At 38.9% G+C, this 144,179-nt stretch overlaps 1 protein-coding gene across 5 annotated transcripts; it reads right to left on the minus strand.

Annotated features, from left to right (window-relative positions):
- Window positions 1–14,762: 14,762 nt before the first annotated feature.
- LOC111144430 (sorbin and SH3 domain containing 2) lies at window positions 14,763–105,073 on the minus strand. Of its 5 annotated transcripts, XM_022498732.1 has the most exons (21): window positions 104,977–105,045; window positions 99,395–99,421; window positions 99,028–99,152; window positions 84,680–84,818; window positions 81,220–81,392; window positions 76,334–76,400; window positions 75,211–75,255; window positions 72,009–72,198; window positions 69,945–70,059; window positions 62,637–62,795; window positions 60,006–60,062; window positions 55,348–55,397; window positions 53,254–53,438; window positions 46,333–46,421; window positions 45,146–45,192; window positions 40,927–41,041; window positions 40,714–40,842; window positions 38,421–38,624; window positions 22,473–22,522; window positions 18,526–18,632; window positions 14,763–16,949 (listed from the first exon to the last, which is right to left on the minus strand). In XM_022498732.1, exons 1-21 carry the CDS (start codon window positions 105,035–105,037, stop codon window positions 16,888–16,890), a joined length of 2,196 nt encoding a protein of 731 aa, XP_022354440.1. In that variant the 5' UTR covers window positions 105,038–105,045; the 3' UTR covers window positions 14,763–16,887. The 5 variants fall into 5 exon arrangements, with proteins under 5 accessions (XP_022354440.1, XP_022354436.1, XP_022354438.1 ...); XM_022498728.1 differs by lacking the exons at window positions 60,006–60,062; window positions 62,637–62,795 and adding an exon at window positions 49,353–50,933 and having other exon boundaries at window positions 104,977–105,073; XM_022498730.1 differs by lacking the exons at window positions 60,006–60,062; window positions 62,637–62,795; window positions 75,211–75,255 and adding an exon at window positions 49,353–50,933 and having other exon boundaries at window positions 104,977–105,073.
- Window positions 105,074–144,179: the final 39,106 nt, after the last annotated feature.

The following is a 144,179-nucleotide window of genomic DNA, read 5'->3' on the forward strand; positions in this document are numbered from 1 at the left end:
CGGACAGTGAGGGAGAGCTGGGATTTATCACGTATGAGAGATGACACGTGTACAGTGGGTTATCACGTAGCTTTAAATGCGCGACTGGCAGCAAGATTCACTTGTTATGAGAGCATAGAGCAAGCAGTTGGGGTTGGGTAAATGTCGGTGTACTGAGGAAAGGTTTACAGAGGAGATATTTTGGCTGAATTTTGAAGGATTTATTCACCCATTCAAAAAGTATTGTTGAATATTTACTATATGTTAGATTCTATGAGAGGTACAGGGTGGACAATGGGGAAAAAAGGCCCAGGTTCACCCTTAGAGTGGACGCAGAGGTGCTGAGAGGACTGTGAGCTGGCAGAAGTCCGGAGCTTGGCAAGAGGAGGCTGTCATGGGTAGTGGTCTGGATTGACAAAAGGCGGTGTAGGACTCAGGTGTCAGCAGCAAGAGAAGCCGTCATCTGCCAAGAGTCCTGTTGGGACCAGTTGTCTTGAGGGGGCACTGATCCAGAGCCCAGCATAAGGCCAGCTCAGAAGGGCAGTCCACCCTCTCACCATGGCTTAGAGGACTCATAAATTTTCCTCTGGGCCCAGATCAACTTGGGAAGGAGCAAGAAAGGGGAGAAAAAAATCTGTTAGCAAGTGTACCAGAAGCTTCCTCAGTCTTTACCAAAATTAAAATTGCCTTAAACTAGAAACACCTGAGATACTACCGATTGTGAAATTTGAGCTAAAGTAAATTTTTACTGCCCCCCATTGGGGTTGGAATTCATAGGGGCGGTTTGGTTGATCATATAGTACATGATTCAGCTGATATAAAATATCTAAAATGGGCATATGCAGAGAGACAGAAAGTGGATTAGAGTTTGCCGGGGACCGAGGGGAATGGAGAGTGGGAAGCGACGGCTAAGCGGTGTGATGTTTCTTTCTGGAGTGACAATAATGTCCAGGAATTAGATAGTGGTGATGGTTGTACGACTTTGTGAATATACTAAAAAAGCACTCGATTGTACACTTTAAAGGTATATGGTATGTGAATTTTATCTCAACAAAAAATAAATGGAAAAGATGGTTAATAAAAGAAAATAAGGAAGCTGTGAGTTTTCTTCACATATCTGAGCAGTGGTATGAGTAACGTCCCTTCCATATGGGAACTGCCAACCAAACATTGGTCTTCCAAACGTCCTTTATATTGTTTTGCCAAAATAATAAACTTCATAAAAAACTTAATTGGGGATCAGAATGCAACTCAACTACCACTTGAAGCAAAAACTACTTCTTAGATAACAATGCAAAAATAAAGCGATCTACAACATATATGAACTCAATTGAGATGACGTGTTAAGTTCAGATACTTTTGGTTAAGTGTTTTTGTTTTTTTATTTTGTTCGCCCTTTGAAGATAAGATAGATGTATGTTCTATATCAGAATACTGGTTGAAAACATATGCTTTGGACTTCTTACTGCCATTAAATATACCTATTACTCAGTACAAATTTTTGAGTTTTTAAAATTTCCCCTCTTTACTTTTGGTCTACTTATATTGCTAAACAGAAAACACATACGCGGAAAATAAATTGTTGTCATTCTGTTTTAAGAGCAAGACTGAAAGTGGGCTGTTTCTTGTCATGTTTTTATCATTCCTCTGGTTGGTTTGCTTGAAGCCCCATAGTGCTCATGGATTCCAACCCTCTCCTTCAACCCCTACATCCAATCAGTGGTCAAGTTTTGCTTACTGTATTTTTGTAATCCTTCGCTCAAGTATGTCCCAACCTGGATCAAGATGGCTGCTGGCTTCTCGGCTTCCGTCTTGCTTCCCCTAAAGCCCCCACGGTCATCTCCCTAAAGCTTCAAGCCACCCAGGTTCCTTCCCCCACACACTCTCACCGTGGCTCCCTTGAGCCCTCATTTCCTTCCACACCTGGTTTATCTTCCTCACTAAGCTATTTCATTTCCAACATTTCTTTCTCTTCAAATTCTATTTAGTCTGTGTGAAGGAGAAACTTCACATCTTTAAGTGCCTTTTAAAAGAAGAATCATTCTTTTCTTGAAGCTCCCTAATCATTTTTCCTGTAGTGTTGAGTTATCCCTGTTAGTTACCTGAAATCCTTTCTGAAACAAGATGGTAGAGAAATGAACTATGGACTTGGTGTCTTGATTATTTATCTTGCTCTTCTGAAAGTTTAATGCCCAAGGCAGGAAAGATTGTGTGTACCATAACTAGGTCTCTTTGAGGCAACTTGAGTGTATAGGGAAACAGTAAATATTACAAATAAAAATATACAGGACATTTTCATTTTTATCGCCCAAACCTTCTCTGTATTTTACATTGGTTTTTCTGAATTCCCTTCTTTATATTTTAGCTTCCAAGTGTCTGTTTAAGCCTTTTTCTCCCTCTCCTAGTGTTTCCCTGTTTTATCTAGGTATATCTCTTTTTTTCAAATAACTTTATAATGGAGATAAAGTTATAAAATATTTTCTTATTTGCTTTATTGAGTCAGCAACCTTTACTTCCTCTGCCCTGAGTATTTATTTAAGTGTAAATTTTCATAGATGTGCTGGGATAAAGATGAAGGTAATATTCAATATTAATATTATGTGATTCAAAATGAGAATGATGTAAGCTGTTACCTTGCAGCTATTTCTTAAGAAACGCTTCCTACTTCCCTTTCTCAAAATAATAACTGAGCATTGAGGGCACCATTCAGAATGTTTTTCACAACGCACAGAAGAGACCCCTGTACACATAGCTGGATTAGGGGAAGGAGGACATGGGGTATCGTGGACGTAAAAGAAAAGCAGGGCCATATTCTGTATGGGAACTGATGGAAAGATGGAGAAGGAGAGAAAGAATGAAAAGAGTGGGGTGTCTCTTGATTTCCTCTCTGGAGGCCTCTGCTTTAAGGCTAATTAACTTCAAGAGCAATGTAGACCGATGTAGCTTACTTAGCCACATCCAAATAAGCTGGACAATGCAGCAGGGTCAGGCAGAAAGGGATGGGATTTAGCTTTTCCAGACTGCCTTCATTCTTTACCTCATGGGGATGTAGAATTGAGAAATGAAGAATCCATGATGGTGCACACGATGGCAAGGTGAGGTGTCCCCACAGCAGAGCCTGGGTGTGTGTGCTCGCCGGGCCAGAGGCTGCAGGAAGGGCATGGCAGATGGTCAGGAGTCTGGAGCCTACAGGGGTTAACGTGAGGCTGAGTCAGCCAGGAAGTGATCATTCCTGACCAAACCAAGGGAGATCACATCACCCGTTACAGCATCCTCAGATTTCAGCCCCGAAGGCCAGGAGACACCCAGGGGATAAAGGACACAGCCCTGGAGACCAGAAGAGGTAGAGACATTGTGCAAATCTCCCAGATCTTTCCCACCACCATGAGAATGTTAAGTTCTTTTTCTTCCCATTCACTTGGGAACTATCTTGGGAAGGAAGCATGGGTGAGGAGGCTGTTCTGAAAGATCAAGTATTTTTATCCTGATGAGTGATTCTTTCCTAATATGAGGCTTAAATCCTTGGAATGGATTACATTGAAACAGGATTACACATTTGGTTAATTATATATACACTGTATAATTATATATATTAGATTAATTATATATGTACATAACACATAAATATATTATAAGTAAATATTACATAAATTATCTATAATATGTATTTCTGTTAACTGGATGATGGGGATCTGGAAGCTAAGAAATTACTTATTTTAGGCTTATTTAACTTGTTTGTAATTTTAACTTGTGTGTAATTGAAAAATAAAGGTAACCATAATCACTAAGATATGGTCATAGTCAATATTTTTATGAATATTTTTCTAGTCTCATTTCAGCATCTATGTATTTGTGTGTTAGGTTGAACCCTATGAAGTGATGGTTATTTGACTGTTTTTGACTTATAAAATTGGCAATTTCATAGGGCCAACTTAATTTATTCTAGGTATACACACACACACACACACATGCACCCTTCTATTTTCTAGGTACATGGGTGCATATGTAAAAATATATATTGTTTTTACAAAAACAGGATCATATTGTTTTCTAACTTTTTTTCACTTAACAATGTATTGCAAATATGTTTATGAATCGTTAAATATTGTTCCATGAACTCTTTTAAAATGATTGCATGGTATTTCATAGTAAGAAGTGCCACAATTTACTTAACAATTCTTATTTTTAGATATTTAAGCTTTTAAAAATTGATTGATGTCAAGAAATAGCATGGCAATGCACACTTGCAGCTAAATATTTGAACACATTCATAATTATTTCTGGTAAATACATATATATATGGAATATATAGAAATAACATATAAGTATATATTGCAATACAAAGAATAAATATATAGAAAAGACACTGCTTGGGCACCTGGGTGGCTCAGTCGTTAAGCATCTACCTTCGGCTCAGGTCATGATCCCAGGGTACTGGGATCGAGCCCCGCATCAGGCTCTCTGCTCAGCGGGGAGTCTGCTCCTGCCCCCCACTCTCTTCCTACTTGTGATCTCTGTCTGTCAAATAAATAAAATCTTAAAAAAAAAAAAAAAGAAATGACATTGCTGGTAATAGATTTATAGTATTTTGAAGTTTTTGTTATGAATTGTCAAATTGTCGTCCAAAAGGTTATCGAATATTCATTTCCACCAACACTATATGGAGATAAACTTTTGCATAGTTGCCAATTTGCTAGTTGAAAAATGGTCATTTATTTTATTTATTTATTTTACCTATTTTATTTTTTATTTCTAAGGTTGTTTAGTTATTCATATGCTTAGTACTTTCATTTTTTTTGTCTTTATCTGTTAAAAAAAAGAGTCTCTTCGTGTCCTTTGTTTTGTGCTGTACTCTTCACGGGACCTATGTGGGTAGAGACTGAGCTCACAGTCTGACCTCTCGTCCCCAGTTCCCACTCCCACTCCAGGGCAGGATTGCTAACCTCAGGACTAGTGTTAATGAATTTCCACTCCTTTGAGATCCATATCCAGTTGCCACAGAGTCTTCTGGTCTTTTTTCTAAAATATTTTCCATAAAGATTTCATAGGTAGTGTAGAAATGAAAGAATCTTGATGATTTGGTTGATTTTCTCCATGTCACCAATGAGGATATAGATATTTTTGCTATTCCAGTAACTTCTTCATGTCACAGATCATATGAGGACAGAATTCAGAGCTCTATAATGCCAGGCTCCAGCCTTCTGGTCTGATTGTGTATCTTATCACCCCTCAGTCCTACCAGGGTTTCTGCTGCCTCTACCATAGACTAGATCTCCGTGTTGGAACCATCAAAAGAACCAATGGCTGGTAGCACTTTATCTAATTTTTCTGCTCTGTTCCCTCTCTATTTCTAGTTTTATCTCCATTTTGATGTCACTTCCTTCTTTAGAACTGATTAGCTTAGGATGAAAAATGACACCTGTTTTATACGACATGACATTTTCTTTGAAAATCTTACTGGCTTCAAATGTACTTTTAGGGGCACCAGTGTGGCTCAGTTGGTTAAGTGTCTGACTCTTAATTTTGGTTCACGTCATGATCTCGGCTCGGGGTCATGAGATGGAGCCCTGAGTTGGGCTCTGCCCTCAGCGGGGAGTCTTCTTGGGGTTCTCTCTCCATCTATACCTCCCGCTGCTCTCTCTTTCTCTCTCTCAGATAAATATTCTGATTGTCCTCTTGAAACACCCCACTTCTACAACTCTGGAGTGTAGCCAAGAGGAGTATTGAACAGTAAATCCAAACGTTTGATGCCAATTAGCCTCAGACAAAAGGGTAGCTTCAACAGGAGAAAAGGTCATGGAACTCACCTTTATTTAGTGCCAGCTACATGCTAGATTCTGTTTTTATATTTTATCTCATTTACTTCTCAGATAAATGCTATGTGATTTTTAAAAATTGTACCCATTTTACAAGCTAAATGAAGTTATCACCAGTGTAGGGCCACTTCCTTAGAAACCCAAGTGAGTCTGTATTTGAAAAATATGCTTTTCTGTTTTGTAGGATTGGTGACAGCAAACCAAGGCATTCACTCTTTTATGCTTATTCTTTTTGTAAACTGGATTCCAGAATGATCCATATATAATACCCATACACGGTCAAGAAGGAAGCTTAGACACGTTTGGATTGGAAGTTTACAGTGTGGCCCTTGTTGCTTTAAATCTTTTCGTATAGGGAAAAATGTCTCCCGAGGTAAGAAGATTACTCATGACCCCATTTAGGAAATAGGTCATCTCATGTGTGCATCATTAGTGTTGAGAAGTATGTTGTGGTTTTCAATACAGCTGTCTAGCAATTTATCTTTGATACTGAAAGAAATACCATACCCATTAATCCATGGGCAGATGTCTGCTGAGTTTGTTTTCATATCATCTGACAGCTGACCAAAGGCATAACTGTGTGTGTTGAGGGATACTGGATGGGTGGGAGGTCTAGATAACACTAGCTTAGAGTTCATGAGCATTTTAAGATTTCTCCAGTAGGAGACAGAAGAAGAAAAAGAGAGGATTTTAGAGGCCTTGTTGTAAATACTTTGAATGAATAGTATCAGTGTTTTTTCCTAAGGAGTAGATCAAAGATAAACTTGCTAGTTCCAACTCATATCTGTCTGCCAGTAGCTATGTTTCTTTGCTGATGGCTTAGCAGGGGAAAATGCCAATAATTCTAGGAAGAAGGCTATGCTATCAGCCACCCTGTAAGTGAACAAATCTTAGATTTCTGGTCTGATCCAAGGTGACACACACAGGTTGTAAATATCTTGATGTCTGTGTGTGCACTTTCTTCTGTTTTGAATCAGACATATTTTATTGACATTGAGTCACCAAGAGGAGTCCAGTGGCATTATCTGAAAGAGTCATTACTTGCTGTGTCAACAGCTTTGAGTGTCAACCCCTTCCGGGGCCCTTAGTTGAGATGTTGATGGCATTCAGTCAGGAATCTTCATGCTGGAATGCCTTGCGTGCCAACTTTGTGTGGAATTTTGGTCTTGAAATCCTATTCCCTGTATCAAAGCTCATCTGCAGAAAAAAACAGTGGCATTGGCTCAAATATAGTCTAATATCTTTGAACAATGACAATAAAAATATGCTATTGGTTGGTATTACATTACGGACCCAATAACATCAATATTTATACCACTGTAATTTTGAGGCCAATTTTACTTGATACGATTAAGTCATTAGAAAAGGCATACTGATTCCTTGCCATTTTGCCCAAGGGAATTTTTCTGGGATAAGTATTATCTACAAATTCTTGAGCTTCTAACTCATCATGGCCTTAATACTTGTACCCTAAGGAAGAACACTGACATTTCATGATTATGCAGTTAACAACTTCTGATATTAATAGCTGTCAGTTCCTATCTTTTTGTATTTTAACCCTGTCCATAAAGATATATACATATATATTTTAAAATATATGCATTTACGCATTTTATAAATGTTTGCATATTCATATGTATATTTTATATACTCAATGGCAAATAGGAGTTGATGAGCTATTTCAATGTCATCCTCCATTCCTTGTGGAAGGGAGACTAGCAGACTGCTGACACTTCCTTTAAAGGCTCTTCTGAGTACGTATTTGAGATGACTTCTTGAAGCATCATATCAAGAACATCTGATGACACAATATAAGTCAAATAGCCTGGTCTTGTGGAATTAACTGCAAGCCAGAAACCTCAAAAGAGTCTGAGGGCTTAGGGTATCATCTGAAACGATCCAGGCACCCATTTATTGTTTTTTTTTTGTTGTTGTTGCTGTTCTTTTTTGCCTCATCAGCTCACCCTTTCCGAGTTGTCCAGTTATCATTAGAAATGCGGTGTGCCCCACTTAGGGGGTGGCCAACATGGCAGCACCTTCGTAAAACCTAGGGACCCAGGGTTCTGAAAGGCTAACAAGAGAATAAACCAGAAGTCCCTGGAGCTTGCGGAGACATAAAAGGCTTTGGGTAGCTTCTCAACAGACCCTGTGCAGACAGTTTTAGCCACCAAGATGACTTCAGCAAGTTTGTTGAAATGAGATGGTGCTTCAGCTCCTGGTCTTACATTCTCAAGATAGAGCAAAATGCTGTTCAGTGACCTGTGACTCCATAAAGTATGTTCCTACTGAACCTTCCAAACTCCTTGGAGGTACTCGGGCTCTGCGTGATGTGCAGCCATGAGAAAAAGATAATGGAGCAAGTTCACATCAGAGACAGGAACCCCTTTCCTGTGAGGGATACTGCCCCTGACTCAGGCAGAGCCCTCTGCTGGAGGGTGAGTGGATGGTGGGTTTTCTTGACAATGTAAGTTTATCTGTAATGAGCAAGGAGTAAGAAGGTATTGCTAAAGTTTTACCTCCTGGGGACCTAGTATTTTCATCCTGCATTATACCACTGGCTATTTTTTGTTAAGGTGGCTCTGGGTGTGTCTGTGTGTGTGCACACGTGTGCTTGCCAGAGGAAGGGGGTCTCTTCTTTCTGTGAAGGCCTAAGCCAGAACTACTCAATAGTTATCCTTTGTTATATCTTGTTTTTATATGCACATTCCAAATTGAGGACGGGGTTAGGAGGAGGGGGAATTGCAGTCATCACCTCTGGAGTGAGATGTGTGTCCTGTGTTTATCGCCCACTGAGAACTGAGGAGCACAGAAGGAGAGGCCATCTCCAAGTATGGTGCTGCCATACTTGGCTACCACAGACCGGGTGGCTTAAACAGCACTTCTGGGGGCTACAGGTCCAAGATCAAGGTATCAGTAGGTTTCAAGTCTTCAGGAAGCCTCTCTCCTTGGCTTGTAGGTAGCTGTTCTCTCTCTGTGTCTTTACATGGTCTTTCTGTGCTCGTTTCTGTCTGAATCTCCCCTTAAGGTAAGAGCACCAGTCATACTGGATTAGGGATCGCTCACATGATCTCATTTTACCTTAATTACCTCTTTAAAGGTCCTACCTCCAAATACAGTCACGTCCTGATGTCCTGGTGGTGAGGGCTTCAGCGTATGGATTGGGGAACATAATGCAGCCATACCAAAGACTGAGCTCCTGGGTTTCTTTTTAAACAGTCCCTATCACTGTAGATGCTGACCAGAGATGAGAATATTCCCACTCTTTTATTTACTAGCAACATAGATGGGACTCTCACTGCAGATGGTGTGAATGAGCAGAGGAACACAACTGGAGGCCCCAAGTTAAGCCTCCAGAGATGGCGTGGTCCAGGTTCCCACTCAGAGCCCAGGCTAGCCTTGTCATGAGCTCCCTGTGGTCTGCACGTCTTCTGGAAGGAGGTGGAGTCTCTCTTCCCCAACCAGGAGACCTACGAACAGCTTATTAATAACTGAACTCCTCTCACCTCTTGACAAAACTACACTGTCTGTGGGATCCCCTGTAGGAGAGGACGTCCTCTGCTCCCAATGGGCTCGAGCGGCAGACCAAATACTCTCACCGATGAATGTTTCTGTCAGCATTTCTTTGATTTGCACCTCATCAAATCTCACCTATTGTCTTACTCCATACATACTTCCTTTTTTTTTTTTTTTTTTTTTTTTTTTTTTTTTAATTTTATTTATTTGTCAGAGAGAGAGGGAGAGAGAGCGAGCACAGGCAGACAGAATGGCAGGCAGAGGCAGAGGGAGAAGCAGGCTCCCCGCCAAGCAAGGAGCCCGATGTGGGACTCGATTCCAGGACGCTGGGATCATGACCTGAGCCAAAGGCAGCTGCTTAACCAACTGAGCCACCCAGGTGTCCCCATACTTCCTTTTTTTAAAAAAATTTTTAAAGATTTTATTTATCAATTTGTCAGAGAGAGAGCATGAGGGAGAGCACAAGCAGGGGGAGGGGCAGAGGGAGAACCTGACTCCCCGCTGAGCAAGGAGCCCGATGTGGGACTCGATCTCAGGACCGTGGAATCAGGACCTGAGCCAGAGGCAGCCACTTAACCGACTGAGCCACCCAGGCGCCCCCATACATACTTTCATATGTGTTTTTTTCTTACTTCCAAAATTTGGGATGAGGGACTGCTTTCTCCCAAAGGATCTGGTATTGCCAGATGTAGGGAAAATACAGAGACAATTCAAATACCTGTGCACTTTGCTAACCCCCAGGATGGTTTGGATGCTGTATCCCAGTGATCTGAAGTTCATGTATATCTGAATGTAATATCTCTCTTCCTTTAGTCACTCCTTAGCTATAAAAATGCATAAAGCATGTGATGGCTTATGGTAGGGAGATAATAAATATTATTTTCTTTTCCCTCTTGCTCTTTTCTTTCCTTCTTGTAGTAATTCCTCAGATTGTGACTGATTTTCTAGCTCAGTGGTAGTTCTGTAATTCTTGCCTCTTGGTTTCGAATTAATTACATGTTCATAAATCCTGGGGATTGACTTTGACTTTTCCTTGCTCTTTTTATAAACTTTGGTCATGTCCAATTGACTTGAAAACCTGATTTCTATTTTTTTTTTTCAGAGGCCTGCTCAATATTAAGTGCAGGTTATAAAATAGTATTTACATTCAAATATGATCCCACTTGCGGCTACATACTAGATACTACACGTATACCAATACGCATGTGCAGAAAACGCTCTGGAGGGATATATTTCAAACTTAATCTTTTTTAAAAAATGATTTTAAAGATTTTTATTTATTTATTTGTGTGTGTGAGAGAGAGAGAGAGAGAGAGAAAGCACAAGAAAGGGGAGGGGCAGAGGGAGAAGCAGGCTCCCTCCTGAGCAGGGAGCCCGATGTGGTGCTCGATCCCAAGACCCTGGGCTCATGACCTGAGCCAAAGGCAGATGCTTAACTGACTGAGCCACCCAAAGTATAATCTTTACCCTAAATGGGCCTGTTAGTAATTCTTTGTTTCTTCTTTTTGCTCATTTGTATTTTCTAGTTTTTTCTATAGTTTGTCTGTTGCCTAAAGGAAATAGTGCTTTAAGAAGTCATTCTCAAGCTTCTTGTAGAATCAGTGCAAGATTTGACACTTGTCTACCGGTGGTGGTCATGGCAGCAGGAGTTTTGTTTGAAATGGCACTTATTTTTAGAAGACACGGGGACTCCAACTGAGTCACCCATCGTATTTTAGGGAAAAGGATGAAACAAGACACCCCAAAAGAACAGGTGAAGATTTGCTAGGCAGATTTCTGTCTTGTACTGAAAGTTTTTTGGGTCAAGATATATGTATGTGGATGAGCTCAGATGGAATTTTCCTGAGCTGAGTGGCTGAATTTAGCAGTGAGCTAAGGCTTAGCAAGTCATCCAGTAGAGAATGGCTAGTGTACCCTGGGACTTGGGCTATTGAAAAGACATCCAGTAAGCACACTGTGTTCCTAGAGCATGCCGGGCTTGTCTGTCCCCAAGCGGCTCAACAATACCAAGCCCTTCCCAGAACTCCACCCGCCGTGCAGCTGGCTTCCAAGCAGTCGCCTCTAGGGCCATAATGAATCACAAGGCATGGACAGGCTTATGCTCAATTAAAGCACGTTGGTAATCAAAGTTACATCCTCTGGTCACTGAGTGCTTTTAGAAACCAAAGTTAACTTTCCTCCGGGAAACACTATCATGCTGGACCAAACACATACCTCTCCCTTGTTGTCCTGTGCACCACGAGGGCCTGTTATGGGTCGCTGGCTGCTCGTGATAGAAGAGTTTGTGAGAATGGTGGGGACGAAGGAGGTCAGCGGATGTAGCTGTTTAACTATGGGTGCATGGTTTGATCAACAGGATATTTAGCCCCATGCTTAGATGATCTAGAAGAAAGAGCACAGGCTCGGGAGATAGATAAAACAGATTCTGAATTTAATGTCCATCCCATATTTTGTATCAACTTTTTGGAGCCTCAACTTCCTCACCTATAAAATGGGCCCAAAGCAGATGTCCTTTTAGATTTGTCTGAGGAGAAGTGGAACACATGTAAGTTACCGCTTGGTAATACAGCCCATGTCCAACATTCCTTTCCCTCTGGTCAGTTTTCACGTTTGTTGCTGGCAATTGGCATAGACCAGGGGTTCACAGGCTTTTTCTGTACAGAGATAGTAAATATTTAGGTTTTGTGGGGCACAAGGCAAAATGGAAGATATTATGCACATACTCACATAACAAAAAAGAGCAAATTTCTACCAATTAATTGATAAAATTCAAAATATAACAGTATCAGGGTAAAGTTTTTATAATATAGATCTACCAGTGAAAAAAAAGAAAGGAATTCTTTTTCTGGGGAGACAACATCTCACTTAATTGGGGTTCAAAATTAGTGTTCCCTACCACCAAATAGGTGGTAATAACCACGGTTATTCCTAATTTGCAAGCCATAAAAAAAGAGGTAGCAAGCTGAATTTGGTCCACAGGACTTAGGTTGCCAATCCCTGGTGTAGACCATTCATTCATAACACCAGTCTCTGCTTGTACTCTGACCTAGTCATTCATGATGAGGAAATAATTTGAAACCATAACGGATACATAAACAACAGTTAGAAGGCTACAGTCCAGAAAGGAGGATGAAATGATTAAATCTTTAAATAAACAGGCTTTTGGAAACTGTCAGAGTACTTAGTCTTTTTGATTGAGTGATTCTTTAAAGAATATCTCCTTTTGTGGCTAAAATCTGGAAAACAGTAGGAAGAAATGCTCAGACCACACAAAGTGACCACCTACACAGAGAGATCAGGCAGAGAAAGTTCATGGAAACAGTTACTCAAACAGGTTCTTTTTGCTTTCTGTCAAATAAGAAATGGACATATATATGCTAGCTTTTAGCGAGAGTGTAGTTACCGGATGGATTAAAATTTGGCCTATCATACGGGAGGGTCCCTTGCTGCTACTCTTCCACTGACCTGGGCCAGTTAATGCTCAGATGTGAGCCACAGCAGATAAAGGCAGAGAAGCAGACAGTGTTTTCCATGGCCTGGCCATGTGGGGTTCACAACAACAGATCCTACTTCACCTACTGGGGGGGCTTCCAGAGCCTAAATGAGATGCTGGAAGTAATTTGTGGTGTATGTTGATGAGTGTGTATTGGCATAAAATCGAGTAAGATATGTTACTGAGGATCAAATGACTCTAAAGCAAACAATAGTTCAATATTCCATCCAGAATGCTGACATCCACAATAAGAAAGCCTGGCAGGAGGGTCACACAGTGGCGGCTGCTGCTCCGGACCTCACATCAGTACTTGGATGGCTGTGATAGAAGTCTCGGAGAACCACTAATGTGGAGAGGGGTTTCTGACCTCAGGGCTTCGGTGAAGCTGCCGTGGCATCTCAGCAGATTTTACAGAGAAGCACAAAGTATTAATTCTCAAGGAAAAGAGGAAATCTAGATTTTGATGCATGTGCCTTTAAAATCCCAGATTTATATTTTTAGAATGCTGATCATTTGGCAAGAGATGCACTGGTGGAGAGCAACAGGGAGTGACCTGAGTACACACAGACAAGCATCCTGATCTTACTGGATTCTGATTTACCTAGTTAAATGACCCACAAATGCTCTGATGGAAACACGTGCAAAAGAATATTCTGGAGCATATTCTTCACACAAAGGGAACACATGTTAGTGAAAAGCTAATATACAGTGGAAATTTTCCATTGAAACAGAAGAGAGCAAGGTGGGCATTAAGGAGAAGCAACGTGACAAAAACACTTCTGAGAATTGAATTGCCAACAGAGTAATGTACGGGTTTCTGAATATGCGAGACAAAGATGTGGGAGGAGGCAAACACATAGAGCCACAAGTGTCCAAGGTCTGTTACAAAGGATCCAAGTATGATAAAGAAGATGTGAGGGGTGTGTGTGTGTGTGTGTGTGTGTACACAATATATAGATATATATAGACATATATATATTTACAGAATGATATAATGGAATTATATATAATGGAATGGAATATATTTATATAAGTATGTAATGGAATATAAAAAAATGTATAATGGAATATTACTCAGCCGTCAAAAAGAATGAAATCTAGCCACTTGCAACGATGTGGATGGAACTAGAGTGTAATGAGCTAAGTGAAAAAAGTCAGCCAGAGAAAGACAAATAACATATGTTTCACTCATATGTGGAGTTTAAGAAAGAAAACAGGAACACAGGGGAAGGGAAGGAAAAATAAAATATGACAAAAACAGAGAGGGAGGCAAACCATAAGAGACTCTTAACTCTAGCAAATAAACTGAAGGTTGATGGAGGGGAGGGGAGGTTGGGGGATGGGGTACCTAGGTGATGGGTATTAAGGAGGGCACGTGATGGAATGAGCACTGGGTGTTACATGCAAATGATGAATAACTAAATTCTACCCCTGAAACTAATTGTGTACCATATGTTAACTAAATTAAATTTAAATAAAAAAATTTTTTTAAAGAAAAAAGGATCCAAGTAGGAAAGCTAGTTATTTGCTATTTGTGTGAGAGTAAAGCACATAATTTAAAATTCCCCGAAAGCTTGTGGGTCTTATGAGAGACTGCCATGCCAGTGGTGATAAAGCTTTTTAGGGCAAGAATTTTTAAAAATTTAAGGTGATTGAATTGAGACAGTGCTTATAACTTCTTGCAAGTAACTTCTTCTTGGAAAAAATAGCTGTTTTTGAGGCATAAATATTATGTGTTGTTTTAGCTGAGTAGTAATTTTCAGCCCCAGAGTATTCAGCAAACAAGTCTTAGTGGCAGGTTTAAAGAACATTTCTTCTCTGAGATGATGCATATACCTCTTTTCTCCATTTGTGTATCAAGAGAACATAGAACAAATGCATTTTCTCTTGGTTTGTCAAAGAAATTGAGGTAAACTACACAATTTTCTTAAGGATAAATGTCAAAAAGAAAAACTGAAGTATACTTCCAAGCAAAATTTATTAGGTGTCTATTCAAGAAAAACACAATGACCTTCGCTTGTAAGAATTCAAAGTCAATTACCTGAAAGCCAGGTATGAACATTTTTTTTTCTTTTAAAATCAGATACAGAGAGTAGAAACAGTAATTTTTCTTAAATATGACAGGCAACAGATATTGAAATCTTTTCTCATAAATGGCATCAAGGATAATTACTCATTTATCAGCAAAGGTGCATGCAGTTGACTTAATTTCAAACCCAAAGCCTTTAAGATATAAAGCTGGTTGCAAACTTGACAGTTATCAAGGTAGGCTACTCGAAGATGTTTCTTTACCTTTTAACGAATGAAACTCCTCTGTAATCAGTACATTTCAGTTTGGTTGCTAAGATCTTTTACGTTCATAATTTTGCATAAATTCTATCTTACACAATTGCACAATCAAGGCGTGCTTGTGATCTGTGGGATATGTAAAGGATAATCTGTTGGAAAGTGTTTTAGCTTAGTGTAAAGTGAAAGATAAAGACCAAATTAGTAAATTTCTGTTTTTCTCGACAACTAAATAGTCTGTACAAAAAAAGGAGCAAACGTATGTACAAAATTCTGGAGTCTACATACATTGTGAAAAGATCAATCACTGTCCACAGAAGAAATGCCATAAAATGTTTAATCTATAATGCTCAAGATCCAGATATGAATAGTTCTTATGCAAAGTTATAAGAAATACAAAGCTAGTTCTCAAGGTATGTGTAGTTCAGGCACTGTTAGCCACATTAAATCTTTCAGGTCCCAAAGCCATTTTGTAAATTTCTACTTCAGGGCAGAAAACATAACCTGAAGGATTTAACATTGCTTCCGAAAGTGCCTCATGGATTCCGAGGAACTATTTCACACACACCAGGAAAATCAGGCTCAACATATTCCTGTCCTCAAATGTTGCCAGGATTCTGAGTTCCGTAGAAGAAAAATAACTATCGTAGTAAAAATAATTGTATTGATCGTAATCCTTGCTAAAACCAGCCATAATACTTGTGATGCTTCTGAAGTACTCTATTTCTATAAAATAACGTGTGGGATTCCTTTACATTTCCATAAAATGTACAACACACCATACGGATTGTCTGTTCTCGTACAATCTCAAATGTGTATGTGCGCACACAGTGAAAACTTACCTATGAATATTGCTTACAGATACTTTCAAGTGTCTACGTTAGAATAATTCTTTGCACCTCTCACTAACACTGCTTTTATTAAAATTTTACCAGATAAATAAAACACTAAGAGCTCATTGTTCATGATGCTGATTATTACATTTTAATATAAAATAGCAATGCAACTTTACAACACAATAGGTTTTTGTTTTTTGTTGTTTTTTTTTTTTTTTGTAGTCTAGCTAAACCTCTTATAGTCTCATGATTATTACCAAAGGCTCTTATTCACTTACGGTTTGCACTTCTAAAAAGTACAGAAAAAAAAAACTGCAGGAAAAGACTCCTATTTGAAAACTCACATTCAGTCAATAAAATCACACTCATCCGAATTGACTTTCCTACGCTTGCTTTATGTTTTGTAATCACTGTGCGTATTACAATTGTAAGTGCAGGCAAACAATAGCCGAAGGACAGTTTCTCATGTCGTGTAAACCAGGACACTAGGCAAACTCGTGAAAGGAAAGTACACTGCCAAGCTAAGAATGTGAAAACACAAACCACAGCATTTAGGAATAAACAATCTCTGGTTGCCTGAGGGGAGAATGCCTTTCAAAGTGGACTAGAGAGATTCTTCAGATATTTCTTTCTTTTTTTTTTTTTTTCCTCAAATACTTCTCCCTTTCTAACTCTAACGATCTTCTCTCTTATCTCGCATAGCGACTTTTCCAACTTTAGAGCAGAAATCAGGACTACGCACGTTCACGCAGAAGCAAGCCCCCAGCCTCCCCAGGGCTGGAGAGCGGCAGTCCCTTTGCTGGTGGTTTGGCGGCAGGTAGAGGTGGGGAGGGCTGGGGGACTTCTAGAGGAGACCAGAAGGCAGGACAGTAGCGGGGGGAGGGGGGCGCTGAGGGGGCTCTTTCAGGCAAGGGTCTGCAGATGTGGTGCTGAAATGGGACTTGAAATGTAGGGAGACAGAGAATCACAGCCTCTTGACATAGTTTCCGGGAAAAGTACCAAAGAATTTGGTTCTTCTTGAGGTTCCTGAAAATAGAAGCAATAAATGGAATGAATAACGATGAAATATCGATTTATATATGTGGGCTAGAACACTCTTTGCTTACAAGCCGTCATGAAGCAAGCAAACCTTGCGTTTGGAAAAGAAAGCGCTCACCTGAACACGGTAGGAAGACAAAGGGAGCAGTTTCATCTGAATTGCCTGATGCCTTCATTGTTTCTCCACCTGGAAGGCTGCCCTCCCACCCACACCCAGGTTAAACAGAAACGCTCAGCCTCTCAGCCGGAAGGGAAAGACCACGCTGCAAGGAGGTGGATTTTAATGTCATGATATTAAGTGGGACGATGCTCCATCGCCAAGGAAGCCAGACAAGAGGGAGGAGTGGAACACTCTCGGGAGGACGTCGAGGCTGGCAGCATGACAGGATGGCCCAGCAGCAAGGCTCTGTTCGGTGAGCCGGGAGTCTGACACCCTCTTCAACAGGGTGTAATATTAATGGCATTACGGGGGGACACTGTCACCCTCCAGTTTTATTATGTCATGGGAGATCACGTGGGACGGGAGAGTTCTATGAACAGAAGCAGAGGCTTGTGGCTGCGGATGTGACCTCCGTACTTTCATCGTTTTCCCCACGGATGGCCTGTCTATAGAAAGCTCTCTTTCCTTCATTTTATCTTCTCTTGTCCTCCTGTGCCTTTATTTCTTTGTTCCCTCTTTCCTGTGCGCCCCATTATATGATCTTGTCTACAAATGTTTTCTCAGCAGAGCTCTACTCTTATTTTTTTTTAAGCCTTATTTTTTTTAGAGAGAGAGAGAGTGTGTGTGCATTAGTGGGGGGAGGGGCCAAGAGAGAGGGAGAGAGAGACTCCACGAGCAGACTCCCGCTGAGCAGGGAGCCTAATGTGGGTCTTGATCTCATGACCCTGAGATCATGATCTGAGCCGAAATCAAGTCAGGCACTCAACCAACTGAGCCACCCAGGTACCCCCTATTCTTCTTTTAGGAAGGTAAGAACATCTCTCAACTTCTACCAAAAATTAAAATGAAGATGAATCACTGAACTTTCAGGGTTATTTAACATCAGACTTAGTAAGTAGATGAATTGTGGACTTCATCTTGTTTTCTCCAATTAGATCCCCACTGCTGACACCTAACATTGCCCACCGAAGAGGGTGTTAGTATTTCTCTCTAGGAAACACTGTTGTTATGGTTCTTAGATCTCAGCCTTTCCTGGTTGGTGCTATCCAAAGCAACTTTCTTCTCTCAGTTGAATTGAAAGTAAAACTATCAGAAAATCACATATACCAGAAAACCATATTATAAATGCAATGCAGGGCAATTGGCTAAGCGTCCGATTCTTGATCTCAGTTCAGGTCTTGATCTCGGGGTTGTGAGTTCAAGCCTCGCATTGGGCTCCATACTAGGTGTGGAACCTACTTTAAAAAATGTGATGCAGTGTTGCCTCGGGATTACACGGTGCATATGTAATGCGTGAAGGATCAGAGGCATCATGAAAACAAAGGAAGGTTGATTATCACAAATGAGCAAACACGAGCAAATTATAAAATGGCCAAAGGCATCTGAAAGGCAGTGTCCACATACCCACAAACCATCCATCATCACACTTCTCCATCACATCAATGACGTCACTTTCTCTGAGCTCCAGCTCATCTTCATTCCTAGGAGTATAGTTATACAGAGCCTGAAACCTTAAACAGGACAAATGGATGTGTTTAAAGACAAATCTTTACACCTTTGTGAAACTACAGAAGATTGTACATAGTCACTTTACTTTTAACATTTCTATCCTTATTAATACATGAAACTTGATAGTGTAAGTCTTTGGTAAGCATGTAATGTAAATAGAAATATTTGGGCTTTCTTGGGGTTTAGACCACTCTGATAAACATTTTAAAACTACAAGGAGGAATAATTGTGGAAGGTCGTAATACCCACAAGTTGGATTAAAACATTTTGACACTTATAAATCAGACCTACATTCCAGTTGCCTATGATAGATACCATGAGGGCATTAAATAATAGCACAGAATATAATAGAAGTGATGTGTACATTATTCAGGGATGTAACAAGAAGGGATTATTGTTTTAGTTGGCCATAATCAAAAGCAAACAATTGCAACTTCCAAGTTGAATTTTCAATGGTTCTAAATGGAGACGTACAAACTATTTCAGACATGTCTTCTAAATCGCTATGTGGGGATTACTGTAAAAGAGAAAGTTATTTTTTTTTCACCAATAGGAATTCCTTAAAGCAGTTTAGTTTCATAGTTTGAATCAGTGTTTGTGAGGATTTACAATTTGAAAATCTGATGTAATTCACCTGTGAAGTCAAGCAGATGAATTCTGCGCTCAGTGATGACTGAGTCAATATCAAACAGTAGATTATGTATATAAGTTTCTTTTTTAAATGGGTCCTGGAGAAATTGTGTTTGATGTGGAAACTCTCCCTGGAAATAATTTTACATGAAAAGGAATTACTGATAGGATGCTACCACTTTTGTTTCTCTGCGTGAATTCGTCGAGAGCCTTTATTTTGGTGACACTGATCAGTAAAATGGAATTTGTGGTAACAAAATAGTATGTATTTTAATGCATATTAATGGAGACTGGCATTTTGGAAAGTAAAAACACAAATTCTAGCAGCTGTGCAGCTCAGGAAGCATTTGATATGCAGGTACATGAAAACTTCATATTACCACTAAAATATTACCAGTATCATGAGGGGGATTTAAAAAAAAAAAAATCAGTGAATTTGTTTTTGCTGTTTCTTCTAACAGTTATGTAATTCTGCCAATATATGGTAATAAGAACCACATTTCAGGGTATTCTGAATTTTTTTTTTAAGTCAACTTTAGAAAGTAGATAATGTTGAATACTGCTGGGACGAGAATGATTTATTTCTAATTACTTCATTCAGTCAGAAAATCACATTTTGGTGGAACAAAATTTTCCTATCATTTGAACTCAAGCATGTCATAAATCTGGGACATGTCTCCACGTGCTTCCCTCTCTGTCCATGAACTTTTTCAGATTGGGGGACCCAGATAAAGTTGGCTTCTGGCAGGGGTTGGGCGTGGGGGTAGTTGCCTGGGAGAGAACATCGTCTCCTAGAATACATTATCTACCCTGGCTGGCACCAAACCCGGAAATCACTACATTAGAGATTTCTTTCCTTTAATATTTGTCTTCCTAGAAAATCTTTTCTGCCATTTATATGCTTTTGAATCTGGGCATCTGATGTCTTCTGTTGGGAAAGGATTCTGACTATGGTGAAGGACAGAGAAAAGTAGCCAGATTCCCAGAGCCGTGGTTAAAGGAAAAAATAAAATAAGAAGACAGGGAGGGGTTAAATACCAATACTGCTTAATTTGGATGTTTGCAATAGGGCCAGCCAGGGTTGGAGTAGACAAATTTTTTTGTTGTTTGCCTTAAGGATTTGATTTTGAGGCTGCTTAGGTGAAGGGGGGGGTAGCTTTTGTATATTCATATGGGGAAGTTGATTTCAACTTGGTCCCTTTTCCAATGAGGGAGACAGTGATTCCTGGGCTGTTAATTCAATGGATGTACATTAAAGCTCTCACTTCTGGAAACACCGATTCTCTGACTGGGCTTTCCAGGCCTTCCCTCCCTCAGGCGCTTGTCCAACCTCATATGGAGAAAAGCCTCTTTAAGGCCATTGAACCCCAGATGCTGGAAGAATCTCAAGGTTCCAAGAGCTTAAAAAAAAAAAAAAATCCCCAAACTGGCACAAACTCCTACTTCACTTTGGTATGACAAAAGCCAGTGTGCTTGTCAAAATTTACTTACCATTCGGGTTTAATTAGGCCACAAAAAAAAGAAAAAAAATGGAGTTTCATGGAAACATAAACAAATCTTCCGGAAACCCCCCTGCCTCTGTTGGCTTTCAGAATCAGTGTTGCACGACAGGAAATGGAGCTAAATTACAATTAAAATGTTTTGAATGATGTGTTGGTGAGATGAATGATGGTGGTGGCAACAAGATCCTTCAAAAAGAAATTTGTCTTTTAAATAAGAAATGCTCAGCCAAGCTCAAAGCTCTCTCTATAAACTTGCAACTTTTCCGAGAACATATTTTATCCTAATTCTGAATTGCGGCAACCTTATAACACGATGTTCCTATTTGTACTCCAATCCAGTTTTTACATGAAAGGGATTTAGTGACACCCTATAATCCACTCATCAGATGGAAATTTAGTACAGAATGTTTTCTAATGTCCATAGCAGGGCCTTGAAAACACGCCTTTTCCCACCTGTGAGCTCTGTGGTTTGGTAGATACCCAAATGGCCACACATGGAAGTATTAACTTTATAGGACATGAAACGGTAAAACACAATATACCTATCAATTCATATGCTCCTTAAAGCTGCTTAATACAATGTGTTGGTAATGCAACAGACCTGGACAGGCTTGGAATGTACTTTTTTGTGATGTGTTCCTATCATCTGCTTGAATAAGGAAACAAGCCCAAACTTGAGAATTACAAGTCTTATTGGATTTTTTTCTTCCCCAGGTAAATGAAACTTTAAGGGATTCTTACTTCCAGCCTGTTCTTTGCCTAAGCTTTTCCCTAAGGAGGAGCGCTTTCTGGATGCACTTGGTAAGAGGTGAGAGATGGTTTCTGAGAGCATTGCTGTTAGCTCAGGGCCAGGTCTCCAAGCAGTGAGGAGGGAGTCCGTGGTGAGAAGGCACCAGGCCCCACAGCAGGCCTTGCTGACTGGTTAGGCCCTGGCTGAGCAGAACATGGGCAGTGGGCCAGAGGGAGGTTCTGCTGGGGCTTGGGTCTGCCTGACAAGGTTTAGTTCCCTCCTTGCTCCTTCCCAGGGGTCTAACTCCTGACTTACAGACTAGGCAGTAGGCAGTAGGAACTAGATAGCCTCTGAACATCTGTGATGGGCAAAACGGAATGGAAAGAGACACACACAGAAAGAGAATCTTAAAGACAATGTGTGACACCTTCAATTTAAATTGACTTATAGGTCAGAAAGGAGAGGGAGTTTGAAAGTGTGGAAAGGCATTAAGCTGAATGACATTGAAGGTCTTAACACACTGCCATTTCCAAAGACCTGTGTAAGAATGGAACTCTGGAATTGCATTACTAAGTTATCACTTCTGGTCTACTTTGGCATTCTTCTAGTCTTCGAATATGTGTACAGACAATGTTAGGACATTTCTGTGTCTTTCAAGCTGTGGTAACTAGAATTCACATGCTGACTAGAACAGAGAGGGAGGCAGATTGATAAGTCTTGGGCATCACTGGAACATTGGAAGGCTTTTCTGGGTGTGTAAATCAGTCTTCTACCCAAAATCACAGGTTTCTTTTCAAAATGAACTTCTGCTCTCTGTTATGAAAGATGGAGAGCGTTGTAATTTCTCTTCATCAAAGAGCCTCGTGTTAGGTTGTTCTCTCTCATTTGCAAAGCTGAACAGACCTCTGTTTTAGTACATTGATTCTCTATTTTGTGGGTCAAGGTCAGTCTCGAACTTAGAAGATAAGAAGAATACTTACGGTTCCCCCCCACCTTGAATGTTTTCATGAGTAAACACAGGACGCTGTGGCTGAAATGAAATGATTTTCAATGTAATCAGTGTTTAAACTGGTACTAAGTAAAAAATAATTTGGATAATGGCATGGTACTTTTCTTGACATTTAATATTTCCTATTGTAGAAAACCAAGAGGAAGGAAAAAAAACAAATAAAGGGGTTCTGCAGGATTAATAATTCAAATATTTTGAAGGATGCTTTGCATTAAATCAAAATAACCAAGGTTCAAATGTTTTGAATATATCTACAATCTAGTCTGCTCAAGCATTAAGGAAAAGTCAGGGTTTAGTCCCATTGATTTTTCAAAGGCCAGGAATATGGCAAGAACATAGACACCAAACCACCAGAATGGGAAGTCTGGACACCTTCATACAACCTTATTCCTCAGCGTTTTCTCAAACAAGCAGAAAATAGGCCACATTTAGTCTAACAGCAAAGTATCCACATTCATTCTACTTTTCCTTCACAGACGACATTTTCACGTACAGTACGGATGAAAATATAGATAGGCAGACATCCCATGCTACATTGGAATTAACACTCTCTGTTCTCAATGTGGAGAGAGCACATGCATTTTTAAAAAGAGAAAACAGAGAACTTTAAATAGAATGTAACAAACAATATCCAGGTAACATGTAACATTTTACCTTAGAAGAGAAATACTGGTAGAAATTTCCAGTGCACTGAACTCTCAAAAGAGTTTCCTTTCTTTTTAAACTAAGCATCAAGACCAGTATCTGTAATAGATACTTATAATATTGGAAATGACAAACCTTAGCATCCCATATATCCACATAAATATTGCAACAAATGAAAGTTAATATGTTTGTTGAATATGTAAACTCGACATTGTTTATACCGACTACCTAAATGTTACTATTTCAGGAAAAGAAAAGCATTACAATTATTTCATAACACATTTCAAAATCATCCTCTTCTTGATGACTATTGAATTAGTTAGTAAGTCCATGTCCGTAGACACCAGGGCCAATTCCTGGGTCCCAGAATTCTGAATGGATTACTGACAGGCTGGGAATTTTCCTCTGCAAATTGTCCATAGAAATCCCCCTGGTTCAAGAATGCATGAGGAAATCTGAGGTTTCTTTCAGTCTGAGTCTATAATCTGCTCTCCTTCCTAAATTCTTTATTCACTCCCTTCCCATCCAAACTCTCTAGCATAAGACTAAATATTTATGTTACTAAAACTTGTAGCCGTCAATCTATTGGAAGTTTACTCACACTATTCTTAGAAACTTCACTCAACAGTCTGTGCATGGAATATATAAACTTCAGACTAAAGAGTGGATAAGAATTATTGAACACATGCATGACTTAAGAGTACAATACTTTAAGTCAATATAAGTTACTGACAATGTATCTATTATTGAAATAAGATACACGATTTTAAGACTTATGAAGACTGAACTATTTTCTAGCCTTGTTGTCCATTTAATTCAATGGAAATATATTGAATAATTCTATGTTATATATAAATAAGAAATGAATAAAAATAAATATATGTAAAATAAATACAAGTCAACCATAAGCTTATACCCTATTAAATTTTTTAAATTCTTGTCCAATCACGCATAAATAGCTCATGCAGGAATAAGATATATGTATATTGACTGCTATTAATATTTTATAATACTTTTCCAGTCTTCTTTTGCATTTTAAATCACTGCAGAATAATGTTCCTTCACATAAGTGTGGATATATTTTTTAGATTTCTTAACCATTCCTCTTTTTTGCTTTAGAAGTGGAGGTTGGTCTAGCCTTTTTTCACTATCTTGAGCAAAAGTGCTATAAATATTTTTATACAAAGAGTTATTTCCTTGCTTTGGATCATTTAAAGCACATTTCCAGGAGTAAAATTTCTTGCCAAAGATTATATGTTCAAGCCACATGATAGTGAAAATGCTCCTGTTAGTCACTCAAAAGATTATAAAAATGTAATTTAAAAAAATGGAAAATGCTGTATTTCAAAGCACATACCAGGACAGATGCTCTTGTCCTCACAGAACATCATAGCACCCTTTACAGTTCATAGCACAGTTATAAATAAGAAAATATTATATGATCACCTGTTCTTATCTTCAGAGAAAAATGTTTTGTAAAATATATTCCATTGTGCTCTTTCTACATGTTTAAATCATTCTAGTATGTTTAAGTTGAGTCAAAGTTTGACTTTTCCATCATGGCGTCCAAGGCTTGGTACAACCAGTTGGTCTAATTTCATTGATCTCTTATGTTAAAATGTGACTACGACTTTAAAAATCAGATTGTTCTTTGATACCAAACAATCTACTTTGAAAGTCCATATAGAACCTGTTCCTTGTCATCATTATAATTCTACTACTTTTAAGTCCTTTAATTTGACTCACATCATAACTTTGACAACTATGCACATCGGGCTGTTGCTAGAATTATGTGGCTCCATTAATGCCACAGGTGTCTACGTTTCAAGGAGTCGTGTTTCTGGGTGTGCCAGCCAGCAATGTTCTTGTTTTTATCAACCCCTCCCAATATATCTTTTCTTTTCCTCTACAGCCTTTAAGAGAGCCACACTCCTCACCCTCTTCTCTGATTTCCCGGGTCTCTATACTGTTCACATGCTCAGGCCAAGATTTATCATAGACTTTATTAAGATGATGGTGACTTCTAGAATTTTTCTAAGGTTATCTTAACAGGAATCATCTCCATGTGAATCTGGAGAGTGATTCACTCTCTGGAGAGGAACCAGTTTTGAGGAAAGATGACTAGTTACAGTATTTGAATTCATTTATTTTAAGTGTATTTGGTTAATAGATGAAAAAGTAGCACTCATAGCTGTTCATGAGGGCATCTTTGTGTCTTTCTGGTGTGGGCGTTGACAGTGTAACTTTGGATATGCACCTCAGCTTCATTATCTCTAAAATCAGAGTTAGCCAAGACGGAGATTAAAATCTTGTCCCTCTCAGGAAATCCATGGAGGAAACCACATTTCCACAGATACATTTCTTCTGTTACATATAGGTGCCATCATCAACCTTACCACTCTCTTGTCAGAGAGCCGAGATAGCTCACACGGATTGATTAATTCTCAAGTGTTCCAGTCATGTAAAAACAATCCTACTAACCATTCAGCTTCATTTTTCAGATCAGGAAACCCAAACTCAAAGATCATTTCTTAATATCACAAATAAGTAAAAAAGAAGAAACAATTGCAATTTTGACTGGCACTTTCTTGAATTACTCTGATGGAATAGATGGCCTAAGTTGGTTAAAATCAGCACCCTCATTTTGTCCTTTAGGCGAGTGTTTATGTTCTCTAAGGATACTCAAGGAAATTATCTTAGGAGACTATCTTTTGCCTTCCCCCCACTCCGCTGTTAGAACTCCAAGGGCACAAACCTTGAAAAGAGATCGGTCCTGAATCTGCACTCTATTGCCCCAAGTGGTGAGGAGTGGCAGCAACATGCTAATATACCTCGGGACCGCTCTACAAAGTCCCTCCAGCCTGCATTCATTTTGAAAGGGTATTTTAAAGACCACGGAGTGTTGTGGAATAGATATCCATCTGTTTTTCTGACTATGTACTTCCCTTCCCACATTTTAAATTTTTGAGAAAGGATCGCTTTTTGGCCACCAGTATTTTGGGTCCGTGCTTCTATTTTAACTCTGCTCATTACTCATAATTTCTTAACAGTTTTGTGATCAATATAACATATACATTTGTGACATTCAGACAGACTTACATGTGTCTTAAGAATACAATAAAAATGAGAAAACCCAGGGAAGCACCATGTTGTTTTCATGGAATCCTAAATATTTAACTTTTTTCCCTTGACAATGTAACAATCCCCCCCCCCTTTTAGTGTAGCTATTTTTTAAGGTTATCAAAAGTGGATACAAATGAGACAAGTTTAAATACATGCTAATATTCGAAGCCAGAACCAGCCCACTGCTCCTAAGGGAACCAGTCTGGAATATCCTAGAATCTCTGATTACAGTAAACCATATACTTCCCTAGCTCAGATGGGGAGACGCAGTCAGTCCAGAACCCATCTGTCTATCCGTGCTTCTGCAGAGGCATTTCTGGGAATTAGCTATATTTAGTATTTGGTAATTCTTAATAAGAATTGACTGTTACTTTAAGTACTAATGTGGAAGAGTATTTGAAAGACTTATAAGCACTTCTAGAGTTCTTCAAATTTTTTTCCAGAAAATGTTAGTGGTAGTACTTGCCCACCAGAATTCGATAGAATTCTCCTAATAACAATCCCATGTTTATGTTAATAGCCTTATTTTTCCTTCTCAAATTATGACACACAACTTTGCATGAATCTAAGGAATATAGAATATTTACATTCCCCATGAACACAGAGAACTTATAAGTACATAATGTAAAAATCCAGCAAAGAAAAAAACCTTGAGGTGACCTAAACCATAGCATCTCACTGACCCATGGGAAATTTATGGCCGGGCCATATGAATTGTGGAAAAAAATCCTCCTTTTTGTTTTGGCTCTGGAAGGCCCTTCTATGAGTGAGACTAAGAATTTCTTCAAATCAACATTCCTCTTTCTCTATGGCAACCCAAATCTTTGCCTCAGAAACAAAGCGACGGCTCATGATGCCAGCTAAAAGCACAAACATGGCAGAAACACAGAGAGAGAGAGAGAGCTACATTTTTTGAAAGTGGAAAAGGAAATCCTCTTTACAACCAATCGCACCCTTCGCAATTTGGAAACCATAGTCCCGTAGCAGACCGGGTAAGGTGAAACCCGCGTTTATCAAATAAAAATGGTGAAAAGACAGACTTTTGCAGAGACAGAAATCCCCAAATGCCTTGGCTGCCTTCTTCAGAACTGATCGTCCCATTTGGAACGCATTTATATGAACAGAGCTAAGGAGGTACAGGGAAAAGTAATTTCACCTTTAAGTTCAATCAGAGCTGTCAAAAGACGGGAGTACCGAAATACCCTCCAATCTCTGGTTTAGGCTTTAAAAGGATGGTGGAGCAAATGTAGCACACACTGCCAGAGCAACAAGATACTTTTTGCAACAAGGATCATGGATTCAAGAAAAAAAAAAAAATCGAAATAAACTGAAAGCCACAGAAGCAAACATTACTGGAAGTGTGTGAGTCCCATATACGATCAGCAACTGCTTTATTCTTTGCACTAAAAATGGTGACTGGAAGGAAAGCAGCAACTGACAGAGAACATGGAAGCCTGAGATGGCTGGAGAAGACGACATACACTAACTACACCCTTACTTGTCTGATGAGAGTGTCATCCTGTGTTTTTGGTGTTTAGAAAGCTGACACATACAGACGTAAAAGGGAAACACGTTGCCCAAAGACAAGATAGGATTTTCGAATTGATCTGATTTCACAGCCCATCATCATGGTCCCTTCATCTCAGGGGTATCTCTAGCTCTACTTTAGGGGCAAAGCACAGCAACGACAACGAAGGAAGAGCCAGCCTACTGAGGACGGGTGGCCAGCGTGCCCGGCCCCAGGGGGGGGTGTTCTGACCCTACCCTGTGGGAACTGCTGAGCCCTCTGACAGGCGAGCCGCAGGATCTCCTAGACATCACTGGGCTACGTGGAGGCTTACCCAAGACAAATATCTCGCTTTTTAAGTCAGCCTGGAAAATCCATAAGAAGTTAATTAGTTCTTGTCCTCATTCTACGGCCTTCAGGAGGAGCTTTCCTGTTTTGCTTTTTCATGCTCACGCAGCATGCCAAACTCTTAAATGGTTGCAGAGCGGGGAGGGTTTACCAGTTAGCCTGCAGACAGCTCTCCCGGCTGCCCACAGTTTTCACACCACAGGTGGCAAGTGCTGCTTTCAGAAGGAACTCAACAGGCAGAGCAGAGAGAGACTTACGGAGAAAAGCTGGTATCAAGAAGATGTTTGAGTGCAATGTTGATGGCTAAGAACACATACAAGAATGTTTAACAATGGGGTTCAAGACAGCCTCAGATCTGACCTATTTCCTTTGTGCTTATTCGACCAGATGCAAGGTAAGATAGAGGGAAATATCTCTTAATACCCACCGAGTTTCATAAAAAGTCTCAATCATTGGTCAGGGGCACATTTTCTAACAAAACACATCAGGAGAAAACATGGCTTTTCTGGAAAAAATGGTAAAATATCATGAAATACTGAATATTGTCCTGACTCCATCTTGTGACTATCTTGGCATTCTTTCAAAGGAAGATTTTTAATATGACAGTGAACCAACTAACCTTTCTTGTGTGAGTATGCTTTATTTTCTTTCCAGGAGTAGACAAGATCTACTACTTGTCCAAACTGTTAGGCAAATATTTGATATGCTTACGGGAATTTCAGTAGGACTAAAAGACTTTTTTTAAAGAAAAGTGTGTGGTTTTGTTAACTCTCACTGAGGAATGTTTTTTATAATAGTAATAATTGACCTCACATCTGCAGTCTCTAGATAAGAAATGCATTAAGTATTTTTCCTTAGGGGTTATGGCAGAGAATGCTTGATGTTCTCCAGTATTCATTCTCTTCTTTGTCCATCCTCTGTAACAGAATCCTAACAGGGACTTGGACATTCTGAATAAAGTCTATTTCTCAACCTTTCTTGTATCAAGATGTGCTCATGTGATAAGTTCTGACAGATGGGATATATGCAGTAGGAAGGGACTGCTGGAGCTGGTGCAGCCACTTTGGGCCATGCGGTGGAAACTTCTCATTGAGAAAGATGATGTGCTAAAATAAAATGGCATTTCCTGATGACTGTGGAGTCACCTACCAGCCCTAGATGCCCTACCTTCATGCATAAAAGAAATATACTTGTACGTTGTTTAAGCTATAATTATTTTCTGGTGTGGAAGCTGCCCCAATCTCAGCTAATACAGGGATTCTATGAACATTAAGGCTCATAGAGAAAAAAACATTTAGCTGTTGGCTTGATGTAGATAAACAACCAGAAAGATCATAGGACATATTAGGAAGAATTAGTGCTTAATTCCATGTTGGAACTGTGCTCGAGGGGATTAATTTCTGGTGGGATGGTTTTAGAGTGAGCAGTCTTCCTTAGGGGCCCTTCTTGGAAGACACCCAAAGAAGAGTATCTCTGTCTTTTCATAAAGAGCTTACACTGCAATTTGAGTCCACACGCCATAAGTCTCTTAGCTGGAAGGGGAAGTTCAGCTTAAAAAGGAGTAGAGAATTATGATAATTTTTAGTATGAAAAAACCACTATTTACAAAAAGGATGCTCAAAAGACTAGAGAAAATATTGAATTCTGATTTATATATCGCTCATCATTTATATGTACATTTCAGTCTTCTGTCATCTATAAAGTGTTGGTGAATTTTACTTTTATGAAGGATTTTAGATTGTATGTGAAAGACTTACATTGTCTCAGAAAATAATAGACTAAAACTGCATTAAGTTAGCATGCACTAAGTAAAACAATGGTGAGTAGGGGTTGATAAAAGTATTTTAATGATTTCATGCATACTCTACCATACCTACTAAAACATTATTAAAATTTGATTTTGTCTTTGCTTTTAGTGCAGGGTTACTTTGTAAGGAGCGTAACTTGTAACGTTCTTGACATGGAAGAAACAGGCAGCCTTCTTAGAAGACTCAGGCCAGCCCAGTTTATCAGTGTCAGACGTGGGGTTAAACTATAATGATGGCCTGAACGTTGCTGCTGATTCAGTTTGCTTCTATATTTACAAGCACAGATAACTTCAGTCAACTTATATTCTTCCCATGAATGGAAAAAATAGATTTATAAGGTTTTCAAAAAGCTCAGTGACGGATTTATAATGCTCATTTGCTCTCGAGTAATATAAAATAGAGGAAAAAATGCTCCATTTTTCTGGAGTTAGTTATTTGATGTAGTTATGAAAGTGTCCTAGGAAAACATGATTGTTGTGAATACCTCCATTCTGATAGCATTCTGCAAACTGAAACCTAATGTGTGTATGAGATTGAGCGTGGTTCTTGCAGGAGAATAAACCTGTGTAAATACTGATTTTGTCCTTGAGACTACAATGGCGAGATCGTCATCTCTCTAAGTTAGAGTTGTTCATGGGGTGCCTGGGTCGCTCAGTTGGTTAAACGTCTGTGTTCAGCTCAGGTCATGATCCCAAGGTCCTGGGATCGAGCCTCCAGTCAGGCTCCCTGCTCAGGGGAGGAGCCTGCTTCTCCCTCTCCCTCTGCCTGCTGCTTTGCCTTCCTGTTCTCTCTCTCTGTCTCTCAAATAAATAAGCAAAATCTTCAAAAAAGAATAATAAGTTAGAGAGGTCCAATTTTAAACTTACTGTGTCATGTATTAACAAAGCTTAAGGGCTAAAGAACAAGTAGGGGAAAGGCAAGGAAGAAATACTTTGGCCTTAAAATGAAAACCACAGAAAGAGTGGGGGAAAGGCAAATTCTTAGTCTTAGATATTATCTGAAGTATTATTATTATTATTAAAATTTCTTAATTATTTCACACCAGCCAAAATGAAACCATGAAGGGTAGAGAGCAGCTAGTCTTTAAACTATTTCACTTTTTCAAAAAATTCCTTTCATAGGTAAGATGAATTCACATTACTGGACTATTGGGGTGGATGGAGGCGGTGATGGGAGTTTGGAAAACTGTGCAAGATGGCATTTCTCCGGAGTTGGGTGTTGGTGCTTCCTAGCAGAGAAACTCGACTCTACCACAACCTTTGTGTTTTCACTTAACTGCAGAGGCTCCCATTTCAATTTCCAAAGACTGGAGGTGAGGATGGGTTATTATCTGCCGTTTATCACCTTTTGTCTAAAGGAAGAGATTTCAAGATCATTCTGATTGTAGAACCAGAACTCTCCTGTGATGAGTTCATTCATGCTGTGGTTAGATCCCTTTCCAGGGCCAGCCACTAATTTTGTTGGACATCTTTTTTCACAGTATCCTTACAGGGAGTTAAAAACCCAGCAGGGCTGCCAGCCTGCACTACTCAGAGTTGGGTGATTTGTGAACTGTTAACAGGAAAGTGTCATTCCCGCAATCCTCATTAACCTACTTCCATTTTGTGGAAGAAAAATGTCTTGGCACTCAAGACAGTGCCAAAGATCTTCCTACCCTCGGGCTCTGCTGAACCCACTGATGGGCAGGACACGTGGGAGGCAATGAGCCCGCTGAGAAGGGACAGAGGATGACAAGCACAGAGTCGATGTCTTTGAATGGGATGCTTCTCCCCTACCCACCCAAAAAAATCTAGTGATTACTTTTTATTCTTATATATACATTTTTGTTTGTTTTACTCCTCAACCTGGGTATAGCCGCTGTGTAAGTGTGTCTTTTAAAGGTTTGGACAGAGGCCATGCCAATGATGTTAAAAGTTAGCAACCGATATTTCCATGGCGTTTTAGAACTTGTAAGATGGCACAAATCTAAATACAGCTAATGAACAAAATTCATTTAAAGACATGCAAAAAACCACACTCAGGATGCAGTTACCTTTAGTTTTGGTGAATTTATCTCCTGTTGGTAAGGGTATTTGGGGAGGAGGGGAGGGGAGTAGGGCTGGGGAGTCTGAGAAAATGTGGAGTTCAGGTCAGAGACAGAGGTGGAGGGAGAATGAACAGGAAGGGAGGGAAGGAGACAGCTGGGAAAAGGTGTAGACTTTCCATCTCCCGGAGAAAGTGAAGGCAGCTTAAAGATTGAGGAAAGACAAGATGTGATTACGGCTTGTATCCAGAACAAGGTTACCTGGTCTCTGGAGATTATCCCCCAACCTTGAATAATGTTAACGTTACCAAATGCCCTGGCAACTGACATTTATGACAAGTTCTTGCTTGAAAAGCACTAACTTTTTCTATAGAATTTGATTCAGAATTCCCAGTGGGTGGCATCATTTTTCTGAGGTGGGTAGCTGGAGACAGGAACCCCCAGATTCTACAACTTTCTATTTACAGGATGGCTCCTTCTAAACATGAAGGAGAAACAATGAAAAGCGATGACTCTTTGTAACTTGCTGGTAAAGTAGATCGTGATTTCTAGAGAGTTTGCTGCAAAGCTAGGGGAGTGGGAGCGATGACGTGTGCCTGTGGGACGTGTGCCTGTGGGTGCCTGATGGGAACCACTGTGAAACCTCCCCCTGCCTGCCCGCAACAGGCTCCTGGGAACAAAGCCACCTATCTAATTGCCTCATACTATTGATTACGTTGGAGGGAAAATGAGTTATTTAAATAACTGACCTAGAAACATGTTTGACTTCCTGTAGTGAATGATCTCTTGTATTCAGTAGTGTGTTTATTTTATACAAGTGCAGGTGGGACTGGGTTCTCTGTTCAGGTGAACTTTTCTCTTCTGGGTGAGGAACTTAGCCAAGCCTCAGGGTTCCATGGGTGTCGAGGGTCCTCGTGGGTGCTGATCTTTATTTAAGCTCAAGAACACCCTGTAGTATAGGTCACTTGCACCTCTATATGTGTTCCTGGTAAGGTCTTCATAGAAAACTATGGGATTTTTGGAAAATTATTTTCATTTTCTAAGATGTTTAAATAAAGGATCCATGGGGGGAAGTGACTTGCACAGTAACATGATATAAAATATTCTTTTTGTTTCATAATTTCAGTCTTTGCCAGTAATCAAATTTTCTTTTTAATTTACCGGTGATATATTTGCGAGATCAAGTTTTGCTTTTGTTTTTGTTGTAAGAGAAAAATTTACAGGCTAAAGATTTAAGGTGTTTTCCTTCTCTACTAATTAAAATCATTGCCCAAGAGTCTTTGTTTGTAAGATGGAAATGCATCAGTAGTCTTATGTAGCCACCAACTTGAAGAAATTATTTCTTCAGGGAGTTAAAAGGGCACAGGAGTACTTTTTTGTTTCCTCCTTCTCTCTTTCTCTCCTTTTTTTGCAAATTGCCTTTGGAATTGGACTCATCTCCGTGTATCAATGTCCTCATCTCTAAAGTGGGGTTACTAATATAACCACCTCTTTGAGTTATGAAAAGTAAAGATGAAGAGTTCTTAGAACAGTGTTTGAGAGTAAGAGCTCAACTCTGTAGCTATCACGGTTAGTAACAAAAATCAGGAAGACTATACATTATAGACTGTTTAAATATGAATTTGTAGTCACAAATAAATACTGGAATTATATCATATATTTATGTCATCTTACTAAAATCTGGTGTGTTTCCATCCATTCCTCCACCCCCCAGCTTAGGCAGTGCTTGTGTTTCTTAAGAGGATGCCTTGTAGGGCAGTGCTAAAATTGATGTTTATTAATGTGATTAACTGTACTATCTAAATATAGTAAGACTGGTTAGTTCTTCAGTAATTAGGCAAGATTAAAATACCTCATTACTGGTCTTCGCTGCATTGCTGTCTTCCTTAGGGGTCCTAGGATCTGTGGGGGTGGCTACAGGATATTTTAAGCAGGCGGGTTTCCTCTCCTCTTCCTCCTCTTCAATGTGCAGGCTTGGTGTGGCCTCTGGGCCATCATGGGCACACCACAGGGCCCCTGGTTCCTGAGATTCTGGCCCTCTTTGGATGCCTGACATAAACCCCTCACAGATATCCTCATCTTCCTCTCCAATGACAGGGAGACATTGGGGCAAGGGACCCAAATTCGTGTGTGCAGAGGCCACAAACTTATCACCTAGAACTTTAGGTACTTTCTCAGGGCCTCCAAAGCCCTTTCCCATTTTTGTCAGATAGGCAAACTTGTTCTGAGTTGTCTTTCTGGAATCCTGCAGTGGTTTGGCCTCATAAGGCTGGAGTGCAGCCAAGGTCACCTCTGAGCCGGGGAAAGGTAGCAGAGAGGAAGCTGGCTTGGCAGGTCCAGAAGCTGGAGGCAGCGGGAGGAGTACTGAGGGCTCCTCCTTGATTTCAAGGATCTCCTCTAGGATACTTGGTTTGCCTTGGTCAGCTGATAAGGTGAAAGCACCAAGCTTCTCTAATTCATCCAAGAAGCTGTCCAGAAAAGGAGGTGGCGTTGGGGTCAAAGGATTTGCCGGTGGACACGTGGCTGTCAGGGACAGCCACCCAGGGGCTGTTTTATCTGAGCCAGGTGAAGCTTTGTGCATGGGAGCAGGGGCTGGTTCCCTGGAAGCCAACTTAGAAATGAGCAGGGATTATGGCGTTAAAAAGAAACCAAGAAAGTAATAATAATAATAATACATCAAAACACAGAGACAGAGAAATGCAGGAAAGGTATGGTCATACATATAAAAATATTTTATGTGACAGTTTCGACTCAAAGATGTTTTGCTGACTTTAAATGAAATCATTAGCATGTTAACTAGAAGGTTATCTGAACTCGGAAACTCTCCTAGTATTTGGTAAGAGATCTTAGGTGTCAGGATAAGATAAGCTATTGTAGAGATCACAAGGTCAGACCGTGAAACCGCAAGTGATTTTATTTAATAGATTAGCTCTTTTAAACTAGGGTTCAGATACTGACTTAGTGTTTCTCTGAAATAATGTCACTGTAAAATGAAAGGTTTCAATAATGTTACTGTTAAATGAAGTTTTCAATAATGTTACTGTTAAATGAAGGTTTCAATAATGTTACTGTTAAATGAAGTTTTCAATAATGAAACCTTTTCTTATCCCTTGAATTTGTTTAGTGTTCTTTCTTCCCGAAATGGTGCCAAAACTTTGGAACTTCCATAATTTTCTCACTTATGTTTGCAAGGTAATTATACATATGGTATAAGATATTTTTACATCATTACGCATGAACACATTCCAAATGAATAAATTCTGAAAAATAGTTTTCAAGAACAGAAACTCATCATCAGAACACAACTTGACTTATGGTAACTTCTACTTTAAAGTTTAAAAAATCCAAAGTAAAAGTTTACATAGAAAAGGGACATATGATTTTAATGGGAGTTAACTTCTGCTAGGACTCCCATTCCTTTATGTAAACCTGTGGAATATAATTTATGAAACTTAATCTCCTGAGGCAAAAATATACTACTGTGTATCTTAATATTATCACTAGATTTCGGACATATTGAACAAAACAGAATCTTAGTGGAAATTCCTGAAAAATAGTTCTAGAAGCTCCGCCTAGGAATATTCTAAGACATTTATCTATTGTTGCTGAACTAGAAAGAATGCTAGACATGGATGGCATTTTACTTTCATTCTCTCTAGGTAGACGGTTTGGGTTTGGAAAGAAAAAAATCTTCAAGGAAGATTTTGGAGATGCATTAGTTTCTAGTTGGTTGTTTAGGATGAGACTTGACTCATGTACTCAGCACTCTTGGTCCTAGGGCCACGTAATTTTGACTTCTGTGTGTTATAAGAGGAATGGGGCATTAATAGAATTTATCTAGCTATTTTTTTTAAAGGAAATATGATTTCCTGTCAGCAGGGGGTGGGATAAATGAGGCAAAGAGTCACAAAGCTCATGTGAGTGTTCTACCGGAAGATTTGGGACTAAAGGCTGCTGAGTACCTGATAGAAAGTGATACTACACTGTGGTCTGTTAGTAGATAGACAGCCACTCCTAGCAAGTCCTGTCTGTGTTCAATTTTTAATAAGACAGAAATTACCTAAGTCTCCTTTGATAGCTTAGAGGAGTTCTCTTACTAGCCAGTGTTCTATTTTATGCTCTTTGTTATATAATGCCATAAAAGAATTTGAAAATCTGTGAAATATGTAAAAATTCAGGATTATGACTTTTCACTTTCCCTTTTTTCTCATGCTCAGGAATATTATGTGGATGAGGAAGAAAGACGTTTAAATCCCACTCTTGTCAGGACTGCCACTATCACAGTCACTGCCTGCTCCTTTTATCGGACTGTGGTGGGCAATACGTATGCTAACAGGTTCAAAGTGCTTAGCTTGACAATGGATTTGATTCTGCCAACAGTGAAACCAAGTATCTGAGTTGCCTATATAACATAAATATACCTATAATACGAAAATCAAGAAATTATCTTTTCTCCTTAGAGTTGGACTCCACTACACTCAACACAGAAATAGTGTCAACATTTGAATCTCCCCTCACATAAAGATAGTATGTTGAGAAATGTGATTTGAGTGTGTCAAAGAGTGATTGAAGAGTCAATGAGTTCCTTCTCTATTTGCAAATATCAGTTAGAAACTAGGATATATAATACTATAGTTCCTTTTCTGAAAATGATTCAGTTCAACACTCCTGAGAAGTTTCCTTCATTAAGCCAGTGATATCATAGCATAGATTACCAGATGGGATGAAACCATTAAGTATTTTTTTTTTCAAATTATAGACATGAGCTTTTCAACATGTTTTCTTCCCAGCAGTTGAGAATAAACACTAATTAGTTATTAGTGAAATCTCTCTATTTATAAAATGTAAAATCTGGTGTTCTAAGAAAAAAAACCTAGGAAACTGAAAATACATTTAAATCATTCACAATCAAGATTAAAATGCTGCGATCTATAATATTACATTGCCAGTATTAGTTAGGACATTATGGAAGAATTTCTTACATGTTAAATAAGGCTTTGTAGATGCATGCTTATTCTTTCTTATAAAATTTTCTTTGAAGGTATGGCCTCTTTGAAATTTAGCTGGTAGTTCTTTTGAGATGACTGAAGGGTAATTAAGACAGATATATGGATGAAGATTCTGATCTTTTCTTTTTATCAGTAGGAACTGTGAAGCAAGGACGTTGGATCTCTAGAACTAACCTCTGGTAGTGAAATACACATACTGAAGGAGCTTCTGAAAAACTTTATAATTAGACAAAATCAGAGAGTACCAAACTGTTCTATTACCCAATGATATTATCCAGTGATAAAGGATTGAGAGCAATTACCCAGCAGCTGAAACCTAGTCTTCAAAGAGGAGTAGAATAAATAAAATGCCCTTTTAAAAGAGAATGCTTCTCTTGAGAGGGTAAACTCTTCGATCATTTACATATGTAAAATCCTTCTAGGCTCCTTGTCAAGGAGTACTTTGGGTCACCTGGGATGCTTTTTTGTACTGGGACGTGATGACTTCACACTTGAATAATGTTTGATACCCTGATGTTATTTTGTTAGCTCTAAATGGTTTATTTTCTATGTCCCAGTCAAATTGGTTAATAAATTGTGCAAAATAAAATGTTCAAAATGCTGGGAAGTGGAACAGTTCCTTGGTAATTTTAAGTTTTACACTTGAAAGTTAATGAGAAGGAGAAAGAAATCCCTAAATACCATCCATGAGAAGAATACAACATATTATAATTCCATAGAAAATGAAGGAAAAATTCACACTGTGAGTAAGAAAAGTAGGAAAATAGCCTTTTCTAATTAACCAGTTCAGGAAGCAAAGTCCCTTTTTGAGAAAGATATTGAGAAAGATAATGATCTTCAGCTAATAGCTCAAGAGAGACAGTAGTTCTGACACAAAATCACCCTAAACTTAATAACCAATGACATGTTCATTCCAACTAATAAGCAAACCGACTTACAAACCTTAATTAAATTTTTTTCCTCTCTCTTTTTCTGTATTAAAAAAAAACCAAGACTTTTATAGAATTTTGTCAACTTAATTACCATGCCTTGAGACCATTTTGAGATCTATCTATCTACATATACTTATATATATGACTTATTCCTATTCAAATCTATGTAAAAGATGCACCTATAAAAATAAAATCAAGCTTCAGAAAAATTTTCAAAAAGCAGATACATGTGCATGTACACATGTATATATCGTATGAGATAATTGTGATACTAACGTTTTCTCCTTCAGTATTTTAATTCGAAAAATAAAATTATAAAAATCCAGCATTAAACCTTTGTGCTAGCGCCCCTCAGTAGAAGAAACTATATTGACTTGACATGGCACGCACTCTTAGAAATATAACATATACATTTTGTGCTTTGCAATAGATTTGATGTTCTAGTCTAATGCCAAACGTCACATATTGACAATCTTACTTCGGGCTCCCAAGTATTATACCAATATGCTAGAATGTCTTCTTACCTTATTGGAACTTAAGCTGTGGATTCTATCACTAGAGTAGCTGTGGGGGATTGGAGGGTCGGGGTAATCGTCAGCACCTGCGGTTGGATTCTTCTTGATAACTTCTACATAGGAAACAGGGAAGATGCCTTGTCTGCTGGTTCCTGGAATTTTACCTTCATACCAGTTTTGATCAACTCTTTTAAGAAGAATAACTCTATCTCCCTGTAATGAATATTAGGAAAATGGGTTATAAATAGAGACGTGATAACAACAACAAAAAAGTGTAATTATCATGGTTGTCTGATAAACAGTAGTTTTCCATTTGGGAAAAGTCTGATACCCCTAGTTGTTGTTGTTGTTTGTTTGTTTTTGTAAGGAGAACACAAATAAACTGAGTTCACTCCTAATCACAGATCATCTACATACAGGCAATTTCATCATTTGTTCATGACATGAGAATCTTCCCTAGGGATGCCTAGTTAATGGGAATGGGCTTACACATGTTCTTACACTGGTACCATGTGGAAGGACCCGAATCCGTTTCCTTAAGACTAGTTTAACTAGTTTAAAACTAGTTTAACTAGTTTAAGAATCCGTTTCCTAGCAGACTAGTTTAACAGGGAAAATCTCACTGACAGTAACGTTATCCTATCACTGACGGATTCAAGGGAATGTCCTTCTTCTGCAGGAAGTGCAGCTCAGCGCGCTCTGCTAGTGTGTCTGAAATGGACTGCGGAACTCAACCTCTGGAAGGGATGATGTTGAAGGGCACACTGTCTTTCTTCCTCGATCTACACCTGGTAAATAGCAGCAAAGAGTATGGCTAGCAGGACGGGGCAAAGATAGTCCCCTCCACAGCCAGGACTGACCTCCACCTGCTTTGCGTTAAGATGGTGTAGCAACGTTGTCCATTCTCGCTGGTTGGGGACAACGCCAAGGTGGTCATTAGACATTTTCACAGAAACCCTGGCTTTAGTAATAATAGAACTTTCTACGGTTACCATTGCTACTACTGGCAGCGATCGTGCCAATGACACAAAACTCAGCTGAAATTTCGACTTGAAACCACGTGTGGCTCTGAAATAAATAAGCAAATTGTGGTTAAATGGCAGTAACTCCGCAGCCGCGTCCAGCAGGTGGTACGGAAGTCTGGGCTGCTGATGGGGCCTAGAGGAGGACAGAGTCAAAGCTTCAGCGCAGTAGGGTGACCTCCTTCAGGGGACGCTCAAGGCGCAAGTCTTCCTAGAGCCTATCCCACACTGGCACTGGGCAGGACACACTGAAGAAAAGCAAATCTTTCCACTCTTAAAATCTGTACTGATTTTTCTCGGTCACACCCCACTGAGGCTAGGCTCCTGCTGGAGCTATAAATCGCATGGATAGAAGATTCTCTTTTACTTGGAAATAGAAGCTGGTTGGGATCGTGAGAAGCTGTGTTGCAGGCTGGATAGGGGGACAAGAATTGATTGGACCAGAGCGCAGAGGGGAGAGCAGGAGGAGGCTCTGCCAGGATAAGAACAGTGGGGCTTCTCTTCCTTGCTCCTGGCTAAGGACTGCCCTGATGGACAATGAGGTTCTAGAACCACCATGCGGGTGACTCTCCATCCAGCCTTTCCTCTGCGCAGACCTGTGCTTGCTGCCAGCACACGAACATGACGGCTAAGCTTCACAGAATGAAAATCGTTCATTTGCTCTTTCTTCACTGTGTAAAGTTGCTTCAAGTCAAGGGGCTCTTCCTGACATTCTTCAGAAGAGCTCCTAGAACTGGGTAAGTTGCTAGTGGAATTTGGGTCGGTCCTGAGGCCCAGAGGGTGCTGATCAAGGCAGGAGCACTGCGCAAATGACTTCTCCGAAAGGCTCCGGCGCGAGAAGTACCTGCATTATGTGAGGACCGTTCCTTCATGCCAAGATAAAATTAAATGTGGGAACAGTATTTTTGAAAAAAAATTTGAATAATAAAGCAGCAGGGCAACAATATTTCGAGGTGCATGAAAGTGTTCTTTTCCTTTTGATGTTTCCACAGAGAGAGGTCTGGGAGATTCAGCCCCAGGCGCCCCTCAGAGAGGAGTCGGAGCCTGCCCTGCTAAGCCCGGGAGGGAAGGTCGCTGCGAGAAGCTTTGTGTCCTGCAGGGGACCTCATCTGGAAGGACACAGGAGCCTGGGTAACGGCACCTGGGGGCGGTCTTATAGAGTCCTTTGTAGCACGTGGGGGAAGCACAAAAATGTCTAAGAAAAAGGTAACCTATTTTAGTTTTAGTTTTGAAAATAAGAGCCTTTCAAAAGGCGCTGTTGGAGAAAACAGCCGGGGTACCTTTCTCAGCGATAGCTCCACATTTGTGTCAGCGCTGAAATTATATTTGGCCAAAGCTTCTCCGATTTCTCCAGGCTGCGCTGGCGGAGGGGGTCTTGCAGGCTGTGCTTTTTCGGGAGGTATGAGTTTCTGCGACGGAAAACAGGGACTTAGTCTTGATCTGTGGTGAATCTGGAAGCAACGACCACGGAAGAGGGAAAGGAAAGGACCTACCTCGACGTAGGAGATTGGGAAAATGCCCACTCTGCCGTGGTGCTCTCCCTCATACCAATTTTGATCTATTTTCCTGAGGATGTAGACAGTATCTCCTTTCTTAAATGACAGCTCCCTGGAAGAGACAGGTTTCAGTGGGTTTTCCCCCGAAGTAGAGCAATGACTGGTGAGATCAACACTCTCTCTCGATTGGCATTTGGCTGAGAAATATACTGTCCCTATTAAATAATCTGCCGAGCCTAGGTACGTAAGGATTTTCCTTGCAAACTCTTAGAATTCACTGATCACATTACAACATCAGAAGTGATTTCAGAAGAGAACAAGTGTAAACATCACATTGGATATAAATCACGGGCATATGAGATTTAAAGGCTGGGACAGGCAACTGCTGTGTCATCAGGAGGTTATCGTGGAGGAGCAGTGAAGTTTGGTAATGGTAGATGAGGTCTGCACTGATTTCATTTTTCCTGAAGCCGGTCGGCTCGTTAGCGGGGTAACTGACGTCTCTCTTCCTGTCTCCTTTTGATGTGCTAAAGCTTACAATAAGGAAAATCAATACTGAGCTGTAGACACAAGGACCATCACCAGAAAATTGTTATTTATGGGTCCTTGAAGCTGGTTGTCAGGCATTTAAGTGGAATGTTTTGATGAGGAATGTGTTTTGCGTAAAGAGAAAGATCTTTTGTTCTTTAGTGGAGCACAGAGAGAAACATGTTTTGAGTGTAAAGACATACACAGATTGCTTGTTGCCTACTTTGTACCTTTTTTAACAAGATTTATTTATTTACTGGAGAAAGAGAGTGCACATGAGTTGGGGGGAGAGAGGCAGAGAAGCAGACTCCCCACTGAGCGCAGAGCCTGGATGTGGGGCTCAGTCCCAGCGCCCTGAGATAATCAATAGACTAAGCCACGCAGGCACCCCTAGATCTTTTTCTTTTAAAGATTTTATTTATTTGATATCTATAGAGAGAGCACAAGCAGGGGGAGTGGCAGGCAGAAGTAGAGGGAGAAGCAGGCTTCCCACTGAGCAAGAAGCCTGATGCAGGGCTGGATCCCAGGACCCGGGACCATGACCTGAGCTGAAGGCGGACGTTTAACTGACTGAGCCACACATGGTGCACCTTGTTTTTAAAAAAATAAAAATATTTTCAAGATGGTAACTATGGTTTTCCATCTGGGCTCTTTCAAAGAAGAAGCTTATTTACCTGCTTTTTCCTAAGCCGGTAAATGTGGATAATGTAATTTTAAGTTCTAAAGACATTGATTATTTTGGAGAATTCACACCTGCCTGCTCACCCTCACTGCGTCTGTTTTTTACGGCTTCGTTACCCAGGGAATTGTGTCTGTTTGTTGTTTTGTCTCCATAATTATGTTTTGTTGGAAGACACTTATTTCCCATCTTTTCCCAAGAGCCCCACTTTCCTAGACATCGGCCTTCCCACTCTTGGATCTTCTGCATTGTTTCATTCAGAACGTGGAGTTGGGTTGTTTATTGATGCCGAATAGATAAAGAAGAGACAGGTAGATGTCAGATGTAGAATATTTCTTATTGATTAAAAGAATTAATTGGAAAAAAGATGTTGCATATTAAAAGAATGATTGAGCAATTAGAAGTGCTAAAATATTCACACTAAAAGTGCAGGGGCACCTGGGTGGCTCAGTGGGTTAAAGCCTCTGCCTTTGGCTCGGGTCATGATCCCAGGATCATGTTTACAGTCCAACAACTTTCTTAGCACCAGGTGTGTTTTGTGTCTGGAAAGGAGACTAGGAAGCTTAGCTTTTTGTTTTTAAATGTCCATTAGAGAAAACTTTTTCTTTTCAATGTGAAAAGAAATCAGATCTATTTTTAAAGGTTTGTGTTTAAAATTTTGAAGGCTTCTAGATAAAGGACAGAAATCTCACTTAACAGTTTTCAAAACTGTGTCTCTCATCTCAGACCTAGATTTTCTGAGCCCCATTATGGTAAAGGTTGATTCCTCCCTCCCCTAAACCTTCTGAATCGAGGCCATTGACAACCTTTGGAAATGACATTTTATCTCTTTTTCCTATTTTACAATTGAGAGATTACATTGGGTGAGTTACTGAGCTGCGTTTTTGTAAATTAAACATTTTGCATTAGGGAAAGGAAAAATAGCTTTTAAAACCTATTTATTTAAAACAGATACATCTATCGGTCTCTTGTTTATGTTAGGCACGAAAAGCACTCACATCTAGCTATTAATTAACAGCATTTCCAGGACATTCAGTGCTTCTGGGGGTGCGAGCCTTTTAAAGCTGCACAAGTCATCCATAACCTCAATTTCTGTGTCAAATAGGGCGACTACACTGGGGACTGACTGCTCTTTACATTTCCTGAGAACGGAACCAGAGGAATATGGTTAAGCAGCCATCAGACCAGCTTACTCATGGTATGTGGGAAACGTTTTTTGTTTCTGTTTTTGTTTTTTACAAAAAATATGGGTTGGCTTCCATGGGTGGTTATTGGATCGACTGCTCTGAAGGCTTATGCAATTCGATTTTGCAGGTGTCGAAAGATTTTCGTGAAAGGTGGGGGGTGGCATAGACAACCATTCAGAAAGGCTGTGCGCCATTTGCCAGCCTTGAACCTTTGCTAACTCAGAGCTTCTGCAATGAGGGCAGGGCCTTGGAGGACGGCAGAAGGCTTGGCACTTGGAGCAAACAAAATCCAGGGACACAGTGAACACCCCAAACACTTCCCTCAGCACTATACATCATCTTTCTCCCAAAGCCTGTTTTTTATTAAGCCTTCTTAAAAAACTGAGGGCCCTGGGTGGATACCTTTCCTGTGTTATGTGCCCTGTCATTCCTCAGGGTTTCATACATTCTGATTTCTTGTCACAAGGAAGAAATGAAATTTACATGTTCTAAGTCATTATTTTGTAAAATTGGCATGTATCATACAAATCGTCACACTGTATCCAAAGAGCATGGTCATAGCTACTAGAGCGTAGTACAAACAAAGCAGATGTTACTTATGTCATCAAAAAAAAAAAAAAAAAAAGAAAAGAAAAAGGGTAGGTAAGCTTTTCTTCAGGATTTTTTTAAACACTAGTTTTAAGCCATCTTAATTTCTAGATAGCATTTTCCTATTTAGTTCATTCACCATCTCAGCAGTATTACCCACGTCTGAGTGATTTTATTTTTTGTATGTCTTATAGCAGAGACAGTTTCTAGAACTATTAATTGATTAATATAATATTAATATACATTTTTATGAATAAAATATTTTATTATTATAAATATTCTGTCTGAACAACACAAGATAATTTAATGCCAATATTCAACTGTTTCAATATCTTGAATTCTAATGGAGATCAGAGTTTCTGAAATCAGGTCTGTACACATGGGCCACGACAAATCTGGAAGGTTCCCTCCTATTTAAGCCTCTTTATGTGCTTAGTACTAACACATGACCATCTGATTAACAAGTTCCCAAGTACAAAAGGCCAAAAAAAAAAAAAAAAAATACTGCCCCACAGGAGTATGAAAACACCAACATCAAAAGACCAGAGGTGAGGGGCGCCTGGGTGGCTCAGTGGGTTAAAGCCTCTGCTTTCGGCTCAGGTCGTGATCCCAGGGTCCTGGGATTGAGCCCTGCGTCGGGCTCTCTGCTCTGCGGGGAGCCTGCTTCCTCCTCTCTCTGCCTACTTGTGATCTCTGTCTGTCAAATAAATAAATAAAAATCTTAAAAAAAAAAAAAAAGACCAGAGGTGAAAATTTTGCTCAGAATCTCAATGTTAAAGTGTTAAGACATGGAGGTTTGACTATGGGAATCTTTGTTCACTGTTCTACTCTTCTACCCTGCAAACTATCCTGGATATGGTTGGATAAATAAATGTTATCAAATTCTCTCAGGTAGTGTTTACTCACCAACATTTTACTTTTATTTCATTCTTGACACTAAAATTCTAGAAACAAAGATTCTTAATATCACTTTTGTTTTCCTATCCTTTTGAACTCATGGTGCTCTAACATGTTGAATGTCATTTAAAACTCAATGTTTGTCAATTAAACTTCAGATGAAAATAAAATCAACCCCATCCCAGTTAATTGTGAAGGAAACACTAATTACAGCCAACTGCTCAATTGGGACTTAGACCTTATTTGTGATACATCTCACTGCAATATTTACCTCTTAGATATTACTGAAGTATTTAAGCCACCCTAAGTTGTATAATGCAACACTTATCTTACTTACTTAGATGTCTGAGCTTTAAAATCATAAACAGCTTTTGCAGGCAATTTCTGAAAGGGAAGGTAAACAATTAGCACTCACAATTTGGATTTTTTTTTCAAGAAAGTAATTTCATGTGAATCAAAGGGAAATTAAATCACAAAGAATGATGAAACATATGTAAATCCTTTATGCAATTTATCAATCAACCAATTAGTCCTTCATTTAGGTATTTAAGTGATAACAGGAACATAGTAGATGACTTTTTCATCATAACCACTGAATATCATATTTCATCTTAGAAACTAAGGAAGATAAATAGGGCTCTGCCAAGGGTTCTGTCCCAGGGATGAATCTGGCTTTTCCCGGGATAATGCCGAGGGTTAGTTGCTCTAGGTTCTACGTATCGACATAACTCCTTCAGAATCATAATGAAAAGACTGGGAAGAGTTACGAAGGAGACCATCAATCCCTTTTACTAAACAATTATCAACATAGTAGCAAAGAAATCTTAGCCCAGTTATCACTGGGAAGCTAGTTAGTGACCCAAAGCACAGACTGGATCATCTTGAGCACATGGTAAACCAGCCTTTTGGTCATGACAAGGCGTGATACACACTCTCCTTCAATCACCCTATTCCCCACAGCTAGCCACTCCAGATCTTCCTTCTCCACTTCCCAGTAATCCCTCCTCCCCACTCTCTTTCCTCATGATTCTGTGAACTTCAGGCAACCTGGAACATTCTTGACTTCTCTGGGGTCCCACAGGCTCTAGACTATAGGAGACACAGCCTAGTGATTCTCCTGGATTGACTGCTGGTCTGAGACTTGCTTTCAGCTGCCATCAAACAGCTCCAAGAGAGCACGCACCAGAGCTCCGGCCCTGAGCCAGGGCCACGGACAAAGAGCTAGGCCATTCCTAGGAGCCTCGATTTTTCAGAGATGTTCTCCAATAAAAGCAGGCCAGCAAAAATCGTTATGTCCAATTTGTATGGCTTTGCAACACAGATGACCTAGGGCTCTCCCCTACATCAGTGGGGACATTTGTACAGGGAAATCTTCCTCTGTGGGGCAACCCAGCTCGAGACTCTCGCAGAGCTCCGTTGTTCATGCATGGGTGTCAGTTCAAGACTCAGAGAAGCCTCGCGGCTGACAAGTGCTTTGCCAAATACGCTGCAGAAAAAAGACTCAAGTAGCACTAAACACACCACCTCTTTTTCCGGAGTTCCTCTTCTTTCCCGAGGTGCGCTTCTCCCCAGGTCAGTCATGGTGGATGCATAACTTCTAGGGGACTCGTGGTCTGTGGGAGAGGACGGGGCCGGAGTGAGTATCCACTTAATTAAAAGCTGACCCTTTTTGCCATTTCCCTGGTGGCAACTATTTTCTCCTTCAGATTTCGAGAGACACCACAATGGAAGACATGGGTATAAAACTCATAGGTCATTACAAAGTTGCGAAAAAAGACACAAAACCAGCACATTTCAAAAGGGACAAATATCCGAGGTGGCAGAAGTGTTCTAATCACACATATAATTGTTACATTGTTGATGTATTTATGCTGCAGCACTCGTTGTAGACAATTCATAGTCCTGGGGATTTCCCATCTCAAAGACTTAATACTTTCTTTTCCTTTTGCTCTATGGGACCGATAGAAGATGGACAATTTGAAAATAGCAACAGTTTACAAAAACTAAAACATTTTGTGGAACAATTTAAGAATGCAGTAATGAAAAAGAAAAAATAAAAAAAGAAAGTACAGTGATGGCAGAACTATGGATGTGTCCCTTCCCCCCGCCCTTCTTGCTGCACCCCTCATTAAATCTAAGGTGTTAAATCGAAGATGTCATTTAAAGGGTTAAAAACTTTGTATCTTCTGCCATCCCTTTTGCTCAAGTACCTTATCAGAAAGTATTTTTTATTCCAAGAAACAAAGGGATAAAAATTCTCTAAACAGACAGTATCATGTTGGTTGCCAAACTGCTTATGAAATACTGAATTGTTTCTGTTCACCTTAAAACAAAGTATAAATAGTTATATTACAAAATTGTGATTACAAGTATCTCTTAATGGTCTCATACTTTACACATTGATATGTGGAAATGTAACTAGAGGCTAAAAGTACCCCAGTAATCTCTGTTAAAGAATTCTACCAGTATACCTGGGTCAAAATTAGTAAATTCTTTCTTTTGGCCTTTAATAAATTTAGTTATATTGGTTAACAAGAAGCATTAAAAGTAAAATAAATACAGCCATAAAGGAATTTAAAATGCCAATTCATAAAAGGAAAGCATTGTTTAAAGATTTTGACAGCTTTGACTATAAGGAAGAATTGTCTGCTTAAAAGCAGGTGGGATATCAGTTATGCGACAACATAAGGATAAAGGTCTAACTCTTTATTAGTTGTGAATTCCAAAGTCTTTAGGTTTAATAAGGTAGCATGGCCACAAATATTTCAGGTAAAACTTAATCAGTTATTTTCAAGAGTGAGAGAGGATTACGTGCCATTTATTTTCCGTTTTAAATCATATACTTTTACGATCATAGGGCTCTCATACCGATCATTAAATTGTAAATTACTTTTGCTCATCCTTGGAATATAAACTATTTTTCAACTGGGCTAAACAAAGTTGGAAAGTAAATATTTTATTTCATTAAATGCTTCTCGAAGCTCCCTCAAATCATGTTTCAATAATGTACTCTACCTGTGCATAAAATTTAGAAGGGATGATTATTATTCATCTACCTAACTGAATAACTGGAATTGTCCAATATTGGGAAAAGGTAGCTAATTAATTAAAAACTTAAACTATGACATCTCAATCTCAATAGGTAAAAATTTCAAACTGTAGGCATTGATTTAAAAAATTCTGGTTTATTATTTTTGAAGCATGTTGTACAGTATAAATGAAAGCAAAGATAAACACTAATAAAATAAGCAAATGTGTGCAATGGCAGTTAACATACTACATTAATATGAAATTTGATTTTTTTAACTATAGAGATTATATTCTAGACTATAAAATCTGAATTACTAGGAATTTGAATCTCTTTTCTCCTGCCTACTCCCTAAGTGACTTTGGTCAAATCTTGCTTTCCCTGGGTCTGAACTATAAGACAATGCTTATCATGACATCTATCACCTAGGTTCAGGCTGGTGTTATTTAGATGACATTTGTAAAGCACTTTGCAGTGTTCCGTGCATAGAAGACTATTGATAATCCAAATTTCAGCATGGAATATTCTTTCCAGCTTCTTAAAATTTACATAGTAAACGGATGTACTTTAGGAATTAACCAAAAGAATTGTATAAAGATTGTATGAAAAATGCCCAAACACCCCCCAAAATCTCAAAAAAGTCCTCTGCATTTGAACTGTTATTTGTCCTTGTGTTGCCACTTCAAGGGGATAATTCATCTATGACAATGGACTTGGGAGTCACTTTTTACCTACATGGTCTAATTCAAATGTCAATATAAGATTCTTTTAGCGGAAATAGAAAACAAATAAATTAAGATATGGAAAGACAGAGAAAATGAAATACACTGAGTGATGGAGATGAGATTTCTGTATATATAGCTTAAAGATGCATTCACAAAACTTCTATCCCATTATGTCCTTTAAATGAAGAAAGTCATTAAACAAATCCTATTCTTTTCTCATTGACCATCAATTACTACATGACATACTTCAATTTTGCTTCCTCAGTGTTTTGATGTAGTACCTTTACATTGCATGTAAGCAAATTATTTATTGAATATAACTTTATAAAGTTAACGTAAAAATCAAGGAAAAAGCTATTTGTTAAGTTACTGGTTTTGATTCACTTTACCACAAAAAAAGAGTTGTCAGTCTCTTAAGGATACTGATACTCAATCATGGTCTCTGTCTTGGAACCCTCTTAAATTGGTAAAATAAGTTTAATTTGGTGTTTTGATGTAAGTGGTTGCAGCCCTAACATTAAGCTACGAGATGGTTTTCCCTTTTGATTTTGAATGAGTAAATTTTTGTGAATTAGTGATCACTTTAAGCCACACATGGAGCCCGGATAGCACATGGACAAATGACGCGATCTAGTAAGACCCGTTTGCACAACAAGCATTTGCTTCAAAAAACACATAACAATGCCAGGTGGTCTCCCGGCTTAGGAATGATGAGATGTAGGAATGGAAGGTGAGAGAACTGGATGGCGGGTGTCTGAACCACAAGGAAAAAGAAAGAAAAGCTCATCCACCTTGGAGACTCCGTGCACTGTCATGGTCTTGGTGACGGTAGTTGGCGGTGGTGGTGTCCACGTCTTGGAAAGAGGCACTGTGAGGCATTCTCCCACAATCGTTCTGGTACAACGGACGATGCATAGCACCGTCTTGAGGCAGTGGGTGGAAAGGCTGGTGCATGGGGCTCCTTCTCAGAGCTCTAAGTGACGAGTTCCTTTCGGGGATATCCGGCAGAAGCTCACTGATGAGACGGTGCAGGATGCTGTTGTCTGGCAGACTTCCCCTCCTCTTTTCGGCTTTAATCTGGTCACAAATGTCTTTAAGGGCAGAGTCCAGGGCCTCAAATACAGAAGCTTTACATTTTGCCTTTTCAGTCTGTTTTTTGGGCGTCGAATTTTTTTTCCTCCGGAAAGGCACGGGACTGACCAGAAATGCAAGCTTCGAGAGCCCAGGGTCCATTTCTTGTCTTCTGGGCTCTTCGGTGTTCTCGTGTTTGGCTCTTTCGTGTTTCAGCATCGTGGTGAACCGGGTGTAGGAGGCCGGGCATCTGCCTTTGCAGGAGCTGATCAGGTGTCGGTGATGGTGATGGTGGTGATGGTGGTGATGGTGGCTGGACCCGTAGAAGCTTTCAGAGGACGTGAAAGAAAAGTGATCGAAGTCGCTCTCACTGCAGAAGGACGATCCTTCAACGTGGATGTAATCACTGTGGTCAGACACGACGCCGTCCTGGTCGCTATCGGAGAACTCCACGTGCGCTCTGGGCTGCTCGTCACTGGTGACCTCGATATGAATCGGTACCAGGGCTTGGGGCTCGTAGCTCCGCTGCATATGCGAAGCGTGTCTGCTCTGACCTTCTTCCTCCAGCAAAGACTCAATGGAAAATCGCCTCTTGGGACATAAACCATTTTGTTGAGCTTCTAGGCTGATGGGAGATAACATTTCGTCTCCTAAATTGGGCATGGACTTGGACTTTTGAATCAGCTTTTCGAATTCAGAAATGCGGGTGGGGACCATGTCCCTGGGCACCTCCTCCGTGGAGGACTGGCTCCATCCGTGCAGCAAGCCCTTGTGCTGCTGCTCCTTCTCGTACTGCATTATCCTCGACTTGACGGAGCAGATCACCTCGGACGCCATCAAATCCTTGCGGTTAATGCGATGCATTTTCCTGTACATTTTGAGGAACCCCGGGGCGTTGTGGGCTGACCTGTGCCGGAACCTTGACCTGCCGTTACTCCGACCCTCCTGGATGTAGGGGGAGGCCCACGCTATAGAGCAGCTGTCCTTGGAGTCCTCTTCACATAACAGAGAACCCATACTCTCTGACTTGGTCTTGGGGTCGGGGAAGCTATCGCAGTCATCGTTTAGGAGATCGTCACAGCTGCGGGATTTGATTTTGGGGGACACCGTTTCCTCAGTGCTGCTCCAGACCTCTGCATTCTGTCGGGCCATCTGCCAGCCGTTCTTGAAAGTAATGGCCCTCTGTGAGTCACGAGGGACGTCCAAATGCTGTCTGTAAGCATTACAGTAATCTAACTCATTGGAGGGGTTGCCGTTGAGCCCTGAGTAACTGTAAAGGGACGGACATGTATCATCCCCACCTTTTAATCCAGGGCAGCGTGGTGGAAGAGAGACATTTGGAGAAGTTAAAAGGTTCACAAAGAGGAGAGCGTGTCACTTAGCAACAGACAGCAAGCACAGCAAAGAGAAAGAAGTTAGCATGGTTTGATCTAGACACCGACTGTTAAACATGTAGCTTCAACTCTAGAGAAAAAAGCCAGATTCTAAAGCAAGGTAATACTTTCTCAATGAAGGTAGCTTTGCAGATATGAGAGTCAACAAAACACTGTATAAAAGGTAATGTAGCAAATCTACCTATTTTTATGGTGTTCACACATCTTCCGGCAAACACGGCGAACCTTGAAAGCTAATCTATAGCATGCCCGGGTCGTCATTTCAAGTTTGAACAATTAAGGCCAAAAGTGCTACCGATTTAATCAACTTAATAGGGTCAGGATTTGAGTCTCAGTTGATTCATAACGACAGAGAATAAGAGTAATTTATAAATTTGCTTTGAAGTGCCAGTCCCATAACTGTACCAAATAATTTTTCATGGGCATTAGATGCAAAAAGGGTGATATAAATTTTCAAAATTTGCAAAACCAAGATGTTGTGCACTGTTGCTGCTAATATGTTTCCAAGGGAAAAAACACAAGTGGAACATCTTTAAATAAATGAATTTACCTCTTTAATTGCTCCACTTTTAACCTCTTATGAGGCAAGGTAAGGGGATATAATATAAAACTTCCTTCAGAGGTAAACACATCTTGCTTTTTTACAGGGAGATTTTTTTTAAATAATTTGCAATTTGGTAATAGAGAGCTAAAACTGACCTCAATTTAGAAGATGTTTGGAAAGACTCTTTTGCTGTGCCGAGTTCACTAATAAACAAATGACCAAAGTACATCTAATGGGAAATTTCCTTCTCAGAAGGGAACCTCATGAAGGAAAATATCTGTATTGATTCCTGCCTTACAATCTTACCCACATTTTTCAAAAGCAGATTAGCACATTGAGTAGATATGTAATATCTGGGAAAAGAAGTTGACTTAATACTCCCTGGGATAAAAACAATTACCTAAATTAATCAGAATCCTTTTAACTTTTGGGTGCTATCCAAGTGTAATGAATCAGTGGTATTTCATGAATTATTTATTTTCTTAAGGCATTCATTTGCAAAAATGAGTAGAATCTGATCCAAGCATCTCAGTGAATTTGATGAAAGGTGTCATGAGAGGGGCTCACTCCTTCTGAACGTTCCAGATAATATGCACAGTTTTACTGGGAAGATGGCTAGTGCCTCCCACCCACCCAGAGTCCAGTTGTCCAGACCTGCCTGTCTTCTGCCCATAGACCAGCTACTGCTTAGCTTTAATCACCACATGGCACACTTTAAGCGCTTACGTTTGGTAAGGGTAGCTGAGTCTGTGCTGTATTATGGAAACCTCTGTTAGAGCTCAAGTTCGTCACACACTTCAAATTCCTTTGGTATTTTGTTTCAAGCCTAGGAGACTGGGGGAGATTGTGGGACCCCAAATGTGGTATGGCCTCAGATACTTGTAGACGTCAGTTCAAGCCTCAGTCTCCATCTTGGGAATGTTCTGGTTAGCCCAGCAATAATGCACTGAACGGTCTTTCAGAGACCTGGAGGAGAGACTTGCCCTCTCTCAACACAGCTCATCTAATTTACAGAGAGGAGACAGGCCATATGGAAAAATGACTTGGTGTTATCTCAACTTTTCTAAGTATGGCTTGAAACCAGTTAGGTCTTACTGGTGGAATGTTCTGAATCAAACACAATGTTCCATGTGGAACACAGATATTCTACTGTCTATATAAATGTTCACCAAAATATAGAACAGATTACTAAAGAAACAATTTTAATTGGTCAGACACATTTTTATCTAGAACTAAATAAAAAAAAAACACACCCAAATCAAAGTGTTTTAGGCAACAACGTTCTTGGTTGCTACTTCTAATTCCTAGTCTAGAAATGTGATTAACTTTGCTGGCTGTAGTAATACTAGAACATTTTTGACAGTATGCAAATATTTATAAATGTAATCTTTTAATAGCCCGACAGTAAGTTAGATCCTTCGAATTTGTTCAAGAAAAACCCACAAGTGGATTATTTGGAAGAAGAAAGCGTCTTTAGGCTAGATGGAGCCATCAAATGGCCCGCCAACTTGACCTAGTCTGTGTAAAAAAGATAAATTACTGTTTTGAAACCAAATTGTATTCAAGATGCTGTATTTAAATGTTAACTCTTTCTGAATGGTTATCTTGGACCAGCCCTCACACGGTACCCTCGATTAAAGTTAAGCTAGTAAATTGCTTACATGTCAATCTATGGTCGCTCACCTTTTGCTCTTGAGGGGGAAGGAGGAGAAGAACTGATGAAAGACTTTGTCACGGGGCCGCCTGGTCCCGGGAGGTCCGCTCGCCCCGGGCTGGTCCTGCTCGCACTTGGATCCAAGCCCCTGGGCTGCCCCACCACAGGCTCGCTCTTCCTCCTTTTCCTAAAGTCACTGGCCATGCTCGCAGAACTAAAAGAAGGAATTGGCTTGGTTTAGGCTGGTGTTGGAGGAGGTTCCCCTGTGACTCAGAAGGACTGATGGGAAGCGTTAGCGACAGAACGTCTCTTCCCTCACTTCCCCCCAAACAGCAGTTTTAAGAATGCATTCCTTGCTACTAAACACTATTTCTTTATAATCCTCTCTATAAAAAAATTCATAGGCTGTCTTTTTTTTTTTTTTTTAGAGAAGTGTTAAGTTTACAGAAAAATCGATTGGAAAGTACAGAGAGTTCTCCTAAGCTCCCTTTCCTCGTGCACACATATTCTCCCATCGTGACATTGTCTGCTCCTGTGATGTGTTTGTGACAGCTGATGAACCATCTTGACTCATTGTTACTAAATGTAATTAAAGTCCGTAGTTTATGTTAAGGCTGTTTCCCACCGAAGTTCCTGATTTTAAGATTTCTCTGTGTCTTTTGGCGGCGTGCTAGCTCCTTTCTCTTTATTGCTGAAAACTGTTCCTTCATATGGATGCACAAATTTCTATCTCAACTAACCTACCGGACAGTATTCTGGTCACGTCAAGTTTTGGCAGTTATGAATAAAGCTGTTATAAATATCCATGTGCTGGTTTTTTTGGGGTGTGTGTGGCTATGTGTTTATAATCATGTTTTATTTTTATTTTATTTTTATTTCCTTGAAAGTACTGACCTTAAGTATGTTTAATTTTTTTGCATATTTTTATTATTAATACATAAGGTATGATTTGTTTCAGGAGTACAGGTCTGTGATTCATCAGTCTTATACACTATGAAACAAAGTCCATCATCCAGTCACCCCATCCCCCCCGACCCTTCCCCTCTGGCAACCCTCAGTTTGTTTCCTGAGATTAAGAGTCTCTTATGGTTTGTCTGCCTCTGTGGTTTCCTCTTGTTTTGTTTTTTCCTGTCTTCCCCTATGATCCTCTGCCTTGTCTCTTGGACTATAATAATGTTTTGAAATTAAAAAAACTCCTTTTAGTGCAAGATGTTGTGACCGACAATACAGTGTTGTGGTTTGTGCCACGTATCTTTTCTCTCTAAAGAAGGAGTTCCCACAACATGCCACAGGGGAGGAAAAGACTCTGAAAAGGAAGACATCTGGTGAGACAAATTTCTCTTACCTCACGGTTTCCCTACGGCTTGTTGTTGATGTACAATGTGGCTGAGAGTTTGTATTAATCACCATTGCTATTGAACTGTGAATGAATTTCTGCAGTGCTAGGAAGTAAGTGTGATATTTAAAGCCAACCATCAGAACTTATCTTGGCAGACTTCTAGAACAGTTAGGACTAGTGGTTCCAGATTATTCTGGTTCAATTCTAGTTTGTCTCTGCTCCTTGCCCATGGTGTGAACTTGGTAAGTCATAAGGCCTAATTTTAGTTTATTCAGAGATAAAGTGGGGAGGATAGCACTTAGCTCACTGTGGTATCTTAAGGATCGAATATGTTTATGTACTTAGAATGTCTAGTATATAATAAGACCCCATTTATTGTAGTAACAATGTTTCTGATTTATGTGGTGAGCATGTAATATATAGAACATAATTTAGAAATTCTCTAGTAATTTATACATTTTTCAAATATACTATCATAAGCGTCACCTAATAATATTGAAAATTAGATTTTATAATTCCCATTCAAAGAAAAGAAAACTGAGCTTAGAGGAGACAGGGAAGGGAAGAATTTCTCAGTAAAGGAATCCAGAATTATTTCATTTAATTTTTATAAACATATGAAATGACGTAAAAACAAAATGAAACAACTTCATAAAGTATGGTGCTCCATATAATAATGAGTGATGACATAACCCTCGTTATTATTTTGCTGAGTAGCATTACTATTAAAAGAGAGATCACTGGTATATAATATTCTGGTTGCACGCTGCAATGACATTCTTACCTAGTAGGTCTTTCCAGGCTTCTGTCTATAGAGGACTGATACAGGGAGGCCTGTTAAGATAGAAAAATAGTTCCATGAAAATTTTACCAGGGCAAAATTTCATTTGTCCTTGGACATTAAACTAGGTATCCTAAAAAAGAGTATTATAAAAGCTGAGATGAAAAATCCCATTTATCTTGATCATAAAAATGTCTTTCAAAGAGAAAACATGTAACCTGATTTCTACTTTCTTTCTATCCACTTTCTCTTTTGATATACCACACTGTATTTTTCTGCCTAACTCAAATTATCCACAGCCCAAACATTGCCTGGTAGAGAAAAGAAAAGTCGTTAAGCACTCCTTCATATAGGAAATAGACTGTAAATAGAAATTTTCTGCATCAAGGAATGGTTTGACGTTTAAAAAAATATTTGTAATCATCATTCAGCCCTTATACAACATAAACCTTCTTTATAATTTTTCCGTTATGTTGCCTGGTATTCTCTTTAGAATATAACATTTAAGCAGAACTTGAGACATCTTTCCTCTGTCAACACAGGCATGGCATCTTAATAATACCACAGAATTTGGTTTGAAATTAAACTAAACTGCCTGGTATTTAAATCAGGGGCAGACTGGCATCTTTCAAAATAGTTAAGTTCAGGGTCGATTTAAAATAAATGATTAATAAACCAAAATGTAACCTTTTTTAAAAAAAGAGGTAGATTTTTAAAATTTTCATGAGAACATCAACTCTCAATTGTAGGAATAAAGAAAAATAGAAAATACAAATTGATACATAATTCCAAATGCTTATTGTACACACCATTTTCATACTCAATTGTACTGCACTGAAGAGTACAGTGAAATAGATATTAGGCAAAAATATTAGATAGGACTTTTTCACTCCCCACGACCATCTACCAGAATAAACATTGAAATATCTAAGGCAAGAGAGATCTGTATTGAGTTCTTGAGTATTTGAAATGACAATGCAAGATGAGCGAAAGTAGTTGTGGGGTGATGTCTAGAATGTACAGGGAAATGTATATACAAGTATATATGTGTGATATTATATATATAATATTATTATATATAAATAATATTATGATATTGTGTATATATATATATATACATATATATATATGTATATATATATATGTATATATATATATATTGTCTTGCTTTGGGGCATATTTGATAGTCAATTATTTATCCCAAACTTTGGTCTGATGAAGAACTGAAGTTCTAGCTTGAAAATGTGCTTCCCTATGGAAGTTTAAAAATGTCAGCCCAAAAGAGCAGGATTTGACAGATTTCATCTAAAGTTCCCATCACATAGAAATATTTTACCAGAGTATTACAAACCCACTTGGTGGAAATTAAGCCACACTTTAAAAACTATTTCCATAACTTTATTTTCTACTTATAAATTAGCACCAATTAACCAATTAGAATATTAACATTCTTTATGTAGATTCTTTATGTAAATCAGTCTGACAAGCCCTCTTATGCGTAACTCTAAAATTGATTGTTAATTAATATTTTTATTTAATTCCATCTTACTGAGTGAGAATGGAACCTTGCCCAGAAGCAAACAAAAGCACCTTTCTGCTAGAGAACATCCTCCCTTCCTTCTAGACAGAAAAAGCATATTCTAATATTTGTAATTCTTAGAAAACATTTAGATTCCTAGGTTCTCAGCGAATATAAAATTAGAAGAAAAAAATTCAGTCCACTAATCTGATGAATGTACATGATGACTTAGCTTGCTGAACTCTGGATTGGACCCTGGAAAGGTGAAAAAAATGAATACTAAATAAGAAGGAAAGCAAACAAGTAAACAAATTATATTCTGGTGTAGAAATATTAATTCTATATGTTTGTGGAAGAGCAACAGCAAAGGGCCTCAGAGCCTTGCGGCTTGTGTGGATCACGACCTTCGTGGACAACCCAATGACAAACCGTAGCTGGTTGTCAAGAAGTGTCGATTGCAGAACGTCCGTAATCACCCCAGAGTGATCAGTGACTTTGAATGGCCAGCTTGGAATGAGCCTAAACAAAATTGTAATGTGGGATAAAACACAGACTAGGCAGTGACAGCTCTTATTGACAAATCAATGGTGATTTAGATGTAGGCAAAGAAACTACAATGGTGTCTCCTTGTGCTGGTTTCCACAATCCAAAATAAACTGAAACCAATTTTGTGATTTTTATGTAAGGTCAAAGGAAAAAGTTCAATATTAAATTGCAAGGAAATAGTAAAAGGTCTAGATAGACGACTAAGAGAGAAACTTGATGATAATTATGTGAATGATACTCATTCTGAAATGGAAATCGTCTCCAGAAAAGAGGTAACCTCTTTTACCTATTGTGATCTACTGAGTTTATATATTACCATATTTTAACATACCTAAATGAAGTTCATTTTAATACAGTATGGACACTGACTCACTCTGCTAAGTGATCATATGATTAAACTTTGCTTAAAAGTCCTTAATTGTTCTCCTTTAATGCCAGTTTCTCAGTTTTATGGGTTTGAAAGTATGTTATTCATGGCATACGCTAGGCACTTGATAAATGGTAGTTAAGGTAATGTGTAATCAATTACAGATTTTACCAGAAATGTTTTACATAAGGATATTGAAGATAGACTCCAGTACCTTATCAGAATATTTTTGTACACACTGAAACACCATAATGGGAAATTAATATGCTACAGAATCATACAATAGTCCTTCTCAGTTCCAAAGACATAACGGCAAATTAGTTTAACCACCAGCAAAGTGCTTTTTTATGTGACTTTTTTTTGCCAGTACCATCACATGTAGAATGCAGAGTTAAGTTTCTGCTATCTTTAGCCCAAGAGTTATCGTGTAATGTTAATTATGGGAACTTTTTTCACAAAAATAGTTAACACGGAATAGTATCAAGTAAATAACTTGTTTCTTAAAGTCTTGAATTCTACATACATCTCTTGGATGTGTTAAGAATTGTGGTAGAAAGGGAATGGCATGGAAGTGAAGGCTATGAGATCTGTGTTTTATTTTTAACTTGCTGTCATCTGACCTTGTGATCTTGGACATAATTTTAAAAAATCATTGGGCTCTACTTTTCTTGACTTAAAAATGACTGAGTTGGACTTGGTAATCTCAAAATTTTCTGCCCATTCTCAATGATCCACCTTAAAAACATTCTAGAACTATCTGACCAACATATCAGAAAAATACCTGACCAGACTGAATTCCAAAGTAAATTCTCATTCCCTTCGTAGGTGGAAATGCCTTTCCTCAGTTGTGAAGGTAACATAACATACAAAACAGAATTGCTTGTTATATTTGATGGTCTTTAGGGTTATAAGCCTTTAGGAATGACTGCAGTCTAGAATGTTCTTGAGTATCCTATTTTGCTTTTTATTGAATATATAAATATTTTGATTACTTCTCTGTCTGAGCATGCGCTCTGATGCCTAGTTCAGAATCGCAGATTGAAGCTTCAGGGGGTGGAGATTTCCTGCTGAGATTGTGCCCACAACCACTGCGTGTCCAGAGTACTCTCTGAGGCATTGGTGTCTTCCTACTTTTATTTTCTAGTTGCACGTATTTAACCCAGTTAAGACTTTTTGATGACGATAAGTTATTTATTAAGACGATAATATTTATTAAGACGATTTATTAAGACGATGACGATGTTATTTATCATTAATATAGATTTTGAATATACTTAGGACCACAGAGAAACCACTGTGTAAAACCAGTTTATATACTCTGCTCCAATTCTAGCTGCTTCTAATAGTTACCACAGGGAGGCTGATGTTTAGCAAAATTGTCACTTTTGCTTAGGTCAACCAGTAAGTCTTAAATCTGCCTTCCAAAATCATTTCATTTTTTTCTTTGCAGAAATCAGGATAAAAAGCTTTGACTCTGGATTTTTTTCTTCCTTTTTCAGACTCTCTTTGACGCAACCAAATAAAATGTGGCACTGCCTGGCATACATTTTTTTACCTAGCGGATTGCCGTGAGGATTCTAAAACAGAGACAGCAAACGCGTTTCATCTCATCTGCCAGTTATAACTCATTACAGTAGCTGCCTGGATGGTAGCATTGAGAAGGATTAGTAATACCTGTCAAGGATGTGGAACTGGGAAATCGGGACATACGTCCCAGTTGTTTGTCAAGTCTATTCTTGATCCTAGCTGGTGCTAAAATCCACAAATCGTATTTAGGAAAATGAAAAGACTTACATAAATTTTAAGAATATGTGGGCCATAAACATGTAATTAAGAACCTAACTGTCATTCTGCACCTCCAAGCGTGATGGCAAAATGGCTCTGTGTTGTCTTTGACCGTCTAATCAAAACAGATGCTTGATACAAGCACTAAGCGTGCACTTTTGATTTTTTTTAACTGTCACACTCCTGGACACCAGGACTGTGTTGAATAGTTCAACGGAAATTGACGGCTGGAATGATTCTTCACCTACGTTTCAGAAAGAGCCAACCACAACTTTGGAATGATTAATGTCTAAGCAATGATGCTGGATACGACCCAATGATGCAAAGATAGATTTTTCCAAAACAGCTTAGACACTGTGGTGAGTTGTTACAACACGGATGGTTCAGAATCACAGTATCAGCTCCTAAGAGAGACATCTGAAAAAGAGAATAATTTGTTTTTACCTCATTGGAAACACCAGAAGAATGATCTCGAACATAGTCCAGAGCCTTTTTAGGGGGCTGGGTGTAGATGCACCACATAAGCAGAAGGTGTAGAGATGGAATGGAGGAGAGTCAATGGCAGCAAGGAATGGACATGTGGAAAAGGTGACAACAGTTAGAAACTGAGTGCTGACAGCATCAGACACACATAAAGAACGCATGAATGAAGCCAAACGGGGGTGGCCTAGGAGGAAGAGTGCAGTGTTTGTAAATATTCTCAAGCACTGGGCAAAATCACTAGTGATGGGATTAGTATATTTATAAACTCATTTGGTCACATCAACATGAGCACTCATGGTCTCTAGCCACAAAGGAAGCCAAGTTATATTAAAGAAACATTAAAGGCACAGGTAGAGAGCATGCTGGTGAGTTTCCATGTGGGGCCGAGAATGATTATAGAAAAATGCTGATAGTTTAGGCTCAGAACAGAAATTCATCTAGTCCCTACAAACCATGTATTCAGTAATATCAGTACATATAAAATAAAGCTAGAGGATTTTTTTCTCTAAAATAAAATGCATTTATATGAATACTTGTAGAAATAAGGGGAAAAATGAGAGAAAATGCTTTTCCTATTAGGTATAAAAGGTCTAGGAAAAATTCTTTGGTTTATATTCATTTACAGTCACTTTTGATCCAGTTCAATAAGATAAGAAACCTAACCAAGTGTCCTTTGCATTTTAACCCACTGAGCCACTCAGGCGCCCCTCTGTCCTTTGCATTTTAATGGATGACAGGGACAACTATAACCACTGAGTAACCAATATATATATGGTCAGTTTATGAGTATATAAATCAGTATCTGATATGGTAAAAGAAAGATCATACTCTCTGATCTTCAATAAAGTTCTGTAAGTGGAACTGTTCTGTTCTTTAAAAATTTAAAATTCAGGAACATCAGTAAGACTTTAAAAAAAATTCATAAATGACACCTATCAAAACGTATAGCTATTGGTAGATGGAGATCCCCAATGGAACTTTTAATAAAGGAAATTGTCATTTAGGGCTGGAGTTGACTCTTTATCCCAAGTACACTAAGCAATTCTCGTTAGGCCCACCTTTGGTGGGGGTCTGGGGCCAAGATGTTTCACTAACATGAAACTAGAAATCAAGGTCCACAGGATTTCTTTATTTTTCTCTTTTCTTATATCCCTAAGAGTAAATGAGATATTTTATAGAGGTATTTCTATACTGACAGTATAGTACGGAAGGAAATTGGCCAGAGATTTTTGGTGTGTTCAATAAGCCTGGGGTTTTAACTTCTGACTCTACCACTTGCTAGCCTGTGCAAAGTACTTGACCTCTCTGGTCTCTGGTTTCTTCTTATTGGAAGAGCCTCCAGAGAACTGAGATGATGAGCTGAGATGATGAGCTCAGAACCCAGCACTCGCCAGTGCTAGGTAGTTCTTCAGCAAATGGGAGCTATAATAATAGCAATTATTTTCATAAATGTCACTATATTTCTTCTGATTGAACTAGAACAAAATGGACTCTAAACAAATATAAATCTTCAATAAACCTCTAACAATTGCCTGAATATTCTAGGACAGAAACTATCTCAGTGTTATGAATTTGCTTAGATGTGATCTTCCTAATGCATGAGGCATGGTAGAGACAAAGCACATAGGAAGGGTCTGAGCAGGGTTAACCATTTGGTACAGAAACGGATGAGGGCTCAGCCATACCCAATTTGTCTAAACAGAACATATTTGACTTTCGTTTTGTAAATGACACCTATCTCTTCTGGTAATGGTATTTTTCATAAATCAAACAACATTCCCCTAATTTTCTTATATTAATAGTCTAGCCTCACTTACCGGGCGTCCAAACTCCAGTTCTGAAAAGAATTTATACCAGGGCTCATTTTCTAAATCTATGTCATCTGGATTTATGCGATCAGTCTGGAGCAGATGTGAAGGAAAAAGGGAAGGAAAAGGCACACTGAGCTGAGTGAGGGAAACGCCGTGTGGTATGAAAAACACGCACGCGCATTTGCACGCAAACATGCACCAACTCTCATCCAACAAATCTTAGCAGGAGAGAACAAAGGATGTAAAGTAAAATGAGTAAAATTAGGATATGAAGATGAGCTTCGATGGCATCACCTAGGCCCCTAGTCACTTCCTCTGTCCATCTCTGTCTTTTTTGAATTTGCAGAAATATGAAAAACGCTGTGAAGGCCAGAAGGAACACGGATAGCATCCCAGAAATAGGCTAACGTTAGCCAATTAAAGTTAAAATAGACTCAACTTAGTCACCAAGTAGCTCCTCTGGGTGAGTCACTCCACTGCCCCTGCCCTCATTGATCCCAGCATGTAAGGCTGGCTTGGGTGCAGGTATATGGAGAGCGTGGCGGAGAGGGGGAGGGAGAAGGTGGGAAGAGATGTAGGGGGGAGGAGTGAAAGGTGCTGGGAGGCTGTTAGGGGTCGACTGGCATGAAGAACCTGGGGTCTAGTTAAGAAAGTAAGGGGCAGCAAGGTGGAGTGGTGGTAAGTAGCTAGGGTCAGGTTGTCCCCTTAGCCTCTGGAAAGCAAGGGCTACCCCTGATTTTCTCGAAGGGCATTAGAAAAGGTAATGAAGGAAGGAGCTCACCAAGGTGGGGGAAAGAGTCGGAGTGCACGGGCTTGGTATGGGGAGGCCAGTCCTGGGCGGAGGGGAGGGGCTACCCGTTACTTCTCCCTCTCTTGAAACAGAAAGAGGCTTCCGGCCGGGTTCTTTTGGAACAGGTGTCAGAGTTGTTGGGAGAGGGGGCTGTAAGAAAGAGGGGTGAAGGAAACACTGATTCGTTAGATGGAGGTTCTTGATGGAACGAAGAGGACACCAGTTAGCAGGAGGAAATGTTTCAGAAAAGTAAGGTGTCCCTGGGGAGACCCAGATAACTTAGAGAATGGTCTGGACCCCTGAAAAGATGTGAAGACAAGGAGCCTCCTAGAAAGTGAGGCATGATGACATTTTATAAGCTACCACCCAAAGAATCTCCTTCTCCTGTCTACCTTCAGCTGGAGAAATGGATCTGGAGGTGGTTGGGTTTTCACACTACTGTAGCTGGCTCAGTGTGGGGAGAGTCGCACTCTGGTTTGGTTGACACTGTAATTCAGGGAAAAAGCCAATTTTCATAGTTGACTTGCTCCCCTCCGGTGGTTTCTGAGTATTGTGAAAACTAGAAGTGTTAATATAAACAGCTTGAGAAAGGACATACAATTGCTTTAGTAATGGAAAATCCAGACATGGAGCATTTACTTTATCCAACAATATCCTGAATGCTTTTACGTAATATACGCCTGATCAGACTGATTCATACTATTGACTTAATATTAAATGAAGATGCTTAAAGTACCACATATGGGTTATTACTTCTTTAACCATTATTGCATGACACTAATTAAACATGGTGCAGTTGGACAGTGATATTTTAAGTCAGGAAAAAAAAATATATATCTCAGTTCCCTAAAAGCCATTCACCTTGGCCAGGAGAGGACATAATCTTCATACTATTGAGGGTTTTGAGATAGCAGTCCCTATTCAAACAAAACCCATTATTTTGACATTAGCTTGTCCAAGTGTTTTATTGCCTTTTTGAATTCCCAATCGTTTTGTTAATAGGATAGAGTCTGTGTGCAAGAATCAATTATATCCAGAGTATTTTTAGAGATGAGCTTTTTATTTCAATATTTTATAATAGGAGATTATAATGGTAGCTACAGACAGCGATAGGAAAATTTGAGGCATCATAACAAAATAGTGAAAGGGCCTAAGTTATCCAAAATATGTGATGATCATAATGATAAAGACCTTGACTAATTCTGGGGGATGTTTATGTGAAATGGTGAGTGATAAAAGCCGAATTCGATCGTGTGTTTCTACAGTATTTGTAATGATATCGTGAAGCCTGTGTTTGGATGAACACAGGAAGAAAACACACACATTTACCAAAAACAAAACAAAACAAAAAAAAAAACAAAACAACAACAACAAAAACAACTCACAATGGCATTCTGGCATTGAGATTGTTCTTTTCCTTCTTTTAAAATCTTATTTTGCATATACAGTGGAATACTATGCAGCCATCAAAAGAAATGAAATCTTGCCTTTTGCAACGACGTAGATGGAACTAGAGGGTATTATGCTGAGCGAAATAAGTCAGTCAGAGAAAGAAAATTATCATATGATCTCCCTGGTACGAAGAATTTGAGAGGCAATGCAGCGGGGTTTGGCGGGTAGGGAAGGAAAACTGAAACAGGATGGGATCGGGAGGGAGACAAACAGTAAGAGACTCTTAATCTCACAAAACAAACTGAGGGTTGCTGGGGGGAGGGGGGTAGGGAAAGGGGGGTGGGGTTATGGACATTGGGGAGGGTATGTGCTATGGTGGGTGCTGTGAAATGTGTAAACCTGGCGATTCACAGACCTGTACCCCTGGGGTTAATAATATATTATATGTTAATAAAAAATAAAATCTTATTTTGCTTTACTATCATAATGTTGTGGAGAATATCCTGTAATTACTATGGTAAATGTTGCAGAAAACTTGATTCAATTTACAATTGATTCAATAGTGCAAAGTACTAACTGAGATTTTGATCTTAGCTAAAATGCAGTTTTCCTCCTGTTATCATTTAGATAATGGCTATAGGATATGAATATTTTATGGAGTAGTTCTACTGGAGCTGAATTTTTAGAGTAATTGACATTAGAGGGAATTTTTTTTTCTTTTTAAATTTTTTTCAAAGATTTTTGTTTATGTATTACAGAAAGCACGCACAAGCTGGGGGGAGGGGCAGAGGGAGCAGACTCACCGCTGAAGTTAGACTCAATCCCAGAACCCTGAGAACATGACCGAGCCAAAGGCAGCCACTTAACGGACTGAGCCACCTAAGCACCCTGACATTGGAAAGAATTTTCTAGTAGTTTTTGTTCTGTCTATAGAGACGTAGTACTTCTTCCACAAGAAAATGAATCTTTGGTTCTTTCAAATCTCCTTGCTTTTAATATTATAAACTTAATAATATTACCAATTCTTGATTTTATGATTCTGGTTTCACATTTAGCATTTTGTTTTGCTAAAGGGAGAGAGAAATTTCTCTCAAACAAATTGTTTAAAAAATATTTTGAACAGCAGAGGGCAGCAAATTTACTAAAAAATTAAATATATTTACCAGTGGTTACAACTTCATTTTGACTTTCACCTTAAGAAAATACATAACAAACAGATATACGAAATCCTGATGTATAGAAGTATATTTCTCTGATAGAATGTGGAAAAGGAAGACTATCTACCATCTTGCACCATAACTTTGAAGGACAGTTTTTAATTATGATTTTTTTAGGTTAAAAATTTAATGTATAGTCTCAGATTCTAGTGTCATCTAGAATCCATCCATTAGAGAGAATGCCCCAAACAATGATCATTGATAATTATCTATAATGTTGGAACTTAATGAGAGGCATACATTTGAGTATAGCTTTTATGGTAGAGAGATGCAAACGGCAGAACTAGAATTTTCTTTTCACTGTGGTTGACCTATTGAATCGCCTTAGTTATGCAACAATGATATGTATTACGTAGCAATCTAGATCCCTGCTAAGGTACACAGAAACCTCACAAAAGTCAGTGGTAGATAGACACATGGTCCGTCAGCAGTCATATATACACACTCTGAATCTCACTAAATCAACACTTCCCATGCAAAACTTGAAAGTTCCTTTGAGTTGTTTGACACCAATGTGAACACTGGGAAACTTAGGAAGCCTGATCATGTGTTACTCTAATTGCTCATAAAAACAACCAAAAAAGCAGATACACTGTTGCACATTTTTCTAACCTTTTTTGTTCTCTTCTTACTTTGAAAAACCTAGCAAATCTGTGCCGAAAACAAATGTGTTTCAGTGCAAGAGGAAGCGTTTAAGAAAATCTAAAACTATAAATCGGACGGATTCCTTTTTAAAGACAACCAAGGGTGAGCCGTTCTTAAAGTTTTTATGTTTTCTACAATTTCAAAGCATTTAGTTGCTTTTGAGGTTACAGAAATTCTACTCTTCTCCATATTCTCATTGTAGGCATATAATTTCTATATGTGGTTCCAAACAAAAAGAAGTGTTCACATAACTTAGTTCTTAAAAATTTATGCTCATTAGATTTTAAAGCTTTAATGGTATTCACCACCATGTTTTATATTTATTCTGGTTCCACAGTAAATGCTACATGTATTGTCAGCTGGATTGAAACCACCAGATGAAACTCCCCGAATTTTTATACTTTAAGCTTTGACGATCATCATTGATAAGGAAGTGTAAGTTCACTGCGGGTTTAAATTGCATTTCAGCTCTGTTTTTGGTGATTATTTCTTTCTGCTTTTATCATTATGTGCTGGCTTAGTTACTGTAAAGAAAGGTAATGTCTTCCTATTGTTTTCATTTTACCACATGCAGAGAGATCCTGAATATGTGCTTAATTTGATTTGATTTAATTTAATGTAATTTAATTTGGCTCACCTATAAATATATCCAATCCAGATGGGATGTAAAGTTTTTATTAATATAATCTCAGCAGAGAGTTTGTGTGATTGCTTTACGGACTACATGTGGTTCAAGTCCATTAAAGATAAATTCCTGGTAATTGCGAAGTACTTTTGTAGATCAAAGATTAGCCCCCTTAATCAATGTTTTCAAATTTACAGTCAAATGAACATCTACAGCCTTCAAGAAACTGCACTGACCTTTACTTTCCTGCTAAAACCAGAAACACTTATTCCATTGATTCCTAAGGAAGAAGGGGATCCCTTTGGCCAGAGTCTGGGGGAGGACTTTTATTCAAGCTGTATGGCCCCCTCTGCCCACTGTGTATTTCAGGGAATCAGGGGATTAGTGAATCACAGTTACTAAGAGCCATGTGTCAAATCCCCTTTGTGTACCTTGATGGACACCCACATTGCCGTTTGTTGCTAGGAAAGTATAGACTTTACAGATGAGCCACAGAACAGGGATCAACCCTCACCAGTTTTACCCACTAATCACAAGGGTAAAACCTATAGTCATTCATTCAGTTATTAGTTCGATGGCTATTCACTGAACACCTGCCATGTGCCAGGCATTGTGCTGGGTGCTGGGGATACAATGCGTGCACTAGGCACGGTCCCCGCCTTCAAGGTGCTTAACATCTAATGAGGGACACAGACAAGTCAATGGGCCGTTAGAATTCAGGGTGTAAGGAGGAAATGCCCATTGCTATAGGCACACAGTAAGGGAGTTTTACTTCCTATCCCTGTTCCCAGGTGTCAGCCATGGTGCCCTGGAGAAAAAAGAGACAAGGCCACAGGTGAGATGGGACGGAGAGAGAGCTTTCCCGGCGGAGGAACGGGCCTGTACAAAAGTCCAGAAGGCAGGCATTGAAGGCTGTCTGTCTAGCTGGCTTATGGCGAGTTGGCAGGAAAAGCCGGAAGAGACATGAGGCCGGAGAGGTCAGTGGGGGCCAGACCACAAGGTTTTTTGGAAATTACATGAAGAAATTTGGGTTTTGCTCTCAGGGTACTTAAGGAGCATTAGGGAGGATAACTGGGTAGCTGTCCCTGTCATACAGGCAATGGACACCCTGTGGCCAGCAGAGAGGAGGGGCAGGGGGAGGACTTTGAGAACTTTGGGAGAGCGGGGGGAGGCCAGGGTGACACTTGGAGAGACTGGGCAGATGATGGGGTCATCTAGGAATTCAAAAGAGCAACAGAAAATTACCGAGAGTTTTGTATAATTTACGAAAACTAAATAGGAAAAGAGCAAAGGAATGCTCACAAACCATCTGGGAGTAAAAAGACAGGAGAGCGCATTCCTTTGAAATCCTCAAGTTTTGTTCATTTGCTACTATACCACGATCATTTAGCAAATCTGCTCTTCATCTCCTACACCTCATGGGTTAAAGATGCTCCCGGATCCTAAGGAAACCACAGTGGTCTCTGCAATACCACTGCGCAGTTAGATTTTTGTCTTTTTTTTTCTGCTTTAGGGAGGCAATGAGAATGAATTCAGGGTGACAAGAAAAAAAGAAGATAGGCCGTTCCTAGAATAAAAAAAGGCCAGGCCAAAATGACATAGATGACTAGCCCAAATCCTTTTGCATAGCGCTGGCCCCCTGCAAAATTGCTTAGGAGGAATAAAAATGTTGGTTCTTTCTGTTTCTCCACATGACACCCATTCTCATTTCTTTCTAGGTTTCTTGGTTCCTTCCACTCCTTTTTGCCTGTGGTTGCAGAGCCCTGTCCATACCCAAATCTCCAGCAATACCATGCTCCCAGAGCTTTCTCTCCGTCTTAGAATACAAGTCTAGCTTTGCATACTCATTGAATGAAAGATTCAGAGCTCCTCAGGGTGGAGACTGCGTCTTGGTCACTACTGTGTCCCAGCACCGAGTATGACATCAGGCACATAGTTGCTGCTCAGTAAATGTTACTGAATGACTCAATAATGGAAATATCCTGGTGAGGGAACTTCTAAAACCCATCCTGTTTCCGGAGACCACAGCTACTAAAGCGTTCAGTACAATCACAGCGTTCTTATAAATTGTCAGGAAGATCATCAATGATCATTTAATTATTTACATTTAAATCTGAGGCTCATTATTTTGCAGAATTATTTGCTACTTTCAGTTTTTTGCAATGGTAACGTCATGGTTCACTCAATTCTCAGACTAGAAATTTCAAAGGATGATATGCAATCGTACAAGCTGGTAAACGAGTTCAAAGTTTGCAGTAAGCCTTCAATCAAGTGATGCTCCTTTTTTTTTTTATTTCAGTTTTTCTGGTGAAGTTCTGTTACTCTAAAAGATAAGAGTTATTTGAAGAAAGGCAAAGAAGGCTTACATAAACATTATGTTTGAATTATGTGATTATAAGGTTTTTGAACATGTTTCTCAAGAACATAACCATAAATACAGGGTTTCAAAAACAAAATCAAGGGCGCTCATGTTGGGTGTGGTAAGGCAAAGGTTTCCAATCAAATTTCAGGGCTGGGCTTGCATTATATGTAATAATATGCTTTTTTGGATACTCTTAAAGGAGTGAACAAAGAAAACTTTTTCCTCTTCACTGACAGCACCCAAAATTCTTTTAAGGCAACGAGGAGTGTAAATTATAAATGGACCTCTAGAAGCAGATTTTGATAGAGATGCAAAGGAATTATAGTTTCAAAGAGATCCTGAGGGTCGAGGAGGGAAAGCAGAGGACTCAGAAAGGGGGACTGGGAAAATAAAAACCAAGAGGGCCAAAGAATAACCCTATTTGTTATATCGCACTTGGAAGAACCAAGTGGTTATTTTCAAGTTAATGTATCTTTTTGTTTGCATGGGTGAAATAACTAGGAAAAACCTCTGCCAAGTTAAATAGAATCTTGATCCATTAGATGGACAGTCAGGAAGCTTGAGGCTTGGTAACCTGAGAGAGATTTAATAAGAATCAATTAAAACAATTTGTTTTTTTTTAAAAGAAAGGCATTTGGGAAATTTCCCCTTAATTCAAAGAAACATTAAGCAACCGATGTGGAAGGGATGGGACTTTGTGGGCCCATTTGTATCAGAGAGACTAATGAATGATTTTTCTCATTAGCAATGTAGACTAGCAATTAAGTATTGCATTTATGAATTTAAAAAAAATTAAGCTCAGGGCTGTGATGAGGCACAGCGATAGTACCATGAAAATGGGTCCCCTGTTTGGTTGGTAGGGATAATATATTAGAGAGCGTATCTCTAATTCTCAGACAAGAGGCACGAATCATGATACAAAATCAACTTGATTTCTAAACACTGCCAAATCCATAAATTACTTTTGCGACAAACATTGCTAAATGATACAAACTTCAAGTCTGCTTGGGAACCCCGAAACCTAGAGAGCCGGCATTCTGTTTAGTGCAAGTGCTTACTGGTCTTTCATGCTGGAGAATGGATGACTTCCCGGGTTCATATTCAAAAATACTCCTTGGCTCAGAACGAAATTTTCTTGTGTCCACTTTTCTATCTGGAGGATCCCAGTCATGCCTAGAAATAAACAACAATTACATAAAAACAATTCTGTATGCTTCAAGCAGTACTATAAAACCACTTGCTGTTTACAAAGTGAATCTTAGCATAGGTTTTTAAAAAGTATCTCAGTATAGAAAGTTAATCTGCAAAAAACACTACATGTATATGTTATTTTATATAAATGATTTAAGGAAAGCCATTCTTTTATTTCATATTATATTTTCCTCTATTTTTTTTTTTTTCATGCACGATCCTGCTGGCTCAGTAACTCACACAGAGATATACAGAAATGCACGCAGCCAGTGCTCTCCTTGGAAACCCTGGGGATGGTGTACAAATCACAGCTGTGTATACTCATGTCAGAGTAAATGACGGTTATGGTCCATTGAGTTATGTGAGTTTAGCTCACCGCTCTGTGACCTGGCATCCTTGATCCAAAGTGACAAGGAGTAATGCACACGCCATGCCTGATCTTATTTATCCTGCAAGTGGCATCACAGTTTGGGAAAAGTACAAAAGTGTCACTTGGGCTGCCATCCATAGAAGCAAGCTGTGTGGCCGTGGAGAGCCTCCTTTGGTGTTACCCTTGAAAAACTGGAGTCCGACAGCCACCCTCTTGCATAAGAGACCTTGGAAGCAACTCTTTTTCCTGAACTAATATCCTTCAAAAGGAGGTCAACGAAGAACTTTGAAAGTAAAGCTTTTCTAGGTAGCCGGGGCAAAAGAAGGCTTCTATTGAAACAGTGTATATGGAAGCCAGCTAGAAAATCTAAGCGATTATCATATTTCTTAATGAGAAATTTATTTCTACTAAGCATAGGACAAGTAATACATTTAAATTTGAGTTAATTTTGGTTCTTTTTTAATAGCAGAGATGCCATTTTGTGTCTAGACAATTATTTCTCAAATTTAGGGTGTCACACTTATAAACATACAGTTTATCATGAGGAGATTAAAGTGAGGACCTCTTCACACGTGATGTGTGTCTGTTTCATGGTATCTTGTATCCTCTATATGCATCAGTTACTCTTAATGGTACAGTGGGATAAATATAATATTTATGGGATGAATAGGATAGGTGGATGCTTAATAATTAGTATTAATGTTGAATGATTCTTAGATTGTCCTTAATTGTCAGGATTGCATGGGCTTTAGTCAGAGCTGAGTTTGAATCCTGGCTTGGACATATGAGCTGTAGGAGTTGAGAAATTTACTTTAATTCTCTAAACCACAGTTTCTTCTCTCTAAAATGGGTTTAAAATAGAACATATTGGTTCATTCTCAGAATTAAATGACATAATAGAGGGAAAGTACTTAGCATAGTACTCGGCTCACAGTGAGCTCTCAACAAAGGTTACCTATAAGTAGATTAGTCATAATTTTAATAAAAATTACACGGTGAAAGTGTGTTTATAAATTTTTATTTTTGTGTGAATAGTTCCTATAAAAAATTTAGTGGAGCAATGAAAATTAGTATCATCTTGAAAAGCTGGTAGAAATGAGTCACAAATAGGCACTAACTACTGCCTTATTTATTATTTATGACTAACCTTGCCTGCTTTCAAAAAGAGACTGTTGTGTACCAGAGGGGAAATTGTAAATCATTAATAGACCTAACATTTCAAATCTGAGGAAAATGAAAATTAACCCCAGAGTCTTTGACATGCAATGTCAAAGGAAGTAGGTGTCAATTAATTCTACTTATTCGTCTTCTTATATACATTTATTGATCAAAAAGACTGTGCTCATGTTACTTCAAACCTAGGCGATTATGAGATCATGAATCAAGATTCTGTTTGCCACAGTCGCACCAGAGGAGGTCAAGAGGGCGCATGCGCTCTCGGAGGTTCTGCGCTTAGCATCTCCGTAACGTGAGCACCAAGTCTCCTGCTAGAGTCTCCTGCCAGATGGTCTTACTTTTATACTAAACTGAAGATAAGCCACTTCGGGGGGAAATGTCTTACTTTTCTGTTGAAGATCGATCTCTTGGCCGAAGTGGTGGGACCGGAGGAGGAACATGTGGGGGAGGGACAGGGGAGGAGGCATCCTTAAAGACATCAGTGCCATTGTCCGAGTGACTTTTGGAGAGGGGTCTGTAGGTCTGGGTCTTTGCCGCAGGATGTGACTGAGCGCTGTAGGGTGAGTTGTACAGGCCTATCGTGAAACACAACACGACAAAACAAAAAGAAGCAGATAACATTTTAAAAGCACATTAAATTACTTACACCCCACAAAATATCCAGTGATCTTACCAACATTGTTATCAGTAAGCATATCCATGATGCATGCATTGGGGAGTACTACTTAATCGATTTATGAATATTATTAATTTATTAAGCATGATTAATATATTAATTTGTTATTGATATATTCTGTACACAATGACTGATTATGGTGAATCTTCAACAATCATTTTGAAATTAGTAATAATTCAGACTGGTATGAGGAATCAATGTACAGGTGCTCAAAGGCAAATTTTCTCCTGGCTAATATAAACTAATAACATAGTTAAGTTTAAAAAATAGTTCCCAGAACCATTTCCAAACATCTTCTATTACTTTAAAAGTTCTGATTTACATGTGATCTTTGACATGTTAATTGCAATTGAACAAAATATTGAGCAAGTTGTACGTGTGCTGTGTATAAGCCTTAAGCAAGGCTTAAGGACACAAAAATCCCCTTTAAGCTTGTAGTGGATCTGGGGAAATGGGGCACGGATAGAACTGTGATTGAAAATAATTGGGGGATGCCTGGGTGGCTCAGCCGCTTAAGCATCTGCCTTCAGCTCAGGTCATGATCCTAAGGTCCTGGGATCGAGTCCTGCATCAGGCTCCTTGCTCAGCAGGGAGCCTACTTCTCCCTGTGCCTGTCGCTCCCCCTGCTTGTGCTCTCTCTCTCTCCCCCTCTGTGAAAGCAAGCAAGCAAGCAAGAAAGAAAGAAAGAAAATAATTGGGAACATGATAAAGGGCAAATAAGGAAAATACATATTAAAAATTAAATATCTTAAAAGATGGTGGATTGGTCAGAGAAGATATTATGGAACCATGGCACTGGAGTGAGCCCAGGAGGACTGGTTTGGGTGGGTGGGTGGGGGAAGCGGGCAGCAGAGATGGCTTAGGGAAAAAAAAAAAACACAAAAATAGGCAGGAAGGACTAGACAGAGCACAGTGGGACGCAGGGTTTGTAGAGAGTGGAGAGGCTCGTTCCAATTGCTTTGTCTACCAAAGAAACAGCAAAACCATCTCTAAGCACTCTGCGAGGTTATATGTAACTACTGTTCAATTTACTAATTACTAAAGGATACAGAATTTCAGTAGTAAAAATCAGTATAAAAATTCTGAATTTCCTGCCACCTGAATCTTTTGAGTCAGGTCAATTTTCATTCATCGACTTCTCCTGAGGGGCCATACACATTGCAGTGACAAATGAAAAGACAATGTCTGGGGATGCCTGGGTGGCTCAGTTGGTTGAGTGTGCGGCTCTTGATTTTGGCTCAGGTCATGGTCTCAGGGTCATGGGATGGAACCCTCCATTGGGCTCCCTGCTCAGAAGGGAGTCTGCCTGAGGCTTCTCTCTCTCCCTCTCCCTTTGCCCCTCCTCCAGCTTGTGTTCTCTCTCTCTCTCTCTCTCAAATAAATAAATAAATCTTTAAAAAGAGAGAGAAAAAGGAGGGAAGGAAGGAAGAAAAGACAATGTCTGCACTTATTGTTTTGCCCGGATTCTACAATCAGACTTCAACTTTACAGCTTGTGAAGAACAAAAAGGAGTCACTTCTGTATGCTGAGCCCCATGTCACCAAATGGACACTTAATTACAGTTTTGGCTTTGCTAGCAATGGAATCTTAAACCAGATGATCAGGAATTGCCTGACCAGCACCAGTGAGCTCACCTGCCATGCCCAAAAGGAAAACTAATCTCGCAATCACCTTCCCACTTTTTTTTTTTTTTTTTTTTTTTTGCCTAGTATAGCTTCCTTGTTTGGCTCCCTTCTGCCCTATAAAAGTCTTTCTTTTTGTACAGCTCCCCAGTGCTCCTTTCTATCTGCTAGATTGGATGGTGCCAGATTCGTGAATCGTTGAATAAAGCCAGTAATATCTAAAATTTACTTGGCCAAATTTTTTTGTTTTGTTTTGTTTTGTTTTGAAGAAACTAAACCCAGGAGGTGAGTCCGGAGAAACCGTGGCTAGGAATAAAAGTTGAAGGAAACATTTTCCTGGGCTTCCTGCTGTCACCTGGAAGAGAGAGGACCCAAACCTCAGAGCTAACCTTGTTCTACCCGGTTTTTCTTCTCTGTTTGTCCTTGGAGACCAGTCAGCAGAATCCCCAACAGTTAAGGGGCTTGAGCGCTGGCCTTCAGGCATCAAGGAGGGGGAGAGTCTTGTGCAGTTCTGCAGCTGACAAGGGGACCCCTAAGGGAGGCGAGGTTGCTGCTGTTGAGGGAGAGGGGAGCAGCCCCATGTCAGGAAAGGAAAACCAGGCTCTGCAAGTCTCCGGCCTGGGGGTGAATGGCAACAGGAGGCCCTCCATGGGGTCCCCTAATGTGACATTTAGGAGAAAGGGAAATATTCTGGAGGGGTCCTTCACTCCGGCCTGCGACCGAGGCACAGGACACCAATGCACTCAAGCGCAAGGAGAAACGCCCAGAATCGCGGTGCTGTCATCAGGACCGTCGGCAACTCTGCATCAGGAAAGTGGCCCCGCAAAGTGGGATTTTAAAAAAACCCTTCAATGAATGTTTGCATTTTGGGAGCACAAGCAGGGACAAAGTCACAGAACACTTTGCCGGACTTGTTTTTTGTGAAGTGTAATTGAACGATCTTACGCAATCGTGACTGCGCTCGCTGCTGACAAAAGAAGATCTTTATCTGACTTCGTACCCCAGTGACAGCGTGTTCGTTCCCGCTGTCCTTCAGACTTGGGTTAAACATTCCTGAGGCCCAGAATAAAATGACAGTGAGAATGAATGAGAGAAAACAGTATTAGTTCTCATTTCCATGAGAAAAGATCGATCCTCCGGTCATGCATGCTTTGAGAAAAGAAAACCAGCAACCTCTTGATTGTACAAACTGAAAACATGCGGCTCAAACGGGTGAAAAAGTGAGTGTGAGTGCTTCCAAGCATTGCCGAGCATACAGCATTCATCGTCAGCAAGGAAACCCGGCCTACCTGCATTATATGTATAAGGAGTATTATACATGTCTGTGTCATCATCTAGAAAATGAAACATAAATATTATGGTAATACAGATTCGGTCACCATATCATAACAAGACAGTAGAACTTCAGAGAAACAAGCAAACAAATATTTGGTCGAAAACCAGTGTATTGGGTGCCTGGTGCCTGGGTGGCTCCACCAGTTCAGACTCTGCCTTTGGGGGTGCCTGGGTGGCTCAGTGGGTTAAGCCTCTGCCTTCAACTCAGGTCATGGTCTCAGGGTCCTGGGATCTAGCCCCGCATCAGGCTCTTTGCTCAGCAGGGAACCTGCTACCCCCTCTCTCTCTGCCTGCCTCTCTGTCTACCTGTGATCTCTCTCTGTCAAACAAATAAATAAATCTTAAAAAAAAAAAAAAAAAAAGACTCTGCCTTTGGCTCAGGTCATGATCTCAAGGTCCTGGGATCAAGTCCCACATCGGGCTCCCTGCTCAATGAGGAGTCTGCTTCTCCCTCTCCCTCTGCTCCTCCCCTCTGCTTGGGAGCTCTCTCTCTCTCTCTCTCATTCTCTCTCGGTCAAATAAATAAGTAAATAAATCTTAAAAAAAAAAAAAAGAAAGAAAGAAAATCAATGTCTTTTGTCTAGTTCATAATGCCATTATAAAAATTTTTCTAATATTGTTTTGTTGCTGGCTTCTGACGTTTGCCCTTGCTTATCTGTGACCTATCTGCTCGGGCAGCCCTCTCCCCAGCATACAAGATCAATGCCTTTTCCTCCCTTCTTTAGGCAGCTTTCTCTTCTGAATCGCGCACCTCTGCTCACTCTCTCCAAAAGAAGATGACATGTGTGGACAGAGGAACAATGAGCCTGTTTATGCACCCACCGGGCCACACAAGTCGCTCCAGATTGCGACAGGGAAGGAGGGAGGGAGCAGAGCGCTAGGCAGCCCTTGGCAGCTCAGGAGTGAGGCAGGAGCACAGGTGTCTGTGATTGGAGGGTGACAGAAGGAGAAGAGAAAAGAGGGAGGGCCGTGGTGGTGCTAGGCTGTTAAGAGTCTATGTGAACGAGAACTCTATAGGAGTAGACAGATACCTCCCTCAGCCAGGAGGATCGGATCAGAAAACAGTAGCACACATACCTGGTTTGTGCACCATGTGAATTTGCTTAAACATTGTCTTGTACCAGTCCTTTGGTCTGTCAACTGTCTGTAAAAGAGAATGTCCAGGAGTTAAAAAACGGATTCCAAATCAACAGTGTTCCTCAAGGTTCTTCTTTCTATACTGTATCTTTTCTCACAGTAGATCTCTGTTCTGGGATTAAAAATAAAAGATCTATTTCATGACGGTAGTACCAGTAATGTAACCAGTTATGGCTGCAGTTTGTAAATATGTTACCCCTTGTTTGCATGAGGCTGAAATGACACATTATATGCTATGGTTTTAATTTTTTTTGCAAATCATACTGTGCCCAGTACTAGATAGGTGGTATTTGCACAAACATATTTATATAAAATTCATGGAATAAAAGTCGTGGTGTTGCAATGGTTTGCTTAACTCCTTTTGGTGATAATTATCATTATTCTTAAAAACATTTTAGTGAGTGTTTTGTTCAAAACATTATGTTTAGAATTAACTAGGGAATATTTTTGACTTTCAAACTGTATTCTGATCAGCTTAAGCTTAGAGAAATAAAAATATGATATAGTTCTGCAGCAAACCTAAAAAAGATGTAGATAGTATCTTGAAATTTTTTAAACATGATAATAGAATGTATGCAACATTTGCCTAGCTAAATTGTAAATTCCTTGAGAGTAGAAGCTCCTTACACAGCCCAGGATTTGGGCATGATAGAAACAGTGGGCTATAGTGGAAAGAAGTTAGTGTCAGCTCAACCTAGATTCATATCTCGCTTCCCTTAATTATTGTTTTATACTTCTTAGCAATATTAATTTGGGCCAGTCAGGTAAGCTTTTAGGCCTCATTTTTGTCCCTTCTAAGATGAGATTATATCTACGTCAGAGGATTGTATGGAAATAGAATGAAGCCACGTATACAATAAGACCTAGAACAATGCCTAGAATATAGGCTGTGCTCAAGGAACATTACGTATTTAAGGATAAAAGAAAGAATGAATCCAGGTTATTGGATGGAATCCTACCTGATTCTACACCTGTGAAAGTAGACCTCTACCTTTATAATCATAATTAAAGATTTTGCTTAGCAAGATCTTTATCTCAATATATCCAGACATACTCCAGCAAGAAACTCGATCATTCTGTGTATGGTAATAAAGAAACTGGACTTTTTGAGACAATTCTCTTGATATAAAATACTCTGTGTTAGGACTGGCACAGAAATATTCTTGTACTTTTTTAGACTGAGCTTTGGTATGGATTTTATATCCTATTTTTTTCCTCAGAAATGTGCTAATTGCATTTTTCATCTGGAAATTGAAGGGGTGCCATATTTACATTCATTTTCGTCTCTAAGAATATATAGTTCTGATAATCGCCATAAATATAGATTAACATTAAGAGCTACTTGACTTCGTTAGGAGTCACCCCTTTATTCATTCAAGGCTCTTTTTTTTTTTTTCTAAAGATTTTATTTATTTATTTGTCAGAGAGAGAGCACAAGCAGACAGAGTGGCAGGCAGAGGCAGAGAGAGAAGCAGGCTCCCTGCTGGACAAGGAGCCCGATGTGGGACTCGATCCCAGGATGCCGGATCATGACCTGAGCTGAAGGCAGCGGCTTAACCCAAGGAGCCACCCAGGCGCCCCAAGGCTCTTTTGTACAATGGGAAAAGTGAGGACACTGTTGATTGACCTTATATTGGAGTGGTGGGAGTTGGTAGGAGGGGGGAGTGATGAAGCAGGTGTCTAGTTATTATTTGCTGGCTTAAATACAGTAGCTGAACATGTATCTTTAAGGGACATGTTCCTAAAAGATCAATTTCTCTTTCATTAAGCTCTATTTCCTTTAGGTATTCAGCACCAGATAATAAGACATCACTTCGTGGACACACATTTCCCAGCCATACCTGGACACAAGCAATAGCAACAAGGAAATCGAATAAGTAAGTTGTATCACTGTATATGGCAATGCACCTTGACAGACAGGAATTTTTTTCCTTCACTTGCTGGAGGGCATGGATCAGGCAGGAGCTCAGTTCTGCCATCTGCTTGCTTTATATGGTGAGCACAGAGATGCCAGGAAGTGCCCAACTGGTTGGCAAAGAATAGGAAACTGGTATAAGGCAATACTAAAACTCTCTGTCCCTTTCTAAAAGAGGCACTCCAAGCATTTGAAGTTTCTTTAATAAATGACGTCATAGACATGTTATGGCTAATGCTGAGATGAAGTAAATAGAAGTCTACTCAAATTTACGGATGTTTACTTTCACATATGTCCTTCAGGGTTATTTTAAATGGACAGTTAACTACTAGCAATTCACTATTTGGTTGTTTTCTATGATCTTGGCAGAATACATCTGCGTTTTACATTGCTACAGCTTACAAAGTATCAGAGCTCTACATTGATGTATCAGGCAGAGACTTCCAAAAAGGGAAAGGACACATATTTTCTACACACGAGTACACAGTGATTCTATTCTATTTTTGCCCCTCTCGAGCTTTGAAAGGGCTCACACGGTGTTATATTTGAACTAGAAGAAAAGAATCTTGTATTTCACTTAACTAGCTGGCTTTAATTAGACAGGCTCCTGGGACCTGAACCCTAGCGATTTTTGTTGTGATTAAGAATGGTAGTAAAAGGCTAACACAGACGTCCCAGGTCACATGAGAGAGGGCAGACTGAGGAGCCTTCATTCAAATCACTCAAAGGTACATTTGTTGACTTTTGGCTTTCTAGGGTTTCTAGTTTACAAAATTCTGTTTCCTTGGTATAGGCTGGTTGTCTAAAATGAGACCATAACGTGATACACTGAGACAGCACTGCCTTTGGTGGATACACTGAGCAGAATTCCATGGGTAGCAATTTGAGTCTGATCATCATTACTCTCTACACGGATGAGAAAGAAAAAACAACCTTGGAGATTCTTGGCCTGCTGTGGCTCAGAGATGGCCTGACTCAACATTTATAAACACAGCTATACTTGGGGATGTGCTCAGCAAGGCTGAAAAATAGGGACCAAGAATAAGAGTCTTCACAGACCTGCACCTTCTTTGTAAAGTTTTAAAAGCGTAAATAAGAGCACAGCTGTATATAAAAATTCTGGTTCCTTATAAGGAACTTCTGGGCTGCTTATATTTTATTTTCTACTTTATAGAACAAAAACTAACATCAAAGATTTAGCACATGTATTTGCTTATGCATATCTAAACATGCTTTTGATTTGCAAGTAGATAGACAATATAGACTTTTAATACTCCTTGATTTTCACAAACCATCTATGATGTCTGCTTTTTTTTCTTTTGAAAACTAACAAGCAAGTCCTTGCTATGTACTAAAATTATGTCTTATGGATAAAAAAAATGATTCAGCTTTTTGTGTTGTTTCTTATATATCATTTATCATGTTAAAGACACACCCAGAGATCTCAGACAGAAATCCTTTCAGACAGAAATCTGTAACAACATAGAACCAGGGATCTCCTAATATGTGTATCTACTGTGACCGGAGGGTCAAGGAAACAAAACCAGTGACACCATTCCTGTCTGATACTGGATCCCTCCATTATTTCGAAAAAAAAAAAAAATAAATAAATCCAAATTTAACCATTCTGAATCAGAAATCTTCAAAGGCCAACAAATCACAAAACACCATCACCAGAAACATGTAGTCATCATAGTACTGTTAGTGACCATCCCCAAACTTTTTCTGTTACTTAAATACGACAATCATCAGTCCCAACATAGATTTGTAGGACTTTATAATTAGCCACATTCAGCGTTCCCAGAACGTAGCGAGTCTACAACCCCAGCAACTGCCCAACAGACTGACTTTCTGGCTTTCGGTTCTAATACAGATGCTTGGACTCATCAATTTTTAACTCTTAGAATGTGTAATTCCCACATGAGAGAGGCAATCTTACCACTGCTTTTTTCCTGATCCCTTTCCCATTCTTTTCCTCTATCCACTATTGTCTTTGGCCCCCCAGGATCTGCATTCCAGGGAAGCAGCTCTTGGCAACCGACCCCCCCCCAACCAGAGCCCCCAGGTATGTGGGTGTTGCAGGCGCTTCCATTCAGCCTGCGCCCACTTCTCGCACAGCCCCCCAATTCACCTGCAGGCGTGCGGCTGCTCTCATCCTGGCTCCCAGAGTCTTCCTTCTGCGGCTAGCACAAACCTTCTCTGCAAGGAGACTGGTCAGCAAGCCGCCTCAGCCGCTGCTGAGCTTTGCCAGAAGGGGCTGCCCTGACACACTGAGCAGTGCTTTGGCAGAGTTTAAAGACTTAAAAAAAAAAAAAAAATCCAAACACTTTCACTTATCATCCCCGAGGGCTCGCAGCAGGCGCAGCTGAGGAGGGACACTCAGATGTGTATTTTTCTTCACAGTTTTTCCTTTCCATGACATTAACTCCCTTCACTCCAATCATCTCACCTCCCAATGCCCAATTCACAGCTCCCAGTCTCCCGATGGGAACACACAGCCCTTTCAAGAAACAAAGCTGGTTTATTTGCAATGCACGTGGGAATTCGATGCAGCCAAAGAATTCACATTTTCTTGTTCCTTCTCTTTTCTCTCTATCGCCCTAACACTCCTTGGAAAAAGGTAAAACAAAACAAAACATTCCTTTTGCGGGGGTGGGAGGGGGGAGTTCCCACGATCACAATTTTCATGATTTTCTATCAAAATGCAAAAACAGATTGTGAGATCAGCTTCGATTGACGAGATCTTTTTCTCTTTCTCAGCCACACACAGCATAATAGTCATGAGCACTCAGAGGGCCCAGAGGGCCATCCTCATTACGTAAGAGCAGGGGAATGCACCAAGCCTGGACAATCCATCCTTTGTAGCCTCTGTGCCCAGCCCCGCAACAACGCGCACCCGGGCATTTCCTACCGTTCTAATTGCTGTGGGGATTCCGGATTCATCCACAGGCCCGATCCCCGGGTAATGCGGGGCTTTGATGACCGTCACCCTCTTCTCCTCCTCCGAGGACCTGTACAGTGGGATGGAGCTGCCCATCGTGCCGTCCAGGGACTGCGCGTGCTGGGGATACGACTCTGCGGAGTCTGCGGAGACAGTGTGGGGAGACACAATGTACCGCACGCACTAGCAATCAGGACTTGATGGTGCCTCTTGTGTACTGACGGCAACTGTAACACAGAATCTGTCGCCATCACTGTCTCTTTGAACCCGTTTCCCTTACATTCGAGCTGTTGCTAGCCTGCAGGTAGGTATCCCAGCTCAACTGTAACAACAAGGTCCTCGTCGAAGGGGGAGGGGGAGAATAGCACTTGCTGGAAGACCGCGTGACTGTGGAGCAGCCATTGTGTTAAGAAAGCACCTGCATGACATCGTCTTATCCTTCTACTGTGTTGGGGGGAGGGGTCCGTTTTATAGATGAGGAGGCAGAAACTGAGACGTTCATACTATTTTTGTGAAACCGCTGACTGCTAGTACTTAAAAGTGCTGAAATGTCCTGAGAAAAAGAGACAGGACTGTCGAGTATACAGCAGCAATTTCGTAAAAATAAAAACAAAAAATCACATTAAGAAATCTTCACCTCCGAACGTATTCTTAGATGTGAAAGCTTATGGATTAAATAAATGATTTAAATTACTGGTATTGGTGTTTCGCTAAGTCGTCACGATGACCATAATATCTTTGCTTTTACTTTAAAATACCAAAACCCACTTCTTGCCCCGAGTTTAAAAATTGTCCTAAGCCTATAAATTAGAAGAGGTTTCTCCTGTTCCTACCTTCATGCCATGTTTATTAACTTTTCATATACTTTCCTAAGAAACAGAGAGGACTTTAAGTACTATATAGTCCACTTACTCTTAGTTCACAGATAAGTCTGAAGATCAACATCATTACCATTCCTTCTGTACAAATGATAATATGACTTCCTGCTTCTTTACAATAAATTTCAAAATTTTGGTGAGCAAGAATGATTCTTGACATAGGTTGTCTAATACGGGACTCAGAAAGGTCTCTTTTTATGTGGATGTGGAAAAGTTCTAATGTTTCAGAGTAGCATTAATTGATTCTCTCTCTCTCTCCCTCTCCCTCTCAAAAGATATGACTGTGTTTTTGTAACAAATTTATATAAAACTCCATAAGTAAGATTTTTAAAAGATTTAACTCATCATTATAAGGATAAGTCCAGCGAGCATGCCTATAAGCTAAAATCTATGATAACATTTATAATTGCTGTCACTCTTACTACAGACGGCTATGTTCAGTTGAATTGCAACAGAAAAGCATTTTCGATCCATTTCTGTTGAAGAATGGCCTCACCTGCCATTGTACATAAAACCAGTGTCTTTTGCAAGCCACTCCAAATTAAGACATATGTGGTCTTTGACTCTGATTTCCCACTTAATCCCCAAAAGGATTTGAGTTGGGAACCTTGAGGATGTTATTTCAAATAAACAACAAATACTTTTTGAGCACCTCATTTGTGCAAAATCCCAGCCCCAGAAAACAGTATTAACTCTGTCTTCACACACGGTTCACAAGAGTCAATGAATTTATAGCTTACATAATACAAGTTTAGCCTATTATTTATTTCATTTGTCTTTTATAGGTCCACTCACTCTCATTTTTGTCATCTTTTTGCCCTCAACTCAATATAAAGTTTCTCTAAGGCAGGATAGATTTCTACACTCTCCTCATGACCTAACTCAGCACTGGGAGATGGGTATCTGTTCCAATGTGTTTATAGAGGGAATTTCTTTCCAGGTAGTATGGTTTGTATGTGAGTCTGCCTATTGATACGTTCTAATATCAAAGCCCGTCTGCATTCAAGTATTTATATATTTTGTTTCTTGCAGTGAAAGGGACAAAGTTGTGTTTTTTAAGACAGGTAATGAGGACAGAGAGTCAAACGGATAATAATTATTTGGGAGAACATTAGGGCCTAGAATAACTTGTAGTTTTACTATAGATCTGTGATAATGCATAGCTCTGTAAAAAAAAAATCTACGTATAAGAGATTCCCATCATAATCCTGCACCAGGGACTGATGGTTTAAGAGAAACATCCAGGCACAAGGGCGTTCTACTTCCTTACGCTTTAAAAGAACATCATTCTAAGATTTACAGATGATCTCCAGGAGCAGTATTAGAGAAGGCACAGGTATATTTAGATTTTTCTTTAATGAGTCTCAGGGCTCCACATAAGTGTTACAGAGGTTTTGTGGACCACAGAAGCTGAGATCTGCAATGGTCCTGAGTAAGCCGATGGCATCACGTCTTTCCGCAAACAATGCTGGGGAAGATGAAGGTCTGCGGTTGTTAATGAAGAAATGGGAGTGAAAGCCCTGTGTTCGACTTTCTTTCTGTCGCTGGTTGGTGGTGCCTAGAGCATTGATCCTGTCCTGATTTCCTGAGAGGTGTGTAGCTGGCTCACTTTCCACCACCTTCCTCCCTGCTGCCTGGAAGCTTTCCAGTCACCAACATCATGGAAACTTTCTCAGCTGGAATTTGGATGATGGTTTGATTTGGTTTGATTTTTAGTGTTTTGGGTGGGGGTTTTTTTGTTAATGTTTTTAAAAACTAAGAAATACTTCTGTTATTTTCTAAATAGTTCTAATATATTTTGCCACATAAAAATGTTTGTCATTATATGGTACAAGTTCTTATCCAGGAGGCTTCAAAGAGGTCCCTAGCCCCATGAAATTACAGACTTACAACTTTTTTACGAACAAATATTCATTTTTTTTTTTCCTGGAGGACAGCTCTCTTTCATCAAATTCCAAATTTTTCGAAGGATTAAGAACTCTATAAAATTCAGGGATCATTATTGAAAGGAATGCCTGTCCCTGACTGATGGTCTTCTGGTCTCAGTTCAAGGAGCCGTTTGCTACTCTGTGAGGCAGTGATTTACTGTTTACTGTTTGGTGAGGCAGCCTGTCCCCTTTTTAGACTATTTTAACTGTTCAACAATTCTCTACAAATACCAAGACCATTTTCTGCAATGAGAGCTTTTTCACAAGAGAACAGGCTGTCTTGAACATGGATGGGATTTGCCATCCGTGGACATGTGCTACGCAAATGTTCTGGTCGTGTGAACTCTCCTGCCTAACTGGCCCCCTTTTTCTTTCTACCCCAAACCCCGAGCACTTAATAGCCTCAGAGGGAGAAGCAGCCATCGTCTTGGGATCCCTGGATGCCTATGTCCTCTGGTGTTGAATCCTCTGCTCTTGATTCCTCTCCTAGGAGAGGGTCATTAAATAGTGGAGTGTTGAATGTCTCTTGCTCCTTTTTTGAAAAGTTGCTCTGGTATCTTCCCATGTGGTTTGTACTTGTTGTGTTGAAGTTGTCATGGAAATCAGGGCTATCAAGTGACTCACCCAGTGAGCGGCCATGCTGCATGATAATGCTTGAATTGAGCGAGCCTGGGAGAGAGTAAGCTGAAGGGGAAAACGGCCTTTGATAGTAATTCATTGGACTCACAGCACCTCCAGAGTTTCCATTCACTGTTATCTGGCTCTGAGAAAAGAGCAAAGACATCCTGTTATAGCACACAGTCTGCTGTTAACATCATCCCTTTAGATGACAATAAGAGACTTCACTCTTATGACAGTAGTCAGCTGTCAAACTTTATTTACTTAGAAAACTGATGTCTAGAGATTTTTTCAATGTCCTCTCTATCTTCCTTTATTTATCACTGTCTTATGTGTCAGAGGGCACAGGAGGTAATTCGGAAGAACAGAAGCAGCTGGCCAGTGGGCGTGCCCCTCTACCAACCAGAGATGCTAAAAGCATCTGTGGGAGTCAGTATAAAATAAATGTAGGGGGTGAATTGGCTTTTATGGTCCTGATGAGTGGTCAGAACATTGTTACTCTGCTCTGCGTGAGGGATTTGAAAGGAATCTTCTTGGACAGGAGGAAGGGCACTGGTTCTCAGACTTAGGGCTATCCTCTAGTGAATGGATGTTTCTAGGCAAAGGGATAACATAAGGAACACAACTGTTTGGGCTTATGTCTCATGAAGCAATCTATTCTAGAAGAATCGAGCTTTTCTGCTAAGCTACTGGCCTCTCCCTGTTCCAAACTCATTTAGCACTTGATAGGCCTCTTTTTGGTTTCTTAATAATTTATTGTTTTGATTGCTTTAATCTCTGAGTATTCTATGTCCCCAGGGATATCTCAAGATACTTGTCGGAGAGTCATATATATGCTTCTATGCGTTCAACCTGGGCTAATAACGTTGTAGACATTCAATAGATATATATTGTGTTTGAATTGGATCAACCGAGTTCAGAAGTTGAGCTCACCACTGTTAAGGATGCCTGTCTATCCACAACACAGCACACGTCATGGTAGAGATCACATAATGCATGCGAATGAGCCGAAACATTAGTGAGAGCGTTTGGTTAAAATACCTTACGGCTGAATACACACAAACACACATATACCCCTAGGTAAAAACCACCATTTGTGAACTTTTTCTACTTATTTTAAAACAGTTTCAACTTCTAAAATACAGGCCTGAAATGGAGGTAGTCAATTAATTGCATATTTCCATGATTTTTCACTTTAAAGCACATCTTTTGAAAGGACCAAGAGTTGATCTAATTTCACTTTTTCATAGCCGTACCACATCCACAACCAACATTCCATTGTAATGATGGTGCTTATTGATTACATACTTCTCTAAGCTGTTCCAGAAACTACTCTGGAAGTTCCAGAAACTACTCGTCAGAAGCCACCGTGTCTTATAGGTCTGCTCCCTGAAGAGCCCTGGACATTCAAAGGATGGGAGGCACTGACCTACCCCAAACGTTCTTCAGAGCTGTCTGTAACTTTGATGGATTACTTGAGAATATTTTTGCCACCTCGCCCTAATCAGTTTGGTTGTTTTGTAAATATAATCCCAATCCTATTGTTATAAGGTGTTACAGTGAGTGTTAAAAGCAGGAGAATTCTTATGAAAAAACATCGTGTTACTTTGTTACTAAACATAGGAAAATTGCCTTGAATCCTGTTTTGATGTTGTCAGTAACATTGATTATGGGTTAAAAAAAATAAGTACTGCAAATAGACTTAGTCTTTCATCCTGTTAAACCAGGTAGGAGTTTACTAATGAAATAATAACCTTAGAATTTTAGAAAATACTTTATTGTTAGACTGAAATAATTATTAGGAAAATCATCTCTTGGAGAACGGAGGTACAATTTCAATTGTAACTCAAAACCAAGTTCAGTTACAGTTAGCTTTGATTGTGCCCACCAGACTATATGTATGCATTTCAGGCTCCTGAAGAGTCTTAAAAATACCAGATTGAATCGGTTAGTATACAAATTAATATATTATCACCGTTCTGTATCTTTGGTCTCAGGTCCTACCATTCTTTAAAGTTTTAAAAGTGAAGAACTATTGAAAACACAGGAGAAGATGAAGAGAGCCCAGCCTGCTGAGCTCCTGGCTGTAGTGACTGGTGGGGTGTGTCCTGGAAAGTGAGTTTTTAAGGTTTTTTTTGTGTTTTTTTTTTGTTTTGTTTTGTTTTTGTTTTTGTTTTTCTGTAGCCCAGTCACTAACTGGAACTTTTCACAGCCAAGTTTTACATGCAGCCATTGAATGAAATACGAAACTCCATCTAAAGTATTGTTAAATATTTAAGAAAGATACTAAAAAGTACCTTTTGTCTTCTGTAATTGCAATCTTGAAAAACATATGGCTTATAATATTTCCCTCTGCATGAAATTTTTAGGTTTATGACCTTGACACAACACAGAAAACTATATACCACAACTAAAATTTTGTTTATAACAGTGCTTATTTTGAACTGCATTATGAAATCAATTTTAGAAAAAAATTCCTTTTTTTTTTTTTGGCCTAGCGTTGTGTACCTTTCAAAATAAAGCCATTATCTATACATTATATATGATTGAAAATCTGTACCTTAAAATTTGAAAGCATTTTAGTCATTCATGAATCATTTCTTAGGGACAGCTTGTCATAAAGACATATTTAAAGGATGTCATATGTATAGGAAGTATTTCTATATTGCTCTGAGTGGAAAATAAATTATTGTTATGTAAAACCATAAATGAATTCACACATTTCTATGTCAGAATGGTCCAGGAAAAGTAATTCCAAAAAATCAGAGGACTAAATTTCTGCAGTGTAGACAAACAGTATTTACATCATTCATCCCTGTAATGAACCAGAGGTTCAAAAGATGTAGTTGTTAATGAGAGAGAAGCAAGAATTAGCACCATGCGGTCAGGAATTATGTATGTGAGAAACAAGGCTATCTGAACTATTCACACAGGACACATTTGTATGAATCTCAGAGGCAAACTGTTATCTACCAGGATTTATTACTGGGTTAAAATCTTGAAAAATTTTAGACTTTCCCTATAATCTAATCATCATAATATATGTGTACTTATCTAAATTTCTGAGGTAATTACTTTTTTTGAGACAAAAAAAAAATTTTATCAAGGCAAATCACTGTACATCTCAGTAGCTAGAGCAACACTGTAAATATAAATGACTCTAAAATGAGTGAGGAGAATAGAATTGACTTTTCCATCTCCAAGTAGGCTTGTGAGGATGACTGTAAAGGATTTTCTGGACAGACGGACTATATGGAGTTGGTTTAGATATAATTTACATCTGTGTGAGTTAAAATGCTCAGTAGCAAAATGAGATGACAGACAAGAAATCAACCAGTCCTTGTGTTTGGCCCATGGAGATCTGTTCAGTAAGTGATGGAAGCAAAGAAGGAGGAATAATTTAATGCATGGCAGCATCTGTCATGGCTGACCTCTGACCCATGTTTGAGGAAGGTTCCAGAATGGTAAGGGGTATCAGGAGTCAGCTACCTGAGCTCATCTAGGATGGCAGGGGAGGACTCACTGGAGGGGAAGGACCAGTCTGTAGTGAAAGAGCCTGAGGTATGGCTATGGGTCAGGAGGATAGGAACAAGGAGAAGGGGTTTATGAAAAGCAATATGAGGGGCACCTGGGTGGCTCAGTGGGTTAAAGCCTCTGCCTTTGACTCAGGTCATGATCCCAGGGTCCTGGGATAGAGCCCCATATCGGGCTCTCTGCTCAGCGGGGAGCATGCTTCCCTTCCTCTCTCTCTGCCTGCCTCTCTGCCTACTTGTGATCTCTATCTGTCAAATAAGTAAATAAAATCTTAAAAAAAAAGAGAGAGAGAAAAAAGAAAAGCAGTATGAGAGTGTCACATGGGCGGGGGATGGGGAGAGGTCTGTGCAGGTGTGAAGCCCCAAATCAGCAGGTGGTGGCTGTGTCAGCGACCTTAGCTGGAGCCACTGTCAGGTAAGAAGTGATTCAGTTAGAAAACACCACAGAAGGAAGGCGTGAAGGAGAGGCTTCTGCTGTGGTTTGTCTGTGTGTCTGTGAAGCATTTACCTCCAGCACATTGGCAGCTAAGTTCTGGTTTCCAGGCTGAGTTTGAGGAAAGAATAAAAGAGAGATACATTATCCATTAATAAAAACTTCTCTTTTTGCAATGTGGCAGAGAAGGCTTTATTCAGCTTTCTCATCAGCTGTATTTGCAAGACCTTTAAGGAATCCACTCAGAGGATTAGGTACCAGCCAGTACACAGCACAGAACAAGCATGGAAACAGGAAGAAAATGAATCTGCCAAGTGTTTTTGGAAATAAGACCAGTTTTCACACAGCACTGCACTGTAATGTTGTGTGGGAGCTTTGAGAGTGTTGGCATAATGGAATTTTTCCCTCAGAAGTTTTGTATTTGGTACCTGTGATAGCAAACTAGTATCAGGTTGTCTATTGGTTGGAGAATTCGTTTCCCTTTAATAGAAAAATCTTACAGCAGATGTCTCCTGACCGCCTCCCCCACCCTGGAAATTATCCCCCAAATATAATAAAACAGGTCGCCTCACTTTTTTTTCCTGACTTACAGATCTAAAGAATCATGAACTAAAAGTGATTAAATGGAAAGGGAATTTTGTTTCCTTTCCACTCAGTGAATCTCTTTTCCTGATTTCACTCTAAGATACTAAGAGAATTGAGCTTTAAAATATCCGAGCAGTGCAGTTGGAGGTACCTGGGTGTGAAAATGAAGTAGACACAGACACCAGCCCCTGATGATGGTTAGAAGGTACCCCCCGTTGGTTAGAGCTGCTGTTGGTTTTAAGTCTTAGGTAAAGGAGAAAGAAACTGGAGAAACAAATGTTTAATACCTCCAAGGCTATGTAACCTAAGAGGCTAAACATGGTGGAGGGGTCGTCTGTGAAAGGAAGAGAGTGGAAGGCTCATTACTACCTAACTCTCCCTTCATACCACTGTGATGTCTACCTACACAGTCAAATATGATGATAAGCATCAGCCTCATCATGACTAAAGGAAACTCTGAAGCAAAATTTTTTTCTCAATTCTCCCCTACCCCACCATGGGAAGAGAGGTGGTTTTTTTGAGTATTTGATGTGGTGCCAGTTGTTAAGAGAGATAGCCAGAAGTATCTTAGGGCATTAATGCAAGGATCGGGAATGAATTAAAGAAAACTGTATAAACTTAGAAATCTTGCCTAGTAAAGGTTTAAATGGTACTATTTGGTATTCTTGGCCAACCATCATTATAACAATGGTTGACGTCATAGAGGCTATCGATCTCATAAAAAGTCATAATTCTTTTTCTCAGACTTTTAATTGAATACTTTAAAAAATCAAATATATCTCTTTTTCTTAGTCACAGCTACCTTAAAAAAAATCTGATGACAATGATTGATTCTTCTCTTAGGAAAAATACACAAATTCATACATACATAAAATTCTGCATAAACTAAAGGGGTTTGTGGATACTGGAAAGCATGTTCTTAATCTAACAAGTTAAGAAATTCCAACCCTGGGTAAAAAGACAGATTTCCTTATTTTATTTTTATTTAATAAGATTATTGTTGTTGTTGTTGTTTAAGCACACTCATTAAAAGTGATACTCTTTTACTGTATACAGTTTTAAAATCTCCAGAATTAACTGACAGAAATCTTCAAGTTAGCCAGAACTTAAAATGTTCTAATAGGAATATATCCATGGTATTAGTAAATTTTTATAATAAAGTAAAACTATATTATTGTGAAGTAAGACTATAATGTTATGAAACTACAATAATTAAAATTTAAAATGTTAGAATCTTGCTAGAGGTGTAATGCAATTCACTATAAAGCTATTTTGGGTGAGGGCAGCGTCCATGGAATTTCTCATAATAATGCAGTTTCACTGAAGAGTTTTCCATATAACATGAGTCTCTTCAGTTTTGCTTATGCTAAGTGACAATTTTGTTAAGTAATATAAATCATGCCAAAGGATTTGAGTTATATGCTCAAAGGAATTTTTTCCCTTCAAAATTAAAAGGAAAATCCAATGGCCGCAACCCTTACTGGATTGGCTTCCCTGTGTGTATCCTTTTGGAGTTGCTACATGTCAAGAACTAAAGCTTGTTCTGTCTAAAACCATCGTTGTCACTGGGTGATATGATCAATTTGGTTGTATAGCATTGTGTATAAGAATGGTTTTTACCCATTTATTGGTTCTTCCAAGAGAGTGTAGAACTATTTCACTTTTTGAACTTCTCTCACTATCTCCTGATATGTTCACAATTTTAAGTCTTAATATATGTGTGTGTAACAGATGAAATAACACTTGGTGAGTCATACCACACTTAAATTGCTATAGACAAAACTAAAAAAAATCAGCTCTACAGGCTACCTACACAGAGCTTGGAAGTTTCCTGCCATAAAGATGTAAATCATGTCTTAGACTAGTTTTTCACTTTGATCTCCTCATTAATGAAATTCTCTCTCAGAGATATCAGGAGAGAAAACCACATTATACATGATTCTCTGAGGAGAATGTGGTAAGAGTAGGAGAAAGAACCTGAAGAGGGGAGAGGAAATATGTTATTAATCTGGATTATTTTGAGTAGGAAAAATTAACTTAAAATAAGAGTAATTTTTTTTCCTACTGAATTTGGTGGCAGACAGAAGACTGCAAAAAATCATCTTTTGTGTCTCCATCTTTTCAAGACATGTAAGGTTAAGGTCTTTGACTCTAGGCCAAGGCACATGAACTTTTGTTGGTATATGTTCCTTTTTACTTTTTTCCAACTGTTGAACTGTGAGGGAGGGAGGAGCTAGAAACACCAGTTTGTTGCTGCCTGGTTTCTATAAATGAAAGGGACAGCACTTAAACTCCAAGACAGTTAATTTTCTAAGAGATAGCATTTGGTTATTCAGAATAGCATTGAACATCTTGGTTCAAATGAATTCAACCCAGAATGCTAAAGGGAAGCTGTTGATGAAAGAGATCACTAACTCTAGGTTAGGCTCCTTGAGGAATTAAGGAGCAAGGAGACTCATGAAAGATGAGTGTCAGCACTGGAAAAGGTGTATCGGTGGCAGGCAGGCCTAGCCAACTCAGGTGACTACCCTGGGCTAGGAATGTACCCAGAATGTGCAGATCGGACCAGGTGTTAGATAAGAAGGTAGGGTGGAGAAGGCATGTTCCTCCTTAAAGTGGCCAAATTAAAAATAAAACGAACTCAGTAGCCAAAAGGAAAAAAAAAAAGCTATCTATAGTTGCAAGTCCTCTCTACTCAGACGGAGAATATGATTTTGAATCATGGGAAGGTGTCATATTTTAAGAACGGTGCCAGAAAGGTTCAAGAGTCAAGCTATATCAGAAAACAGAGGTTGTGGAAACTACTGGTTGACCTGTGTGGATCTGGAGTCAGACAGACTGGGGCAGGTCCTGTCACCTCCCTGGGCCTTAACTTCTTTGTGTGCAGAATGTGGACATTAATAAAACCCACCTCCTAAAGCTCGTGAGAATCAGGTGTGGAAATGTAAGGACTTAGTCCAGTGTCCGGTGTGTTGACATAGTTCTCCATAAATAAGTCATTTTTTTAAAAAAATTGAAATGCTTGGAAGGCACAGGCATGCTTTGCACAAAGCAAAGAGTAGGGTAGAGAGAACAAAAATATGAAAACTGTCATATAGAAAGGGGAGAGAACTTCATCTCTTTTGCTCTGTGGGAAGAATATGCAGAAGTTAAGGCAGATTATGACTCAATATTATAAATACTTTCTTGTAATTAGACCCAACAATGGCTTGAGCCCTGCAGAGCTGCTTCTGAAAGTGACTGAGCTCTTCATGCCCAAGTGTATTCAAGAAGAGGTTCACGTTCATTGGTTTGGAGGTTCTGTGGAGGAGATCCTCAGTGATTTCTAAATTCATATTGGGCTCTAGAATGTGCTCTTCTGGTTAATCACTCAAAAATTCACACAATATACATTAGATGATGAAACTGCCAAAGACCTGATCAACTAATAGCATAGCAGACCAATGGAGAAGAAGTTGTGGGATATTGGTTGGCCCACCTGACGGCATAGGTGAGTCATCTGGGCTGGTCTTGATGGGATTGGTCTAGAAAGCCTACTCTACATTCTGTAACTTTCCTATCATTCCACACTGCTGACATTTGTTCATGATTCTGCCTGCCTTAACTTATCCATCTTCATCCGGTGGGGCAAGAGATGACTTTTCTTCTTCTCCTACATGACAATGAGACAAATCTTCCTCACGTGTGCCGCAGCAGCTGTGAAAGTAAGGCTTTGGCAAATGAATGATTATATTATTTCATAAGAGAAGGGTCGAGTTTATCTTCCTGAAGCAAAGGGCACAGCATTCGCAAATGCCAGGGAAAAGGCTCAGGGTGTCGCTTTTGCTGTCTTTTCAAAGCTTCTGGCTTAGACCTTCACTTATCTGACATTGAAGAACAATGTGACATTTTTAGCAACAGGATATCTGTTCCCACAGTAACAGAAGAGGAACACACCTCATTTTGTGTTCTCTCTATTCATAACTTTGTAAGAAGAAAACTAAAATGTGTGAAGTTTATAAAGCAGTATGTTATCAAATAAGGAGAGAGTTAAAATGCCTAAAAGTAGGTTGCTGTTTTCTTCTTAAATCCATGGCCAGACTTTAGTAAAAACAAACAAACAAAAAAAGTAAATGAAACTTGTAGGACACTGAAGTTTCCTTTTCACTTCTCAGCGTAGAGAATTTTTGTTTCTAATAGAGCTTATATCAGCCTGACTCACAGAGTGTAACTTATAGCTCCCAGTGTTTAATGAGAGTTCTTGCTAGAATGTGGAATGTAAGTATTTAAAATGAAAAGGTCACCACTGTGAAAGGCCATCACATGGAAAATGGGACTTAAAAATGACATATCAGGGGGCACCTGGGTGGCTCAGTGGGTTAAAGCCTCTGCCTTCGGCTCAGGTCATGATCCCAGGGTCCTGGGATAGAGCCCTCGCATTGGGCTCTTTGCTCATCGGGGAGCCTGCTTCCCTTCCTCTCTCTCTGCCTGCCTCTCTGCCTAATTGTGATCTCTGTCTGTCAAATAAATAAATAAATAATCTTAAAAAAAACCCCCGACATATCAGAACAGGCAAGATGCGGAAACAGCTTAGATCGGTAGATGAATGGATAGAGAAAATGTGGTATACAGATGCAGTGGAATGTTATTCGGTCTTAGGAAAGAAAGAAGTCTTGTCACATGGATGAACCTTGAGGACATTGTGCTCTGTGAAATAAGCCAGTCACAGAAGGACAAATATTGAATGATTCCATTTACATGAGGTATCTAAAATGGTCAAACTCGGAGGAGCCAGAGTAGAATGCTGGTTCCCAGGCGCAGGGGTGGGGGTGGGAAGAATGGCTGCTGTTCAACAGGTGTAAAGTTTCAGTTATGCCAGATGAATATGTTCTGGAGATCTGCCCTACCACACTGTGACTGTACTTAATGATACAGTATTGGACACTTCAAAATTTGTTAAAAGGGTAGATATCATGTTAAATAGTCTTGGTACCAAAAAAAAAAAAAAGTCAAAACTGCAACAATGTTAGGCCACCTTCTGAAAAAGGGCTGTAGAAGACATTTGGAACAAATTACATATCAGGTGAAATAAAAATGTATTGTTGGAAACAATATATTTCCTTTTCCCAATCAGATGCAGAGTTTGGAAAAGGGATATTAATTTATTTTTTATATTTTTTAAAGATTTTATTTATTTATTTATTTGAGCAAGAAAGCAAGTGAGCGTGAGCAGGGGCGGGGCTGGGGGAGAGGTAGAGGGAGAGAGAGAAAATCTCAAGGAGACTCCACACTGAGAACTGAGTTGATCCGAGGTTCAGTCTCAGGAACCTGAAATGATGACCTGAGCCGAAACCAAGAGTAGGACACTTAACCAACTGAGCCATCTGGGTGCCCCAAAAAAGGATATTATTTAAAAAACAAAAACAAAAACAACTACTACATATGGAGGGATTACTATGTAGCAGACACTACACTGAATTCCTTATACACAGTATCTTATTCAAACCTCACTGCAGTGCTATGAGATGAATGCCATTATTATCCCCATTTTACATGAAGGACTGAGACTTAGGGATGGGGAATAACTAGATGAAAGGGCTTACAATACTCACACCTTGAAAGGATGTCTTTCCAATTGCTCTTCTCCTACTCTCTCTTAAGCCCCATCTGAGAAAGTCTCTGTCCCCACCACTAAGTCAAGGGGGAGTTAGCAGGGCTCATCATACACTTGCCCTATCAGCAGTATTTGTGCAGTTAACAGTTCCCTTCTCCGTACACTTTCCTGGCTGGGCTTTTAGGACACCACATAGTCCTGGGTTTCTTCCTCTCTTAGCAAATGCTCCTTCTAGTTTCCTTTGCTGGTTCCTCTTCTTGCTGTGACGATGTTCTTGGGCTCAGTCCTCGGGCTTCCTGTTTTCTCTGTACTCATGCCCTGGTGATCTCATTCAGTCTCTTGCCTACAAAAACCATCCAGAGCCTGATGGTTTATATCTCCAACCTAGACCCTTCACCAGAATGTCAGACTCCTATTTCGGACTTCATACTTGACCTCTCCATGGGGACATCTAATAGACACCTCAAACTTACCATGTCCCAAATGGAACCTCTGAACTTTCTTCAAACTTGCTCTACCCACAGTTATCTCCATGTCTCCATGGACAAAGGATGGCAAATTCCATCCTTCTCAGTTGTGATGACTCAAAACCTTGGAGTCAATGTCAACTCTTTTCTTGCTCTCATGTCCCACACACAGACAGTCTGTCAGCAAGTCCTCTTTTCTCCATTTTCAAAGTACATCCAGAATCTGATTTCTCACCACCTCCATTGCTTCCACCCTGTTTTGAGCCACCATCATTTGTCACTTAGTTGCAAGAGCCACCTGACTGGCTTGCCTACTCTCCTTCTTGCCCCACTATAGTTTGCTCTCAACCGAGCTGCTGGAGTGATTAAATTAGATGATGAGTCCAAGAACAATTGTGGCAGTTCCAAATCTCCCAATGACCTCCATTTTTTATTGAGAATACAAGTTAAATTCCTGCAGTGGCTTGCAGGGATTACTGTCATCTGGCCTCTGTGACCTCTGACTTCACCTCTGCTTACTCTACACCTTATTTTCTCCCTCTTCTTTCCACTGGCTTCCTTCTGGTCCTCAAGCACCCCCAACATACTTCAGCTCGAAAGCCTTGACACTAGATGCTCTCTCTTGCAGGAACGGGCTTTCCCCTTCAAACTATTCTGTCTTCTCAGTGAAGATTCTTTGACTATCCTAAGTAACATGGATTCTCCTCCCCAGATCCCTGCTAAGCAGCGCTTAGTTATTAACATAATCTCCTTCCGATGTAGGTAATCTACTTATGTAAGTTTCTGTTAATATTTGCCTCTCCCTGGCAAGACTTTATCAATGGTTTCAAATACAGCTCTGTGACTAGAATAGACTTGACACATAGTAGATGACTAATAAATAATTGTTGAGTGAAAAAAAAGTGAGAGGGTCTCAAATCTTAATTTGTGGATCATCTGATTCTCTGGGGATTATGTAATGAAATCAACTATCACTGGTCAGCATGGATAGTGACAAAACCCACGGAAAAAGGAAATTATCAAACTTGAGTTTTCAAGCATAATAAAACGTTTAGAAGAACCAAACTATGCTAGATGAGTAACCCAAGTTGTTAATGTAATGGTGTTGCTATGACTTCTCCTACCCTTGCTTCTTGGAGGCAGGTGTCCCCAGACACAAGTTTGCTCTCTGACACTGGCAGAACCCTGTCTGTAGTGTCTTGATTTTGCTCCCTACCTCATGAGATTGTGGAAGTTATTAATAAATACACACAAGTTGTAACAGTACCTGCATATAATAAACTCTTAGTATTTGTTAGTTGCTATTATAATTATTGTTGTCATATTTTATAGGGGGCTTTCCAAAGATATTACCTTAATTCAAAGAACTTTCTCTAGTGAATTAATTTTGCCTATCACAGTTAGCTGATGGAGATATTTTAGCAGTGGTATGAAATCACCCATTTGTCTTTTTAATCATCTAAGCTTAAGGTTTCTGCTTTACAGGTGGGGTAAGGGATGGAGTTGAACTGAAATCTGTTTATCCTTAAAGCTCATGCTCTTAACACTATGCCATTGTGCAGAAATCAAGAATAACACATTTCTCTTCTAAATGATGAATAAATGTCAGCAGAATGACACTATGAGAGAATTTTACTTACATGGAAATAAAAATGTACTTCCTAACTCTTTGGGTAATTGAGGATTGATGAATATACTTTCTGAAATAAATTTTAAGAAGTGGGAATTGATCAAGGTTCAGTGAAAATGAATACTGAGCTACAAAGGAATAAATAAGCACTGGTTGAATTAAGATGCATGTTTCCTGCCAAAATAAATTATAATTGCTAATTATTTTGAGAACTTGGTATATGTAAATAAAGTAAATCTAGGTACTCAGAGGTCTGTCATAAAGATATTTCTGTAAAACTTAAAAGTACTTTGAGCACTGAAGTGGTTTGCAGCGTCAAGGGTAACCAATCCATCATTGACTTCTAATAAATACTTAGAAGGAAGAAATTTTGGAACATGATTTCTGGATAAAAGATCTGTGCGTATACATGTCTACATACATATGCAACATATATTGATATATATTACTGTTTTTTAAATAAAAGGTACCTAGAAATTTATTGATGAATTTAGTGGGGTTTTAACTAGAAAGATGAGGAAGATGGTTTCTTTCTCCTTTCCCTTCCTGCTTGAAGCTACAAAGCATTAGGTTATATAAGAAGCCCAAACCAAAAGAGTTAGGGTCTCTATGGAACACCTGTAAGAAGAGATTGGAAAGTGTAATGTACCACCCGGCAGTCTGAGGACTGGGAGGCCACAGCAACTGCAGATTTTTGTCTCTCTTGCTGAAGAGGTATCTTTGTAGTCTCTGGAGAAAGCTCAGGTAGCTGTTTGTAGCTTTCAGGATCATGTCCTGAAACGGGATTTATCTGAATGGAAAGAGATGCTGTGTGTATCTCAGGCACTGGGTTAGGGGGTGGTGAGCAAGGCCTTTTGAGAAATGAAGGGACTTCCACAGACTGGGAGAACTGTGGAGTATTAAAGTGGACACTGCTTCCTAGATCCTGGTTATGGATTAGTTTCAATGTAGAAATTCTTCGAGTCTGAGAATCTTGTGTGTAGTCTTCTTGTAGAAATGGAGTGCTGATATCAGCATTTGGTAGGGGACCAGTGCTGGCAGCTGTTGGTAGCGGGTTAGTGATTTTTTGTGTATACGACACAGTTGTGTTAGATTCTTCTGAATATACAATTGTCTGGTTGGAGTCGTCATGAGAATACATAGTTCCCTCAAGAGGTTTTTTGTTAGTAGAATACTTTGTACAGGAGGGAGTTTGTGTGTTAGTTACTAATTGGTCTAAAATGTCACACTTTTGGTGATTGGTTATCAAAGAGCTACAAGAGCTCTCTTTTCTGGGTGGTGGAAAGGGTGCCTGGATTGCCAAAAAACATCCGGAGAGAGAAATAAAGTTGAAGGAAAAACAGAGAGAAAGTCAAAGTTAGTCATTGTAGAAACTAGTGTCAATCTTACCCTTAAAGAAAGTAAAGCAATGGCATACCTTTTTCTTATTCTACACATTTTATTGGCTAGATTAAATGATCATTTTCATTCGTTTAGAATGCATTTTAACTTATTATCAATAGTTGCCTTCTGGGAGAAAAGAGTCTTTAGAGAGAATACATTATGAAGTTTGTTTCCATCTATATTCTTGAAAATTATGTTAAAACTGAACACCTGTTCTCTTGGCATATTTTTAGACCTTGAGGTATATGCATAGTTTTCGACTTTGAGGTATAGGTACTGTATATTTAGTCACATTGTTTCAATAACATTGTCCACCTTTGGGACACCATTTTGCTAGTATCTCCAACACAGTGTTCTTTTAGTTCATATAATAAAGTTGTGTGACTTATGTTTATTGAATAAATAACATATTGCTGACCTCATAACTTTGAAATCCAAACATCAGCTAACAGCTTTATAAAAATTAGAAAATATGGTTAACAGTATGTTAGAAAGTGATCTACTTTTATGAGCTGAATTAAAAATAAAAACCCACAAAACCTGTTTTGAAACTTAAAATATGTCTTCTATGTTGTAAATATAAGGTTGGCAAGGAGTACAAATACAAAACCAAAACATTAAAGATAAAATATGTATCCAAATATGCACCTGTTACTAGAGAAAAGGTCTAGGGCACAGTCTAATAACCACGCTTTCACATAACACCATAGACAAGAGTGTGCAGGATTACCTGAGTTGGTGACTTTTTTTCTTGTAAGTTTGGTCGAACGCTTCTAAAACCTTTTGCTGCAAGAGAGGAATATGTAGCATCTCCGTTCAGTGTCTCTTGATTTCGATCATTGTAAGATCTCCAAGCTTTCATTAGGAGAAAACAAATTGGATACAAAAATATCTATGTTCACTTTTAACATTTTTTAGGGGGTAAAATTTATTTCTATTTCCAAAATTGAAGATTTCGTTTTAGAAATTAAATTTAGTTTAATAGACATAACCGTATATGCAATTGAAGTTTACTATGAGGTCAACAATGTGACTACGGATATGTTAAGAAAAACTCACAACAAATGTAATGATTATTCAGAGTAGCTTTTCTGTACCTGAGTCTGGTGACTGAGAATCACGCCCTAAAAGAAAAAGAAATGTTGACATTAACACTAGGGAAAAAGAAATGAATAATCCAGTAAAGACCATTTGGCAAAAAGCCACATCCACTTTTTTTTTTTTTTTGGCAAACATTATCTCATTTCTAAGACTCAAAGTAACTCAAATGTACTAAATGGGAGGTTTGTGCATTTATTTTTATTTCCATGAAAGTATCATTCATTAGTAATTATGTAATTGACACATATGACAAACACTGATTTCTTTCCTTCAATAATATTGCAACCATGTAATTCTATCTTGTTTTTGCCCAAGCTGGATGTGTGAATTTTAAAATACCAAATTAAAGGATCAAAAGGAATCTAGTTTGTAAGCAGTGATGATTTTCTCCAAGCATTAAATCAACACCAGGTACCTAGTTTCTAGTGCTCCGGTGTTACTGACCATACTCAACTCCTGTGTTGGATAGCAATCGATTTTTTGTAGCTTGCAATTCATTTTTGTACTTTAAGAAAGTGTACTTGTTTCTACCATATTATGTGATATTTTCAAATCTTTCTCTACTCTAGACTTTGAATTTTCTCCTTACCACCATTTTAAAGTCATTTTGTATTTAAATGTGAAAGAGTTATTACAGTAGATTCCATTGTCTTGCAGCAAGCTGTGGAAAATGAGTTCCGGTATTAATAAATTGCTTTTGATAATGCAGTTGGAAAGAGGCTCAATGACTGTCGGTTTTATTCAAATTATACATTCAAGAATCTTCCGTAACTTATGCACACTTGAGGTAATCTGTTGGCATTGTTTGGCTCTTTATTACCACATGGTCAACCTCACATAGAAATATAAAGCCTGACATTTAGAAAGGACCTTGAGGGGTCATCCAGCCTGATCTGTCCAATCCTGAACTCCTCCCGCAGGATCCCTGAGACCATGATTAAACTGCTGTATTTCAATGCCTAATAGAACAGGCATGTTACATGTGAAAGAACTCGTCCTTTTCTTTCTAATATTTTGAAATCTAAACACATGAATTTGGAGTGATAAAAATGAGTTGAGAAGTGAGTTTGATTTTTAGATTAAATATTTGATATTCTTTCCAAATCAAAGGAAGAAAAAGAAATGTGAATTAGCACAGAGTACATTACCATGTCTCCAGCTCAGGTGAGTTAGAGAACACTATTAAATCTTCATCCTTTATGATAATAGCTAATTTAGCAAAATTTATCTCCAATGAATTCAAAATCAGAGTAATAAAATGGGTACTGCAAAGTAAAAAATAGCTTTCAAGAGTTATATGTGGAATGCTTACTGGACTCTATTTCTAAGACTTAATGGAAGCAGAAGTGATGGAAATTCTCTATCACTTAAATAATGATGAGGACTTCATAAAGAAGACAAAAAGGGTAGCAATACAATCGTTAGAATTCTGCTTTGGAGCACTCAGGGAGAGCAATGTCCTGACCACCTGCACATCACATACTGTTTGTGGACAAGGAACACGTTTTGGAACTTGAGGGAAAGGCACTGAAAAGGGAAGAAGCATGAATTATTGTTGTTTATATTATAATTATTTGCTTAAGAATAGGGAGTTTATTTCACTCTTAGTTTGATAAACTGAGCTCATAAAGAAGGATGTGTGGGTATGTGCTGGGCACGGAAGGGGTACAGATGTGGTGTAGTGGGGGAAGGTATATTGACTGAGCAGATTTGAAGGACACTTGAAATAAACTCCCTTTAATTGACAGTTTGTAGAGGGAGCAGTTCTGTTTCTTCTTACTGGTGACCATACAGGAGGTTATGAAAACTACAGTGGGGTAAACATTAAGTGTGAGACTCAGAGGACAGTCACTCTGAGCTCCACCAGAAGCTTCTCTCTTCCCCTGTACTGGGCCCAGGATTTCCAAATGAAACTGTACCTCTGCTACAGGAAATATGAGATGTTAAGAATGGTGAGATTTTAAAACTATACTCAAATTAAAAAATAATAATATAGATGAACTCTACTGAGCCCTGATTAACATGGTAGACACAAGTGTGTAGAATTATGAGCAAGGAAAAGGGAAAAAAACAGCCGTGGATGAAAACTTCAGGATGAACCTGTATTTTAATGAGTCTTAATGATTAAAGTCTACCTTTAAGTGGGTGGTCTCTTAAGGATACTCACATGTACAATGTTTGTTTTTTTAACATAAACCAGTTATATTCAATTTAACCAATACATTTATATTTTTATATAATTTTTTACATACATGAACATAATATATAAATATATATAACATATTTATATATTTAATATGCCCAATCCTGATTTGCTATTTTATTATAATTCTTCAGAGGCCCTGAAAGATAAATACCATCCCACATGAATACTATTCACCATAAGTTTGCTTTTATTTAATTTCTGCCAAGAAAGCTTAGGAAGGGAGGACAAGTGTGGCTTGGAGCAGGTGACAGAAAGCATCCTGGAACCATGTCAAGTAAAGAGAACATTGGTTCAAAACAAAACAAAACAGATCTAGCATGTAAACAATTTGGCAGATTCATGGTGAAAATGGTTTTGCCCAGTATCTTGTTCACTCGTGAAAATTCTAGGGATCAGAGGCTTTGATTTCTGGTTCCTTAGTTGATGGTCTTTGCTTCTCTGAAAATTCAAGAGTGAATAAATGGGACAGATTTATCATTACCTGGCTATTTTGCATGTGAATATAAATACGGTCTGTGTGAATTAAAAACTATAAGCAGTCTTCACTGATACAATGAATGTACCCCATGTCCAGACAGAAGGTGGTGGACACTTGTCACAGAAGTTGGCAAAGTATTCCTGACTCAGTTTGGTTATGGGGCTGGAGGCCTTCAAAGGTCCTTTCTGATTTTATGATTCCAACATTATGATTTTTACGTAGCTGTGTTGGTGGTACCTGTTACATTGTAATCTTTACTCTGAGGTTTTATTTAAATTCCTCTTAACTGGTATGCTATATTACACATTATAAACTATACTTTTCTTGAAAATTATGATGATTTTAATGCTTATAGCTCCTTTCTTTAGAGAGCTCAAATGCTTTGCAAAAATTAATTAAACATATTAATTCAACTAATTGAATGCCTACTGTGTTTCTAAGTACTGTGATAAGCCATTTTACTTATTTTCTTCATTTACTCTTATTGAATTATGACAAATCATTGTGAGTTTGGGAAATGATTAAGTTCTCAGAGAGGTAGGAAAATGACAAATAATTCTTTTTTAAAGAAAGGAGACTTGAGGTACAAACAGATGACATTTCCCAAGGCCATGTATAAAACACATGGGTGGTGTTGGCCGGACTCAGTCACCATAGTGTACCACCAAGTCAGTGTTATTTTAGACTGACAAGCGTTTTGGTAAAATAAAATGGTCACCATAGTCAGTGCTGTGGTTCTAGCTTAGGTTGAAAACATCAGGGTATGCTATCAATTGTCCATTGGGACTTTACTTCTAAAGGGTTGACCAAGACACACTGATTTAAGGGATAAATAATTAATGACTCGTCCTGACTTTGTGACCCGAGGGTGGATGGAGGGAAGCTGAGAATACTTTATGGAGGTGGTCTTTTGCTTAAAGGCTGTTTTATTTTAATAATATCTGATGTAGTAAATATTTACTAATTCCCCTTTGAGTCACAAAAAGACACTGTGTCAAATAAGTTCTTGTGAAGGCTACCACATACTATAAGAGACATAGAGAGGCAGAAAATATAATTTTCTTCAAAATGTAATTAAAACTTCCTTGCAAAGGGAATCATATCTCATGTGTCTAATTAATACAAAAGAGATCCATTTCTCATGTAACAAAAAACAAAGTTCAAGGGACTTCATTCTCTAGAGATCTTACTCCTAGTGATACAAAAGTTTAAATCGTCCAGAGCCATTACCTACTTTTACTACTGAAGATTATTTCATGTTCCTAAAGTATTAAATCTTTTCTGTTATTTTGATTCTGAAGCATTAAAATTTTTCCACTACGTTGAGTGAAATGAAATTGATATTCTAGTTTTGACTCTCCAGAATGGCAATCTCTATTTCAATCTACTGTTATTTCTTTCGTGGTTACTTTTGTAAATCATAACAAGTTGGCATTGTTGAAATAGTGCCACGTTCCCAAATGGGACACGCAAAGGGGTCCACATCCGAGTAGCTTGGGACAGAATTTTACTTGGTTGAAATGTCAATGATATTTGTGGTTTGGCATTCCAGTTACCTGCTGGCCCTAGAATTCTATTTATTTATTTAATTTGTTTGTTTGTTTGTTTGTTTTCTTTTTCCTTCATTCCCATTTCCCTCAGGTATCCACATTTGGGTTTTTCTAACATTTTCCCATGGGCATACACACACGAGCAAACATATAGAGAGATTTTTCTTAACCAAAATGATATCATACTATATACATTGCAATGTAATTTGTTTTTTAAAATGCACTGTATTATGGAACCACCTGGACTGGTATTTAAACATTTGTGAACTGGAGGTGGTGGTGAGTAAGGGTGGGAATTCTACACGTGAAAGCCTGTTTTTTTTCCTCAACATGGCTGCCTGGGATCAGAGGGGCTTTAACCACGGACATCTTCAGTATTAATTAACTACTAAATTTATGTGTGTAAAAGACACTGCTAGGCACAGTGTGGATTAAAATTATTTAAACACTATCTCTCTCCAACTTTTCCCAAACCCACAAATATTATAAAGAAAAAACAAGGAAACACCCACTAACCAACCAGCCAACCAACCAATCAGTCCTGAGAAGGTATGGCCCTATTTCAGGTCGTGGGGGTTGCTGGGTTCACTTTGATCCTTCGTATCAGTAACCCCTCTCAGTGCAGACTGTACCCACCCGCGTAAGTCATAAAGAGACACACCTCAGGGGAGGCCGAAAGGTCACACTCCCAACTACTTTCTACAGATTTATCTATATCTGTGGGTAGGCGCTCCTCCTTACTGCACCAAGATGTTTAAAAATTTACATTAGAAGGGTCTTTGCAGATTGGATTAAAGGATGTTTTAAGGTCTTTTTCAAAACTAATATTTGATCCCATTTTTTTGTGTGACCCTTGGCGAAGAAGTGAATTAGTAACAATTCACTTTCCTGCAAATCCCTTTTCCTGCCCACCGCCCCCCCACCCCGTGGATCCCCACCGCACCCCCAGCAGTTTTTAGGTAAAAAATAACTAAAGCACCTGTGAGTTATCTTAACTAAATATTCTATTACTTTAACTCATGAGAGAAAAAAAAACCCACTTAAATAGTTATTAACACTTGTAGTTGTTCCTCAACACATTTTTGGCAGGTGACTGTTGTTTTTAATTAGTTTTTAAACAATTTTTTTTAAAAAATAAGATATCAGTTTCCTTTGGCTTTTTATTTTTAGAACAAAAACAGAAGGGATAGGAGCTATTCTTGAGACAAGAAAAATAAGAACTGGTCGGGCATTAGAAAGGTATTTACAGCTGCTTTCATCATCCCAAGGAGATAACTCTGGAAAGAGAGAAAGGTCAGATTAAGCCATTTGATGGAGACATTCTGTGAGTTAGTGATATTATACCTGCAGTCAATAGGTTTGGAGAACTCTGAACTCTCTTCACAGATGTTATTGTAACAGACATGGCAGCACGTTTGCGAGCACACCCACCGCTATCTGAAAGCAAAAAAAATGACACAGCAGAGGCCACAGCAAAGGAGAAAGCACATGCACGGTCATGCATTTCAAGTGGAAGGTGCCAGACATCCAGGAGGAAGACAGACAGTCGGGATTAGTAACCATGGAAGACATCTGAAAATTTCACACCCGCCCCAAACTAAAACAAATGGAATGGAACAGAAAACCAGGGGTCTGTCTTACAAATAGATGCTTGTATTTTATACTTAAGATGTTATAGGTTTTCTTTAATGAAAACACAAATATAGAACTCAGCTTTGTTTATACCATTGAAATTCAATTACTATTAAATTTATAAGCGGTGCGAGTAGCTTTTAGGGTTAGGGACAACCTGTCTTGACTCAGTGTTGCGAGCTATGGGGTAACATATTTTGTATCCATCATTTGGGTTTTACTGTATTTTAACTACTTATGATTCCTAAAGGTAGCTGAAATCACTTTTTAAAAAAAAAATATTTTATTTATTTATTTGAGAGAGACAGAGAGTAGACAGAGAGGCTGGCAGAGAGAGGGAGAAGCAGGCTCCCTGCTGAGCAGAGAGCCCAATGCGGGGCTTGATCCCAGGACCCTGAGATCATGACCTGAGCTGAAGGCAGAGGCTTAACCCATTGAGCCACACAGGCGCCCCTGAAATCACTTCTTAAAGTAAAAGTTATTAACCTATACAGCATGGTATATTTGATATATAGGATTCATAAAGAAACATCTATTATTACAGAAATTCTCCATTTTCTCATAGTTATTATTATTGAAATAATTAGCCTATTTGGAATCAAAGGTAATATTGATATATACAGTATCGAAAGGACCAATGTTTAAAAAATTATATTGTTTTTATACTTTGAAATACTATGTATGTGAGGATCTATATACTTAAACTTTATGCAAATCGCAATGTGAAATAAAATAAGTGAAAAGGCATCAGCTATTTCAATGTGATGTGAGGAGTTTAGTCTTCTAAAATTAGAAGGTTCATGTTCTATTTATGAACAGATTCCAATTTCATTCCTACATTCCTTTGTATACGGAATGTGCAATAAATAGTTTTGCTCATTCCCTCAGAATGAAAACAACTGAAATTGAATTCTTTTGAAAGTCAGAACAAGAAAAACAAATAATAGAACCACCAATATGATAACATGATCATTATATATTGCCACATGGTATTCTCATTTTCCCCCTTTTTCTTTATTTCTGAAAGGAAAGTAACCACTTTGTTTATTGGAAGTGAGGGAATTTAAGAGTGCATGGAGGTGCGATTTGAATTAATTATTGGTCAAATCACAAGCCGTAAGGTCAGTAGAACTTAAAACTGGTAGAGTGATTCTGGTATCAGAATATAATTTCTTAAATATGTGTTTAACAGTTTCCTACTGAGGACAATAACGAATACAGAAAAATGATTTAGAGCAACAGACGTGAAGTCAAATAAATCAAAGATCAAACACAGAAAGGCAGAAATGGTAGAAACATACAATACTAAAGATATCTTCATGAGAGGCACCAACAGGATTTTATCAAACTGCAAAAACAAAAAAAATAGCTACAAGGGAGGAGTGTTGCAGATAAAGGTGCTGTCAGTAAAGATATTGTGGATAGCAGCTATCAATGGTCTAAGAGGACTGGGTAGTCAAGGCTGTTGGAAGTGGAAACTGACCTCTAAGAAATTTCATTTTCTAGTTCTTTTAACTCCGAACATCTGAAAACCAGCAGGAATGAGGAAGAAACATTCCACAATGAGGAGATTCAGAGTCACTGGTTAAACACATTGTTCCAAAATTGCACGGAGGCACCCTGGGCCCCATCAGGAGATTCACAAGGGTTTGGGAAGGCTGTTTTATGTCCTTGACAAGAGCACAGTAATACCTATCAGACGCTGTATGAACCACTAGCCTGAGCTTGTTCCCATTTCAGTGTAATAGATTGTATTGTCTTCCTTGACATGATATCACATCTTTGAAAAGCTGGGTTTGGGTGACCACTGTGGCAAAGAGCGAAGTACCCTCTGAAAATAATTTTGGACCAGTAGAAGAGAGGGGCAACGTAGGCTCAAATTCCATGATCTGAGATGTTTCGGTATGTCCAACAAACAAACACATCCCGTTAGTAGGCAACTATGGTTATAAAGAATAAAATAAAATGATTGTTTTTTTATTAGAGTATATTATTTTTTTCAAATTCCTTCTCAGTTGGTAGAACATAAGTACTTATTAAGTTGTCTGCCCCTACTAATTAATAAATAGAACAGTTAGGTATTTCTTTTGGCTTGAGAGTATGGCTAAAAATTACTAAGATATCTTGGCTCTGTAAAACGAGAAGGGTAGGAATCTCTGTGTTAAACAATTTCTGTATTCTAAGCCATTCTCAGACCTACATAAAATGAATGGGGCATCATTTTTTATTAACAGTTTAATACAGAGCTCCCCTCAAAAAGTTGAGACGTTTGTGAAATTGCTAGGAGAGAGCAATCTATTCTATTCTGTTTCTACTTACTTATGTGTTGATAATTTCTGCTATTCCTTGAAGGTACATTTTTTTTCAGATCTCAAAATGAGGATACTGTATTGCACACTGGAGGTCATTCTAAAGAATCATGATGCTGTTCTCACCTTCACACTCATTCCCAGCCTGCAAAGTGGTCCACTTTTGCATCCCGCTGTAGGCCTCCTAGGAGCCGTTTCCAACTGCTGGGAAACACTCATGGGTAAATCACACACTATGCATTATTTGATGCCTTTCTCTCCTTCCTTTCTTTAAGAGCCAAGATTTTCCTTAGAAAACAATGGTTCACAAATTCTAAGAGTGGAAATACAGCATGTTTTGTATATTTCTATGCATTGTTTAGGTATTTTTCTATGAAAAATGAATTCCATTTCTTTGGCTCTTCTATAATGCATTTGACTAAAAATGAAAAAGCTAACTTAATATTTTTTCAAAACCTTTTAGTGACTGATGCATGGACATTGAAATAGTAATATATCTCTTCAATGATTGATAAGTAGATAACCAAGACCAATTTTATGTACAGATATTTAGGAACTAATTTTTACTTCATTTTGTAGATAGAGCAGCAATGCTTTCTTCAACTTCCTACAGCAATATTTATATGTATATATTTTAAAGTGGTATGTTTTTATAGCAACATTATAGTGTTACTTTGGAGTTTTAAACAAAAGGTTCCAGTCACTTCTAATCGACTTTGTATGCATATGTTTGAATATCATATTTTATATACATATACGTGTGTAAATTCACCCAGATAAGCAAAATAACTATGCAAATTCGCATTCCATATAGAGCTGAGCTTACTTCTTTTAATGAGAGCATGTTTTCGAGAATTACATTCATGCTGCTGGAGCAGTAATTTGGCTCAAGTACCGCAGGGACCTAAGCAAATGTACAAATTTCCTTTTGCCTCCTTTGCTATTAGAGATTGCATTCTATGACAAGGAAGATTAATTATTGAATGCATTGTAATGAATACAGCATATTTCGTATAATCACATATTATACCTCTGTCATTAACAGCATTATAATATAAAGGCAAATCAGCGCTCCACAAAACGAAGGATCCTGGGAAGTTAGCCTCAGCATACATCTGTGGGAAGATGCCTGAGAACAATCAGCAAATATAATTTCCTGCTGTGGTCATTCTGCTGGAGTGACTTTACACCATGACTTCTCCTGTTCACCTGTTCCTCTCTATTCTTTTTGCTTTCTTCAATCCCTTTGCCTACTAGTATTTCTGCTTTCATTTCCAGTGTCTACCTGCCACATTTCCAATTGTCCCAGTGCCTTTACTTGGTCCATTTCTAGGGCTATCATTTCTCTTGATTTCTAAGCCTTCCTTATATATTTTATTATGTCCAATATCCTCATCTTGCCTGTGGCTCTCCACATTTATAACTGCATTTTCAGGGCCAGCTGATGTCAACTGCTGTAGGTTTCTGCTAAGGGATAGCCACAAACTCATGGACAAAGACAAGTGACTATGTCTCTACACTTGATCTAGGGATTACGTATATTGGTTCCCACCAATGATTGTTAACCCTCCCTTAGGGCATTTTGCTAATAATAAGCAACAGCATAAAGGCAGGCAGCTTGGTGTGAGAAAAGGTCTTGAACTACCTTTTCTCCTTTGCATTGGAGTTAACTGGCTGAAACAACTTTCCAGTCATCACTCGTGGACAGGAAATAGCATTTTTTAGAACATAGGTTACAGAATTTCAGTGGGAAAGTTATTTTACAGAATTACTTGATAGAGAATATAACAATTACAGGGAGGAAAGCTGAAAATATGTTAAAATATTTCTACTATGGAAAAAAAAAATTCATATGTACCTAGCATGTGTCCCAAACACTGTTACAATTAATTGTATATAATACAGAGTTCAGAGACCTCAATGTTGGTAAAGGTAGTTGGGGACACTGTTTTCATTCATAAAATATAATGCTTATGACTTTATGTGTATCATGTCTAGATTAATGAAGCTGATCTCACATGAAGCTTTGGTACTCTATCTGTTAACATTGTTAACATAAAGTGTTTATAGAAAGGGGAATTTTAAATATTTTCCACTAGAGCAATTTGCCTATGAATTTAGCCTATTTTAAGTGAGAAATTTCAAATGTATGCATCAAATGACACACTACTTTTTCCTGGGGCGTGTAGGAGTTAATTTCAAGATATGGTAATGGAAAAAGGGAGTAAGAGAAGATAGCAAAACAGAAAATTCTACATTTGATAGCCATAGGACTGAAGTACAAAGACAAAGAAATTAAGTAATGAACTTAGACTAATCAGATCAGCAGAGTACCAAACTTAATGATTTGGGGCCAAGATGATTTTTAAAGAGGAAGGCTAAAGAGTTTAAAACTAACAGAGACAGCATACCTGTATTCATTTTGACCTTGGAGGGTTTGCTATTAAACTCTTCAGTTTTCCTGTAGAAAAAAAATGATGCATTAATCTGTTCACTATGTGTGGAACAAAATATCACGAAAGAGTGTTTTTGTCTTGTTTCTGGTGTACCTGTGAGTTAATATCACATTATCATTAGTCTTATTTTAAATCAGGGTTTAATAAGGGGGGCAAAATTTATAATTGTATTCAAGTTAAACTTCAGTCATTATTGATTCATGATCATAAACATAAACATAGGTTTTTGTTTAATAGTGACCACTCACAGATGTCGAGGGGAATTTTGTTAAAAATTAAATTTCTTTCACATTTATACTAACAGTTTTGTTTTCTAAGCCTGAAGGGGTCAATTGGTTGGTATGTGTCCTCTTTTGGAAGGTAGTCTGGTACTTTGAAGTCATTACCTTATATTATTCAATTTGTAACATTATTTAATTTATTTTATTTGAGCTCATGATCTTACATTATTCAATATATTACTGAGTCAATGTATTGAACATATTTTTTGAGCGAACAGTCAAGGAAGATGAGATTCACCTATTTTTTTTCTTAAGATGCAGGGAATAGTTACTACAAAATCCATTTCTGATTCGGGATTAGATACAGTGTTTTTTCCCAATGAAGTGTTTGATGTATAACAATTGAGATTAATTCATTAGATATTATCTGGTTGGTGGAATGTGGCTTGATGTAGAAAAAAGTTTTAAGATATTGTGTATTATTTTATGATATCTGAGATGACTTAGTTCTTTCCCTGGCATATTGTCTTAGGTCATTTTTAGAGTTTCTTACTTATCCACACACTAAGACCAAAGGGGAGGGACATGCTGTCATAGGAAGAAGCAGTTCTTTAAGAATGAGAGCTCTGAAAGAGATGTTTCACCCCAACCACTCTGCCTTTGCTTAAATGAACATGAACTTCTCTAGCCCCACACTTTCCTTTTCCATGTACATTAGCACTCTAACATCTGATAATTTAAAATATTTATACATTATGGTTAAGTGGGGATAAGGTTGAAATGAAAAAAATCTGTCATGATCTGCCAAGAAGGACTTTTGATAAATATATTTCCCTTCAGTCTCTAGAAAGTGCACCCAATGAGCTCCCTGACTTTCTTGTCTTTGCCAGAGTTCTTGCCCTCTCGTCCTTTCTGACTATTTCTCCGGTCCTCGTGTGGTCAGCTTTATTCATTATCCATCATTTCCTTTCAATATGGCAATCCAAGATCACCTCTTATAGAAAGAAAGCCCGGTTTTGTTCATCACTACTGTGACATTTTAATGATAAAATGTGAACACCTGCTAAGTACAACGATACCTATCTTCTCTCCCAGGGTTGGCGAGAAATGGAGAAATATAATAGCATGGGGGGGGGAACCCACTTAAATGACAGGAGACATAATTATGAACCAAGAGGCAAAGGTTTTCTTTTTAATGACAGATTAAATTCCTAACACCTTGGTATTCAATCAATACTAAAGCAGTGAAGATAGAGAATGGATAAAATCACAGCAATGATAGTCACTCCAATTAATTTTTTAGAGCTATAAGCTGAAAACATTACAGATGATAGCTTTGTTATGTAGTGTTTTGTGTCACCTCATTGCGTTGTGTCACATTCTTGCCTGGAGAGGCCGTCTCTTATACTGAGGTACTAAACGTTACTGTGAATTTTACAGTAAAATCTCACAGGCCAATTGACTTCCTTTTTCCCTTCTTCTTTCTTTCTTTTTTTCTTTCTTTCTTTCTTTCTTTCTAAGATTTCACTTATTTATTTGTCAGAGAGAGAGAGTGCACAAGCAGGGGGAACAGCAGGCAGAGGGAACCATCCAGGAGTCCCGAGGGCAACTGACTTTCAAAAAAGTAAATGAAGGAAAGTTTATTAGGATGAATTTTATCTCTGATTTTTCAGTGCATACAAATAAGGGGCACATGATCTCCCCCACCCACCAAAACACAGAAAAATGTAGCAACTCATGGGGAAACTCTCCTTGGAAGCCTTAACATGACCTGTACTGAAGAAGTGAAGTCAGGGAAGAAGGCCGTGGTCAGTCCAGGAGCCTTGAGAAAGCTCCATCAAACATATTTATTTTAATCTCTCGGTAGCAAAACTCTTAATATGTTAACCTTAAATGGATAAAATAAATAGAAAAGCAAAGCCTCAGGGGATGTCTGTGACCAAGTCTGAGGCAACTGCTAAAACAAGAAGGAATAAACAGTCTCAAGAAAATGAGGACTGGAAGAACATTTCCCAAATTTTACGTTATCACTCCGTTTCAGAACACGTTTTGTTTAAAACTGTCCTAAGTTTTAAAGCTAAATGACAAAGATCCCATTTGCCTTGGAATAATGCTGATTGTTAAAGAAAACATCGAACAGAAGGAAGGTCAGCTCTCAGAATACAGAATCTGCTGATACAAAATCACACTGTTTTTAAACTAGGCTAGAGACCTAATTGTCAACATTTATTGTTTGAGTTCAAATGCAGATATTTACAAAACATCTGCCACTCAAAAAGGAAAATAAAATTAACAAGAACAAAGAAAGGCGCCAGAGGTCCTTGGGCTTTTCATCTTTAAAGTGATGTATCCTGTTACTTATAAATGTAATTGGTGAGGTTTTTAAGCTTCTCATTGTTTTAGATGTCAGAACGTGAAATGACTAACTTCCTAATCAGGCAAGACATTTTCCAAGTTGTTAAAAGAAGGGCCAGGGTGATTAAGCTTTCCAGAAGAACCTAAAACCGAAAGTCTTCTTGGATGAGTCACAAAAATGTGTGATTCTATTTCCATTATTTGTACTAAAGCCATTAACACATCTACAACCGAGAACTCTCTTTAGACAATTTAAACTAAAGCGAATCTAATCTCTTTTGTTCTGTTCTGGAGAAGTGTCTTAGGTTGTACCTACAGAACAAGCATAGATTATTCAGGAAGGCACCAAATTCCTAGAGTGTTTGCATGCTACTAAGAGACAGTATTTCAAGTATTCTCCTAAATTGGATTGAACAAGGGCCAAGACAATGAAAACCGATGATAAAACGCAGACTACCTTGAACCTCAGTAAATAATCCACATATCAAAGAACTCTCTGTGCCCTGGTGTCAAAATGATTTTCAGCAGGTGGTGTGGAGCTGCATTTACTTGAGTTCAGTTCTTGCCAAGTCTTATGTAAAAAGCAACTTTATATATATATACTAATTTGGATATAGCGATCAGTTTGTTTCTGTATAAGAGCAGCTTTCATTTCCAATATGCCTATGGCACTACATTGTGTTTGTTGTTCGTGCATGGGTAACAACGTGACTTCGTGTCTGTAGCCTTTTAATTCTGCTTGAACTTCTTTTGATTATCTGACAACCATTTTTTTTTCTTATGGATCAGAACAGTCTTTATTTATCCCAGGCATATGACAATAGATTGGATAATTTAACTTTTGAATGAGGGTCCTAAGAAGATGTTTGATTGTCCATGCACAGACACCAACATGATTTTGTGCTCGTAATCTTAAAATTCTGCTTGAGTTCTTTTGTGTATCAGGCATCCCATTCTGAAGAGAGGCAGAGGCAGAATCCTTTCCTCAAGTTTGGCCAAGAATTCTGTGTAAGTCGTTTTATTTTAGTAGACTCTAATTCAAGCACCAAGACCATCTATAAAACTATAGGATGAAGTTTTAGCTCAGCCAATGTGAGAAGTTGCCCAAAAGATTTTCCATAGAATAATTTTAATCCAGTAATGGCTAGGGTTATTTTGAAATTGATCTATTCACAGTTCATATATTGTTTAGAAGAAAAGAAACACGGTCTAAGTGGTAGGAAAACATTTGAAGGATGTTAGATTATTTAGAGACATGGTTTAGACACAAGAATAAAAATGATGCCTGTTGAGGTTATGCACAGGATCTTAACCTGAATTTACCTTGGAATGGATCATGTGAACCATTCTTTCTGGAATAACTACTGAGTGGTCAGTGTGTGTCTCTCTGTCTCTGTCTCGTTCTCCCTAACGGTGGTAGGATTAGAGGTATTCTTAAGTGCCAAATTATTTTACTGTTCAGTCACAATCAAATGACTTATTTTAGGTCGATTACATTTATCTTTTCTGTCAATATGCTGTTTTACAATTTTCACAGGAAATACCCCAAGTAGGTGATTTTGTCCTTTATAGTCCCTGAATTTAGAAACATACAAATCTACCTCAACCACTTTTCTGAATGGTTTCTCTGAATTGATGACAACTGGTTTATGACACCGACTCAGAGACTCCTCGGATGCCTCCGAGTGGGTCGTCCATGTCCTCGTAGTTCATGGTGAGGACATGGCTGTTCATGCTCAGCCTTCACGTAAGAACTCAAAATTCCTCCCAACATTCCTGAGCTAACGGTGCCTGAAGCTGGGTCCTTATTATTCAGGAGCCAAATTATCTACCACATTTATACATGAATGCTGGCATCAGAATACGTTCAGTATCATTTCTAGGAATAAAGATAAATTATGACAGTGAACAGTGAAGAACAAAGAACATGAGGCCATTGATTATTTTTATAAGAATATACCGATTCTTTAACCGAATTTAATCAAAACATTCTTTTATACCAAATTTCCTGATACCTGAAAGAATTTCCTGAATAACAAAGCATGTTTAACATGGAAATTAGCAATTTTCCCTTTGAGACTTTACAAAGCAAGCTAGTCATATACTTAACAGATTTTTCCTAAAGACCATACCGGTTAGGGTGCCTGGGTGGCTCAGTGGACTGAGCATCTGCCTTCGGCTCAGGTCATGATCTCAGGGTCTTGGGACTCAGGTTATGATCTCAGGATCCTGGGATCCAGCCTTGTTTGGGTTCCCTGCTCAGGGGGAGTCTGCTTCTTCCTCCCCCTGCTCTTACACTCCTCAATCTCTCTTTCTCCCTCTCTCCCTCTCAAATAAATAATTGAAATATTTAAAAAAAAATGATCATACTGGATAGAAAAACTCAATCACCTGGTAAATAATTTTCTTTCTGAAGCTATTTCAAAGCCTAAAAGTCTATGGCTCACTCTTATTTAATTATAAATAATTTGTTTTCACAATAAGTGGTCATGTGATTTAATATTACTCTAGTATCCTACCTTCATGGTATCTTTAACTTTTATATTGAGAATGATTAATGATACACCTAACTACTCATAGATATATCAATTTTTTTCTAAAACAAAGTCATTTGCTCAAAAGTACTGGACAAATTCCACTGACTTCTATTATGTAAATCAAAAGCCAAATGGGCTCCTAATTGGGGGAAAAAAAAAAAAAGCAGATTCCTAATGGGGATCTGATGAGTCAGGCACATTATCAAGAGACATGTGAGGAATTAATAGAATATAGGAACACATGCTACAGGGGAACTGACTGGTGTCGGAAGGAAAGGTCATGGAGTCAGGCAAACCTGGATTCGAAGTCCAATTCTGCATATTCCCAGTCACCCAAATGATTTATACCAATGTCATTATCATCCCCTTCAACTGTAGCAACAGCAGCAGGATCAAACCTATTCCCCTCCCCCTTGCAGCAACCACACCCACTCAAATTGTCATCATTCTCATTCACCAGTACTTCAAGTAGGTTGAGGCATCCCTTTTGTCTTTGATTGAGTCTTAAGAAAACAATCTAGACTTCCTGAAAACACCTAGGACATTATTTTATTGCTTTAAATTAAAGTGGGCATCTATGGTTTATGAGATTGATTTGTGCAGATTGTCCCATCTCCTAATTATCCCATCCCCAACTTAGCAACATGTTGGAATTGAAAAAGAATTCTGCTTTCTAGGCAACTTTTCTTTCTTCCTTAAATAGAGCCTTCTTTTAATTGTGATTTTTTTTTCCCCACATTGTAGTGAATAAGAGGAGAAAGACCTAAGAAATAGTTGAATCAAACACTTGTCCCCTAGCCCAGCTAAGTTATCGCTAGTGCACCTAAGGGAAAGTAACACTTAAAGGTTGTGATAATTAGCTCCTTATAAATCCATTTTCATTACCTTTGACAGCTTAGAGCCCAAGGGTGACAGCTAGAGGAAAGAGATGTCCATAAAATGTCACACAAAGAATTGTGTGACAAATTGCAGTGACAACATCCCAACGACAGCCATTTCTGTTTAGTTTCCTAAGTGAAAGTATCTCCCCTTTTTTCTACCATTGTAGAGTACCATTATTTCTATTTTGAGCAACAAATCTTTGATCTTTGAAAAGAATCATTTACTTTTTTTCTAATTTGGAAGAAGTAAAACTGTCTCGTCTCTACTTGAGGATAACAGGATATTATACATAGGAAACCCTAGAAATTCCACCAAATTCCACCAAATGTTAGAATTAATAAACAAATTCAGTAAAATTTCAGGTTTCAAAATCAATATGCAGAAATCAGTGTATTTCCATACACTAATAATGAAATATCAGAGACAGAAATTGAGAAAACAATCCCATTTGTAATTGCATCAAAAAGAAAATAATATCCAGAGGGGCACCTGGTAACTGTGAGTTGACCATCCAACTCTTGATTTCAGCTCAGGTCATGCTCTCAGTCTTGTGGGATTGAGACCCGAGATGGGCTCCATGCTTAGCGTGGAGTCTGCTTGAGATTCTTTCTCTCCCTCTGCCCCCCAACCCTGCTCATGCATACGTGTGCACACATGTTCTTTCTCTCTCTCTAAAATATATAAATAAATAAAATCTTTGGGGCGTTTCGGTGGCACAGTCAGTTAAGTGTCCAGCTCTGTTTCAGCTCTGGTAGTGACCTCAGGGTTATGAAATCAATCCTCTTTCTCTTTCCCTGCCTCTCCCTCTCATGCACTCTCTCTAAAATAAATGAATAATTAAAAAAAAAAAGAAAATAAAAGAAAGAAAAATTACCTAGGAATAAATTTAACAAAGGAGATGAAAAATCTGTACACTGATAACTATCACACAATGATTAAACAAATGGATAAAGACCCCCAAAAGTGAAAGATATACTATGCTCATGGATTGGAAGAATTAATATTGTTAAAATGTTTGTACTACCTAAGACAATCTACAGATTCAGTGCAATCCTTTCAAAATTCCAATTACGTGTTTCACAGAAATGAAACAAGAATCTCAAAATTTGTATGGAACCACAATAGATCCCAAACAGCCAAAACAATCTTGAGAAAGAACAAAGCTGGAGGCATCACATGTCCTGATTTCAAACTATATTACAAAGCTATATTAATCAAAACAGTATGGTATTGGCATAAAACAGACACATAGATCAATGAAAAAGAATACAGAAGCCAGAAATAAAGCCATTCATATGTGGTCAATTAATTTGACAAGGGAACCAAGCAAATAAATGGGGAAAGTATAATCTCTTCAAAAAATGGTTTGGAGAAACCTGCACAGCTATGTGCAAAAGAATGAAAGTGGACCCCTATCTTACACCATATGCAAAAATCAATTCAAAACTGATTAAAGACTTGAACATAAAACCTGAAACCATAAAAATCCTAGAAGAAAATGGGAGATAAGCTTCTTGACATTGGTCTTGATGATGGTTTTTTGGATTTGACAATAAAAACAAGGCAACAAAAGCAAAAATAAACAAGTGAAAGTACATTCTGCACAGGAAAGGAAACCAATTAAAGAAAAGGCAGACTACATAATGACCCGAGCCAAAGGCAGATGCTCAACCGACTGAGCCACCCAGACATCCCCCTCTTACTTTTAACTTTCAAACATTTCATTTTATTTTTTTGAAGATTTTATTTATTTATTTGAGAGAGAGTGTGTGAATGAGAGAGAGCAGGAGCAGGGGGAAAGGGGCAGAGAGAGAGGGAGAAGCAGACTCCATCTTGGGACCCTGAGATCATGACCTGAGTCAATACCAAGAGTCAGACTCTTAACCAACTGAGCCACCCAGATGCCCCACATACTTAAAATGTAAATGGATACGAACATTAAATACTGTGGCAGGAGAAGATAAATATCATTTTATGTGTGTTTTATTTTGTAAAATCCCTCAGGAAAGGATCTTAGATCTGTCTAGTCATTTTTGAGATCAGGCATTTTGGGTTGGGAGAAATGACTGCTCCAAGAGCAAATACACTAAAAAATGCCCCAAAGTGGTTTCACCTTCCTGACTGTAAGCAAAGAATAAAATCTCCCTTTAAGATGTCTTAAACTATCGTTTGAGATCATGATAATCCCCCTCAACACATTACAGTTAATTACGTTAAGCATAGCGCTTAAGTTCTGAATCCTATGTGGCAGGGTTTAAAGGAAAGAATGAACTATCAGAAGAAGGTGTGGGAGAACCTGTGGATGGATAAATAAGGGCTCCCAACAGAGGACCATACACTACTACTACAATACTTCTTCTCCTTCTTCCTCTTCCCCTTCCACTTCTACTTCCTCTTCCTTCTCTTCTTCTTCCTCCCCCACCCCTTCTCTAACTCCTTCTCCTTCTTTTTCTTCTTCTTTTTTAGAGAGACAGAGAGAGAAGGCGTGCCTGCAAGCAATGGCGGTTGGGGGGAAGAGGCAGGTAGAGGGTGCGGGAAAGAATCCCAAGCAGCCCAACACCCCACTTGATCTCATGCCCCTGCGATCATGACCTGAGCTGAAGTCAGGAGTCTGATGCTCAACTGAGTGAGCCCTCCAGGCGCCCCATACTTACTCTTCAACTACTAATACGAAAATAGTGTCTGGTTATGACAAGGCATCCTCTTGCCCAGCTACTGCAGCAGTCCAAATGGAAAGCTTTATTTAGCTGACGCCCAGATCAATCACTACAGATGATATTTTTAGAAAACCTCAGAATTTTAAATTAGTAAGTATGTTTATTCTAATGTATTTCCAATGCAATGTTAATTTATGAAATTACTATAGCTAAATAATATTGCTTATTGTTTGAAAGAAAGTCACGTTTATCTTCTGACACATGTACTTCTTGAGCACCTGAAATAATGCTTCTATAGCTTAGCGATGTCAAAGTTTACCTTGACTGTGTTACTGACAGCATACTGCCTGTATTGTTACAAACCTGTGTTTGTATGTGTCTCAGATATCAAACAGTGAGACTCTACTTGTTCTGTGAAATTTGAAAAAAAAATTGGTGGGGAGTGATAGAAATTTGCTTCAATTTGCTCTTTAAAAAATCATGGGAGAAAATAATGTGCCAATTGGGGAAAACACTGTCTTTGAGGAAATTTTGAATTTATAATAATTCAAAACTTCTGGTATTTTTGTTGAGCAGTGGAGAGTTTAGGACACTATTCCTTTGGATCTAACAAAAATGGGTAATAATGATAGATATCTTTTATTGTTAAAATTATTTACTTTTTTTTTTTTTAAAGATTTTATTTATTTATTTGACAGAGAGATCACAAGTAGGCAGAGAGGCAGCAGAGAGAGAGGAGGAAGCAGGCTCCCTGCTGAGCAGAGAGCCCGATGCAGGCTCCATCCTAGGACCCCGAGATCATGACCTGAGCCGAAGGCAGAGACTTTAACCCACTGAGCCACTCAGACGCCCCAAAATTATTTACTTCTGATAAAAGAAATGCATTGTTATTATTTTCATACTACTTATTATTTATTATTATCATTTTATACTAACAGTTCATGCTGTTTCTTTGGAGTGCAAGAATGGTTTGCGAGTTCTTGGCAAGAAACTTGGCAAAATTCTTTATTACATCTCTGTGGACTAAATGTGAAAGTAGTAGGTGGAATCGTAGGTGAGTGAAAAATCATTTTTAGGAGTGTCTTTCCCTGGCTGTGTGTCTTCAACATTTTTATTTTGGGAAAAAATAGTGACATGCTTATCAAGTCTACAGAAGGCACACACATGAGAGAGGAATATACAATAAGTAGAAAGACAGATTGCCTTGACAGACTGAATTAAACTTCAACAGAGATAAATAAGAAGTTCTGCTAAATTTGGCTAAAACAAATCATTTTATCTGAATTAAGTCCAGGGGCGTTATTAGACTGTGAACTAAGAGTGACCCAGTTGTTTTAAAAATATAATTAAGTCAATATATATGAACAGTGGTTACCGTATAAATCAAGATAGATTGTGATTCCACTTTCATGACCATGCTAGGACCTTGTTGTCTCGATTTCAAAATGCTCTTTTTTTGCGTCTGTCCAGGAACTAGCCTGTCATGGAGGTGAGTGGCTGAGCAGGCTTTCGGGACTATCACTGACTGCAGAAGGGAGACCAGATGAGGCCACTGAGGGATTTGCTACAAACATCGTAGTGGCTGCTAGGTAAGTGTTAGCAGCAGTAAAAAAAATCAGTGACACATACATTGTTTTTGTTGTTGTTATTTTTTTTCCCCTTTCATTTCAGGGAAATCATCTCCGTGGCTTTCAAGGTTAATGCTCTCAAGTAATCCATATTTATGCTTTGCATTGGCAGGAAGACAGATGGATAACAGTTCCAACTAGAGTCTCTCTCTCTCTTTTTTTTTTTTTTACAGATTTTATTTATTTATTTGAGAGAGATGAGAGAGATGAGAGAGAGAGAGAGAGAGAGCAAGCGAGCGCACACCATCAGGGGAAGCAGCAGAGGGAGAGGGAGATGCAGACTCCCCACTGAGCAGGGAGCCTGATTTGGGGCTTGATCCCAGAATCATGACCTGAGCCGAAGGCAGATGCTTAACTGACTGAGACATCCATGTGCCCCCAAACTAGAAGTTTCAATATTCCCTTAAAATATACCTGAATTTAAGGGCACCTGGGTGGCTCAGTTGGTTAAGCCGATACCTTCGGGTCCAGTCATGATTCCAGGGTCCTGGAATCGAGCCCTGCATCAGGCTCCCTGCTCAGTGGGGAGCCTGCTTCTCTCTCTGCCTGCTGCTCCCCCTGCTTGTGCTCTCTCTCTCTCCCTCTCTCTCTGACAAATAAATGAATAAAATCTTTTTAAAAAATGTACCTGAATTTAAGAAACAGGATATCCAAATTGTTGGGTTTTTAACAATCTGCTTTACAACTCTCATCAGAAAAAAAGTAAGTCTATCCTAGAACTAAAATCTTTAAGATTTCTGAATTATACAACAAAATAGGGTTTGATATCTATTGCCTTTTTGTTCAACAAAATGCCTACCTGAATGACCTCACTTCTAGCTCTTACCCAACTTACATATTCCCAGCATTCTTCATTTTGATATGATACCTAATATAGTCCTTCATACCGTGTCACTATTTAAAGCTAAAACTTTCACTCAACCTACCTAAAATAGGCAAAGAAAACAACATACAAATTTATACTTAAATTATACATTGGAGAACACCGAAAGTTATTTGAATGAAGATTTTGTCGTTTCACAACATCCTTACTTATTTGACACCGTGGCTAAATCTAGAAATGCTTGGAACGTTCTTTATGATGATTGTTAGGCTTATTTCAACATACGTAGTTAAATTTTATTTGACCTCCTCTTTATTAGTCTTGTTTCCCCATTTCTCTATGGAAACAAGTGTTCCTCCCCACCGCCCCCCTCCGCCATATGTCCTGGACTTCCACTGCTCTGAAAAGCAGAGAAGATTTCATCCTGACTTCCCAAATGCATGACATAAGCCCCTTCAGGGCAGCCTTGTTCCTCCTAGGGGTTAAGCAGTGGCATGGAGTCTGGAATTTCAAGGCCCAGGCTGGGCTCTTTGTTCACCTGGACGCCACTGTTCTCCTTCAGGTTCACAGGTGGAGGTGTCTGCATGGACATCCCCATGACAAAAATCTGATAGTCCTTGACTTAGGTATCATTTCTTCTTTATTTTATTATTATTTTTTTTTACGGGGGAGCAAAAGCATTTCCTCATATCTGTTGCAGCATCTGGTAATAGAAATTTGGAAGCCGAGTTGTGACCACGTGCCATTATACCGATTCCAGCAATCACATTTGAGGAAAGTGATCACTTTTCTATAGTACACAGAAAGTTTCTAATGTGAACTCAATATTGGCCTGCTGGCTGTCTGCCCTTCCTATGTCAGAGTTAAGGATAAGAAAATGTAGGTTATCATACTGCAATATATAAATGTATCCAATCCACATATTGTACACCTTAAATTTATGCAATGTGATATGTCAGTTATAGCTCAATTTAAAAAAAAATGTAGCTCTTATTGGGAAGGAGCGAAAGATAATGGATAAGCCCAAAGTTAGGAACTTTCTTGTGGGAGTGGCAACTTCAGAAATATACACAGAGGTTGATCAAAAGCTGGTGAGCGGCAGAGCCAGGGTTCAACCTCCCAGGTTTTAGGCAACTTTCAGGTACTTCCTCTTAACACTCCATTATATTCTTCATTGTATGGAAGTGGATGTCAATATTAATTACTTCTAGGTGAATGTGTGCTTGCAAAGACCTTTGCACTTCCTTGGGCCTGACCCTTTTCATTTATAAAATGAAAGACCCGTTTTAAAATTTAAAAGCACATAAGGCCCTTTTATGGTCTGAAATTTTCCTGAATCAAAGAAGGGCATATTTGGTTGACAAATATTTATTGATCTTTCATGTGCAAACCAATATGCTTATTAACCTGATTGTCTATGAGATCAAGCAGAATCTAACTGGAACTCAGTATTTTAATGACTCACTTATATTTGATATAAATATATTTAATATTAATATTTATATTTTATATAAATATATAAATAAATATATATAATTTGTATTTTATATTTATAATTTTATATAAATATATAAATAAATATATATAATTTGTATTTTATATTTATAATTTTATATTTATATTTAATGTAAATTCAGAAAAATGAGACTTTAAAAGATCCGTGTTTCTGATAGCACCAGAATGACATGGAGATGTATTAACACAAGTCTGAGCTGTTATCCAAATCTGTTTTCCTCTTAGCTGCCTAGGTCACATAACTGCAGAAATGTGATCTATAGGATTCTCTCTTTATAACAGGTCCTCCCATATTAACTCAAAAGCCCTTCAACTGAGACGATCCATTTTAGTTCGTCTTACCTAAAATCACATCCAATTTATAAATCTATACCAAAACAATTTACATAAAGGTAAACATCAATCAGTACGTGATCATCACTGTTTTAAAGCCTTATTTCACTGTTTTGTTTTCTATTAGAGTTTGCAGTAGAGAAGGCCTTCAAAGCAGATAAGTCATGAATGCATGTTCCCATTCCAAATGTTACATTCTTTTGCATGTCTCATATTTCAAAGGGTGAAGTCTATTGACCTTTGAGGACACAGAGGGCTGAGAGATCTTAGGCACACTGTGTTCCAAACCAATATTTTCATTACATTTCCTTTCTGGCTGAATCTGTCACGTCATCACCTTCTAAATTGCCATAGCACGGAAAGGACTGTGACATTTCGAGGTATTTTTCACGTGGATGATTGCTGCTCTATCCTTTGCTTTATTGTTGCAAAAGTTTGCTCTCAGGCTCACAAACAAATTGCCAAAGTCTTATGACCCACAGAAATTTCAATCAGCCTGTTAACCTTTTCAGAAGCTTTGGAATTAGAATGTTGACCTGATGTAAACTATGATTTAATATGCTTGGCTATTTGTAAGGCCACTATGTGATAAATGTGTCATTCATTTGAAGTGATTGAGAAAGACAATCAGAATTGGGGAGAAGAGTGAATTATGGAATGGTTGTAAAGAAGTAACTTATATTCTTTTAAAAATATAGGTTAGGTCTGGGAAAAAAGGCCAAACTGGGTCCCTTAAGGGCCTGTATTAATGAACACATAAGAATGATCTGTACATACCATGTCAACTTACATGGAGTAAATGTTTCAAAAAGGGTTTATGTAGCTTAAGTATTTATGCCAGCATTTTAATAAACTAGTGATTAATATCATCAAAGGTAAATGACACCTAGACCCTCATTCAATTATCCCAATTTCTAAAGCATACGTTTAAGGTGTAATTTTAATCTATTTTATATTTATTTCCCATTTTATGCTGGGTTCATGATATTCCTCTCTCCCCAAACCTCAGCCCATTTTCTCCATTCCCTAAGCCAGAGAATGGCACCAAGTATTCATAAGTTAATTCATTAATCCATTAATCAAAAAATTTGAGAACCAGTCACTGTGTCAGTAGAACTTGGTGGTTACTGTTGTCATTTTTTTTCTCATGTAACTCTCTGCGTTTTGGAAAAGTAAAACAAGAGACACAACTCTAGAAAGCAAAATATATATCCACCTCAGCCCCACAGTTCATCTGGCCAAAAGTTTTGGGTGTGAGATGATAAGTATTTTTAGGGGTTTGACATAGGATAAGTGTTTTGGGGGTTTGACATGGGACAAGTAGGGGTTAGGCATCGTTTAATACCCAGAGATGGGTATAGAGGAGATGGGAGCACATGACCAGCTAATAGTGATACAGAGAATAATCTTACCACCTCACGTCCCCATGAAAGCAGTGGACACTAATGGATGACCTTCCAGTGTATATGGTAGGGGCAGCTTGGCAGATAAAAGTGGGAGAAAAGGGGTGCCTGGTGGCTCCGTCGGTTAAGCGTCTGCCTTCAGCTCAGGTCATGATCCCAGTGTCCTGGGATCAAGTCCCACATCAGGCTACCTACTCAGCGGGGAGCCTGCTTCTCCCTCTCCCTCTGCCTGCTGCTGTGCCTGCTTGTGATCTCTCTTTGTCAAATAAATAAATAAGATCTTTTTTTTTTTTTAAGTGGGATAAAAAGCAATGGCATGTGCGCACACACACACACACACACACACACTCAGAGACTGTGTGTCACAGGTTTTATTTGGAATGTGAAGTGTACTGAAGAAATTATTTGGGATCACTCAAGAGTAGTAATGAACATGCTGTGCTTTCTGCACAGACTTAACCAATAATAAATCTGTAATTTCTATCATACATTTTAAACAAAAGCACCTTGTGGTGTCTGAACCCTAAACACTCACACGACCTGTCATTTTATTTTTCTAAGAGAGGAAGACTAATAACAATATTTCTTTTAGAAAAACCCTCCCTAGTTACGCTGTTTATATCTACCTAATTACTCCTTATCCCAACCAAAATGGGATCAACACAAAGCAAACAAGCAATTCCACGGTTCTGGTTTTTTTAAAATTATTCATGACATAATATGAGTGGAATTGATTGTAACAATGGGCAATGATTGCTGTTTCTTTGGGGGTTGTCCTAAGGATAACACAACTGGATAAACTGTGATCCTTGGTTCATGACAGAGTCTTATGATAGGTCCATGTGTCTCTCCTTCCCTCTCTTCCTCCCTTATCCCGAACCTACACACCTGTTATCTAAAGCAAAAGACAGACTTTTAAATAGGAGCCTGCATCTGCCCAGGTGGTCTGGGTTATTATTTCACGTGTCACTACCTCACACCGGAAGTAGCCATTGTTCTGAAGTCCGTGCAGTCCATGACCAAGTAGGTCATTCTCTTGATCTCCTCTTTAGGTAGTTTCATGGAGTGTCTGTATCTTCTGCAAGGGTATTTATTTTAGCTGCTTTTATCTTTATAGGGATGTCCCTAAGCTGGATATAATTATATGGTTAAGGTTCATTCATATTGTTGTTTCTGCAGTACACTCATTTTGCCTCCTATGTAATATTCCACTGTTCGAATATGCCAGTTTATCTGTCTACTTTCTCGCTCATGGGCATTTAGGTTGCTTCTAGGTTTTTGCTAATTTGAATAGTGCTGCCATGAATATGTCCATACAGGTTTTTTGTTGCTTTGCTTGTTAATTTACTGCTTGCCAGAGAACTAAAGTGGCAATAGTAGGTTTTAAATGCTTTCCGTGTGCCAGGAACGATTCTAAGTGTATTTGCCTATATATTAATTCACTGGAGGCTCACAACAACCAAGGAGGAAAATACTATTGTTATTTTACAGATTAAAAACAAAACAAAACAAAACTCAGAGAAGTTAAGAAACTTGCACAAGGCCATACAGCTCTCAGGGAGCAGAGTCAAGCTTGGGAATCCAGGCGGTTTGGCTTCAGAATTTATGTTCCTAAACACTGCACTATCATGTCCTTCCTAGATCTAAGAGCTGGAAGGATTACAAGAGTTTATAAATGTCTATCTTAGGGATTGGACCAAAATTTCAGTCCGGGACTGTTATAATTTGTATTGATCAATGGGTCATTTAACTTGCCATGAGCAATACTGAAGATGTCCATGCATTTTATAACTACCCCTCAAAACATGTTGCACATAAACTTCCATATATATATATATATATATATATATACATCCTTACATATTCCATATATATGTATATATTCCATATATATATATATATATATATACACACATATTCCGTGTGTGTGTGTGTGTGTGTATTTATCACAGGCATCAGATTCTTCGCAAATCTGTTTCGAGAAGAGGACCACTGTGTTTTGTTTTTTCTTTTTAAGTCATCTCTACTCGCAACATGGGTCTTGAAATCACAACCCAAGACTGAATTGCACACTCTACTGACTGAGCCAGCCAGGGGCCACTGAGACCACTGTTTGTGGTACACAGATTTGCTACCAAGAAGAGTGGCGGCTGTTCCCGGAGGCCTTTCCCACAGACATGTCTGAGCACGTCATTCCAGATCACACCCATAGCCTGCTCCAGGCCCATCTTCATTCCCCTTCAGGGAGCCCAGGCTGTTTCTATGCCTTGGTCCTAGAAGCCCAGTTGGGGCCCTGGGTGGCTCTCAAACAGTCAGATCATGAATTTAAAGCAGAAGTGACTTGGATTCTTGATTTCCAGTGGAAGAGATGCTCTTAGGGGAAGAGAAAATGCTCATCAGTTAGTAAAGCTGCATAATATGCTTGATGTTTGCCCCAGTGCCCACACTTTCTTGAAGTTTCTATGTTCCTACGGAATAGTCCATAATAAACACATTCAGTCAAGAAACTCTGTGGCCATAGATACATGTGAAAGATAAAGGCAGGAAGCTCAGACGTAATTTGTTGATGTTATGAGCACCAAAGCCATCCTCAAGGCCGCCGCATGTGGCTTCCATGAATTTCTTGGTCATCCTGATTCTGAAGGCTTGGTCTCAAGAGGAAGAATGAGCCATCAGTTGGGTGAGTCATATTTTTTGTTATAGTCACAGGAACATTCAGAAATGAAATCATTTTCTTCAGCTGAACGAACCTTATAAAAAGTAAGTTACTTCATATACGTTTGGCAAAAGACTAATTAGCTATTTTGAGTTCTTCCTGGAATTATCTTACCCATTCTTTCCACCCTCCCTGACGCCTGGGTCCCGCTCTCTCCTTGCCCGCTGCTTTCCTGCTCATGTTAATAAAATAGGAAAACAGGAGTAAACATGTGGTTTTGACAACCTTCAGATCCTTAAGGCAAGAGAAAGAGGCCCAACGCAGTAATCCTTTAAAAGTGAGCATCTTTCAAAGATACAAATACTTTCAAGACAGTTTAATATTATCCTTATCATTGTTTTACATACAATCTTTTAAAATCTGAATTAGAACGTTATTTTCAGATTTCCCCTCTTTAGCTCTACCCGTATCTATGTGTGTGTGAATGTATGTATCTCTGTCCCTTTCCTCTTTTTGCCTGGACAGATTTTCCAGTATACCTCAACACTTAAAAATCAGAGCTGATTATGTATAAACTTGAATTCGTCTTCTATCATTTGTCAAAATTTCAGTTCAGTTCTTGTGAATCAAAGAGCTCTTCAGCTTTTCTTCTTTTTAAATAAAAGAACACTTCAATTGACAATGAAGGAGGCTACATTTTGCTAAAACTAAATGGGAGGTTTTAAAGAAAGACCAATCTTGGGTGTTAGGGTAAGATTAATTATTAGTGACTTTTTCCTCCAATGTTCTAGGTGTTTGTGATACATTTTTTTTTCTTTTTTCTTTTTTTTAAGATTTTATATACTTATTTGACAGAGATCACAAGTAGGCAGAGAGGCAGGCAGAGAGAGAGGGGGAAGCAGGCTCCCTGCTGAGCAGAGAGCCGGATGTGGGGCTCGATCCCAGGACCCTGGAATCATGACTCGAGCCGAAGGCAGAGGCTTTAACCCACTGAGCCACCCAGGCACCCCTGTGATACATTTTTGTTACCTTAGAGAAAATGAAAACAAGCATGTAAGTTACAGCATACACGCCCACCTGCATTTTAAAGAAGATAGTCCCTGGTGTGATGGAAAAATCGACCTACTGTTCCTTAAGGTAAAGCATCAACAGCTTCGGTTACTTTACTAAAAGTTGCTTTTCCAAGTTTACCTCCAGCGCTTCATCGCCCCCTACCCTGCCCTCATCACCCACATCTCCGCTTGCATTTCTGCAACCTTACCACAGGTGCCATTCCTCGGACTTCGCGTTGTAAACTCTGGCAGCGTTTGGATGGGACTGTGGTTATTTAACTTGTTATATACATCGCTGTTCTAGCTACATTCTAAGTACCCTGAGGGGAGAGACAAAAGCACTTAAAGTTTTTGGCCTCAGTGTCCTCATCTGTAAAATGAACGGGACCAGACCTCTAACTTTTTATTCACTCTCGCACACTCTGATTCTTGTTCCCAGAAAGTCACGCTTATTCTTCTAGCTTTGTTTTGCACAAAAACTCTCCCTAGCCCAGAGATCCTAAAACCTAAACGAGAAGATACAGGGCAGTCCCTCAGTCCTGTGGAGGCCTTATTATTCCTCCTTCTGAGATGTTAGTGCCCAAAAGGTATTAATAGTTCAGACTCATTACTTATGTCATTTTTTTTGTTCAGTAGGCATGAGGGAATTTTTCTCTTCCTGATTATGTCTGAAGCCTTACATTTTATTCTAGATCTATATGTACCCTAAATTTTCAAGATGGATTGAATGTGCTTTCCCCTGTATTTGTCACTTATGTTCTTTCCCATGCAATGGCATGATGCCTGTATTTGTATTATGGTTTTATGAATTGCTTATCATTTTTGTTTTTGTGCTCTGTGTGAGATACACAGCAATGTTACCTAGCCCCCTGTCTTATCAGTTAAAGAGCTGCCTGCTAATGGCAGAAGCGAGCACTGGCCAGTCTGCTGGGAGGCTAGGGGATGGGCTGCCACTGGCGATGTGGAGAGACCTAGCTGCCTGATGGGGCATAGAGAAGCCAAGCTCTTTGGGTGAACAGTGATAGGCCTTGAGAGACACAAAACTGAGTCAGAGCTCTATTAGCAAATTGCAAATAAATCGGTCCAAAACATAATAAGGATCCTACAAATTAAATATTTGAAATTATTTTAAAACTGATTTAATGCCTTCTACAATTAAGATAGAATTGCACAACTGATCTAGACATCTTTTTAGCACAGATATTTAGTCTAAGTTCCAACTAGAGAGACTGGTGGAAATGTATAGGTCTCATCGATGTTTCGGTGCATGTGGACTCTTATTGTACAGCATCAGCTAAGTGGGTCAAAGAACCTATAAAAATTGCAGAGCTGGGGAAGCACGTCTCCCGTGTCCTGCCGCCTTTCCATGTTCTCCTCTCCCATCATCTTTTTGCATTGTTTCTTGTTTCAGCACAACTGGATCTATCCGCCTCCCAAGCAAAATTCCCAAACTTATGTAGGGTTTAGGCAACCCAACTTGAGGCAGTCACAAAGTAAAATATGAATGTGTTTAAAAGAGGGGCTCTGTAACCTAAATCAGAACCATTGGGAGATTCCCAAATTTATCTCTCAAATCCTGACGTGTGAAGGGCCCATCCACAGTGTCCACTTGGATGTCCACCAGATGTCCACATCTACCTCACCTCCCATTTGGCCCCAGCTACCCTCTCTCCCTGTAGCATTTCATGTCTCTGCAAACAGCATCACCATTTCTGTTGCCCAGACCAAAAACAGTGACATGATATGGCACCTATTTCTCTTATATTTATGAGCAAATCCTAGCATCTCTGGCTTCAAAATATATCTAGAATCTCATTGTCTTCTTCACGACCACCTGATAGCTCTAAGTCTGAACTGTTCCAATAGCCTTATGATCGGTCTCCTCTCTTCCACTTAGATCACTCACATTTCACTATCCCCTAAGTACTCAGAATGAAGTCTCCAAAATCGGAGAGCAACCACTCATTTTCTGTTCAAAGCCCTTCCATGGCTTCCTATCTCCCCTGACCCAGGCTCGAACACCCAAATCTCTGCCTGCATTTTTGTAACTTTATCACAGGGTCCTCCATATCTTGGGCCCTCATGATATCCCTGGATTCATGGCTACTACTGTCCCTCCATGCTCCCTTCCTCCAGGCTTGCTGACCATCTCGCTGCTCCTTGGACACGCCAAGGCCACAATGATCCCAGAATCTTTGCCACTGCCTAGAGCACTTCCTCTATGAATCCCCAGCTCTCTCCTTTAGTTCTTCAGGTCTGTGCTCAAGTGCCACCTTCTCGGAGAGACCTGTCCTAAGCACTCCATATAAAATGCTCTCCTCCATATTTCCTTTTTTCTTCTGAGCACTTCTCATCATCTCATCTTACGTGATTGTTTATTATCTCTTTCCACCATGAGAATGCAAGCTCAGAAGACCAGGACCATTATGGGGAGAATGTGATTCACAGTCAGGAAATTCAGTCATGGGGTGGAGCCCATGGAGTTTCCACCTGAAGGCTCACACAGGGTGGTTAGGGGAAGGGATGAGTAGGACACATTAGTAGGTCAATATATATATATATTTTCTCCTTAGGAGATGCAAAGAGGTTGTCAACTTTACCACTTAGACTGCTTTATCAGCTTTAGCATTAGGCAGCTATGGGAAATGTGGCCGTGGTGGACAAGAGAGTAAGAGAAAATCTAAAAGTAGGACAAGTCCGTGCTTTGTAATTTGATCAAGAGAAACTAAAATATAGTTCTTTGAGAACTACTTGATAGTTACATAACTGTTTGATAACTAATTATTTGCTAATAGTTGCACTATCATTGTATTTCAGCATTGCATAAATTAATATTGCCATTTGTTCCATCCTGAACACCATTATTTGTCTTTGCTGTATTCCCATGGGAAACTGGACAAACATCATGATTAAACTTTGGACTCTGATCATGGGCATTGATTCCCAACAATGCTGACATAATTCAGTGAAATCTGGGCTCACCACCACTACTTAGGATCTTAATTTTCAGTTCTGTAAGTGTGATAGAAAGATCTACCACCTATCCTAGGTATAATGAAAAAATTGCTTGGTAGTAACAATTTTCCCTGTTTAGTTGTATATGGAGCTGACTTCCAATCTCACATTTAACCGTTTTGTTTAAGATTATGGGTAATGAGGTACTGCCTTATGCAAATAACACACATGTATTTTAATGATTCATCTTCAGTTTCTTTCCAAAAGAGTATCCCAAATAATTGAAAGAGCCAGCAGGCTGGAGGGTAGGATATTTCTGAACGATGTCTTACAGTGAACCTCAAAGCATACCAACGGCCCCCTAACTAGCCCTCTGACTCTATACTTGGTCTATACTTGAATTTCATGAATACATTGAGCTGGCATCATGTAGAATAATGGCAGATTGTGCAAACGTAAGGTTTATCTATCTTTATTTAAATTTGCTGTCTGCTTTTCTCTACCTCATCAGCACACAGAACCTGTAACCTAAAATTTGCCCGGGAATATATTTTACAACAGCAATAAGTACTGTTGCTCCCTGACCCTCCCCCCATCCCCATTATCTGTGTTTTGCTTTCTGCCATTTCAGTTACAGGGTCAAGGGCATTCTGAAAGCAGATGCTTCTCCTGGTGAAGACACGTCAGAAGGTCAACAGTCGCTCAATGTTACATCACATGCCTGCGTCATTCACCTCTCTTTGGTCCTTGGGTTGGTATTTTAGTATCTCACCTCAGTGTGAGAAGGGGGGGCACAGAACAATAAGATATTCTGAGAGAGAGAGAGACCACGTTCACATGATTTTATTACAATGTATTGTTATCATTGTTCTATTTTGTTATTGTTGTTCATTTCTTTCTGTGCCTCGCTTAGAAATTAAACCTTATCGTAGAGACACACATATAGGAAAAAACAGAAAAGATGACGTTTGGTACTATCTGTGGTTTCAGGCATCCGTTGGAGGTCTGGGAATGTACCCCCTGAGGATAAGGGGTGGGGGGAAATGACTGTAATACCATCCATCTTGCTATCTCTAGATCTCAGATAATTTTAAACTTTCACTTTAGTCCTGTTTCAGAACACATAACTCCATAAAAAGATAAGGAATTGTGGTTTGGGGCCACAAATTAAAGCCTTGTAAATCATCATTTAAAAAAAAAATAATCTACTTTAGAGTGGCATTTTTCATTATGGGTTTTAGGAAATATCAAAGTTTTCTAGTATATATACATTAAGTTTTTGCAAATAAAAACAAATTTATTTTATTTAACCATCAGGCTTGTATGGCTTTTGGAAAGCATGTCTACATAATTTATATAAACTGATAGAGCAATATTAAAAAGGGGTGTCGTTAATACTTACGCTGACTTCACAGGCACAAAAAAGGATTATTCCAGGCAATAGGTAAAAAGGGGCTGATTTAACAAAATGTATTTTGTTTTAATATTGTCTCTAGCAACACATAGCTTTCCAACACATTTCTTTCCAAGAAATACTTCTGCATTCCAAGAAAGAGATAACAAAGTTGTGAAAAGACAGAACAAGGTCAAAGGACAGAAGTAAAACAAAGTAACTTTTTCAGGTTAAAGAAGAAAAGTTTTAAATTAAGTCCCAAATAATGAAGGCTGAAAAAAGGGGGCTGACATTTTAAAATCAGAAAAAGTGCTGGTAACATTAACTACTTTTTTTTCTAAGCCCTCACTTACCAGGGTTAAAAGACACTCGACTGAACTTCAAAAACAATTTTTTTTTCATAAAAGTAGATTAAAACCTATTTTGTGGGGGCACCTGGTGGTTCAGTGGGTGAAGCATCTGCCTTCAGCTCAGGTCATGATCTTGAGGTCCTGAGATTAAGCTCCATGTTAGGCTCCCTTTGCTCCCCCGTCTCCGACCCTGTTCATGTTCTCTCTTACATGCTGTCTCTATCTCAAATAAATAAATAAAATTTGTTAAAAAACTAGTAAGTAGAAAATTTCTGGGGCTCAACAATTTAAAATGCAAAAGACTGCAAATGTAGACTCAAAATCTTCTGGAAGGATGCATGAGTGACAGCTTCATTCATGTTTCCATCTCTTGGCTACAAACGGATGAAGGGCAGAGATCTTAAGGGATCACTGAAAAATACTTAAGTGCTTGATAGATATATGACAAATGCTAACTGCTCAGTAAATGTTTCTGGGATATGTAACAGAATATTTTTTTCGAAGACCGCTATTCATGGTCACTGTACAATATCCTCTAATGCAAATACTGAAGAACACTGAGCAAACCGAAAGTCTGTTAACATTCTTTCAGTCTGCTCAAAATAAGGATACTTTACTTTTTTTTTTTTTGGAAGATAATTTTCTATGTGCAAATCACAAGCAAGAGACCTAAAAGAAAGCAGTCTTCTTCCTCTCCCTAATAAATAGAAAGACAATAATTCTCTAACATCATTGGATTTCAGAGAAAAAGTATTTCAAACTAATGTTTATGATCCAAACTATGAGGTCTCTTCAAGGACTGTAGCATCAGCTTCTGCTTTGTTTCCTGAAAGAGAGGTGGGATTACTACATGATAATGTTCACTGCAGGGGCGGGCTGGCGTGGTGATCAAGGATGGAGACTTTGGGGCCAAGCCAACTGGGTTAAAAACCCATTCTACCATATCCACATGGATAACTTCAGGCAACTTTACTTATTCTCTCTGAACCTAAAAGTTTCTTCCCCTATAAATAGGGAGAACAATTGTGCCAACCTACTAGAGTTTTTGAAGGCTCCAATGATTAATATGCATAAGGCACTTAGAAGTAGGTCTGACACATAATGCCAAAAATGTTACTACAACTGCTATTAAAACGTCAGTGTTTCTTTGGTGTTGATACTGTGACTAGTGGCTCAATCATTCCAGATATGGGTCCCTTTCTTGCCTTGGTTATTTGTTCAGATGAATTCTCTACTCAGGTCTTCTCTTTTTATAAACTAATTATATTCGAAGTGTACTAAATCTTGTTTTGAAGACGTGAAATAAATCCAGAGTCACATTTGTTTCTTTAATGCACAGATGGCTAAGTAAAATCTGTGTTGATTGCACCTTTATTTGGTACATTAAGGCTCCAAGAACAGCGGCTCCCTGAGATTGACTAGGAGCTGGTTTTGATTGATGGGTCTCACCCACACACCAGACTGTGGGGGCAGATAGAAAGCCCACTGGGAGAAGATATCAGGGAAGATAAGGATGGCATGACACAGTCCAACCCTAGGCGACAGATGTCCCTTTATACGAGAGAGTTGGAGAATAGGCTTCAGCAAAGGGAAACGGCAGAGCAGCAAAACGATCTTGATTACTACTGACATTTAATTGCAATTAGATTTGTGAGCAAGATAACAAAAAAAAAAAAAAAAAGATTTTTAAAACTCTTCATTTTCTTTCACATCAAACTGCCCATGCTTGGAATATTTTAGTGTGCCATCTTCCTGCGACACCATCAAAAACAGGTTCACTGTCTTTTCAGGATACTGAAAAAGAGTTAATGGCCAGGGCAGGCCTTCTGCTGGCTCCCAAGTTCAAAGTTATCTGCGCTCAGAGTCAGCTACACAAATTATTCCCTGCGAGTAATCTTCAGTGAGTAGCTAGGAGAGGGCTGGTTTATGTTTTCCTTTGATTATAGGGCATAACTGCTCCACTGTCAAAATGCCAAGAGTTAAAAAAAAAAAAAAAAGGCAGTGATTGCTTAAGAAGAATTTTTTTCCCTGTTACCTGCAGGGAAGCATTGAAACCTGCATTGTCTTGCATGAAGGGACGTTAAGTGAGCTCTAAAGATCTATGCGGGAGAAGTACAAGAATCGTTCTCTGAGCAAGACCTGTATTTCTCCAATTATAGTCAGCGTGTGACTAATGTTTAATGCATATCTGTTCCCTCAAACTGAATCATAATTGTTTAGTAATTTCTTAAAAAATAATATTATGCGTAGGTATGGTGGATGGCTTATGGTTTAAATGAAGTGCTTACACGTCTTTGTAGGAGCCTGCCATGGGTCAAAAGAGATAAAGTCCAAGAAATTGAGGAGTATTAATTGACTCAACCCTCTGGAGGGAGGTAAACTAAAGAAAGAAAAGATTGTAGCTCTTCTGGCCCCAACACCATGACTCATTTCATTATTGGTTACGGTTATATACATACGATATACAGTTTATGTGACAGGTACTTCTTATTCTATCATGGCCAATAGAGTGATTAAAAGTGCTAACTACTACATCTTAGCTGTGTGAATGGGGTGGAATTACTTACATCCTCTGTGCCTCAGTTTCCATAACTCTAAAATGGGGGAAAAGAATAGTGCACACCTCATAGGATCAATGAGAGGAATTAATCTCCAGAATTATAATGCAACAATATATGTAATATACTTAGAAAATAATATTCTTAGAAAAGTATCTGCTACAAAAAATTGATGAAGGGAATGTAAGGTATAATATTCACTATGATTATTAGCATTATTTTATTGCATCCTGGACACAGCTCAAGACCACCCAAGAGCTTGAGGGTCAGACATATGAGACTTGAAAAGCTGGGAAGCCGCAAGTTTAGATAAACAGGGCAGATGAACAAAAGCAGGAAGTTCAAGGAACCAAAGAGAAAGCTGAGAATTTCTTCAATCTCCCGTCTCGTCGGTTGTAGGTTATTATCCTATTCTCGAAATTAGGCATATTCGTGCTTCAAACTACCTAAGGTTGGCCATGTAGTTAGCAGCTCCGTGCACAAGGACATCTATGTTATGACACTTAAAAGTCATGTTGACCTGACTGTAAAAGTGCACTTCTCTGGGATTTGAAAGTTCCAGTTTCTGGCCGCTAACTGGGCGGGTGTCCTCAGGAATCCTTCTGCCTTCCTGGAATTCCATCTCCTCATTTGCAGATGAGGTAGCTGGACCTTGTTTCTTCGATCTCCACATTTTTTGTGATTTTATATTCTATCTTTACAAGAGCAGTTTTGGGCAATATTCTCCTTTGCAGGTTCACTCTAGGCAAACCTGTCATGTGGAAACCCACAGTTATAGATCAGAAACAGATGATCTATTTTTGCTCTCTGAACGAGTAATGTGTTTCATAAATGGATGATCGGATCCCATTACATAGCAGCCCAACGTCTCTAAAATAGAACCTGGTTTTCAATAAAATAGCTTATCGGTTTCCTATTGTATAAAGAAAAGTATGTAATAGAGTTGTCTACATGGCTCATTTAAAAAAACTACTCTGGCAAATCACTTGCTTAGAGAGAGGTTAGCAAGAAAAATGAAAAAGGAAAATTCAGTCTTTCTGGTTTGGAGAGGCAGCAGGTGCGAGTCCCAGCTCTCATCCTAAATCTAGAAGGTTCCTAGGAGAATGACGTAAACAGACTTGCCAGTATTATTTTTATAGACTCTAAAACCAGTGTGAACTATACACTGTAATCAATTATTAACCGTGATTCAGATTAAGGCAGTCTATGCTAACACAATTCGGATACGTTTTTCTCTTGGGTGTTCAGTTATCAGTCATGTGATGTACAGAGTAACCTTTATAAGGATCAGTTTCTGCAACTCCATCCTGCAACCTACTTTTTTACTGTAAATAAACCACACGGGGTGGGGGAGGGGGACAAGGCAAAGGGAGAAAGTGCCATGTTTCAAGCCATTTGTCTTGATATTTTAGTGACAAGCTTAATCTAATTAATTATATCTGGCTCCGACTAGCTTAGCATAAGGTGTTAGTTTTCAGCTGCAAATGAGTAGCACTTGACAAGGTGAGAACTCCTCCTTTGATTGTGAAATCATCCAAGATGCATTTCTAATCTGTTTCGAAAATGAAAGCCCAAGTAATATGTGATATAAAAAAAAACAAAAAACGAAGAACCTTCTTTTCTTATACATAACAACCGAGTTCTACCACGGAGGCTTATAGTCTGGTTACTACACTTGGCAGAGAGAGGTGTCCTCTCCTCCCCAATTTTTCCTTCTTATCTTAGAATAGAAGTTTTAGTTGGACACACGGCATTAGCCAGACCAAGACTACATTTCTGTATCCCTTGCTTTGTGACCAAATTTTGGTCGATGAATGTCTCACATGGAAACGACGTGTGTACCTTCCAAGGGGCTGTGACCTTCAAGGGAAAGGACATTCCTCTTGCTTTCCCTCTTTCTCCTCTCTGCAGGCTGGAATGCAGACCCGGTGTTAGGATCTGGAACAGCCATCTTGATCATAAAAGGGAAGCCATGTGTTGTTCAAGGTGGAGGGAGGAGCCCAGGTCTTTGATAATTACAGGGTTCCTCATCTTACATCACCAATTTGCACTTTTCCCTGAGGGGCCAATACACATCTCTCCCGTTTAAGGCTCTATTGTTTTGCGGTCTCTGTAACAGCGCTGAGCTTTTATCCCAGTGCGTGGACTGTGACATTTGGAACCCAACACATTATAAATATAATATATTAGCATATATAAGATATATAATATAATTTATATTTATGCATAGTTACAAGGAGAAAGTCTGCAACTTTAGGGTAAATTTGTTTTTCTTCTGCCGCATGTTGAAATGTTGACATGTTCCCAGCAGTAAACATTTTCTTGGTGGCACTCTAACCTCTGTGCCTCTTTTGAAGATCTTATTTCCTCCCTCCATGCCTCCCTCTGTTCGTTCCTCCCTTCCTTCCTTTCTTTTTTCCATCCTTGAATGCCTTATCATCTCCACAGGACTATAAGTCCTTGACAAGGACAAGACATAACTCCCATGTTCCACGGTTTTCTATCCCAAATACTAAACACAGTGTTTCACACATTTAAACAGTCCTTACTGAGCCTTTGTTAGGGAAATATTCAAAAGACATGCATGAAGTTACATTTATTTTTTAACTTTACCATGCATTTAATTGAATTCCCGAAATGAACAATTGAAAACAATTGCCTAAATTAAATACAAAATTTGATTTCTAAGTTTCCAGAGAACTTATTAATGATAAAAATACATTTAAAGAGAAATTTCAGTGGAATTTTAAATGATTCAGTACCTCAAGAAACAGCCTGAGGCCCATCAAACAGTAACATGATATATTTAATAAGATGGAATTTGTAAATCTGTAAAGTCTTTAAATATAAAGCCCTTAAGGGCCAATATTTATCCCCTTATTAATCAGTAAAAATTAGCTGACAGTTAAGAGAGGCCAAAACCACAAAAGACAAAATATTCATGGAATGTATTGTAGGAAACGAAATTACTTATTCTGAGGTTTAGAAAATAAATTGCAAAAAATGCCTTGAATTCCTCATTTTCCTGAGTTGGTGTTATAAGAGTAGATTCTGAATGTTCCCATTTAGTGTAAACTTCTTTATGAGTGAGAGGGTAACTACAACCAATTCATGAATCAAGCTGTATCTTCCCTCATATACAACGCATTGTGTATATAATGCATTTTGTCTTTACAATACAGGGATAGGGACACTGTTAGGGCTCATAGACATTTTCTAAAAAAAATTTAAAGAAGCCTATCTTGGCCAAAAAAGGCAAAAGCTTCCCCATAACTAAGAGGGTGGGCCTGGGTCCCAGGTGTTCCTTGCTAATCCACTTTATGTGAAAACTATACTGGGTGCCACGAGACATTTTGTTTACTATCCTTCGATTCTGAGACCTAGAGAATGCATTTACTGAATTGTTGAAAGATATTTACGGTATCATCTCAATGAATGAATTACTATTTTTTCACTGTGGAGATATTGAGAAGTCTGTCCCTTGGGCGGAGGCATTATGGGATGAGGAAGGTAGAATCGGGCTTTAAAGGTTTAGATGCTGAATTTAATGGTATCGCCAAGAAAAGGTGGGGGAGGGTTAAACATGTGCGGTGATGGGTGTGTTAATTAACTCCATGGGGGAATCCTTTCAGAGGGTATCCATCAAATCATCGTAGACCTTGAATATCTTACAATTTTATTTTTCAGTTATACCTCAGTCAAGCTGGGGGAAAAAAAATTTAGGGTTTAGCCAAGTTTCCACCATCTCCTTATCCTTGTGACTGTAGGCCTGTCACTTTGTCTACCTGTTCTCTCCCCTTTGAAATGGGAGTGACGCTAAAGGTCGTGCTTTGTTTACCTCCTGGGAGCAGTCGGGCTAAACAGGAGACAATCTAGGACCCTGTGAACAAAAAATGAATTGCAATAAAAACCAACTTCCTAATTCTCCTGCTCTTTGAGTGTGACAGCAACTTTTGATCTGTCATCTATTTCTAGACAAGATTACTGCCATGATTGACTCTTTGCCCTTTCTGGAAGAGTACAGAACAGGTAGCGGCGAACCCCCGCTAAGCAAACTCTGTAGCCGCCAGGGAAAGACAAAATTATTTTCTCACTTTCGACTGCCATTTTGCTCCAGATGCAAAATGCAAATGAGGTTGGGAGGCAAACGCTGTGGAGAAAGAATTTTTTTTTTTTTTTTTTTTTGGTGTAACCAGAGGATGAACCCTAGACCACAGTTTCAACGGAGCTAAATATTTTACTGTAAAGTAGAATAAGAAAATACCAGATCTTTCTGCAAGAGCAAAATGGTTTTTGTTTACAAATGCAGTGAAGAGAAGGGAAAACAAGACCCATTTTAGGAGACTAAATCCATCACTTGAGGAAGGGCCCTGCTCCAGAGAACTGAGGTCTTCCTCTTAGTAATTACAGACTTTGGTTCCTTATAATTAGGTCTGTGTTGCTCAACGTCCAAATAATTTAGAGGAAACTATTATGTGAGATTACAATTGTCCTCCAAAACAACCTTTTTAATGTGTAGCAAAACGCTGTAAGGAAGGAAAATGAGTTCTTTAGGTTTTAGCCAAAACAATAATTTAAGCCCCAAGTCATTTTAAAAATGGACACCACTGGTACCTGTTAAAGGGTCATGAGTTCAGTAAGAGATGTTGGAGCTAATCACACTTCAGAATAACCCACACAAAAATAAATGTTGGTAGGGGGAGGGCAGACAGGGTGATGAAACGGGTTGATGAAACGTATAAGCTCTGTCTACTTATCTGGAGAACGGTGTCAGGGATGTATGTTACTTTCTAGGTTTTTTGTTTTTGTTTTTGTTTATGTTTTTGTTTTAAATAAAAACATCCATGGAACTCTGACAAGACAGGAGAGTTCCTAATTCTTGAGATCTCAAAATGATTCTTCAATCTTCATCAGTTATGAGCAATTACATTTAATAATACTAATGATTATTATTATCATCCACATGGGCATTTAATTAGCAAGTGGCGTTATATGGAAAACTGTTTCTGCAATTTAGTTAGGACGCCAACTGCAGCGATGTTGCCCTTTTGGGTATTTTTGAGGTGTGAAAATCCTGAATATCACTTCAGGCTTTACAGAATGGTCATCTACCATGAATCATTTCTGGCATCTGATTCACAGTAGAACATAATCACGGCTGGATCAGTAGTTATCCTGGGTCAGAATTTTGAAACGGTTTTGTAAGAGTAACACTTGAAGAAACAAGAAGGATCCTTTTCCTTCATCCCTATGTCGATTCTAAAAAATCACCTGTTTTTTTTCCTTCACTTGAAGGCTGAAGCCCTCATAACTATTGATATTCTGTGTCTACCCACTAGAAGCACCTGAGCTTTTATTAGTAGTCCTTTAATGATACCTAAAACTCTACCCAAAATGGGTACCCAGAGTGCAGGAAAATAGTTTTCTAAGATGTAGTATAATTTAATTTGTCTAATAGCTTAAGTGGGCCAGAGCTGAATTCACATCATCAAAGGGAGAAGAAGGAAAACATCTGAGAAATTAATCAATCCCAGAGCCATTTAAAGGCATATTGTATGTTGGGTACAACTTTGGTCCTGAAGGAAGCACCTGAAATAACACAGACACCTTTCTCTAGCACAGCAACAACTTCACTGAACACAGAAAAGGACTCTTTCACTCCATCTCCTCTAAGAACTTTGAAAACAGTCTTATGTTTTTGGAGACTAAGTACCAACTTAGTTTGGATTATGGATTGCATGGAACGGGATATGTTTTAATGAGCTTAAACCAAAGCAACATATGTTAACAGAGTGATTTACTTCTATGAGGATCATGAGAAAATAACTGTGAGGTTTTAAGGGAATCTAGGAGGAAAAAAAAAAGACCCACAGGCCAATACCAAGTATGCGTGATACACATAAAAAGCAGAGACAGTGATTTGTTTCAGGCGCTATTCTGAGCCTTATTCTAGTCATTTCCTTAAAATAATTTCCAGTATTTGTTAAGGCGTAGAGAGTTGGGGGCTGCGTGAGGGGAGTGTGTCTTTTGCAATTATGCAGTGGTTTTTTTTGTTTTGTTTTGTTTTGTTTTGTTTTTAAGCATGTATCTTTCTAGTTCAGTTATCTCTGTAGGGTCTTTGAGGAACGGGTGGCGTTCACAGCCACAGAGCAGGACGCTGACCTAGCTTCAGTGAATGTCAATGTCCTGGGTTCATAAGGAACAGGAGAGAGCAGCTGCAGTGTACTAATCCGCGCTCCGGCCATGCAACATATTTACAACCCCTTTACTTCCTTCACACTTTTCTGGGTATGCCTTGTATACGAGGTGCAGGTCCCTACGAAGTGACAATTTTCATGGTTTTTAGCGTGCTTGTCAACGCCTGATACTTCCAAGTAATTTTGCTCCTCTATTCCACATGCCCATTCCTTTCCAACCAGACAGCAGGAAGCAGTTCTGAGGGTCTAAGTTAGCCCTTCATTGTTTCAACTTCCAAGTAGAGTCAACAATCCAAGAAGCCTAGGACTAAAAGAATCTTGGGTTCCTTGACTTACATGTAACTGCTTTGGCTTTCTTTGAGGATGCTTGGGTATTTTGGGGAGAAAAAAAAAGACAGTATAAATTTAGATCCTAAGCAGTGCTGGAACAACTTTTGTGTGTTTTCATTTAATACTTGGGATAGTTTCATGCACAGAAATACCAAAAAATGAGCAGCTAGTTAATGGTTTTCATAGCTATCAGAAGGAGCTAGTTAGTTATCTTTCAACAATTATTTTGGGGAGTGCTGTGATCCTTGCAGAATTGATCTCTGCGACAGAGTCCTGCTGGGCCATCTCATGATCAGATTTATAGTTTGTTTTTAAGATCTCAAGTAGGTGTGCCTCACTGAACTTTCCTACCTCTCTTCACCACCATTCATCCTATTGTCAGAGCTGTCTTCCTAAAACCTAACCCAATTACCTCACTCCCTTCTTTCAGAAGTTATAGGGGCTCTTCATCATTGGAGAAGCCATTTTTTTTCCACTTAAGATTCTATTTATTTACCTTGAGAGAGAGAGCGAGTGAGTGCAAGTAGGGGGAGGGGCAGAGGCACAGGGAGAGAGAGAATCCCAAGCAGACTCCACACTAATGGGAATCATGAAATCATGACCCGAGCTGAAATCAAGAGTCACTTAAAGGACTGAGCCTCCCAGATACTCCCAGAGAGGCCAACTTCCAATGGTCTGTAATGACCTCAGGGCCATCCCCTGATCTGACTCTTTTCCTTTTTCAGTCTCACAGTTTCTACCACATCCCTCCACACATCCACCATGATATCATGCTGTCTTCCCAATCTGGATCTAGAACTTCCTTAACCTTTTATTTCCCCAAATTCCACCCATTCTTCAAGGCTTTTCAACCCCGGAGTTAATTGCTCTTTCTTTTTAAGAAATTTTTGTTTTTAAAAAATGCTCTTAGTCTGTTTAAACCCTGTACCATACAATTTATCTTCCCCAGTCAGAAATAGCATCTGAACTCACGCATGTATTTCTCATGGCCTGAAACATGGAGAGAGACCCACAAGTCAGCTTCTTCGTGTGTCCAGGGTATCCACTATATTCACTCTTTCTGTGTTCCCAAAACACTTTCTCTGAGTGATACTAGAATACTTTTCCGATGCGGGGCTCGATCCCAGGACCCTGAGATCAAGACCTGAGCCGAAGGCAGAGGCTTAACCCACTGAGCCACCCAGGTGCCCCATATTTTAATGAAGAGCTTTTTTTAAAAAGCAATTACAGTAAATCTTTGACTAGTTCTGTAAAAAGATTTAGACATCTATTTTCGAACATTTCTCCTGTTAATATTTACAGTGACCTTCAGCCTTCTTTGGATCAACAATTACAAACCATCAGAGCCTGCTCTCATCCAGGAGTCACAAAAGGGAGGGAAGTATCCCGCAAAATGCACCATGCAGCCAAGGTTCTAGTTTGGAATTATCACCACGGGTGCTGGATATTCTAGCGGATCCTGTTCTGCATTCAAAGGAGAAGCTGCCTATGACACAGCTTCTAAATGTCGGTTCCTGACACCTGCCAGGTAGAACTCTATCCCAGAGGATCAAACAAAATACAGCATGCTGTACTGCTCTAGCAGCACTACCTTGAGGACGTTACTTAATCTCTCCAAGTCTCAATTTCTCCACTGAGGGAAACTGCGTATTCCAATTCCGTGGTGGGAATCCCAAGAGGTAGTTCATCAAAATTCTAACTTTGTGCTTGGCTATAGCACTGATCACTAAATACTAGGTCCTATTGATTTTATTACGAGTTTTGCTGTTGTTCAGATAGTACATGTGGCCACTGCTATTAATTTCTGACTCATCGCTTCAGCCAATTTCATTTTATCAATTAAGTTATCGTCATCATCTTTTCATTGGTTTTTCTATCTCTTGTCCCCACCCCCTGTCCCTCCTTCTCTCCATCTCTCTCTCTCTCGCTCTCTCGATGGCATCGTGCAGTTGTTGCAAGGTCAATCTTTTGAAAAGGAACAGTGACTTCACATTATCTATTAATAAATTCCAAGTTAAGCCCAGCACAATATGTTCCCAACCTAATTTTCAGGATGTTATACTCTACTACCCTTCTTATAGTCTGTTCTTTAGTAAAACTGGATTTTTTGCATTTCCTTTTTAGGTGCATTTTATGTTTTAGCCTTCATTTGACTTTTATGAGCACATTTTAGCTGGGGGCCAGCCATGTGTCAGACATTGTTTTGGGTCTTGGGGTGCCAAGATAATAAAAACAGGTCCCTGTCTTCCAAGAGCGCATGACTGGTGTAGCACGGTAGATAGGATTTTGAGTCACATTTTTTGTG

Source organism: Enhydra lutris, unplaced genomic scaffold (genome assembly GCF_002288905.1).
Source record: "Enhydra lutris kenyoni isolate GAN:26980312 unplaced genomic scaffold, ASM228890v2 scaffoldscaffold11, whole genome shotgun sequence".
Classification (NCBI taxonomy): Eukaryota; Metazoa; Chordata; class Mammalia; order Carnivora; family Mustelidae; genus Enhydra; species Enhydra lutris.

Bases quoted from the DNA above. Each gene is read 5' to 3' on its own strand.
- LOC111144430 (XM_022498728.1), bottom strand. From the start codon at position 105,037: ATGTCTGTTACAATAACATCTGTGAAGAGAGTTCAGAGTTCTCCAAAC. The intron at 45,193-46,332 runs GTGGTGTGTTTA...CTTCCCTTTCAG, and splicing joins GAGGAACTCCGGAAAAAGAG to AAATTGCCTGCAAAAGCTGT. The intron at 41,042-45,145 runs GTAAGTAAGATA...TGTCTCTTCCAG, and splicing joins TTTAAAGCTCAGACATCTAA to GGAGCTGTCATTTAAGAAAG.